The sequence below is a fragment of the Sylvia atricapilla genome, chromosome 2, assembly GCF_009819655.1.
Source record: "Sylvia atricapilla isolate bSylAtr1 chromosome 2, bSylAtr1.pri, whole genome shotgun sequence".
NCBI lineage: Eukaryota > Metazoa > Chordata > Aves > Passeriformes > Sylviidae > Sylvia > Sylvia atricapilla.
The window spans coordinates 70,438,130-70,582,308 of NC_089141.1; positions in this window are offsets into that span (position 1 = coordinate 70,438,130).

Genomic DNA, 144,179 nt, shown 5'->3' on the forward strand with positions numbered 1-144,179 from the left:
TATCTCTAAGTCCAATTTAAGCCCCCAATATCCCCAGAGCAGCAAGAAAAATCAACATATTTTTGTAAACAAAACTGGAGAAAAATGCAGATAAATAATGATCAACAATTTTTGTATAATAATAATAATAATGATTTGCTAAAAGTATATTCAAATATTTTTTGTATCTAATTGCAACGTATTTTTCTGTCTTGTTCTACTGATCTTAATATTCTTAAATATTTTAACTTCCTATTTTACATTTAACTGTTCCAGTGACTGTATTCGATTAATGCAAGTTCTAAGTGCATAATAAACTTACTTTTTGTTTATTTATAGACCATATTTACCTCTTGCAAAACTGTGCAAGAAGATATTGGAAATTAGAGCTATCTCTATGACCTATTAATTGCGAGGACATGGGGACTCAGAGCACTCCCACTCCTTCCTACTCACTACCCCTTTAGGCAGCCAAAATTCCATGTCCCACATGTACAAGCCAGTGATAAACTGAAATGTGATTTAATTCAGTACTTTAAAATAACTTTCTGCACATTCAATCATGATGTTTATAGAACTTTCAAATGTTTCCAAAGAATTTAGTAACAATAATAAGTAAGTGAACATATTAGGCAAAAAAGTAAGATGAAATTAAGGTGTTGCATGAAATATTATGTAAAACTTAACTGCTTGAATTAATTTTTCCTAAACGTATTACTAATAGAGACATGATGCTATTTTTTAAAAAATACTCAACATCTATGAAGTCCTAATGGGAGTTTCTAGTTTTTACTTTGAAGTATAATTTGAAAAGTATAAATTGAAATCAAAAAATAATTTTTTTTGAGGAAAAAATCAAGTGTTACCATGATATGCAATAAAAATTTGCAATCTCATACAAACACATAAACAGTGCAAAAAACTACTTATTCATGTATCATTAAAGAATCCAAGAATTCATGGGCTGAACATTAATAGCCTTAATCATCCTAATTTAGTGAGAGATAGGCAGAGTTCTAGTATGTTACTAAAATAGCTATAATTTATTGAGAATCTTTATGTCTTAGTTGTTGGAATACAGAAAAAGAATCAGCACAAACTTAAAAACTTAAAGTTGAAAAACAATTTAAAAAAATAGAGTTAAGGAAAACCCAGAAGGTTGCAAGACTAGGACAAGTCAAGAGAATCAGAGAAGAAGGTATTGTGCATTAAAAAAAAAACTATCAGGAGAAACTATGTATTGATCCTTTATGATCTAACTTACGATTCTATTGCTTTAGAAAGATATATATATTTTTGAAGACAGGTGGTTTAAGACAGAAACCAAGAAATAGATCAGTAGAAACCAAACTGTAGTGAATATATTTTATAAGTTTTAAATAATATACTTCCAGAAAACAGACACACTGTAGAATTACTTCAGAAAATTAGTTAGCCCGTGAGGCATTGCAAGTCCTCTCAACCTGCTTGCCAAACAAATAGAGGTAGTTAATAAACTTGTCAACATCAACTATGTGAAAACACAATTAAGTCTCATGAACAAAATGTTACCAAACTATATAGTTATATTTAGCTGTGTGTCTTAAGTTAATATCTTAATTATCCTCAAATATGACTCTCCCAGAAAACTGTTGTGCTTTGTAAATATAAATAGAAATGCTTTCAACCCTGAAGCCACAGATTAGCTTTCTAACACTTGCAATATTATTTCAGTAATATGCTTTGCAAATAGGTATAAGATGTTGCTGTAGTTTAAGCCCAGTTGGAAATTCAGCACCACACAGCCGCTCACTCAATGCCCTCTTCACTCCCCCCATCCTGTTTGGATGGGGAAGAGGATCAAAATAAAGCTTGTATGTTAAGATAAGAACAGATTAATAACTGAAAATAAAGTCAAACACAATCATAATGGTAAATAATAATAGTAATTATAATAAAAAGGAAACAAACAAATAATAAAAAGGAAACAAACAAGTAATGTGCTGTCAGCCACTTCTGACTGATTCCAGTCCCCTCTACCAAAACACAGATTGGCCGTGTTTCTCACTAACTCCCCTCCCAGTTTACACACTGGGCATGACATTTTGTGCTGCAAAATATCCCTTTGGGCAGTTCAGGTCACCTGTCCCAGCTATGCTTCCTCCAGTTTCTTTTGTGTAGCTCCTCACCGGCCGAGCATGAGAGGAGGAGGGGCAAAGAAATTCCTTGACTTAGGATAACGACAACTTAGCAAAAAGGAAAACATCAGTACCATTCTCATTCTGAATCAAAAACACAGACAGCACTCTAACAACTCCTGAGAAGAAATTAACTTCCCCGAGTTGTAACTAGGACAGACATTTAACTTATCCTTAGGGATCCAAAAGATTTGTATTTGCAATGCTTCCCTTTTATTTAGCACCATAATAGCAAACATAAGGCCACAAGGCATTTCTAAGACTGGGCAGAATCCAAGCATATTTTTATTAAAATTTACATTTGAGTCAGGTTTTGATTTCCCGTTTGGATCTAGCAGCTGTTTTGTCTAAGGCACTACTACTGTAAGTCTACAGCATAACCAGGATGTAAATATACAATGTTCCACAAAATTTTCCATCTCTAGCCTTATCATAAGTACTTTCCTTGTTTATAACATTGCAAATTTCTCCATATCTGATTCATAGTAGCATGTCACAAGGAGGCATGAAGTCTCCTTTTATAAAAGGCATATCTGTTTCAATTAATTCCTAGGAGCTCTGATATGACTGTAATGTGTGGGGATTACAACCACACTACCATCTAACAAAATCAGCAATGCTTCCTTCTTGTATTTGCATTCCTCTGCTCTGGCTGAATCTATGCAGGGCTTTTATCATCTTCTTGAATCTGTTATCCCAGAGGCACTACCACTGTTGCTGAAGGGCTCAGCTTTGGCCAGGAGCAGGTCTGTTTTGGAGCTGGCTGGTACTGGCTCCCCTGGCACAGGGGCTGGCAGCTTCTCACAGCAGCCACCCATACAACAAGCACCACCCCCCTACCCTGCTGCTACCATAACTTTGCCATGTAGACCTAACACACAGAAAAAGATTTACCTCCTTCTGCAGCAAAGAGGAAGCTGGGGAAGGTACCTCACAGTGTCTAGAAATCAATAGATGCCTTCATGTAGGGAATGGAATCCCACTCCACAGAACTCATTTTGGGGTAGGCCCAGCTGTGTTGGTTTCATGCAGTGTGTTGTCATTCTGCTGATCCTGATGGGTACTTGAACCCTGAGCTCACCTACAGAATTTTAAATTTGGTCTATATATAACCACTGAAGGTTACACATGAGGCCACTTAAAATACTTTAGAATGTTAGAATAGGCAACACTTTCAAGAATAGTTTCTGTATCTTACTGTCCTTCAACTTCTTTCCCGTGTAAGAACTCACCAGAATGCCAAGAGTAGGATTCAGCTGCTAGTAGAGAGGTTTTTTCTTTAGTTTTGGTGACCTCTGATGTTTCACCAGATCATATTAAGATGAAAGTAATGAGTCTGTCAGAAAATCAGTGTTGTCCTAACTTTCAGTCTTACCTCCCTGCTTCATTACTGTGGTATAATAAAATCCTTATGTTACATTGATTTTATAAATATACAAGGCCCTATATCGACAGCATGGTTTCATATTTTTAACTATTCAGAATGGAAACATAGGACTATATTTTTTTTCGAATTTTTAAATAGTAATAATAATAACAATAACACAGCATTTGAACACTGAATACATATTTTAATATTTTTAAAGTATTACAAGTTGTCTAGTATTTTCCAGTCTTCATTAAAATATTTAATGATAACTAATTAAAATACAGGTAGTTTTACCCTGACTAACATATTCTCAGAGATTAACAGCCATAGAAAAATAAAGTATAAAGAGCTTTTTCACTTTTAGGCAAAATACTGTGTGTTCTCTAGATGAACTAATCTAACAAACTTTTTTACTGCACCTTAATAAGCAATGCAACATACTCACCAAGCAACCATGAATAAGGAAAAAAATCACAACAAAACAGCAAACTGGTCTCATTTAATTTAAGGAAGCAACTAATCAAATGACATGAAAAAAACACATACTAAATAATGTTATTGAGGAAGCTAGTTAAAAATGTTCAATTTATTTCTGTAAAAGTAAAAGAAGAAAAAATCAAACAGATAAATAGACATGAAATCTGCTAAAGGCAAGTAAAATTCATCATTTTCATGGTAGAATTTATCTCTCCATTAATAACTTGTATTTTTTTCAGGATTAAAAATATTTTATAGGGACTGCAGACATACTACAATAAAATTTAAAAAAAACACCAAACAACAGAAATTTCATTTCAAAAGCTCCTTTTCAAACGAGATATTAATACATTAAAAACATGGCAAGAATGTGCCCAGGATATATAAGCACCCTTATACAGTGATAGAGAATAATACTCCTTTAGACTCCTTCCACTTGAGAAGGTGGACTTTTATTCTACCTTGAATATGCCAGGCTGAAATCTGTAAGTAGGGTGGTAGCTGTCATGAATTATTATCAGCTTTGCAGTAATACATTTCAACCTTACAATAAGCAGAATCAGTGATGAACTGATTCTCAGAAGTGACTTTTTAGATTTACTTGCATTGTACTCTGCCTAAAGAAAAAAATCATGTTCTTATTACCATCATCCCTAGTAATACTTAGTAGAATGCAGTTTACTCTATACTGTGATGCACTGTCATAAGTTTTCAAAGAACAGTCATAGCTGCTCAGGGTATAACAAACCCACTTATACTGTGATGCAACAAAAAAGCTAACGTTTTGCCTTTTAAAATAGCAGAAAGCAAAAAGAAAACAAACCTGAAAACAAATAAAAAACGAAAACCTTTCAAAGTTAAAATAAATCTGCAGAATAATTTCAAAATCTATTTTGAACTAGCATGCCAAAGGAAAATTGAATTTGCATTTATTTGCCAATTTTATCAGTCTGAGCTGGTAATTAACCAGTATTTATGGCACACCTTCCATGCGGAATTTTTTCAGCTTCTTGGGAATACTGATTTAATTATAGAAATAGGTATTTTTAATTACAATACTTTTAAATTTTGTATTTTATATACTCCAGAAGTCCTTTTCTGATCCACTGTCCTGGGTTGTAGTTTAGGATGCATTCTATCACCATCTTCAGTTAATGGTCCATCAATGCCTTGTGCATGACTCATAGATAACTCCCTCTGGGAGCTGTCTCTCTTTAATGGGCCGTCAAGGCCCCCTTCCATGATTCATCATCCCATTGTGAGATGCTCCACCCAGGGGGAGGAGCCAAGCATTCTCACCTGGATATAAGCAGAGATTTGGGACAGTACAAGCAGCTCTCACCCACTTGATTCCCAGAGGATTGGAGCTACCAGACCTTTCTACGAGATCACTGCTTCAGGAAGACCTGGACTGCTTCCATCACCCCGCTCAGGTTGTATTCTGACTATGTCAGTGTTTTTTTTGGTTTTTTTTTTTTTTTGTATTATTGCATTTATTTTATTTTATTTTATTTTATTCCTTCTCATTAAATTGTATTTCTGACTTGAAGCCTCTCACTCGGTTTGTTTTCAAATCACAACATCCACTTTTTAGATAATAATTTTTAGATGTTTTCATTATATTTTGAGTTGATTTCTCATCCATTTAGCAACAATTGTTTTGTCCTAAAGTGGGGAAAGATGAGTGACAATTGTGTATTTCTGAACTTTATTTAATATTGGTATTACTAAGTTTTACAATTAAAAAATTAATAAGAAATTAAAATATAATTTTAGTACTTCAATTTAAATCTCTTTTGATCAGGTTTCTCAGAGAAAACCCCAAGTGTATTAAGCATTTAATACCAAGGCTATGGGAAGTGTCGTGTCAGGAGCTGCTCTGTGAAACTCTGACAAGAGTGGTACGGTACTTTTGCAACTCAGAACCTTACTTTGATTTAAACTAGTAAATGTATACTAAAAAGGAAAAGAAAGTGTAGTTAACTTATCAACATGTGCCATGCTTAAGACTTTTCCAAACAATACGATGTGCCATAAAGCTAAATAGGGAGAGAATAGCAACTGAGAAAAAAACAAGCAAACAAACAAAAAAACCAAACCAAAAACCGCAAAAAAAACCGAAACTCCTGACTGTAGCATAAAAAAATTATTTATTTATTTATTTATTTATTTAGGAATTTTGTTCCTAAGGTGATTTTTTGTTTTTTTTTTCCTTTTTTTTTTTTTTTTTTTTTTCTTTTTCTGGCAGAAACAATCCGGGCAATAAATAGGAACTGCAGTACATGCAAATAAGTCTGGACAACCAGGTATCTGGTAAAACACACCAAGGTGTATGTTTATCCTACTATACAGATACAGCTTAAGGTATCTGTCATTATCTATAGTCAACAAGGAAGAAATTATCTTTTTTTCTTATCTCAGCTTATTTTTCTTTTTTTTTTTTTTTTTACTTCTAGAGTTGTACTACTTTTTTACTTATTTTATCTTGTCTCTTGATTAATGTTCCTCGCTTAAGTAATTCTCAGGATTCTCTGCTTCTCAATTAAATTTCAGATCACCAGATCAGATTTTTCCATAATGAGATAAAGGAGATTGTACAGAAAAGTAATTAGAGGCATTCAATTTTAAAATAGACAATATTTTATTCCAATTTATCTTGTGCTCACAACTTACTATTAAAGTTGTTGGGCCTTCATGAGTAAAATCTGGGAGCAAGTAGTTCAAAAACTCTAGGACAGGGACAAATTTTAGTGGCTACATCTGTGCATACACAGGTATTTTCAAATAGGATGTTAATGAAGCAAAAGTTAAGTCCTATAAAACTTCTCAGGTGACAGTCTGATTCTTTTGTTAATCAGGCCAGCATGAGATCTTTGAACTTATTGCTTAGATGCTGTCTTAGACAGTTGGCATATTTGCCCCATATTTGTCTACAACTGTAATTGTGGGTATGCACATCTCTAAAATGACAAGCTTAGCACATTTTTTCTGCACTTCTGAATAAACTAAATTGACTCCCCCCCCAAAAAAAGAAAAAAAACAAAACAAAAAAAAACCACCACACACCAAAAAACCCAACCAAAACAACAACAACAAGAAAAACAAACATAAGTTACAAGGCTTCTTTACCTGCTATGTCATGGATCTAGGCTCTGCAAACATGCCCTAAGTGTGCTGCCAGCATGCTGCAATGAAAATATAAACATGTAGAAAAACATGTTCAGTTAAAAAGAGACAGTAATATATTGGAATAAACTAAGTCCACAAACTAAGTTTTCAAAGAGGCTTTAAGTGCCCTGATTAAGCTCAGTGTGAGGCCTTCACACACTCCAGTGGTAGTCATGAAGTGAAATTCAATTTTTATTACCTGAGGTGTCCAGCTTAGATGTATATTTTTGAACTATTTTTGAACTGATTGATCTGTCTTTTTTTAATAACCAGAAAAAGTCCGAAGTAGGATCTAGTTGCTTAAACAAAATGCTTTGTGCCTTTTGAGATGCCCTGGAGCATCCAAGGGTTTCTTTCTGCTTCTGAAATGCATGAGACCTCTTTAAATCCTGTCTGTGTGCAGATGTATGTAGTAATTCACAGAATTGGAACATTACTGCACATAAATGAAGCCTGCCAAATCCTGGTCTAATTAGCTTGGCAAAATGTGTACTTTTTTATTATAGCTTTAAGTGTTTATTTTCCATAAGAAATTAAAATATTTACTCCCAAGTGGCCAGTCTATGACATGGAGACATACCTAGAATTTTTTTTACCCCTGCACTTACCCTATCTTTGTAATTGCAGAGTTCAAGACGTCAGGTGAAAGTAGTAATTCTATTTTCCTCGTGTTTTTGTCTTAAATAATTTTGGTCGCTATTCTTAGCATAAAACTACCATGTTTTAAATTATCCTGCCTTATCATGTATCTCATAGGCAGCTTGCATGCTTAAATGCAAATTCATATGTACTTCAAAGTTCAGTATAAAGATGTGAACCTGTGAGAATTTGTATTAGTATCTTCTTAGAGATATCTTTTTGCCCAAACTTATAGACTTCTTTGTGTAGTAGAACAAAGCCTTTACCCTGTACAAGCCTCACACTGCTGCCTGACATTTAGGTCCCTCTTCTGAAAGGCAAGACTTGTGAACTGGACTCCCTAAGAGTTCATTTTGTATCACTATGTCTGATTGCTTTAAATGTTATTTTAATCACCTATAAAAATCATACCTTGAAACAATCAACTGGACACTGTACTCATTTCTAGGCTTTAAAAGGTCTAGGTTTTACAGCAGAAGGGTTTGCATCTTGCTGCTGCATTGGGTGGGGATATCACACATCCCACGAACATTTCTGAAGTTGTATCCCACTTGGCATGGACCCTGGAGATTGGTCAAAGTGGACCAGGCATCAGGTATCCACCAATTATTTTTATTCATCCTGTTTCAATGTGTCTGTATTTTCTAAATTGCTATCAAGATTTTAGCCCCTCTGGGGCTGGAAGCCTTGTAACAACATTTTCTCTTAAAGGTACAAAGTATAACTTGTTTCAAGCTGAGACAGAAATACAAGGAGGAAGCTGCTTCTAGAAATTTGTTGCCACTTCAGAAACCCTGAAGTGAAGTTTGATTTAGGCCCATCTAAAAGTATTTGGCAATTATATTACAATTTGGCAATGTAATAAACATTAAGAAGGTAGATTTTGCTTGGGGGTTTTTTTAATGTTTTTTAATTTTTTTTATTTTATTTTTCTATTTGAAGCAGATTGCATTTAGTCTAGTGGCTCAGGTAAAGATGAAGATGAAAACAAAAAGTGATTTAAGAAAATAGTTCAAAATATTACCTGCATAAGTAGAATTCTAAAAACATTTGTTTATGTTCTGAATTCTACGAGACCAGAACATGCACCTGTAACAATAAATAAAGAGCTGGCAAATGTTTAAAAGTTTTATGCCTTTCTCAATCAATACTCTTTTTAAAATAAATCCAAATTATTAAATAAGGGAATATTTTTTCTGTTTCCCATCACGTACTGAATGTCTTATTCAAACAACACACTGCCAGTTAACAGATTCCAGTAGCAATATTCATATTTAGAGAGGCAAAGAAACTTACAGAACATTAACCAGGGAAAGCTACAAAATTTGACCCAGCGTAAGTAATTTCTCAAATAGAAGTTGAAATATTTGTTGCTGAATTGCCAAATACTTTTAGATGGGGATTTCAAAGTTATCTAGAGCTTTTATTCCACAACTAATTAGTTTCTGCAGTGAAAAGAGCACAGTTTTCTTCTGCCAAATGCAGTGTTCCTGCAGCATCTGATGGTATTGACATCACCAATTACCTACCATTCTAACACATTTGTAATTCACCCATATGTCCAGTAAGCCTCTGTTATACTTGCCCAAATCAATAATTAATCAGGACTGCATCATTTTCAATAAAGTTCTCTCGCTTTTCCAATCTGAAAGCAGTAAAAATATGTCAAAGTGTATTCTACAGTGTATTCTTTGAAATTACACAAAAAAATGTTCAGATTCTTTTGACAGAAGTGTTTCTTTCTCTTCTTAGCTCTCTGTATACAGTGTTTTTCCTACTGGGTGTCAGGCTAAGGAATCCTCTACAGAGATTATGCTTTAGCATTTGCAATATTGTAATCACTCTGCATCATATCAAATAACAAGTGATTGTGTATTAGTCATGTTCAAAGAAGATCAATAAAAGCGGTGAAAGGTCTAGTGTACAGGTTTCTTGAGGAACAGTGGAGGGAGGTTGGTTTTTGTCAGCCTGAACAAAAGGGTGTTCAGGGTGTACCACTACCTGAAAGGAGGCTGTAGCAAGGTGGGGGTCAGTCTGTTTTCCCAGTGACAGATTGAGAGGAAATGATCTCAGAGTATCTATTCCAGACCAAATTAATTGTATTATTCTATTCTGTTCTATTCTACTCTACAGTTCTGTGATTTCATTATTCTAACATCTCAGGAATTTGAGCAAAATCGCATTCTTTTATCAGAACTTACAAAATACTTTAAATCTCAATATTACCCTTTAAAAGTAATATTTGAAGAAATATAACTTTTTTCTGTTCATTTTTTCCCCAACATTTTTGCTTTATCCAAAGCAAATCCAAGGCATTCAAAGCCTAGACACAACAACAAATTCATTTTCAAAAAAAAGGTTCATCTGTATTCTAAACATAAAATTCTGATCATCCCAACCACTGTGATGTAAAGAGAGAAACAAGTGCGCTTCACTTTCTTTGCTTAACATCCAAATGTTTATTCTGTATCTGATGAGTATTTCTTTATAAACAAATATATTTTAAAATATTTTATCCTTAATTGCAAACTTAAATATGTAAGGGCAGAGGTAAAGATAAATTAAATCCTATGAATGTTTAAAAAACTGAAGTATTTCAACCTCCATTCTTTATTTTTATGATCATAGTAGAGATTTCATTTAAAGTTTCATAGGTTAAACTTGGCATACTGAATTTATGGAGATAAAGTAGGAATTCCACACTCCACCTTACATGTTTTCTATTCAACATAATTGTTATTTCAGCATCATTTTTTAATAGGATGGCCTGAATTCCAGAACGATTCCCTGAAATCCATCTTTATTTTCTGGTGATGGTGAAAATTCTTGTGTTTTCAAATTTTTGTGAGTGTATGTGTACAGCTGTCTACATTTTAAAAAGATCAGATTTTCAAGCTTTTGCATTTCTTTTTTGTTCTATGACAATTGGAATTTTGAATGTAAGAATAACATTTTACATTGATAGATGTGAAGTTTTTTAACAAAGGTGCCAAGGATGACTAAATCAAGTCAAATCAGAGTGAAAACTCGCAGTTCAAGTGATGCATAGCTATAGATTAAACACGTCTGTATAAAATTGCATCAGTTATTTTAACAGGGCAAGGCAATATTCAGAGCAGATGTCATTCTCTGAAGCTTTGCACTGCAAAAAAGTTTCCAGAATTCTAAAGGTGGCGTAGAGACATTCAGTCTTATGAAAAGTGATTAGCTTGTTCCCCTCTTTTTGTAGGCTTTCCCCCCCGCCTTTTTTTACAGTTTTAAACTGTTTGTATCTCAACCCACAAGTTTTCTCACTTTTACCCATCTGATTTTCTCTCCATCTCACTGTGGGTGGTACTGAGTGAGCACTTGTGTGGTGCGGAGTTGTTGGCAGTGGTTGTATCACTATATGTGAAAAGTGAAAATATCAATTACTCCATAGATCCATAACATTTAGTTGCAATTGTCAGTTGCCTGAGTTAGAACAAGGGAAGTTAGCAACAAGCAAGAGTGTATTGAAATGGTCAGCTCAAATATTTCTTTGCAATGAGCAAGCATAATCTGCTTTCACTGCCAAATACAATTACTGTAACTAACAGCTGAGAGTCTCACCCTTTTTATACTGGATGCATATAATTTGCATTCATACAGAACCATAAATAAAATATTTTGTTTCAATTTCTTGAACAGTTCAAAAGCTATGTAGCATGCATATATCTTTTTTTAGTCTTTGAACTTTTTTGAAAGCTATTTTAGACTGTCATTATCTTTCCCTGTCAAAACTGTCAAGTTGCATTAAAAATGAAAGAACACATTTCCTTAGAAATGAGATACTTGTTGTTATGAAAAGGGAACAACTTGACCTTACTAATGGGTCAGCGAGAGCATTAGTACAGTGTTTTCAGATATGAAAATGTGCAGAATATTTGTTATGACCTTTTCAGACTTCAAGTTCATATTATTGATTGAGATCACAAACCAGGAAATACAGAAATTTAATGAAAGTAAGAAAAGAATCATATCTGTAGCTGAAGTTTTAAAAGAAAGCAAATTGCTTAACCAGCTAAGGTCACCACCTATGTATCTGTATTTGATGAAATGCTAAATTAGCTTTCAGTAGTGAACCACCTGAGTAAATACTTTTTCAGTTTGCTTCACTATTTAATTTACCCTATATTATAAGTGGAAAGAGGAGACATGATTAAGAGCTTGAAAGAGGAAAGTTTATTTTCCTCTTCCAGTCTATAGCTAGAAAAATTGTGGAAGGGGCACAGAATTATTTGGTTTACTAAATGTTATAAAATATGTTTTAATGGGGAAAAAAATGAAGAGCATGTCCCTAGATTGCTTTGCTTTTTTAGAGACTAGTTCATGGAGTCTAGTTCATCCTTCAGTAGGTGTCAAATATGCAAAATTTTTACCTGAAGAATAGCTTTTATTCCATTTTAGACTCATGAAAAAGCAAGTAATTAATAATTTAAAAACTTAATTTCCAGTCTTCTTTTTGTCTCAGCTGCAAACAATTAATGATTCTGGCTGCTCTTTTAAAACAGATCATGAGCAACCTAAGTATTTTACATATGGTGTGCATTAAAGAGTATGTTATATGTATATGTCAATATACATACAGATATAGAGATATAACATATTATGGAGTATGTTTTATATAGATATATGAAAGGACATACACACCTACATGCTATTGTGTAGACCATAATAACTTCAGTGAGAGTAATATCACAGAATCCTTAAGGTTGGAAAAGACCTTTAAGATCATGTAAATAAGAGGAAAACACATAATATTTATGCATAAAACTTAAAAAGGAGATGCTGTTCTGTTTTTCAGTGCAGGTATGAGAAAAAACAAATAATGACAGGAGTGACTTTTTTAGTGCTGTAGATGACCTAATGCAATGTATACACCCATATTAATCTTTTATTTGCAAGGCAAAAATGTTGCTGTTGCACCTAGTATAAAATACATTGGGCATCTGCAGGGGTGGAGTGAAGCTGTTCTCATTCACTGTGTGATTATACTGAAAAAAGAATAACTCTTTCAAATCTGCCATGCATTCTTCCTTGAAGTTCTGACATGCATAAACCTAGGATGATGGATAATACATTGGCTATGGTTGACTACATTGACAGGGCAAAAACCTCCAAGACTAATTTCAAAGGTTATGCTCCAGTCAGCCTTCTGAGACAAGATTCTCTTCTGAAATTCCATCTTTATTTTACAATTGATTTTTTTCATGTTTGCATATTGAACTGCCAGCATCCCAAAACCATAATTCCAGATATAGTAAGACAATTAACAGATTGCAGGCATGCAAAAAAAGATTCACCTGTGTTTTTCTGCTGCAAACAATAAAAAGTAAGTGTTTTGTAAGCTTGCTAGTCCCTGTTTAAGTGTCACTTGCATGAAGAAGAGTTTGCAGAGCTGTACATACTGCAGCAATCTCAGAGCTGTTAGAAAACTGATAAGAACTGAGGACTTTAGTCCCCCAAGGAATTTGTTTTCAAGAGCAAGTATTGTTTGTCTCCTTGTGACAGTGATGGTTATAAACGGCCCTCAAAGCAAATTTTGGGGGAGACAGATAACAACACAATAGCCAAGGTACAACTAGAGCAACCAGCCTACCTAACCATTATGCCGGTCAAGGTCTGACTCAAGTCACATATGGAAGAAAGGATCATCATTAGTCAGTATGCAAATATGACTGTGAATTAATTGTCTTATGCTATGAATAGTGGACAGCTGAGACCCTACTGAGATTTCCTGCAAGCTGCAGGCTGCATGCCAGGATCTGTCTTTGAATACGGACACCTCTTAAGGTTCCTCTCTGAGGACCCACTTTTTTGTCACAAGCTAAAAGCAAAATTTTACTTTACGTAAAACAAATCTGCACCATGATTTTAGTGTAGCTGTCTTTGCCTTTTCTTTTTTCCACCTTTTTTCCTAATATTATATTATATATAATTTTATTTTTATTTTATAAAAATGGAATGTTAAAAAAAATAAAGTGGTTGAGAGAGGCAATATTAAAAAAAAAAAAAAAAAAAAAAAAAAGCTCCAAAGAATCTTTAGCTACAAACAAGAATATCTTTCCCTGATTTCCAAACTTGTTTGCTTTTCTTTCTTGATTCTGACTGCTTGTTGAATTTTCTGCCATTGCTGAGGCATCAGCTGTTTTCTTGCTTATTTGTTCTACGAGTATATAGCTACAGCTTTTGAGGTAGTGATTACAGTACTCTGCTGCAGAACTGTGATGAATAATGAGTGCACTCACTGTAGAGCTGACTGAGAACCAGAAAAAGGTACTGTGAAAATACTGTTCCTTTTTTATACATCTATTTTTTTTTTAATTTATTTGTGTTTGAAGAAAACAAACCTTCACAGACTGGAAATGGCAACTACTTGAAACCTGCAAATAGAGGAGCCATTTTAGTGTACAGCACCCAGACTTGCTTCTAAGACTCAATTTGGTTCTCAAAAAAGTCCTTGATAACTATGACTCTTTTGAAAAATACAATTTTGTCTTACAAAAGTAGAAGCATTTCTGTTCTTTTTATAATTACTGAGGAAAAGATATGCTGGACCAAATTTTTTATAGTACCAGAAGTAGGTCCTGCATTTAAAAGAAAGCCTCTTTCTTGTAGAAGGCTTCATCAGGCCATGCATTAAAAAGATTATATGACGGCATAAAATATATATTATGGAATTAAAATTAATATAAAATTTTGACTTAGCCCATTTACTGAAGTAAACAAGGTTTATAGAATCAAGAATGGAAGGAAGTGTATTTCTACCTGTACAATATTTTCCTTCTCATTACTCTGGAAAAGAGAAAAATAACTTCTGGATATAAAATAAACTTAAAAGAGGTTAAAAAGTATAGGAGAAAAATAATTTTCTACAGTTTTATAATGAACAGCTTGCCAATAAAGAAACAAGCAAATTTATTTCCAGTACCTTTTCAATTTATTTTATTTATTTTAAAAGTTGATAATGTTGATGCATCCTTCAAAACATTGTTGGAAGTTTAAAAAAAGATAACTCAAAATTATGTTATTGTCACACAGACAAGTTTGACAGCTTTAACTTTTATTGTAGTTAATTTTCTTTATGTAAAGAACATTCTAAAAGGCAGACAGACTGTTGAATGTCTGTTGTTCTACTAATAGCTTTTAGTCTTTTGTTGAAAAGCTGAAAAGATCAGTTCAATTTTCAAAAAATAAATTATTTAAAAAAATCACTAATTTATGCTATATGGAGGATTATTTTTTTAGGATTATGCCAGTGACTCAGCTAGGTTGTGATACAGAAACATCTCTGATGAAATAAATAAGGTGCACTTGGAAATAGTGTCAGAAAAGAAGATGGAATGGTTTCTACTCACAAGTAGAAGTCCTTCTAAAAAAGTTGTTTTTTTCTTTTAAAGTTTTTTAAAAGACATTTTAAATCATTAGACATTGGTAATCATAGAATATTAGATTAAAAAAAAAATAAAAAAAAAAAAAAAGTAGCAATCAATTCAAGTCTGGTTTCTGGTTCTACCTGAAACATAAAGTAATTGATTCTTTAGCCCAAAGCAGTTGCTGGAACACAAGCAAGAACTCAGAAAGAAGAACTAAGAGAGTGACCAGACTAATGCACAATAAAATACAACTCCATGTTATTAACTGACAGTTCTGAAAAGGAAGAAATTCTAGTAGCAAACTTCACAAAAGGTAAAAGGACAAGAAACAACATGATATGCTAAATCTTGACCCCAGATCAAAAAAATTGTGGGATTCAGACTCTAAACATATGCAGACAAAGAGCTAAAGCACCTGAGGCAAGTTTGGTCTAAATGAAACAGAGAAATGTCAAACACTTTAACTGTTGACAGTTGTCCTTGAGTTGTTAAAAATGGCTCTTTACTATTCATTCTAGGTGATTGATCACCTAAGTCAGATTAGTTGCTGCAATCCTCTTTTGGATTAATGAAATAGTTGAAATGGAAGAAACAAAGAATAATGAATAGTAAATAAACTCCAAACTTCAGTTTAAAGCTCATGAGGTGGTTAAATTCCCTCCTCCAGCTGGGACAAGGAATTTAATGAAGGTCACACAGAGAGCCTGTGACAAACAGGGATTGCTGCTTAATCTTCAACTAAAAGCCCTTTTATGTTTTATAAAATTGCATGTCACAAACTGGAAACTGTAGCATGAAAACTGTGTATATCTTTTGATTTAAAAATGGAAAATAAAATTGCTTTTGTTAAGCTTATTAAACCTTCTACTGTGGAAAACAGGTGAAGCAAAATACCAGCACCTGCAGATTGCTACCAAAATTCCACATGTATTTCATTTATGATGTCTTATTTTCTGGAAGACAAGTTATTTATTATAACTTTCAAAATTATTTATACAAATATAAAATAATGAACAAAATTTAATTTTAATTAAATGTAACTATAATTTAGTTATTATTTAAATTATTGGTTTGCTAAAGGGAATTTACCTATCAAATTTAGGTGAGTAAAGTGATATAACAAAACTGAGTTCTCTCTTTTTTACTGTTCAATGGCTCAAACACATTAGGCTTGAAAGATTTGTCATTTCCTGTCAAATAAAAAAGATAACACATTATCACTTCACTCCACATTTATTTGTATTTTTTTATTAGGTAGAAAAATCCTCCTCATTATAAAAAAGGAAAGTTCCTTAGAAATATTGAAATAATAGCTCAACTAATTAGTATCTTTTATATAAAATCATAGTTGCTGTTTGAAGATGTACATAGGCTTCAAAAATATATATTTGTGTACATAGAAAACTTTAAGAATAGAGAAAATACAGAAATTATATATGTCTTTTACATGTTAATTTTCTTGTTCTTTAGCTCTTTCCTGTGCTTCTTAAAGTTGTGCACAAAATTCAGGACACAAAACTCAGGAAGAAAGCTAATTAGGAGGAAAGTTAATGGATATAATTAAGTGTTTCTACAGAATTTTACTGTCTCTCATAGCTTTCCTTCTTTTACATTCCCACTTAGTTAAATTTAATATACTTTGAAAGCAATGCAGACTTTTTTATTTGCCAATATAAATGCAGTCTATGGTGTATTTGCACCACCAACTGTACAGCTAATCAGTCAGCTGGATAAATAACAATGGTAGCTTGTGTAATTTTGGATGCATAATTTTTTGAGCATCAAATGGCAGAATTACATCTTGTGGTCATATAATTATAGATTATTATTTGCATTTCTTCTCTAATTTTGATGGTTAGATATGCTTCTGAAATGTAGTTGTTTCAATTAACTGTATTTATTTATTTATATCCAAAAACATCCCATTAAAAAAAAAATCAAAGTATTGAGAAGTGTGCACATCTACCCTCATAGTAGAAGTGGACCTTTGTGAACTTCTTTTGTGAACCTCAGGCTTTGTATTTTACTCTTCCTTTACTGACCATTAGGTTTTGAAATATCGTGTTCATCAGCTATAAATTAAATGAGTCAAACAATATTAGGTGCTATTCAATTATATACTCCCACGTCCCTTCAGGATTCACAGCAGCTACCACAAAGTCATAAGAGTTGATGTCATTTATGAGGGAGTATAGTAAAAGTAGAAGTCAGGAGAGCACTTCACAGCAATTTCATTCAACAGGTTATTATTCTCAGGGTGTCAGTTAATGCAGAGAAAGAGTATTCAGGGAGGTACAAAATGCAGCCTGGAGTTGCCCTTGCTTTGTTTGGTTTTTTTCACTTTTAACTGAAGAGTAACAACAAATAGGCAAAAATTTTCATGCATTAACAAGAAAGGAAAGGAGATCTCACCTTTTGAAATAAATAACTAAATTACTACTCCCTGAGGTCAGTTTCTTGGTTTTTGTTTTTTGTTAGGTTTTTTGTTTGTTTGTTTGTTTGTTTGTTTGCTTTTTTTTTTTTTTTTTTTTTTTTTTTTTTTTTTTTTTTTTTTTTTTTTTTTTTTTTTGTTTCTCCCTGTGATTCTCTTTGCAGGATACAGGATAAAACTTTATTAACACTATGGCTACATGTCACCAGCAAAAGTTACGTAATCAATTTATAAACTTCTTGGAATTAGAGATTAAGACACTATTTTATGCAACAGTAGAGAACATCTAGTATTCTGAAGGCTCTGTTTGAGATGACTGTTATGACTTTTTTTTTTTTTTTTTTTTTCCTAAGGGAATAGCAAGCAGAGTTTAGAGAGGCTTGAGATGTCAGATTTGAAAGTTTTTTGGGTTTTTTTAATTATTACACAGCATTTCTGAGAAAGGAAAAGAATTATTCTGTAGTTCAAAATACCAAGAAATGTGGATTGCAAGAGTGATCTTTTTTATTTTAAGATACAAACAGTTAAAAGATATTCACTGTATTTTCCAGCTACTGAAAGTTCTTCCACCTCAACTTCAAGTACTCAAGAATACTAGCAATTCTAAATGTGAGAAATGTTTTCGACATCATAGATTTCCTTGTTAGTAGTTTTTCATCCTGTGTAAGATTTTTATCATGTGTTAGATTTTGTCATAGTGCATAAGAACCTACAGTATTTTATTCATAACTTTCAGTTCTTAACCCTGTCTTGGAACTTAAACCCTGTGTGTTACAGCCCTGAACTTATGGGTGCCATGATTCTTAAATTAATTTTGCTTTCAGCAAATAGAGCAGTGAGTGCTCCATATGGAAACAGTGAATTTCACAGCTGAAGCTCATCTACTGTTCTGCCTTTCAGCTACTAAGTATAAAAGCTGTGAGAGTGTCTAACAGAAACACTCCTGTCAATACACTGAAGGGAAAGTCAATACTAAGTTAAAAGTAACTGAATTGCACTCGTTGGGAAAGAAAAACAGGATATGTAAGAGGGTGTAGGTGCAATCAGTGGTGTTTACATCTGCATAATGAAAAATGGTTAGATCAGAAGAGGCATAACCTCAAAAAAGTTGTTCTAAATAGTTAGTAAAATAGTAAAAACCACAAAGTCTTCTTATGACATGATTTAAACATTATTTTTATGATGTTTTGTTGTAAGTAAAGTAGTCATAGATACCTTATAGCTGAGTTGATTAAACTTTATAGCACAATATAGAATATATCTGTCTCACAAAAAATGTGGTATGCCCCCTCTGAATAATGCTTTCCACCGAGAATCATTATTTCTCAAAAATAATAAGTGCCATTTGGATTACAGTTCCTCACAGCCATATTTAAATCAGAAGAAAAAAAGTAGATCTAGAATTTTGTGGGAACATCAATGTAAAATCACATTTCAGTCATCTTCCCGTTAATCATAAATCTGCTGAAATATAAATAATGGAATTGTGAAGTAATAATAGAATAGTTCCTTTAATTATTTTAGTTCATTTATAGAAGTACATAGGTAATAAAAATATCTAAATTGCTGCCTCTGTCTATTGAATTCTGCAGCCTTATTTTACAGGTATTTTGCAAGTATTGTTAGCCAAAGCCAAAAATTCACCTAAGCAGCTGACAGATGAAACAAGGAACGCCTTAGGAAAAGTTTCCCAAGCCATTTGAACCCATCAAGCACACAGAATAAATCCAAATTTATAATTTCTTTTAGCTATTTTGGGGAAAAGACCTCAACTCCATGCCTTGGTTTTTCAATGGGACCCTGAGACATCTGACCCTTAGTTGATTTTAGATTAGGTTTTCCTGCCCCATCAGCCACAGAAAACGGTAACAAAAATCAGAGGTGGTGGCTCAGCTTATTATCAGAGCCAGCTCTTGCTTATTTTCTATTGCCAAGAAAGATTTCTCTACTACAACTATACATTTTGCTTAAAAGTTTATTTTTATATTCTTTTCCAAGGATAGCATCCTTATTTCATTTATTTTCAAATTTTAAGACCTTTTCTATTAATCACTTAAGAAAAAGGTTATGCTTATGTTTCAACAGATAGAAGACCTCAGTAAGATCCCCAGCCAAAACACCATGTAGCTTGGAAAGACTTACTGTACTAGCACCTGACATTACCATAATTTGTGACCAAAAGATTTAGCATAAAAGATTTGTCCAGCTGTTTGAATCTGACTGCAAAGACAAAATTAACTTTCAGGGTAAAGGGAAGAGAATAGCAGCCTCAGTACTGACCCCTGGGGTTACTGCTGAAAAAGTTTAAAAATGCTAAAGAATTTAAGGTGCTGGCTAAGTAAGCAAACCAATGCTACATCCCAGACACTGAATGAGCCACTGACAAATGGTAATACAATCAAGCATGACAACCTGCAAAACAGAGCTACAAGCCCAAGTGTACAGCTGTGAGGACTTTGAAGGCATCTTTGAAGGCAATCTTTCCAGTCACAGAGAGTCCATTCATTGTAGTATTCAAATTCTCAATGAAGGATTCAAAAAAATCACAAAAGACAACAGTGATTGGTTTAATGGCTTATTCAAGAATTGGAACTTATCTAGTTGGACTCTATCTTTAAACAAGAAAGGTTTACAAATTTTTGTAATTGTTGTTATTATGCTTATGTTATTACCCTGTTTTTAAATTCTATGTTAAGAGTTTTTCCAAAATCTTTACCAAAGGCCTTTACAATACTAAGACAAGGGGCAGATGTAGAAGCCTGGGAATTACCTGGGATAGATCAAAGCTTAGCCCAAGTTCCCTACGTGGAGAGAATAAAACTGAGACCTTGGGAGGTGGGACATTAGGAAGATATTAATAGAGTAAACACTGTTGATTCAAGACCTCAGACTTATAAGGTCAGGTCCCTGCCCTGTAACCAAGTTTGGATACCTACCTCCTGGTAAAACCCTATAAAACGCCAGACTAACCACTGCCCTGATCTTTGGATGCAGTCTGCGGTCAGATGCATTAAACTGTATCTCTGAGCTCTCCATCATACCTATATTGTTTATTAGCCACCTGCAACCCAGCCAAACTGGGATTGTGGTCATGGGGATTACCTCCACTCTGCAATACCTGTCCCCTCCAAAAATGAAGTCTCTAAGTGAAGTGCTGCAAAACTTGATTAAAGTAGTATCTTTTTTTTTTTTTTTTTTTTTTTTTTCTCCATTATGGAGATAACTTTAAAGCCCAAAAAAGCCTCACTAGACAAGACTTTTAATAAGGCTTATGGTTTTTCATGCACTCAGATTTACATGTGTGGAAGAAATACTGAAACAATATTCTTAAGAGACCAAATCAACAAAAATAACTTTACTGGAATATGCCAGCTGGTGGATGGGGTCCGCCACTTGGGACCCAGAGAGCCACAGCCACCCCAAAGGATGTCTCGCTAGAAACAGTTCCTTGGGGAGTCAGGCGCTCCTCAGCTGGCAGAGGGGCTTCTCAGCATCGGGCAGAGCAGTGATTTTTCAGCTCAGTGATTTCAGCTTTCAGTGATTTCAGCTCAGTGCTCTTAGCTCATGCCCTTGTGAGTTAGCCCCTCTTTTAGCCGGTCGTGGTGAGAGAGAGAGAGGTCTCGTATGGAATTTCCGCAGGTGGTACTTTATTGAGAGGGTACCAGTGAAAGGGATCCAGGGATGAGGAACCTCTGCTGACCAGAGGAAACTCAGGGGTTTTTATGGGACACCAGGGTGGGAGGAAAAGGGTACAGAACCAATCAATTGTAACAGATCTACATAAAATCCCGAGGGGGCTTGTGGGTCTCCAGCCAGGTCGCCGTGGCTAGGAGGTTTGTCTTTGTCTTAGGTGCTCTGGCTGAAGTTGCGAAATTCTTCCTTGACTCCTCAGCTTGGCTCCCTCCAGGGCAGAGCAGCCGGGGCTCCGCCCGCCTCCACACTGGAAAGTAAGAGAACTTTAGCAAAAGTTTAGAGCAGCATTAAATCAACATAAAACATTTCACAAAGCATTAACTTGTCCCATTCAACTTAGCAAACTCTAAGTCCATCCAATTTTAAGTTACTCAAAACTCCAAGAGAGAATTAAAAGAAGAAAGACAGAAAAGATATAGTAAAGAACAAATATAGCTACCACTCCTGTTTCCAGAAGTGTTCAGCTGATAGAAATTCCAAGAGGTAGTAGGGTCAATACATGTGCTTGCTGCATCCCCTGGGTTAAGTACCATTTGGCATTCCTGAGCCCTGCCCCTAGATGGGATTTCTGGTCATTTGGGCACTCAGGAGCTGGGATAGGGGCTCCAGAGGCAGATGTGGAGTTTTGCCTCTGGTGTGCCAGGGATTGGTGGCCACTGCAGGGCTGAGGTACAGGCCTGGGGGTGTGAGGTGTGCAGGGCCATGCCTCACCACAGGCAAGGCCCGACTTTGACCCTTCTCCCACACACATGCGTGAAATTTTTCAATCCAGCAATCCTTCCAATCTAACACAGATTACATTCAATAGTGTGTCAGTGATTAGAAATAGACGTTCAAAAATTGTTAACAATGGACTAATCATATTTGAATTAAATAGCTTTCAAAAAGAGGTTCCATTATTTAAATTTATGCAGTAATGTAATATTTGATGTGCATCTGTAGGTTGAAAAGATATTATAGTATTTCCAATTGAAATCTGTTCAATTTATATACATTACATTACATTATATATGTAATTTTAAAAAAATTACACTGCTGTCTAAATAAAACTTATTTCAATACAACAGACTTTATAGAAATAATGTTCACTGTCACCAATGATATTTACGTACTATAATTAATGCTAACATACATGTTGAGACAGAAACATTGACTGAGGGGAATTATTCCACAGATTTCAAGCCTCAGGCCTTTTATTGAGCCCTAAAACAAACTCAGTTAAAGTTCTTTTCTGGAACTGCAAAGTTTCCCAATCTCATTAATGCTACTGTGACTGTGATATGTCACACTTGAAAAATATGGTGTATATTGATACAAGGATTTAGGTCCAATGCTCATTAAAAGCAGGATGGTAACATTAAATAGTTGGCAGGGAAACCAGGAAATCCACAAAATGTAATATTTATAAAGTTAGCAACAGATTTGGAGTCTTGTCTGATTCTCTTAGGCCATTAGTTCATTAAATATCATCATCAAAAAATAACTGCTTGAACACAGACCCCAAACAAGCAGTGAACTTATTATTCTGAATATATTGAATTTAAAGGGAAAGAAGCTATCTATGTAATTTTAAAAACTTTAGATGAAGCTGAGATATTCTGTTAAGGGGAGGGGAGCTCCTTGCTTTTAATCAAAATAATAATGAAAAAAAATTACTTACAGTCAGGTCAATGTTAACATTGCTCCCAAAATGCTGGTGAATGTTAATAATATAGGAGCTGGTGTGAGAACTGGAGCAATTCTGTGAGTTTTGAGTAATGTTTACATTGAATATACATCAAACAATTCGCAAACACATTGCATTAAGTAGGGATAATGAAATCATCTTTAATTCATACATGTTAAAAAACTGGTGTCAAGTTAAAACTTTCTGAATAAATTTTATGGTGTCAGAATATTTTCTCAGCCTTTGCCTTGCAATGAAAAAAGATATTAACACAGAAATATGAAAATCAAAGAATTTTGCATTCATTATCTTTTACACACAGTTGATTGATTGCATTCAAGATATTTCAGCCTCCAGACAGTGACATAGGGTAAATCGTATTTCCTTCCATTTGCCTCTAGGTTTAATAATATTTTGAAAGAAACACGATGAAATAAAGTACTTGTTCTGAATGTAAATATTGCTCAGAAAGGAAAATGACAAATATGGCTTTTCTTTATTGTTTGTTTCAATGATCAGAGGTTATAGCACTTTGCATTACAAATCAATGAGTATTAATTATAATTACCATGGACCTATATGGGAGATGTGAATGCACCTCATCTTATAGAAAGAGGGTGCACTGGTTTAAAACTCAGCTAGAAAATTAAACCCATTTAAGCTGCTCCTTTGCTACCCTGTCCCTTTCGATAATGGAGGAACACTAGAAAAGATTATATGTTTGAATAACAATTAACTAAAATTTGCAATAACCACAATGATATAAATAAAAGGATGTGCAAAACATACAGAGTTTTACCCACAAAAGCGTATTCACCACCAAACAAACAAAAACACCTCCCAAAGACAGTGTCCAGCGTGGTTTCCCAGACAAAGGCAAAATGGCAGCTGGCTCTGGGCTGGGGCCACATCATATTCAGAAAAACAAAGTTTTAATTTTTCTATGTTCTATTTGTTTTTCAAGGAGAAGATAATAATCATGGTGTTTTGTTAATTTGATACTTCTTGGAATTTTAAATGTCAAAATAGTGTAAAAAATTGCAGACTGTTATTATTTCACACATATCTTAGGAAAAAAAAGATTGAGGCTATGATGGTGCCCTTTGTCATCATTGAATCTCTAGTCATTAGTGGGGTTTTTTGTTATAATTTTCTGTTTTCTTGCTTTGAATCATTTAATCTATTTACAGTTTCTTATTTCTTTTTTTTCTTTTTTCTAAGCAGTCCGTCATTTCACATGTTTAGTTCTGGGTCAATTAATATATAATATATCTTAAAATATGGAATTTAAATGTTCTCCCCAAAGTAAGAGGATGCTGGCCTTCCATATTTCATTGGTAATCTCTTCATTTATGATGCGCAAATGCTGGTAATTAATTTCTTTATTTAGTTACGTCTCTGTAAATGCTTGACAAGAAGTTATAGGATGAATCAGAAATTTTGAATGTCAAAACATTTTTTTTTAATCAAGATATAGCTATTATGATGTAGGTAACAAGAAATATTTCATCTTTTACATTGGTGACATGAATGAGATCGCCTTTATTTCACTGCAACAATACCTTTCATTGTACAGTGACATCCACTGTTGTAGTAGTAGTTAAACTCATTGCTGTAAATATTACAGTGCATCTATTTATAGAACTGCCATGAATTACTTATTCATATTAGCATTTAATTTTAAGCAAATGAGCAGCCTTTCAACAACAAACATGAATATTTATGCAGTTAAATTAAGTATCTGTTTTAAGTATTTCCTTGCACAAAACAAGTTCTCAACACTAGAGAAGACCTCACCCAAATATACTACATATATACTCACTAAGTCCATGGGACACACCTCAACCAACCTAGCAGTACACAGCATGAACATTGCATTTACCCTGCTCTCCCTAGACTTCATTAGTGAGTGTCAGTCAGTCTGTCAGCTGAAAGAAATTATCTCTTTCAGACTACTATTCATCTGACCTAATTTAGGCATCTATTTTAGGGTATGATAAATTGTCTTACACAAGTAGCTGTTTTTCTCCATTTACAGGAAAGACTGTGGTTATTAATATATACGGTAGTTGTCTGCATTTGATCAGAATACCACCCAACATCTCTGTTACAAAGTGAAGTGTCATTGCAAGAGCCTGAGAGTAGCTCCAGCTGAGCTTGTTCATACCATGCATAATGCAAGTAGCACAGCTAAAGAATTCGTGTATATTAGCTGGACCATGCAGTAACACTCTAACATGGTGTTGTGGTTTCACGTTTGCCAACTTCTGTTTACCAACTGGGAGATAGGATTTTGGGAGAAAAAGGCAAAATAGGCACAATTTAAAAGTAAAAACAGATATATTTGATTAACATACACTAAAGAAAAAGACAGGAAAAAAAATGAGACATTCAAACACCTTCCCCTCCCCTACCTCAAATTGTCCACTTTCCCACTCACCACAGAGACAACACTGTGATTTTCAGTCAGCTGCCCATTTAAACACAATCCTACATCACCTTGGGAGAGGAACCTCTCCAGAGTTATGGAGAACATGTCACAAGAAAAGGTCTGAAAGAAAGAAAAGACTTTCAATGTCACAAATCTGCAACCGCCCAGAATTTTTGCAGATTCTGTGCAGTACCACCCATATAACAGTTTTCCAAGCTGCTTATGGGCCTCTGCATGTTTGGGGTACCATTTTAAGAATGCTTTTCTAGTACAAAATAAGGATTGTCTTCTTCTATCTCTCAGATCACCTCTGTCTCAAAAGAAATAGAGGCCTCCTTATTCTTTCCCAGGAGCCGGGGACATATTCTATTCAAAATTCTCAATTAAATCTTATGCATATTAATACATACAACCCTTTGGCTAGAACTTGCATTCCCCCAAGCAGCATTAGGATATTACAAAAACAGTTCATTTCTCCATAATTCACATCCAGAGAAGTCCAATCAGAAATGTCCACTTCCTCCATCCCATCTTCCAGTAGTCTTTCTTAGTTCTTTCACTGACTTTGTCTCTATGCTGTCTCTCTACATTCTGAATCACTCTGCCTTCCATGGAGGAGGGAAAAGGGTTAATGTCTTTCCTCAGAGTCTTTTTTCCTCTTCTCCAGCTGACTCCTGGAACTTCAAGGCCACAGGTGACAGGGGGAGGAAGGGAGAGAGGGAGCTGCTCAGGAGCACTGATGGACAACCCTCCTCCACCCCTGGTCAGATCTGAGCAACTCAAACTTGGATCAACTCCCTGAAGCTCTGGAGAAAGGTTCTCAACAGTCTATCCTCCTTCGGACCAAAAGCTCCGGCAGCCAAGCCAAGAGCACGGCCACTGTGGCCCCTGGCGCAGGGCCAGAGTGCTGGTCTGCCATCCTCCTCCTCTTCCCGTCGGAGGAGCCGGGGAACAGAGGGGACACTGCCAGGGCAGAGAGGGGACACTGCCAGCTCTGGCTGCTCTCCCACAGTCCTGCCCGGGCCTGGCCCTGGGGGGCCCAGCCCAAACTTCTGACTCACGAGGTGATGTCAGCTCCTTGCCAGCTGGAAAAGGAAAAGGGATGACTCACTTGGGACTTTTGATTTAAGACTGGTTTTCAGAGGTGTATACAACACTCTTATTCCTCAGCCAAGCTGTCAAGCCATGCTAGAACTTCCTTAGGGAAAAAAAAAAAAAAAACAACCTTTCGCATGCATGCTAAACCACCACATGTGGCTACGTGATCTCAAAAGCTTGAAGCTTGTTTATTCAGACCAAGCAAAATAATTTTCAAAACAATTGTGTAATGTAAAAATACTCACATAGTATCATACCTCATGCATGAAAATAAACATGGAAAATGGTAGGCCATAAATACATAATTCATTTTCCTATAATATTAGGGGAAAAACTTGTAAGAAACGTATCAAAAAGCATTTTATATTCATCCTGCTATAGGACACAGTCTTGTATTTCTATGAAACTTCCCTTACTTAAATCTAATTTCTGTAAAAACAGTTTAGGTTTTGGGGTCAAACCTTTATTTATGAAGATGTGTAATTTTGTTCTGCTTGTATATTAGTATAAGCAAAGATGCATAATCAAAGTGAAGTGCACCTCAACCCTACCTGTTTTTTTAAAAAATGCAACTATTTTTTTTACTGTTATTTGACAGATATTTTATTATTTTTCATATTTCAGATTTAGTCCCATTAAATATTTACTGAAAAATATATAGACAGGAAAATAAGGAGAATAATATTGTAATATTTCTTCTGCCCTCATTGTTAATAATATTTGAAAGACATTGCAAAATCTGAATTTGGGACAAATGTTAGTTAAATGACTCAACCTCTATTTCTGCACTTATTTAAATTGCAGACCATTTCACTGAAAGCATAGAAATTCTTTCATACAAACACTGGAGTAACTAATAGTAGGTCAGGTTTCAAAGCTATGGATTTTTTTCACAATTAGTAAAAGTTTTATTTCAGAGTTGTGAAAATAGTGTTGATGCCTTTGGAATCCATTTTGATTAGAAGTTCTTGATGTGAACTCTGCAGAGCAATCATGACAAGTTCCTTTACAAAAAACTCTGTCATCCTCCTGAGCTGCACAAAGAAAATTCAGTTTGCACTTGCTTTCCATGGAATGACTTCACATTAGATATGATCAGGCAAAATTGGGTTAGATAATTCTACTTGCAATTTTTCTGAAAATCGACAGCTTTCTTTTACAAGAGAATGCAATAAATTTGCTATCTTCTGCCAAAATCAATTCAGTTAATAGAACATAACCACCTGTTGATTACATTAAGATTATAAATGTCTAAAGGATAATGAGTTCTAGCTTTAGTACCAGCTAGTTACTGATACTTAAACCATTTCACCTGAACCTGCTCAATGGGGTTTATAAAGCATCATGAAAAAGATGTCAAATGCCTTAAAACATATCCATCATTCTTCAAAGAACAATTTGAGACACTAATATCAGTCTCTCAGGAGGAATCTTGAAGCTTTTTCCTTCCTTCTGTACTCCAAAAGTTATTAAGTTTGTCTGAAGGAAAGTCACAATAGGTGATCTTATTGCAATAGTTTCCTAAATCAAGAACCCACTACATGGAAAATGACCCTTCAAATCCAAACATAATTTAGAATTTTAACATAGTTTATAACTGGAGTTTTAAAGTGACTTTTTTTTTTTTTTTTTTGGAAGAAGAAAGAAATCCTTAAAGCTACTAATAATCTTTTCTGGGTCAACAATTCTTCTAGTCTATTAAACCTCGGTCAAGGCTCAGAACTCCAATCTTTTTGAAGCAATACTAAAAGCCACTTTAAATATCACTGCTTTCTCCAAAGCTTATAATTGCAGTGTATGTTTTTAGAGAGGAAAGATTTCTGACATTTTGTTATTCTTTCCCTCATCTTTCTTTGGCCAATATCCTTTCTTTGTCAAATTAATTTTCATCTCATCAGTCTGCTTTTGTCACCACTTCGACAGTATTTTTTTGTGCATCTTATAAAACTTATGTTTCATTTTATCACATGTATAAAATACAAAATTCCACAATTGCAATAAATTATAATAATTTATGGAGGGATTTTGTATCTGAATGATATCAATAAGTAAAAGATTGACTTTGCTACAGGCTTTATAAATTAGATAGAAAATCTTTACTATTCTTGTAGAACCTGTTATAGTCCTTCAAGATGTTTTAAGAGTTTGCTGAGATAAAAATAAAATATGAAGGGGGTAATTCCTTTGCTCCCAGCATTCATAGTGATCATATTTAGCAATACTTATTTCTAAGATTTGGGGAAAAAAAAGACAAACACAGTTAAATGGGTACCAAGTTCTGTTGTCTATTCATAATTAATAAAAACATCTTTCCAAGAATTTATATATTTGAAAGAAAAGGTGTCTAAACATAGATGCCTAATACCATTTTGAGATATGCTAATGTTTCATAGATATTTTCATTTTGTTAGCAGATGCAGAATTTAATAGATTGCACAATTGCCATGAAGAACAATATCCCACATTGCCCATTGCCTAAGATCACTTTTTTTTTTTTTTTTTTTTTTTTTTTGGTCGGGGGGTGGGAATGGGGTTAGCAAGTTACCTATACTTGTGGAATAATCACAAATCATAGAATCACAGAATGGATAATGCTGCAACAAACTTTTGGAGATCATCTAATGCAAACACACTTGTCCCTCAAATCACCTAGAGGAGGTTGCCCAGGGCTGTGCCCAGGCAGGGTTTGAAGACCTCTAGATATAATGACCCCAAATCTTTCTGGGTCATTTCACCACAAGCAGTTCATTTCAAGACACTCTTTGAAATAAAAAAGTATTTTTCTTATGAGATCCTGTTGCTAGATATTTTGAAAACAAGTCTACTCCTACCTTTATCACACTCTCTTTTCCAGTACTTATTGAAACTAGTAAGATCAAAACCTGAGGCTTCTCTTCTCCAAACTGAACAATCCCAGCTCTCTGTCTTTACATGAAAGATGCTCAAGTTTCTTGTCTTTGTGACCCTTTGCTGAACTAACTGCAGTAGCTCCATGCCTCTTCTGTGCCATTTTCTGAGCTCTGCAGCACAGAAGTCCAGATGTCTTTGACCTGTTCTGAGTAGAAGGGAGAAAACCACTTCCTTTACTTTATGGTAGTATTTTTCCTAGTACAACCAAGGAGGCTTTTGACCTTTCCTTCTGCAAGGACACAGAAGGTGACCTTCAGCAAAGGTGATCTCTGGTTAATTTGTTCTCCACCAAGACCCTCAGATCCTTCTCTTTAGAGCTGCTTCTAACCAGACAGCCCTGAGCATATGCTGGTGCATTGGTATTTTTCCTCTCCTGGTACAGGAATTTGCAGTTCCCTTTTATGTACTTAATGAGGTTTCTACTGGCCAATTTCAGCAACGATTGAATCCCTCAGAAGCTCAGCATAATCATCTGGTGTATCAAGCACTCTTCCTGTCCTTAAAACATCTGGAGGCCTGAGCATACACTTAATCCCAGCATCCTATCCTTAAAGAAAATATGACATGGTACTAACTCTGGTATTGACATCTGGGTTATACACCTAAAGAACATAGTTGTGATGCTGCTTTTTGCCTTGTTCCCCCCCATCTGGATCTTCAATGGAACTACCTAATGGTGATTCCAATCAAACCTGCCTCCAACCTTTATATTCCCAACCATTTCTTCTTTGTTTATAAGTATGAAGTCTAGCAGCCCAGACCCCCTTCACTGGCTGGCTGCATCAGGAAATTATGATAAATGCACTCAAAAAATTTCCTTGATTGCTTGTGCCCTGCTATATTTTCTCTTCAGCTGAAATCGAGCTGGCTCAATTTTCAAATAAAATCAGGCCTACAAACCTGAGGCTCCTTCTTAATACTGCTGTAGAGTTCAGACTCAATGTTTCATTGGCCAAAGTTCCTAGCACTGCTTCCAAGGCACTAAAACTCTTCAACAGTTGGAAATCTAAAAGTGGAGCAGCTTCTGATATTAACTCATGATCTTCTAGCTTTTATCATGATAGGCAAGTCCATTTCCCGTCCTCAACGTAGATTCTAGTGGTCACACCTCATTCAGCAAGCCTGCGAGTTTAGACTACTCTTATAACTGTAGAGACTCAGAGAAGGTCCTACTGCTTTCTTTCTGGTGATCTCTTGTGTTGTACAGGCTGCTGAATTTCTTGTGTAACTCCTTCACTGGACACAGATGGTCCTCCACCTAACACCTGAAGGCAACGAGCCCATCTCCTAATGTTCTATGCAGACCTTGTAGTACATCACCACTATTGCTGAGCTGTTTTATTCTGTCCTCAGCAGAGTTGCTGTCTGCCTTTTCTGCACTCTCCTGCAAAATCCCATGGTAAAAAGGCCTTGGTTAACTGCATTCAATTAAAGACTTATGGTTTCAAAGGTTTGAATTTTCAAAAAGATCAAACGGAGAGACAACTTGATGCTACAGTGACATCTTTTTCTAAGACAACTAGGTGCTTGCTGTCTGCTTATGAGTTTGGGAATACTTTCTGGATCATAGATTTGTGAGGGAGATAAATATTTTACCTGTATTTGCTCTGACCTTACTTTGGTACTCTTAAGTCTCAGACATATTAAATACAAGATGAGAAAGGATATTTGCAAGCAGGAGTTCCTACCTAGCTTATCACATTCAACTATCATATGTCTGTGTTGCCACAAAAAGTATATTCCATTCTTCCTTTCTATTTCCCTCTGTTAACTCTCAATATCAGTACTAACAGCTGTAGGACTGCAAAAATAATCAGTTAATAGAATTCAGTGGAATATATATTTTTTCTTCCAGTGGAATAGGAGCAACTAGAAATAAAGAAAAACTACAGAGAGCTGTGTGGTCCTGAGTATTTTAACAATGGCCTTGGTCTATGGTACAGAAATAATGTAACTATAGTTCAAACAAGCAAACTTTTTCCCTTTTTCTTCAAAGCCTTGTTTTTCAACTCATGCTACCTGAACAGCAGTATGAGGATCAGATAGAAGTAGCAACCTATTGAGAAGTCAGACAATTTATTCAAGAAATTAAATGGCCATTTTAAATCTCTCTGTCAATGAAAGTTCCCAGTGTGTCCTTAAGAGGGACAATTGAATTGGGGATAAACATTAACGGAATGATGAATTGTAAAGTAGTGTCTTGCTATCAACAAAGCTGATCTCAGAGTACTATAACAGAATTTTCTTTATTGCTGAATGTCTTGATCCTTGTCATGTGCCCTATACTGATTATTCCTTAGACTTTTGTTTTCATTCCAGTCTTTTGTCCTCCAACATCATGGAGGATTGGAGCACTTAGCAGTAGCAAGAATTGAGATCGACTTCACAGAGCATGTTATTTGTTCTCCATCCTCCATCTTCTCAGCTCTCTGTAAATGTTGCAGTGCATATATTGATTTGTTCATCTTCTTCTCTTGAAGTTTGGAATCATATCCATACCAGAATTAAGCAAAGTGTTGATTTATTGCATTTCAGGGACATGAGAGGGGAAGACACATTCCAACATTGTTTGGCTGATGTGAAGAAAATATAGGGAATTTAAATCCTAAACAGATATAACAATACCTAAGGAAATAGTACACCACAAATACAGACTATTTAAGAAATGAACGAACAATTTTCTATACGAAGAGATAGAGAGCAAAGCTGGGCTGTTTGGAAGACCACTTGAGTTGGATTCCATATGCTATTTTTCTAAAAAGAGGCTAAGCAGAAGTCCATTCAAAAAAACCCCACCAAAATTATTTAGATCTCAAACTATGAAAATGAGAGTATGCTCCATATGCAGGATTTTTTTGCATAGGAGACACATCTGATGGTGCCAGAATCTCCAGAGTAACATGTGAAATTTCCACATTTGTATAAAGGGGTTTAGATTTGTGCTTAATTCTTACCTAACTAAAAACAAATAAAAAGCTCAAATTGTCACTTACTGATAAAGATGTTCTTAGAAATATAAGCCTTGTCTGCCACCTTCAAATTAGTTTATTGATAGAAATTCAACAATGGGCAAAGAATTCATTTGCAAATTATACATACTGGTTCACTTGCTGTCTTTGAACTAAAATGTAGGATCCGCGTGATTTCAGTTAGAATAAATATAGTCCCATGATGAACACTTCTGAAATTCTCATTCTTGAAAGAGAAGGTACATTTTTCATGTGCCTATCATACTGGGAACATATTATACCTGAAACTCACTGATCAGCACTACTAAACAAAATGTATGCTGATTATTTCTGCTAATTAATTCATTCCCTTTAACACCTGTTGAGAACATGCAGTGAAATGTTCCAAGCTAACAAAACTCTCAAGCTGAATTTTCCATCTGTTTATCACTGTCTACCACAGGACAGCTATTTTTTTATTCTGCTGGAGTATCTGAGAATCCAATTCTTCTTTCTCTTGTTAGAGATTGCACTTTAGAGGAGGATTTTAAGAAGTGAAGACTGCACTCATGGGACTATGTTACTGTCAGGTCAAGTAAACTAAGGATCAGTACTGAATGGCATTGGCAGGACAGAGGGATCAAGGATAAGTCACAAAATGCTGAGCTGTTGGAAATGGGAAACACTTGGAGAAATCCTGGTGTGCTTTTTTCCACCCTAATTTCTCTGTGCTTCGCATTAAATCTCTAAGGTTTTAGGTGACTGTGGAGACAAATGATCATTCATCAGGGAAGAAAAATCCATGGTATGAAGTCCTATGAAACACTCTTTTTTTCTTCTGTTGATCTCCGATACCTAAAACAAAAGTCACTTCTAATTTGTCTATTTGTGGTCAGTGTAAAGAAAAATGTAATGGATATAAAGGATATATATGTGCCAGTATTGATTTTTACTTGACTATACTTCATGCCTAGTTCTTCTTAGCACAATTTACAAGCACATTTAAATGAGATTCTTCTGCTGAGTTTGCCCTGTCGTTTAGCAAAAATGGCTATTACACCCATTATTTTGAATTTTCTGCATTGTGGTGGTTTGTGCAAGGGCTGAACAAATGCTGATGATTCTATGTGATGATTCCCCCAGACTTTTTTTTTGAGGGGTTGGGGGTTGATAAATCTGTCACCTACAAAGCTAAGCTGTAAATAGAGTAATTTAGTTTTGAAAATTCCACACACCCGGCCCTAATTACACAAGTACTTAAAAAGTGTTGTTCTAGAATTGTGTTGATGTATTAGAACCAAAATTATTGTATAGATTACATATTATGGAAAAGCTCTAGCTTTAATATTAAAGACAACTTATTTTTCAGAAGGAGCCTAAAACTATTGATATTAATTTGAAGGGGTTTAGTAAAAAATAAAAATAAATAAAAATAAAAATAAATGAGAAAGAAAAGATGCAATATAGTCATCAGCAGTATCTCTTGATAAGGAATATGATTAAAATAATAAATAATCACAAGTACAGCAGTAACTCTTAGAAATTTAACTTTGAAATTTGACTTTGTTGCAAATATCAGACAAATTAAAAGCTCATACTAGCATCCACAAATATTCCTTTGCATTTACTTCCACTGTATTCCTATATATTTCCTTACATCTTGCACTATTTTCCTATATTTTTCACACTGAATATATCAGCTCATATTTCTGAGGGGATGTACAAAAAATGTTCATGTAGATGTGAACCTACGTCTCTAAATCTAAAAGAAAAATTGTCATTATGGAAAAAAAGAAGGTTTTTTTTTTTTTTTTCAAATCTAAATGAGACACACAATTGGGTAGTCACTCTTCTTCACGTGGTACTGAAGCTTCTGGAATTGCATAAGTAAGTCTTATTCATCTCTGCGGAAATTTATATTTAGACATTAAAGGAATACAGTGGGTTGGCCTCAGCTGGCTGCCAGGTGCCTACCAAGCAATTCTATCATATTCCCTCCACCAGAAGGACAGATGGGGGAAAGCAGGACAAAATGCCCACAGGGTGAGGTAAGAACAGGGACATGGCTTACCATTTACCATCACAGAAAAATAGACTCAACTAGGGAAGATCAGTTCCATTGATTATCATTTCATTGTAGCAGAATTAGATAGTGAGAAAAAATAAGACCACTTTTCCTTCACTCCTCCCTTCTTAGGCTTAACTTCATTCCCAAATCTTCTCTTTCTCCCTACTCAAGGAAGAGCTAGGAATGGGAAGTAGGGGTTGTGTTCATTTCAAAATGCTTCATTTCTGCTGATTCTTCCTCCTCTTGCTCTGGTCTGGCTCCTACAGATCCTTTTTCCCTTCTTCTACCCTGACCTTGTTATATGCAGAGCTGTTTTTCTAACATTTTCTGAAATCTGTCTCCCAGCTGCTGTGAAGTATTTTCTTACTCTTTTAAAATATATGTTATCTCAGAGGCATTATTGATGTTGCTAGTTGGCTCGGCTTTGTCTAGCAGTGGGTCTGCCTTGTAGTTGGCTGGAACTGGCTGACATGGGAACAGCTTCTGGCTGTTTCTCACAGGAGTCACCTCTACATTACATACTTCTCCTGCAAGCAAAACCTTGCCGTGTAAGCCCAGTACAAGGTATTCATCCTGAAAACATATTAGCCTTCCCTCAGGATGAAAAACTCATTGCTGTATTAAAAGATTATATTCCAAATATTGTTGATTAATGCATTAAAATGACTGATATATATATATATGTGAAGTAATAACGTGGCTACAGTTGAGTTGTATAAAGACATAACTCTGGGGAATTTCATCTGTCCTGTGGTGCAGGAATGCTTTTTGCAAGTGTCAATTTCAGTATGCCAGTATTTCTTCTTTTTTGATTACATTGAAACATTATCTAGTGTAGACAGCTAACAATGGAAGTATTACTCTTGAGATAGAGAAAAAAAATCTCAATACTTACCAAAATATACGCCTATCCTCGAGAATGTCAGTTACATAGCATATAATGTTACAGAGTTTAACAAAGGAGGTCTCCTTGCCTCTGATGTCATTCAATAGGTGTTACCAGCCTGAACATAATCCATAAATTAGCATAATCTCCTGAATGCCCTTATAGAACAGTAGGGTAATTCAATAACTCTTCATAACTCAGAAGGCACTTGGGAAGGCCACTATGCTAGTGTACTGTTCAGTGCAAAGTTACTTGTGAAGTCAGACTATGTTGGGCAAGGTTTTATCCTTTCAGGTCTTTGTAAGAGCATGCAGGAGACCATGTCTGCTCCCTGAAGATTATATGATTAAAGACCTTGTCAAATGTGATCATAAAGAAAAGAAGGTAAAACACACAAAAAAACGTACAGAGACACAGGCCTTACAGGCAAACAGTAATGGAGACAATGGCAAGAAACAAACCTTGTCAGTCATAGTACTTGACAGGCTATTAAAAATTCCAGGCACAGGTCTGGAGAGGATCACCTGCATTTTTTAGCTAAAAAGTGGAAACTAAAAACATGCAAGGAGTTGGGACTCTGCAGTGAAACTACTAAATTCTATGCAAACTAATAAAGAAAAGTGCAGTGGCAGGAAACTGGCAAGGAGCAAAGAGGGAACAGACAGAAAGACGTATTCACATGTAAAATAGGGACAGTCAGTACATTTCTGTGGCTGAGCCTTGCGCCCGATCAGCACAGTCTTATTTAATCCTAACTATGTCTGCATAATCTCACACTCAATTCTCCTTGTGTGTGAATGCTGCAAGGAGTAAGTGCCAGCTACTGGGATCTGGTTGGAGTAAAAAGGAGTGGTCAGTCCCATCTTGTAGCATCTGCCTTGAAGTAAATGGGGGTTATTAGCCTTCAGTCACTGGGGTGGGAATGTGCCTCTATTACTCACATAACTGAGTTACTGTTAATGGATTAGGAGGGAACTAAACAGACCTTAAAATTTTTTTAGATGTTATTTTCTTCATGGAAGAACCCATTTAAGGTTTAGTCTTCATGATTTTCTGTTATTTGAAGAAAAGTAGAAGGAAGATCTTAAGTTAACAGTCAAATTCAATACTTTGACACATTCTTTATTTCCACAGGGTTTGCAATTTATAAAGGTCACCACTTAGGAAACAGAAGTCCAGTTTAGGTTGTTGGGGTATTTTTTTTTCCTTCCTTTTTATTCTCTTTTTGAAAACCTGATTTTTGTGATCAATAATTATATCTGACCACACATGTAATCCCTATGTACCAACACACTATGATGTAAAAAAAACCTAATTAAAAATATCCCTCCCTGTTGTGAAAAGGGAATTAAAAATAAATTTATATTATTAAATAATAAATTAATATTAATTAAATTTATATTAATTAAAAAATAAAACAAAAAATAACGAATAATTTACAGAGCAGAAATAATCATGGTATTTGCTTTTGATGTTCACAAAACATACATGTATTGGGAAAATTTCATTACAATTGTTAATTTTGTCAAACTTGCTTTTATATATAGAATGTGTCTATTAAAACAAATAACAGTTTTATTCACATTTAAATGATTAACATTTGAACTTAAATTTTAACCCAGCCAATATCATCTATCAGAGAGACAGATAAATATTGGGCAATGGTGAAATGAATGTTTTCTTGCCCTTTCATTCTCTTCTTGTCAGAGTAACCCTTTTGTATTTTGAGATTCTCAAAGTGCTTTGATTTTTGATTGATAAGCAGTACTTGAAACCTGTGAAGAAAATTAAGAATATCATATCAAGCAGCTTTTATAGAGTTTGAGAAATTAAATATGTTATATATAAGTAACTTACTACTATTGTACTATATTTGTGCATTTCTATTGATTCTTTCATCTTTCTCTCACTATGTTTATTGGTACCTCTCAATGTATTGATTCAAACAATAGGTTTTTTTCGAGGAGTCTAACTCATAACTAATGTACTGTTAAATGAATTATTTAATACAAATAAATTAATTTGTTCAAAGGGTCCACTATAATAGTTGACAATAAAAAAGACTCCTCTTACAAGCACATATTAAATGTTTTCGCTTTTTGGTTTTTTTTCTGTATGTGTTTACCAGTATGTCACATACCTAATTCTGCAAATGACTTCACTTCAAAGTTAAATATTTAGCTGTTAATTTCCAACAGTTCAAATAAAAAAGAACAAATCCAGAAGTATGAACAAACTACCATCACAGAACATTTTGAAGCTTTGGATTTTTTCCTATGCTGGAAATAGAATGTGACACTTCTTTTGGTATCTGTATCCAAAACAACATATAAGCATAGTAACTAAATTATTCATTTTGTTATTTTCTTTTTGGGCAGCATCTAACTATGAGGAGTACAAAAATTTTACTAAAGATTCAAGAAGTGATTGGAAAAAAAAGTTGATTAATGGTTCTCTGGATTTTTACACAAATCACTTGCGTACTCATTTTTTTTTTATCCTAACCACTGTATTTAATAAAATTTAAAAATAAAAACTTTAAAATCTGAATTATTAGAAGAATGACAACAGCTTCTTGTTACTAAAGCACTCAAAAAACCATTTGTGAATGCACAAAAACCACCAAAATTTTCAAAAAGCACAGCTGAAAATGGACTTTCTAAAAATATAAATAATATTAATGTTTATGAGAGCATGGACTTGCCTATTATCATACAAGAACATTGCTCAGTTGCATGACCAAAACTAAAATTTCATTTTGAGTAGTATACTCATTTGTTTTTACTCAAGTTTTAGATATCTTTAATATCATTTTAGAGCAATTATCTAAATCTTCATCACTTGAACACACGTTCATTTATTTAATCAAACCTTTTTTGAATGCATGCTGCGCAAATGTTGCACTACCTGATAACTTGAGTTTAGATTCTCCATTGATTTTCCTCACTTACTTCAAGTAAATTTCTAAAGGACAAAAAGATTTTCACTTAGTCTACTGATGTAATTTATAAAACCATAAAAAAAAAAAAATGGAGTTCTTTTTCTCAAGTTTGATTGTGCTATAGGTCAACTGAAGCATTTCTTTTAAAATACAGTCATCCCCTTTAATCAATGAAGAGAAATAGCTTTACTCAAACAGTTCTACTGTCCCTGAGTGAGTTGAGTCTCCCACTTGAAAAGTCAGTCTGCTGAAAATTGTATTGTGAACACCATGGTCATGTCAGAATACTGTGTTCCACCAAGGGGAAAAAGAATTAATTTTGCTTGTTTTCACACAGTTTGCCTCAAAAAGTTTGTATGGCTATTCTAAATAATGTAAATTTAGTTAAGATTATGATGCCTTGGGAGGGCTGACCTGAAAGAGAGACTGAACAGAGCTAGAGATAAAGTAGATATTTATGGGAAGGCCTTTAAAGGTACACCTTGGGCAGGGCTACACAAGGTGGACTTAGCATGGTCACAAAATGTACCACAGATCACAAGGTCTCACACTTTTAGATTTGGTCCATTTGCATATTGGGGTTTAATTGTCCGATTACAGCTTCAGGCTGTGAGGTCTCATCCTTCTTGTTTCTCTCTTCTGTCCGCCATTGTTTATGCTTTTGGGCCTGAAAGTAGTACTCACTATCCCTCAGCAGGAAAAGGGATTTGTTTTGTCTACTTACTCTGTGAAGAGAGCTTACTGACATTTAATATGCTGCTCAGAACTACACCCCTAGGCAGCACAGAATCAGAAAAACATGAAAGCTAAAATTTAAGGCATCAATTAAAAGTTCAAGATATTTCAGAAACCAACTGTTGCTGACATGCTTTCGTAATTAGCATGACTTTGGTTTTTGAAGGCCATCAAATTTAGCATTGTTGTGCCTTGCAAATTCATATGATCCGACAGAAACCTCATGTTTCAAGCTTGGGAGAGAAATGGAGGAAGATTTTCTCTTTTAAGTGACTGAATTAACCTGAAAAGTATGGTGATTAGACTTATAAACAGATCCAGCCTTTTCCCAGCTTAGAAAGCACTTCACACAGGCACCTGGCAGGTCCCAAAAGATCTTGTCCCAAGAAAAGACAACAGGAGGAGTAGTTCAGCTTGAGGGGAAAGGTTGCCAGGCATGTAAGGAATACCAAATGCAGCTGTCATTGTTAAAATATTTCCTCTCCAGAGACATATCTGTGGGAGAGTGTGTGCATATGCCTTACTTCAGGCACAGTCAGTGGCTTCAGGACCAGTTGTTTGCTTTGAGAACCGTCGGATAACACTTCAAATTAAAGCAGAAAAGAGACAGCCAGATAGATCCACCTCAAACTGTGAATGTACCTCTGTCTTCACCCACAGGCAGGAGCAGGAGCAGGAGCAGGAGGGAGTGTTACTAGGGAGTGAAGAGGAAACACAGGCTCCAAAGAAGGCTATTTAAGGAGAATTCTCAGCTTTTTGCAGCACACATATAAGAAAGGTTCACAGAATAGGTATCCCACAGTGAACTCTAGGCTTGTGGTAAATGGAGACTTAGATGATGGTCACTACAGGAATTTTTGTTTTTTTCTCCCTCTTTTTTGTTATTTCATCAACTGGTCTGCCCCAAAGAGGAATGAAGAGTACTGGAGCATCTGTCATGTGAGATATCTGTGACGGTTCATTTTGGAGAACAGACAGCTCAGAGAGATCTTATCAAATGGGAGGGAGGTACAAGCAAGGCACTGACAAATTCTTCTCAGTGGTCCAATGAAGATAAGAGAAAATGGTTATACTCTGAAATACACAAAATTCAATTTAACACACATAAAAGGATTGTTTGGTTATTTTGAGAGTGTCAGATACAGAAACAGTTTGTACAGGAACTCTATGAGGTGTGTATCCCTAGAGTAAATTTCAAAATCAAATAGCACAGCCCTGAGCAATCTGGTCTAAACATTATGTATGAAACATGGCTGGGAAGTCATCTAAAACTGTGACGAGTAATCAATCATATAAAAATTCCAAATAAAATTTGGGACAACTTAGGTTGTAAAAGATCTTGTTCATCAGAGCTGTAGCCAATAAACAGAAAATTGTCTCTTCTGTGCCACCAAATAGAAGAATAGCTGCCTTTAGTAACAATAACTGTACAGCACAGTTCTGTTGGTAAAATAGTACTTGCAACACAGTTTGAAGATGATGTTGAAAACAGTGGATTTTATAGAATTAGTGCTAATGTGAAGTTGTAACATGGCATCTAGTATAACAACATTTCCACATCTCTGCACTGGAGAATAATTATGTACATATAATCTTTTGCTTATTCCTAATGCTTTTTTAGAGTATTTCAAGAAACACTACAATTAAACAAATTCTACATTTTATTTCACAGTCCTTCTGGGGAACATAGAACAGTCTTTGTGTCCTTTGAACAGTTCAACACATTTTAAAAATATATTCCAAATAACATGTAAAAATTATTTTATTAAAAAAATAGTCACCCTGATATTCATTAAATATTTTACTATAATTTTGTCAAACTAATTTTACTCTTTTTTAGTACATATGAAAATGTCTAAACTCTTGTACAATTTAGTCTTCAGAGGCCAAAGTAATAGAGTAATACAATCGGAAAAAAGAAAGTATGTAGCTAACACATGATACATAGTAACAGTATGTGTTCTACATGTTAAAAAAGTTGCAAATGTGTGTTGCTGTTATTTGATATCTGCATATTTCACCATAAATTCATTTTTCTGCTATCTGCAGTAAGTCAGCCATGATTTTGTTGCTTGAGCTGTTTCTCATTATTAGCCAAAAAAACCCAGATAAACTATTTTGATGGATATTACATGTGAAACATAATTGAGAGCTTGAGAAAAAAAAAATAATAGGCAGAATATAAATGAGCCATATTAAACCATAAACCCAAATTAAAATTTCAAATGAAATCTGGTATAAAGGATAGATAAAACTCAGGAAAACACCACAAATCACTTAGTCTTGACCCTTTCAAAATGTAGATAAGTACTTAAATGTGTCTATGTAATAGCATTATTCTCGTTCTTAATTGAAAGTGCATTAAGAGGTACCTACTTGATTTTGGTGATTCTAGAGAAAGCAGAGTTGTAGGAATACCAACTGAGGCAGCAGCTTAAAAGTTACATAGTCAGACAGGTAACACAAAAATAGCCTGTTGTATTTAGATGCAGAGACAAAAGAGAAGCTGCCAGTAATAAACCAGTGCTTCTCTCCCATCTCATCTTGAGGTAGAGCTTGCTAAGCAACATATGCTTACTCATAGATGTCTCATTAACAAAAGTTTATAATGGGAAGTAATTCAAAACAAAAATCTTAAGAACTAGAAACCTGGCACACTGCATTATACATGTATAATGAAAAAGACTTACCTTAGGGTTTAGTAATTTAAATGAAGTGAACTGAGATTTTTTTCATTGATTCCAGCATTTTATATATCAAAACTTATGTACATATTTTTTAGGATATGACAGGCCTTAAATACTGGAAAAACCTCAAATTCTAAGTGAGGAGAAATAATTTTAAGAGAGAAAAAACCTTCACACAATATTCACAGTGAGGCTAAACACAGTTTTACTTTCTGAAAACAAAAAAAATGTACATAGCATTCAAATCTCAGTTTGTATTGGCTTTAAATTCAACCATAGAATCATAGAACAGTTTCAACAGGAAGTGACCTTTGAAGGTCATCCAGGTCATCCCATATTCTTTCAAAAAGAAGGTACATGTTCAGCTAGATCAGGTTGCTCAGATAACTGTCCAAGATGATCTTAAATGTTTCCAGAAATGGGGTTTTCTCTCCCACATCCCAGGACAAATTTTTTTGTCATTGACTGTTACAGACTACACCAATCTTTCCTCTAGCTGCTGAAGTCTAGAATCTCTACAGTAAAAGATGTCCCTTTGAACTTTATAAATTACACTTATCTACAGCAGCTAAAGAACTAATTTTTTCCTTCATTTGGTTATTGTTTCATTGTCCTGAGAAGGGTAGTACCTCATTCTTTCAGCATTTTCCAACTTTGAAAAATATATAGAACTCAGTAACATAAAAGATACAGAAGACTTCTTTTTAAAATACTTCAAGATATGGAAGCATATGGAATAATTTAAATTGAAACTATTTAGTTGAATTTTATTGAGCAATAAACTGAAAATTGTATGATCTGGAAACAATATGAACATTTTGTACGCATAGTCATTTGTCGACAGAAGTTGGGTTTTTTTGATTTCTTGGGTTTCATTTTCCAGATTTAGAACCAGTTAGGTATGGACTAGAATTTTCTCATAATTCTATTATGTCAGTGTCATTAAGGTTTGGGTAGATGCTTGTTTTAAAAACACTCAGAATGACAGATAGAGAGCATGGAATAAAAGGTTGGGTCTAGGTTTTTTTCCCTGGGGTTTTTGTTTTGTTGGTTTCTGGGTTTGGGGTTTTTTTCCCTTTTCCATGTGTTGGAGTGAGGCATTTTCAAAGCTGTGAGCATGTAAGGCATAAAATCACACTGTCATTTTTTTAAGGGAATATTGAAGTGAGAGATAAATCAGAAAGATTCCAAATTGGTTAAGTTGGAGAAAGGGTAGATATTGAATATGGTTAGGCTGAGATTATTCTGTTATGAAAAACCACACAATGAAATTCTAGCAGTGTGCAATCACTGACCGAGAGATGAATGAACTACAAAACTGAACAAGCCTACTGAGACATCTTTGAAAAAGAGCTGTTTGAAAGCAATTTTGTTTGTCCTCCATTTCTGACAAAGCAAAACCTACATATTCACATGAAAATGAAGGATCTGTTTCGGAACAGTAGTCTTCACTGTTCAGTCTATTTACATCCAGTGCATTAAAGTGCTTAGTAAAAAGAGAATGTTCAGGAGGAAGAGAGGAAAGTATAAGTAAATAAATGTTTGGCACAAGGGTAGAAGCCTGGTAAATTAGGACATAAGATGAACATGATATTAAAGTCATAAAAGCTGACAGAAATAAGAAATAATAAAAAAGACAAAGAAAGGAGCATGGAAAAGGGGAAAAAAATCCACGAGAGCAGTTATTACTGAATCATAGAATGTTTTGGTTGGAATGACCCTTTAAATATCATGCATTTTAAACCCTCTGACAGTATTTTGCGTTTGACCTGGAAGTTTATGAGCCTCATACAGACTGGACTTGCTTCTCAAGCCTGTCATGAAATCATTCAATCACTTATGTTTGAAAAAACTTTAAGAAAATTAAGTCCAACCATTAACCCAGCACTCCAGGTTCACCATTAAACCATGTCCCTAAGCATCCCATTTACATACCTTTTAAGTGCTCCTGGCATAGTGACTCAATCTAGGCTGCCTGTTCTAATGCTTTATAGACTTTCTATGATGAAATTTTTTCTAATATACAAATTACCTTGGCCTGGCAAAGCTTTAGGCCATTTCCTTTTGTCCTATAACTTGTTACTTGGCAACTTCAAGTAGTCATAAACAGTGATAAAGTCTCCTCTATGCCTTCTCTTCTCCAAGCTGAACAACCTGAGCTCCTCCAGCCACTCACAGGACTTACCCTTTATACCCTTCACCACCTTTGTTGCCCTTCTCTGGACATGCTCCAGCACCTCAATGTCTTTCTTGAAGTGAGGGCCAGAACCAGACACAAGACTTGAGGTGTGGCCTCACCAGTGCTGAGTACAGAGTCACTGCTCTGGTCCTGCTGGCCACACTACTTGTGATCCAGGCCAGGGTGCCACTGGCCTCCTTGAATACCTGAGCATACACATGTTCAAGCAGATGCTGATCCACACTCTCAGCTCCTTTTCCACTGAGCAACTTCCCAGCGGCTACCCTCAGTCTGTAGCACTGCACGGGGTTCTTGTGACCCAGGCATAGGACCTGTCACTTGGCCTTGTTGAACCCTTTCCCACTTTTCCCATTGATCCAGCCTGTTCAGATCCCCCAGAAGAATCTTCCCACCCTTCAGTAGACCAACATTCCCACTCAACTTGGTGTCATCTGCAAGCTGACTGAGGGTGCATTTGATCCCCAGTTCCAGGCCCTCAATAATGTGAATGTTACTAGCCCCACGAGTGAGCCTTAGAGGTTGCCACCTGGAACAGACTGCCTGGAAGTGACTCTCTTCACCCTTACATTTAAAGTTCAGTCATCTACCCAGTTTTTCACCTAGTGAAGAGTACATTTCTCCAAGCTGTGAGAAGCCAGCTTCTCCTGGAGAATGCTGTGAGAAAAAAATGTCAAAAGCCTTACTAAAATCTAGAAGTCTAGGTAGGACAATGTCTTTCTGGATGGCATCCCTTCCATCTGGCATATTAGCTGTACCATTCAGCTTGGTGTCATCTGCAGAATTGACAAGGGTTCACTGAATCCCACTACATCATTAATAAAGGTACAGAGAACAGTACCAGCCACAGTGTGAGTCCTGAGTGACACTACTTGCTACTGCTCTCTGTTTCACAGAATCATTACTGTCTTTTCAAGGGAGGATGCAGAAACCCCCCTGAAAAGCACTTCCATGAAGCCTTGGCAAACTCAATTTCAGCAAATTATACAGCAACTACTAATTTTCTGCTATTGCATTATCTCACATTCTTCTAACAAGAATGTTGCAAGTAATTTCCCTTGTTTTGTTTGACAAAGGAAAAAAAATAAGGTCTTCTTGTTAATCAGAAGACAAAAATGGAAGGGCTTTGCTGTTCCAATCCTGTTTTCTTGAGAGTGGCCAAGAGATTTTCTTCTTTGCTTCCTTTGCAAAATTGCCCTCTCAAATATTTCAAATGGACTGATTACTAGGTAGTGTGCCTGTCACTGATACCTACAAGATGTAACTATGTTTTAGTATGGTTAACAGCTGGGTAACAGAGAATATCAATTTAAAAAACGTAAGAATTGATCATCATGCAAGCTGCAGTTATATCTCTGGTTGTGTACACATGTAAAAGCAAAAAGTGATCAATGTTTTGTGTCCAAGATGAGTAGAAGTGATTGTCTCAGATCTGTGTCTCTAATCCATCCCAATTTAATTTGAAGATTGTGCTATTGTTCAGCAGACCAAAAAAGAGGTGAGCTAATTTGGAACTGATCTAAAAATAAAGTATTTCAAATAATCTAAGTTGTTGAATGTTCTTAGTTGTGCACACTCTCATCCTTCTTTGTATGGTAGTTCAGATGCATTTTTAGAGCCAAATATTAGTTTTGAGAGGTAACACTAAATTTTTACAAATTATTGACTGTAGGAAAAAGGTGATGCAGAAGAAACATGATTAAGGATTAATTGAAAGAAGAAAAATTTTTGCAGTGCCTGTGTCACCCGGCTCGGCCAGCCCTAACACCACAACCACACTGGGGGTTCTTGGCTGACCAAAAGCAGGGACGCAGAGAAGGCAGGAGATAAAAGGCAGGACTCTTTGGAGACAGGGCTACAGAGTTTATTGGATCAGGGGGATCCTCACCCCAGGGCTCTGTGTCAGAAGAGACCCTGAGAACATGAGGAGAACAACTTATAAAGGGGGGGGTGGGTCTCAGGGATGGGGTACAGTGACAAACCAATAACAGAAAAGTAAGGAGTGACTCTTAATATGACATACAGGTGCAACATCAAATCATAACCAAATGGGAGGGGATCCCCCTTGATTTTGCCCAATTACTCGACACTTCTCTCGGAATTTTCTGGACACAGGGAGAGGCCCGAGAGTGACTGACAGGACCAGAGGATTATGTAACTAATGACTGACACTTAAAGAATATCTGACAAACAACCTGGGGATGAACAAAGGGAAAGGAACAGGAGCGGGGTACAAAGAACAAATCATTTTACATTAAACTTTCTGGAAATAACTCATATATCAGAACAAGCGAAGTAAAATCCAAAACATGCACCACCACAAAAAATGTATATTTTTGTTGTTGTTGATGCAGTTCTGGACATTAGGTAGCATCTCTAATATAAACATTTTAAAATATATAATTTGATATAAATAAGTTGAACACAATTTTATTACTGTTTTCAGTATTTTTCTGTCAATCTAAACGGAAGAACACTATGAATACTGAAATCACTATACACATAAAATTAACTTGTATGCCATATAAAAAGCACAGCTGGGGAAGAAAAGCTTATCATGGCTCTAAGTATTGATAATGACATCTGATGTTTATAATTACAAAGACTAATGTTAGCTTTCCAACAATAATAAAACACCACTGCTCTACCAGAAAATTCCAGAAACTCATCATTCCTTTACAGCTTACCTGCAGGCAACAGTTTTCTTTATTATAATGGTTAAAATATAATTGAGATTAGATAAAGGTCAAAACCACTCAAAATTTAATTATCTGTCTCAAATATCACTGGTTTTAAAAGGATCAATGACCTTATCCCTTGTTGTATGTCATATATCATGCCACTTGGATAATCCCATCTAATTTTATGCAATCGGTTTATATGCTCCTTTTATTGAAAGATGTTTCTTGAGGGAATTATTCTATCCCTTTATAATATGAATTTCTCCATGGCAGATGGCATGGGATGACAAGCTACTGTCCAAAAATGGAAGGAAAAATGGGGACAAACCATATGTTCAACAGCATTAAAGTACCTTACCAATAAGTATAGGCCTACAACAATGAAGTAGAAATAGGTAGGCTGAGTGCTTTGCTTAGGTCTCCTGTCTTTACTTCCCCTATGCATAAAATGAATACTGCATTTCCTGTATTTGTAGAAATATATTGTCTCAAGAGAAATACTTTTTATAATTATAATCTTATTTTATTTTTACATGAGAGCTGATATATGACTTGAGTCTTAATTTCACTATAATAATATTTTATGCTTGTATTATATTTAAATATGTACAAATATATGCACATTTTTTAATCTACTTCCCCTTACATTAGAATTTTTTTCAAGAAATACTGACTCTAAGTGAGGTAAATTAATAGAAATAAAATTGTTTTTTAAATCTAGATGATATAAAGGCTCTATAAGAGAAATATTTTGTAAAAGTGTGCACAATAATGTCAAAGTGGAAATAGAAAGCTGTCAGTTACAGTAATAAGAGATGAGTGAATAATATTACCATGTAACCAAAATATAATGATTTAATTAATTTTGCATTGAATGGTTAATACAAAACACATGCCTGCAAAAGCATTGACATTAGTTAAAGATATTGTCAGAGAAATGATATGCACAACTGCCATGTGAGTACGCAAAAAAAAACCCAACAACCTATTTGCCAAATATAAATCCTTTTTTTTTCTGAATAATCTCAATTGCAGGCTGAAAACTGCATTTTGTGTTTTTCTATTATTCTACCATACCCTCTATGATGGAGCTGCTTTCAGAGATATATGTATTTTTTTTAATAATCAACATTTAGTTTGTACTGTTACTTTAATAAAAGCTGGGGAAAGAATCAGAAATTAATTTCTTCTCAGAATACCAGAGACAATTAAAAAACCCTCAAAATTTATAGGCTACAGAATGAAGATCCTATTTCCAGTAACTTTTGATTCAGAGATTTTGATTAATTTCACAACTATGTATACACAAGAACATAACTGATTTGAAAAACTCTTTTCCTATTTTGCTTGAAATCCTCCATCAGGACCACCATGATTTGGCATCTCCTACTTTGATTCACTACTGCAGTGACAGTCTTTATGAATTTAAATTAATTTAAGATAGCTTTAAGATAAACAATGGCAGTTAATTCACATAGAAAGCATTTTTACGGTTTTATTGTTAGCATGATTCCTAACATCAGTTTGTCCTGAAAAAACTGGTCTGCACCCAATCAGTTCAGGTATGGCTCTGGAAATATTGTCAGCTAAAGACAATTCCACTCAGTGATTTACACTGGGCACTCCTTTTGAGAACCTTGGAATTCCATGCCAGTAGCTACCATTGCCAGAGAACAGTCCCATTCATTTGACTACTATAAATTTAGTCTTTAGTGTTATCACATTCCTCCATACTGTCTCCTTCAGGCCAGTGCAGCACTCCTGTCTCTGGTTCCAAACACACGGGCTGCAGCATTCTCAGCTAGTTTTCTCCGGAAGGTGTATATAGTGGGAAAGACACAGTACTGTATTACCGACCTTGAATCTTGTCAGTGGCTGGGACTGTTGTACTGAAATTTCATGGTGGCGATTTGTTGGCAGAGCAGGACATCTTACCTTACACAACAGTGGTAAATGACGCTGGAGTGCAAGCTTTTGCTGAGGTCTTCTTTGTAAGCCCAAACCTTTGTTAAAGTCACATTCCTGCTGATGTCTTAAAACATTATTGGACATTCTGTTACTAGATTTCAAGCTATCATTAATAATCTAGATTCAGTGGCTACATTAATATAAAAATGAATATCAGATAGAAGAAGAAGGAGGAAGAAAAAATAACTAAAATATGATAAAATAGGTGAGGACAAAAATATAGAAATTTTATAGAAGGATACGTCAAGAGGACTGGCACAATAAAGAACACATAAAGTGAAATAATCTTTGGCAAAATGAAATTGAGATTTTTACAGTAGACTTCAGTAATCGAATGTTCTACTTGGACCACATCATTCCAGAGTACAGAAAGGGAGACTGCTGTGTATTGTTATTCTAATATGGGGAACAAGTTTCATTCTTGCATTTGTGCTAATCTGTACATATGTGTGAGTCACACAAATGCATTTACTATGTAAAATAAAATTTCATATAAAAAGAATAGTGTGAAGACCACAATAAGTTGTTAATGAATATAAACTCGTTCTTCTAATATTGTAAATCAGAATAAATGGTTTGTATATCTTGTGACATGATTTCAGGAGAATGACTCTTTTTTGTTTTTCTGTGAATATATTTAATTGCTTTAATCAAGGTACATTTACCTACCACAACCTCTAGCATAAAATTACCATATGTGGCATATGTTTTCTCCCACTCTGCAATTATACTGGGGTTATAAAATTATGGCAGAACATTTTGTGCCTTACATATGCAGGAAAATGTACTTGCACAGAAATTAACAGTTTCTAATCTATTAGAATAGAGCAATTGATCATAATTCACTGTACTTTTTAATGCATAGTTTCACACTTTCAGACTCAATTAAATATCATGTCCACCCACACCAAAAATAATTACCATTTAAAAATATAAATAAGAATATTAAGAGTGATTTTTAAAAATAATTCAATAGTAAACATAAGTGTTATTTAATAGAATAGAATATTTCAGTCAGGAGCAACCTACAATGATCAAACTACCTGACCAATTCAGGGCTGATAAAAAATAAAAGCATATTATTCAAGTCATTATCCAGTTGGCTCTAAACCATAGACAGGTTTGGGCCATTGACCATGCTTGTAGGAAACCTGTTGCAGGATTTGGCCCCCTTGGTAAAGAAATGTTTCTTAATGCCAAGACTAAAACTCTCTTAATGCATCTTTGGACCACTTCAAGATATTTCATCTCTGTGTGCCAGTAATACTGTTGTCCCAGTTTAGAGTAAATTTAGGGAGAGAACTTCCAAAGGGGTCCCTTTAGAAAGCAAATTCAAGCAGGTCTTCCCCACACCAGTTCTGGAGACATAAATCTCTTTCAAGAGAAAAAAAAAAAAAAAAAAAAAAAAAAAAAAAAAAAAACAAAAACCACACCTGTTTATTTAACAAGCAAAGTACTCACAAACATGAAAAATGAAGGATAGTAAACAATGAAACGTCTCGCTGTTCTGAAGAGAGGGCAAATTCAGAAAGTTCTTGTTGTGGGGTGTTGCCCAGCTTGCTCAGTCTCTTGTCTTTCGCAGCGCCTGTGTCACCCGGCTCGGCCAGCCCTAACACCACAACAACACTGGGGGTTCTTGGCTGACCAAAAGCAGGGACGCAGAGAAGGCAGGAGATAAAAGGCAGGACTCTTTGGAGACAGGGCTACAGAGTTTATTGGATCAGGGGGATCCTCACCCCAGGGCTCTGTGTCAGAAGAGACCCTGAGAACATGAGGAGAACAACTTATAAAGGGGGGGTGGGTCTCAGGGATGGGATACAGCGACAAACCAATAACAGAAAAGTAAGGAGTGACTCTTAATATGACATACAGGTGCAACATCAAATCATAACCAACCGGGAGAGGACCCCCCCCCCGCCCCCCCTTGATTCTGCCCAATCACTCGACACTTCTCTTGGAATTTTCTGGACATAGGGAGAGGCCCGAGAGTGACTGACAGGACCAGAGGATTATGTAACTAATGACTGACACTTAAAGAATATCTGACAAACAACCTGGGGATGAACAAAGGGAAACAAACAGGAGGGGGGTACAAAGAACAAACCATTTTACACTAAACTTTCTGGAAATAACTCATATATCAGAACAAGCAAAGTAAAATCCAAAACATGCACCACCACACTTAACAGTCCCTCCTGCACAGGGAATGCAGCACCCCAGCCCCAGTGGGCCACAGTTGTAAGCTCCTGGTGTTTTTCTAGATTTTCAGTCCAGAGCAGGGCTGATTAGTTGCAAGAAAAAGAAAATCCACAGTCTGGGGAACTTCTCTGCCACAGCAAGCTAAAATCTAACTAAAAAGCAGAGGAGAACTCTCTCCCACTGTCTGTGCTGCAGACAACACAGTCCATGAGAGAGAAAGGGGGGAAGCAAGTGCAGTTTCTGGAAACAAACTGTGTGCTTTTTCTTTCCTCCCTTCGCTCTCGGAACAAGTCTTAAGGTGTGGAAATTAATATCCAGCACAAATAGAACAGAAAACTGGGGATACAAGCATCATAAAGTTACCCTAGGACAACTGTAAACAAACATTATTAGTAAATAAATATTTTATTCTCACAAAGGAGAATATTTTAATTCTAAGCAAAAGAAAGATGTAGGAAATCTTCTAAAACATGTACTGGAATAATGAGCTTCAGCAATGAAGAAAAAAATGGGATCTAGTGAAATCTTTTCTAGCCTCCATCCACATCATGCTTCTTTTTGTTTTGAAATCTTTCTGCTTCCTTGGTAGTAAGCTTTCAGAACAATATAACTTAAAAGCATATGACTTCTTTTTATATTCATATCTATTTACCATGTCACAAGGAGATGAGAATTTCGGCAAAGGAAATAAATGCTACAGCTGGCAAGTTACTCAAGTATCTCATGGGGAATAAGAAGTCATTGTATACCTACAGAACTTGCTACTTTAATATTTTATGCACTTTTTTAACCTGACTTCAACATTTTCAGTATTTAGCTCTGCTGCAAATAATTTGCCAAATATGACCTCCTTATCTGCTACTGTAAGATGTGCAAATTTTAACTGTTTAAAAGGCTTCTTTTATAGAATTACTAAGGTCAGAAATGACATCTAAGATCAATTTCAACCACTGCCACATGTTCACAACTAAACCATGTCCCTAGGTGCCAGTTCCACACATTTTTAAATGCTTCCAAGGATTATGATTCCACTACTTCTCTGGGACTGTTCCAATGCTTGATGATACATAATCAGTCGCTACCATTATCTTCATCATTATTAGTCTCCTCACTAACTATGGAGTAGATATTAGATGCTAATGACAGTTAAAGCAGAAAATTACTGTCACTGACAAAATCAATACATTTGATATCACAATCATTATTAAATCAACTCCACAGGTGCATGAAATATGCAATAGGCAAATAAAAATGATAGCAGAATTAGCAACATGAAAAATATGGACACAGAGAATAGAAGATTATCATCTGTTTTTCTAGGCATGAGAAAGGTCCTTAATCATCCAATTCTACGTCTCCATGCCTTGCTATGATTTTAAATCACAGACAACTTGGTAGACAAAACAACCAAAATACAATCGTTATAAGTAGGATTGGGATTTAGGGATGTTTTGTTGATTTAATTTTTTTCTTACACGTCCTGAAAAGTTCTTTGTACAGTTCTGTTTCAATTTGAAGCAATTCCCTTTATCTCCCTTGCTGTTTGGAGATAATGGCTTCAGATGAGGGAGACCTTATTTAGAACAATATTTTCAACCACTGATCTAAGGACTGAATTGGTCATAAAATGTGGACATGAGCATCTGGTAAATTTTGAAAACATTCCTGATGAAACTTATCCTGACCATACTTCACTGGTTCTTCTTTCTGCCTTTCTTGCTGGAAATTTTGAAAAAGGAATCAGACAAAGCCCTCATTAGACATTAAAAATGTTTTCATTTAACTATTTGATCTTGTCTTAAACATGAGTTATCATTGAAACTGAAACTTACCTTCCTTAGCCAAATATCTGCGGCTAGTCAAGTAAGAAAGAGCCAAGAGTGTCTTCAAGTTTTTATTTCCATTTTGGAACTAAAACCTAACAACTTACTAAATTTCTTTATTGAAGCTGGCTCTCATTAAAATAGATTGCATTAATGAGAAAGCATATCTATATAAATGTTTATATTTTCCTCTATGAAGATGTTTATGTCTGTGCGTATATAATGCAACTAATTTAATGGATACTTTTATTTATAAAAAAGAGATAAAAATTAATTTTAAATTCACAAGTTTAAGATAACTTTTATTTACTCAGGATGTAAGAGTAATAACAGAAAAATTTGGACTTGTACTCCGCGAACTGGAAAGGTTTGGTAGCTTCAAGCATGATCATCTTTCAGAAAAGATGTTGTCTTTTACTTACTATAATTAGTGCAAAAAGGTCACTTTTCTATAACATTAGTGAACAGATGGGTAATGTCTATTGATCTTGCTAGTGGATTTGCAACTTTTGTAGTATAAGTTCACTGCAATAATAGTATAAAAATATTATTCATTTTTGTCATAAGAGAAGATGACAATTACTACAGTTGTGAGTATGAGTATGAAAGAAAGTTAAACTGGTAGCCCTTAAGAAGGACAAAACTACATCGGTGAATAATTCATACACATTTTCTGAAATTAACTATTAGCATTTGCAATTTTGCTTAGATAGTGATTAATATGAGCTACTCTGAGTATTGGATTTATCTTGAATTTCTTGTAAAATGCTGACATTATAAGACTATAAGAAACATTTGATCAGATATGGGGCTTAAAAAAGCTTAGGATTGCTTTTAAAATGCTCATCTTGTCCTAGTTTTGGTTTGCTTTGTTTATTCTCTAATTTCTTATCTGCATTTTTATTTACCTAAAATTATATCAATCTACTTTTTAACGGAAGAAAAGTAGTATAAAAATTGGAAATCTGTATTGATTAGTTCTCTTATTAACCCAGAGTTTTAAACTGGTAATTTTCTTCATAAGTTAAGATTTATAAAACAATATTTTTGTGCTTTCTAAAGAAAAAAAATTCTTTTAAATAAGCAACTTAATTTTCAGCTTTCTTTATACTTCTGGGTTCGTTGGACCACAGTTTCAGGTTTTGCTTAATCATAAACTAGCAAATTAACACACCTTCCACCAATAAAAAAAAACTTATGAAAGTTTATGATATCTAAATGTAGTTAGCATTTGTTAAAATACTTCTGTAAGTATTAAAATAACATTAATATAACAACAAAAAAACCTTGTGTCAAATAGCTTTTAGAAAATCAATCATAAGCTCCAACTTAATGTGGAGAAATAGGTAACTTTCCTGAAAACACACACTCCAATATATATTTGCATACTAATTTATGCCTTTGATTATTATCACTAGCTGTCAGTGGGAAATAAATTATTGTTAGATTTATGGAAATAACTTTAAACCATGTCACAATCAAAACATATTTTTGAGAAAAAGAAATTAAAAATTCATGAAGTATTTATTCCTTAGCCAATGATATCTACTTGTAAGAATGTTGAATGCGACTTTAAATTCTCATTTTCTTTAAGGTTTGACCCCACAGTATAAATTCTAGAGATATTAAAATATTAAATGTACTATCTAAATCCCGAAGAGAACCTACGGAACACTAAAAATAAATAAATAAATAAATAAATATAATAAATACATTTTTCACATCTTTCAATCAGCAAAGAATTGCTAATGTCTGTTTTTATTTCTCAGTGTGAGCAACTGCATCTCTCCTTTCCGTTTTTCATTGCCTTGCCTTGCGTCAGTTCATTTCACCTTTTTATGTCTTCCCTCACCCCCCTAATCTCTTATGCCCCCAGAATCACTGATGTTTCCAATCAGAATTTAATAAAGACTGTCAGTCAAATTTATATCAATAAAATCAGTAAATCTGTAGAGATATATTGATGCCATAGTGTTTGTAAATGGAGTTTTATGGACTTGTAGAAGAAGGGACATTTTGGTTCTCTTTCTTTTCAACAGTTCTCCATGATTTAATTTGCTTTAAGCCTGCAAGCTTTCTGCCTCATCTCATATGGTTTGAGCAGTTCATATCTACAGTTGGACAGTAATATTTCATCAATTTTTTAATCATATATAAGGACTTTCAATAAGTAAAGAAACAATCTGATATGCTCAAGGAAACACAAATTTTATCTACTTGGTTTTGTGAAGAATAGACACCAAAAAAATAATGGAGATAAGTTTGTTGGAAATGTTTTCCTGTGTGTTGCCCAAATGGCAAGTGGAGTGGAGACACTCTGTTTTACTGTTTCCTCTTCACCTCTGTTTTCAGGATATTTTTGATCTTTTTCTCTGCTCACAATCTTTGTAAATATTATCTTTTTGCAACGCGTTTAATGGGTCTCACCAGGATTCACTGTAAAGCATCTATACCGCTACTGCTTTTCTTGTTTATGAATCTATTAAAATCCTGCTCTAGTACAACTGTTTAAGGATATATCAACTCTGGAAAACAGAAAGCAACATGGTCAATCCCCTGTCCAGTGTCTGTTACATGAATTGTTGCATGGTCATGATATTTTACTAGCTTTTACACTTCCAATTAGCAATAGACAAATTTCTGTGAATTACACTTTCATTTACACACTCAGCATGACAGAGTATTCCTTTTTGAATGTATTTGATGCTACTTACCTTTTCATCGCAGAAAATGGCTGTGATGTGTTTTAGGATTTTTCTCCAATATTAAAATGTCAATTACTTATCCCTGCCTACAAACAGCACTATATGGCTTTGAAAATTTAGAAACATCTGCTCACCGGCCCATAAGTGTTACGAAAGTTGGATATTTAAAGCATCTGGTTCTCTACTTTCTTAGTATCATAAAAAAATTAACTGCAATAAATATGTTGTTCCCCTGAAGGAATTTCTTTAATTCTTTAATAATTTTGTGGTGGTCTAGCATGAATGTGAAAGATTTTTGTTTCCTAAGGAAGTTCTAATATAGATTGACAGCTTGGCTGATGAATGGGAGTGTTTCTATGCCTCTAGAAACACAGTCTTGAATCATAAATCCTAAGTGATTGGCCCTTTACTTTTCCAGCTGGCAAGGAGCTAACATCACCTCGTAAGTCAGAAGTTTGGGCTGGGCCCCACAGGGCCAGGCCTGGCCAGACCTTGGTGGCAGGGCCCTGCTTGTGGGACAGTTGTTGAGGCTGGCCGGGTCCCCTCTGTCCTCTCCCGGCTCCTCCTATGGGGAGAGGAGGACTGCAGGCCAGCAGTCTGGCCCTGCACCAGGACCACAGTGGCCGTGCTCTGGGCCTTGGTTGCCAGAGCCACTGGTCCAAAGGAGAAGAGACTTTTTAAAAACTTTTCTCTGGAGCTCCAGGCAGCTGATTCAGGTTTGAGTTGCTTTAGATCTGACCAGGGTGGAGGAGGTCTCGTCCATCAGCATCCCTGAGCCTGCTCTCTCTCTCTCTCCCCCTTCCTCCCCCCACCATCACCTGTGGCCTTGAAGCTCCGGGAGTCAGGTGGAGAGGAGGAAAAAAAAACTCTGGGCAAAGACTTTAACCCTTTTCCCTCCTCCATGGAAGACAGAGTGATTTGAAGTGTAGAGAGACAACATTGAGACAAAGTCAGTGAAAGAACTGAGAAAGACTATTGGAAGATGGGATGGAGGAAATGGACGTTTTTTACTGGACTTCTCTGGATCTGAATTATGGAGAAATGGACTGTTTTTGTAATATTGTAATGCTACTTGAGGGAATGCAAGTTCTAGCCAAAGGGTTGTGTGTATTAATATACATAAAATTTAATTGAGAATTTTGAATAGAATATGTCCCTGGCTCCTGGGAAAGAATAAGGAGGTCTCTATTTCTTTTGAGATAGAGGTAATTTTAGAGATGGAAGAGAATCCCTGTTTTGAACTAGAAAAGCATTCTTAAAACAATACCCCAAACATCCAGAAAACCATAAACAGCTTGGGAAACTGTTATATGGGTGAGACTGCACAGAATCTGCAAAAATTCAGGGCGGTTGCAGATCTGTGGCCTGAAAGCCACCAGACCTTTTCTTCTGGTGGGTTCTCCATAACCCTAGAGAGGCTCCTCGCCCAAGGTGATGTAGGATCGTGTTTAAATGGTAGAAACTGACTGAAAACCATAGTTCTCTCTCTGTGTTGAGTGGGAAAGTGAACAGTTTGGGGGTGGGGGGCAGAAGGTGTTTGAATATCTCATTTTTTTTCTCTCTCTCTCTTTTTTTCTCCCTAGTGTATGTTAATAAAATCTATCTGTTTTTACTTTTAAGTTGTGCCTGTTTTACCTTTTTATCCCAAAATCCTATCTCCCAGTTGGTAAACAAAATTTGGCGAACGTGAAACCATGACAGATGTTTATTTTGAAAATTCATAAATACAGATGGGAATAGAATTTAAGTCAAATGGCTGAAAGGAAAAAAATATTAAAAAAATAAAAACGTGCTACCTTGTCTACATGACTTTGGTTGCCTCTGGAACCATCAGAGGCCTGGTAGAAATATGGATGTCTGGATTTGGAGTCGGTGCCACTTCCTATCTCTGTTCAGTATGTACTGACTTTTACTTGCATCTTGTCATAACTTGTTTATTGTCCTTACAAGGATCCAAACTGCTGACTGAGTTCCAGGGACTTTCTAGATTAGATATAATGAAGTGTCAAGAAACATTTTGTGCTAGTTTGGAAATTTGCTTCAAAAACTTGACTGTGTCCCTTATTTACTCACATCAGTAGACGATCCTTCTGCTCACTTTCTCAGGGGTTCTCACATTTTTCTAGATTATGCCAGAGTAATTTTATCAATTCTAACTGTCTGACTTCTAATTTAAACCTGAGTGAAACAAATGTCTTGTCTCATATAACTGCCATCAACAAAGTAGCTACTGAATGCAGAAAAAAATCACCTAAATCTTTTGGACAACAGCCTATGTAGTCCATTACCCTTTTTCCAAGGACAAAAGTACATGAAGATTCAATGTTAAAATTAGCAAAACATATGAATGCTAGAATATTTCAGCAAGACTCTCCACTATTTCCTATATTAAATTATCCTCATAGGCAACCTTCTGCTCTATATTATCAACTTAGGCTGTAGGACTGGGCAAGTATCCTTGTCCAAACATCTTTCCTTTAACACCAATAAAGTCAAAAGGAGATGAAAAACCTGTAGATCAAAAAGAAATCCCCCAAATCCACAAGCAACAACAACAAACCCAAAACAAAAGGCCCCAACAAAAAAATTAAAAACAATAAAAAAGCACGGGATACCTCAAATGTCAGGATTTCCATAGAGCTGATTAAAGTGTCATTCTTTCAGGAACAGATAGTTCAAGTAAGAGGTAATTATCACAGTGCACTATAAAAAGCTACTTATTGAACCACTCAGCTGTGAAGCTCAGACCTGGCTAGTTATAGGTTTTGAGCCAAATAAATTCCAATCTGACAGATATCAAGGACTCAGGCTTTCACTGTTCTTTTCTCTCTCCAAAACAATATCATTTCAAGAAGTAGTGGTTGGTGTCAGCTTCTTCATTTAAATAAATGGTCTTGAATTATGAATGTTTATTCACTCCCAACAATTCAAATTTGGGAGTGAATAAACATTTCTAGTTCAAGACCATCAAGACTGTATTGCAAATACCTCTCTCTGTAGATATAGATATAGATAGATATAGATAGATATAGATAGAAATAGATAGATATAGATATAGATATAGATATTGATATAGATGATATAGATGATATAGATGATATAGATGATATAGATATAGATAGATATAGATATAGATATAGATATAGATATAGATATAGATATAGATATAGATACAGATGTAGATAATATAGGTGAGACAAAATGCCATATCCTGTATGGGGCAAAGGGTTCCAAACCTGGTTGAAATACTGAAGGTCTAGCAGCAAAATGTAGCAGGATTTATTAAACTTTCATCTGTGCTTGTGTTTCCTCTCTTCCTTCGATAAACAGCTTAAAAAACAACATAGCTGACTGCAGCTGGCTGGCGACCCCAGCTCTGAAGTAGCCTCTCTAGTGTTTCTAGTGGTCCTCCTGGGCATGGCATACATAGTGTGAAAGAGTTAACTTTGCAGGAAAGACTTTGGTTGCTGCCATGTGGAAATGCAGGAAGCCTATGAGAAGTCATTCAACAGAACAAAATCAGCCATGGTACCTTAGTGACCTAAGAATAGCAGAGTAGCAGGTAATAATATAATTGAAGTTGTTTCTAAGAAACAATAATTTAAAAAAGCAGTTCTCCTTAGATTTTTCCAAGAATTTGGAGGTTATGGAGTTCATATCTGAAGATTTCATTCACACCCTTGTACTTTAGAAATAATGATGGATGTCTTCTTCATTATCCTGCTATTTCTTGATCTCATTTATTCTACTGAGCTCTATGGCAACTGGTGGTAAAGAGTTCTGCAATTCAAGTATAGAGTGTAAAATATTCATCCTTTTATTTATTTCAAGGAAGGCATCTGATAATTGTATTAGAATTTTTGTGCTGGGAGAAATAGTAAATCGTAGTTAGGTTGGAAAAGACCTATAAGAGCATGTAGTCAAACCACTAGATTGAGTCCAACTTCTATACTAATTTTCTCTGTATTCAAAGTGTTATAAACACATGCGATAACTTACATTATTATCTCCTTTTCAAGGTGAGGGTTTTCATTTATTTAGCATATTTTACTTGTTAAGATGGAAACCAATGGAAAAATCAATAAATTTAAAAACATTATTGTAAGGATATATTTTTCAGTTTTCATTAGTTTTTTTCTTATCAGCATTAAATTGCATCTTTCATTTTGTTACATGGGCATTTGAAATCACGATACTTTTCCATATTTCATTGTGTTTTGTTTTACTTTTGACTGCCCTGATCAATTTTATATCGACAGCAAATTTTGTCCTTTTTATATTTGAACAATATGAATGCCCTTGTAATTTATGTATATCCTGTAGGATTCTATGAATTTCTGTTTCCCTTGAGTAATCTGAGTCCTTGTTTGTGTAATTAGTTTCCTAGAATCATTTTCTATTGTGAGACCTTGTTTTGAATCTTTGATACCACTCTGATTGAACTAGCATGATTAGCTTCATTATTGAAGCTAACAGAACTACAGAACACTCAAGCCTTTCCCACCCTGACTGTACTCTGAAAAGGAAAACAAAAAGCAGCACATCATAGAATTATAGGATCATAGAATGATTAGGTTTGGAAGGAATCCTAATGATCATCTAGTTCAACCCCTCAGCCATGAGCAGGGATGACATTCACTAGATCAGGTTGCTCAGGGTCCCCTTCAGCCTGGCCTTGAATACTTCCAGGGATGGGACGTCTGCATCCTCTCTGGGAAACCTGCTTCAGTGCATCAACACCTACACAGTAAAGAATTTCTTCTTAGCATCTGATCTAACGTTCTCACTTTCAGTTTAAAAACTTTCCCTCTTGTCCTGTCACTATCTTCCCATGTAAAATGTTCCTCTCCTTTTTTATAAGCCCTTCCAAAGTACTCATAGGCCACAGTGAGGTCTCCCTGGAGCCTTCTCTTCTCCAGGCTGGGCAACCACAGCTGTCCCAGCCTGTCTGCAAAGGAGAGGTGCTCCTGCTCTGTGATTATCTTTGTAACCCTCCCCTGGACCCAGTATAACAGTTCCATGTCTTTCCTGTGCTGAGGACCCCAGAGTGGGATGCAGTGCTCCAGGTGGAGTCTCATGAGCATAGACTAGATGGGGACATTATCTCTCATATTATCACTAATTCTATGATAATATAATCTAAAGATGGTTTGTGTAGCAAATAAATCATTTAACTGGCTTGTAGTTTCCTGATTGCAATAAACACAAAAAATCCCAAAACCAAAACAAAAACAAAAAACCCAAAAAACCAAACCAAAACAAAAAAACCACTGTTTCGAGACTGAGATTAATCCAAATAATAAATCCAGCCAGACAACTCAACATTTTTTTCTTTTTTTTTTTTTTAAGTCTTGGTTTCTTTGTACACTGTGTGTCCTATCCCATCATGATAATTTTGGTTATTCTTCTGAACACAAACAATGACATTGAAAAATGCTAATAAAGGGGTATACATAAAACATGTATCTTTTTTTTAAAATATACATTCTAGTAGACTTCAAGCAGCTGTATTGACAGCTCGTTCTGTCAGATGGGAAACTAACACCAAAAAAGGAAAGAAAAATTAGACATGATACAAGTGTAGATATACCTCCACGTACATAAATTATTTAATTTTTTCCCTCAATGTGATAACATTTCAGAAATATTAGAATGAGTTTTTGCTCATATTTAGATAAAAGCAGCATCAGAGTTCTTGAAGTTCTTTATGCTAACCTTTTTGTCCTAGTTTTCCCACTCTCTAGTTTATTTGCCTTTCCTAGTATAGATGGAAGTATAATTATCCCAGGAAGTGTTCAGAATAAAATAATCTGATCAAAATCACAAAGAAATTTAGCAACAAAACTAAATGTCTGTTGTAGTTTTAATTTGGTTTCCTGGCCAATGCACCATTTATGTCATGGTTTCACATTCGCCAAATTTTGTTTATCAACTGGGAGATAGGAATTTGAGAGAAAAAGGCAAAACAGGCACAACTTAAAAGTAAAAACAGATAGATTTTATTAATATACACCAAAGAAAAAGAGATAAAAAAGTATTGAGACATTCTGAGATATTCAAACACCTTCCCCCCATGCCCCCCCCACCTCCAAACTGTTCACTTTCTCACTCACCACAGACAGAAAACTATGATTTTCAGTCAGTTGCCACCATCTAAACACAATCCTACATCCCCTTGGGAGAGGAGCTTCTCTAGGGTTATGGAGAAGCACCACAGGAAAAGGTCTGGTGGCTTTCACAGATCCACAACCGCCCTGAATTTCTGCAGATTCTGTGCAGTCTCACCCATATAACAGTTTCCCAAGCTTTTTATGGACTTCCACACGTTTGGGGTATCGTTTTAAGAATGCTTTTCTAGTACAAAACAAGGATTCTCTTCCATCTCTAAATTCACTTCTATCTCAAAAGAAATAGAGATCTCCTTGTTCTCTCCCAGGAGCCGGGGACATATTCTATTCAAAATCTCAATTAAATCTTACGTATATTAATACACACAACCCTTTGGCTAAAGCTTGCATTCCCTCAAGTAGCATTACAATATTACAAAAACAGTCCATTTCTCCATAATTCAGATCCAGAGAAGTCCAGTAAAAAACGTCCATTTCCTCCATCCCATCTTCCAATAGTCTTTCTCAGTTCTTTCACTGACTTTGTCTCAATGTTGTCTCTCTACACTTCAAATCACTCTGTCTTCCATGGAGGAGGGAAAAGGGTTAAAGTCTTTGCCCAGAGTTTTTTTTTTTCCTCCTCTCCACCTGACTCCCGGAGCTTCAAGGCCACAGGTGATGGTGGGGGGAGGAAGGGGGAGAGAGAGAGAGAGCAGGCTCAGGGATGCTGATGGATGAGACCTCCTCCACCCTGGTCAGATCTAAAGCAACTCAAACCTGAATCAGCTCCCTGGAGCTCCAGAGAAATGTTCTTAAAAGTCTCTCCTCTTTCGGACCAGCAGCTCCAGCAACCAAGGCCCAGAGCACGGCCACTGTGGTCCTGGCGCAGGGCCAGACTGCTGGTCTGCAGTCCTCCTCCTCCTCCTCTCCCAGTAGGAGGAGCCGGGAGGGGACAGAGGGGACACTGCCAGCCTCAACGACTGTCCCACAGGCAGGACCCCCTCAAGGCCCGGCAGTCCTGGTCCCGGTGGGCCCAGCCCAAACCCCGACTCACGAGATGGCATTACCTTTCTGGTGGTCGGAAAAGGAGAGGGAAAAAGTCACCAGAACTTGTGGTTTAAGACTGTGTTTCCAGAGGCATAGAAACACTCCCATTTGTCAGCCAATCTGTCAATCACAATCCATGCTAGAACTTCCTTTAAAAAAAACTTCACATTCATGCTAAACCATCACATCGTCAAAATCATATGCTGTAAAATAAGTGATCAGTAAGCTCCAAAAAATATGTTTTAGTATCTCACTCTATCACATTATTAACCTCACTCTGACTTTCAGAAGTGTTCATTTGGATTAGGAAATTGCAGAAATCTATCTCTTCTTGAAATCCTGAAGCTGATCTGATTACAGCTATCTTCCCATCTTGAATTTGGCACTGGTATTAACAAATATATTTTCCAGTATGCTTACATATATATTTATGTATATGTAATATCAGATAACATGGTTTACTGAGCTCATTGAAAATGTATAAAAATGGTTTTTATGAAGACATAAGCTTTAACTTTCACCCACCACACAAAAAAAGCCACCAAAAAACAAAACAAAACAAAAAAAAAGCCACCAAAAAAAAAAACAACCTTCATATCTCCCTGCCTTATAGAATAGTTCATTTCAGAGAGGTGCTTACACTGTCTTAAATGGCCTCAGAAATTTTATTAAGATGCTAGAACAAAGCATCAGCTCAAAACTGCTAAGGTTTCTGTCTTAGTAAAATATCAAGAACTACTTTTCTATTGATCAGGAAAAAGCTGGAAGACATCTCTGAAAGTTTTTGAGGCAGACATTCCTGAGAAAAAAAATTAGATATATTGAGGAGACATTTTTAGGAGTAAGAAGGAAAGTAAAATGTACAACCCTGAATTTTAATTCTTGAGAAATTAAGAACTGATGATGCAGAGAAAACCACAGTATGTTAACTTCAGCAGCCTGATGTCCTAAATCAATTGTTTGACTAATTTGTTTTCTTGCTTGCTGGGACAGCCTGGTTTAGCCCCATGGCTTCACAGAACCAAGAAATTTACCTGGCCAAAAATCTCTTGTCTTTACACAACTTAAGTATAGATTGTTTATCGAGACTAAAAGAGTTCTGATTGTCTACTCTTTTGTTTCCATTTTCAAAGAACTGGGTAAGATATTTTAAGAAATAGGGTGTTCAGAATTCTGGTTTCATCTCCACCTGGAAGTAACTTTCCTCGCCAAGACCCAAGATCAAGAATTAGGGTCTGACTTAACAGGCAAAATCTATAATTTAGACATTTTCTATCCATCCCTGTCAAAATTTCTTAAATGAAAATGTTCCTTGGTTCATGTTCTGAACTTTAAAAAAAAAAATACTATTAATAAAAAGGGAATTGTTCTTTGATATTCACTGAACCTGATTAAGGGATATTTTCTAATTTTTGTTTCTTTTTGAATTTAATCTGAGAATATTATCAGTAAGAATCCTACCAGTCTGTTCTTACTTAGCCTCTTTTGACAGATTTTTAAATGTTGCTGTTCACCATTCACCAGTCTTCACATGAGAAAGGCAAGAAGGAGGGACAGGAGTGGAACACGAATGGTTAAAAAGACATTTCCTAATCCATGACCTAATGTAGTCAAAGAATTTTAAGATACATGTTTTAATTTCAGTAATAGAGGTTTCTTATAAAAGAATTAAAATTTTCCTTTAGATTTCCATGTTCTTTCTGGTTCTAGGTTGTTCAACGGGAAAATATCTGAAAAATAATCACATTTGTGAGCAGCAAAATTCCAGAAAAATATAAGAAAAACAACAGTGACATGTTTTTCATTAGTAATTTTAGAACAGGGAGAGATGTTTTACATAATTATTACAATTTTTTAGTAAAATATAAGAAAGGAATAAGGTAATTAATTTTTGTGAAACTCAAAATACATACCAAAGCACTGCCATTGTCTTCATCTGAAGTCATTGTGACAGTTCTGGTCATGAAATGAAATGAAATGAAATAAAATAAAATAAAACAAAATATCATATCAGAGGAAAAAAAAACCCAAACAAATAAACCAAAAAATACTAACAACAAACTAATATTAAACAAATGATACGGCATCAACATCAGTAAACGTTTTGTCCTTTCTTGCCTACATAATTCACAATTTGAAAAATCTTTCTGAACAATAATTTAAGGTAAGGTAATACAACATCTTTTTATACAAAGAACATTTCAGAAAGAACAGTTTGTATTTAAAAGACAATGCAACTAAATGTAAAGAAACATTCCAAGATGTACATCTTAGTAGAGCACACCAGACAGACACCTTTATTCTTGATCACTACATCTGTTTTCTAAATTAAAACATGATCTCTACACAATATAAACAAATAATACAGACAAAATATCATCTCTTTCTAAAACATTTTAATTTAAGAGATTCTTGAGTCATAAGTATGCTAACAAAGCTGTTTTGTATGTGTGAAAGTAAGAATGGTATTAGATCATACCTAGTTTTGATTTGTATGATAAAGAATAAATCACAAGAGAAACTTCCCTCCGTGGAAAACCAGAACCCTACAATGTCAATAATTTGGGATTAGCCACCGTTTTAAAATGAAGATGACTTGTCAAAAACTACATTTTTGAAAGTGGGAAGAAATGGAGGACTCTTGCATTCTACACTGTTAGTGGTTTTGGTTTTTTTCTCATCTACAACAGATGAAACAGACACGTGCAAGCTTTGTTCAGCTGAATGTTAATTTGGATTCTGGTGGTTCACACAGAAATGAGAAAAGCTGCAAGTACAGTGCCTCAGGAGAGACTCGGAGGCTCAATGCTATGTTAGAGATGTGATGGAGACATATGCCCTGAAGATCCAGGGAGGACTGCGTGGAGTCTGTTTCAAAAAAGGAGAAAGTGAAAGCTGTAGGACTAAAATAAAATCTGTCCTTGTATACAGACCGTAGGAAAGGAAAACAAATTGCTTACGAGTCATTTAAAATGCTTATCAGAGAAGTGATTCAAATTTTCTCTGTATCAAAAGTTACATTGTTCTAATTCATACTCTGATAAAAGTCTAGAAATTCAAAGACTATGTTGATGTTAGTGAAATATTCATTGTAAGGGATAGGGGAGGTAAATCCACCTCAAGCAATTTATTTTTCAATGAATTGCCGCTCTACAGAGATTTGTTTCCCTGTATAGATTGCACTATATATATTGCACTCTCTATACTGTGTTCAAGGTGCAGGTTGTGAAATCCAAAAGTTTATTTTATGTACACTTAAACATTTGCAAATCCAGCTAAGAAAATTTAGTGAAAAACTGAAGGTATTTATGTAGGAAAGCTGGACAAGGGAGCAAGAAGAAAGAATGTGATTTCTAGATGAAGGTGCAGAATAAACCATTGGTTATTGTGCCATTCACTGGTCTTTTCAACTAAAAATTTGAAAGTCTACCATATGCAAAACAAGGTAAAGCGGCTAGTGAACTGCATGAATGCTCATCTTGAGGATTATATGTAGAGTTGGTTTCCCTGGGGAAGAAGAGAACCCTAGAAAAATGCCTTGGGAAAACCAATTTGAAATACAATAAGGAAAGAACCTTATTCACATGTTCAAGTATGAAAATGTTTCTAGAAGGTTCCTTGTCCTCCATGTTATCTAGGCTAATTTTTGGTGTAAGAATTTTAATATTCATAATTGTTTTCCCCCAATGGACCCTTCCCTCAGATCCCACATTAATTCTCCACCCACACTGGGTGTGTAAGTACCCCTGTCTGACCCTATACCTTACCTTTTGCCTTTGGCCCTTTGTTAGTGCCTTGGTCCAGTTTGTTCCCATACAGTGAACACCTTACTGTTTGTTGTTTTCAAACACCTTATTGTGTGTTATTAAAATTACTTTTTGGACAGCTGGATCAAAGCTGTCTATCTCACCATTAAGTCACCACAGGGCTGAGTCCTAAGGAAACTTAAAGGGGTCTGATCACCTGGGCTCGGACCCTTGGGAGTTTCAATTATTTAAGATCACCAGTATATAAGATATATAAGTTAAAATACACCCCCCCCCCTTGAATCTCTCAAGGAGATGGGTGGCAAAGTTCCTAATTTAGGAACTCTCTCAGGGTTTAAAAATAGAGTAAATGCTGAGCTGCACAGATTTTCAGTACTCAGTCACTTCCTATGTGTAAACAGATATGTTTTCACCTGGAAGGGCCTGTTTTTGAAAAATGAGATGTCTCTAAAGGGCATGTAACTAAATTTCACCCTGGATTCTTAAATACCACTTGAGTCAAGCACACTGATTTTTTTTTTTTTTTTTTGTTTTCCCTACAAATATACAGATACTTTTGAAACCCTACCTTAGTGTGATGAAAAATTCATAGCTATTAGGCAGTCTTCTTTTAATTGCTCTCTCAGCTTTCTTCACAATTACATTGTTCTCTTAATTATATAATTAAAACAAAATGTTTATTTTACCAAAGATAAAGTCATAAATCAAGGTACAGGGAAGTTTCTAAAGATAACTTCAGGCATATTTAGTTCTTCAAGAGTTTGGAAATTTCAAAGCTTACATAGCTGTAACTGAACTAATAAAATCTCAGTAATTGTCCATTTTAATTGGCCTTCAGCATTCTTAAATTGAAAGCAATTATGTAGAGTTAGAGAACTGAAGTACAGTGTGAGTCTTGAATTGTCCCTCTGTATAATTATATACAGAAATATGCTGAATATCGGCTTGCTCATAAATGAAGTGCTGAGGAAAAAGAGCTAATCAAAAGTCCATATTATAAAGTCAGTAGTTTTCCTTCTGCAAAACCCACACGTTTAATATTGGCACTTCATGAGCAGTTCACACTACTTGTACAGCAGCAAAAGAACTAAAGGGTAATGGGTGGTTGAGGAAGTGACCCAAAAGAAACATGACCACATTAGTATGCCAGAGCACAAAAATGTAGGAGAATGGAATACAGGTGACCTCACCCCTGATAAGTAACACTGTGTTAATTAACCAATACAGCCTCACCCCGATGAGTCACAGCTATATCCAATAAGGATGAGTGAGATAAAAAAGGGGGGTTAGCTAGTGAGGAAAGGATCATCATGAGGGAATATCCTTAAGGAGCATGAAGGAGAGAATTATAAAGCAGGATTCTGAGGAGAGAGAATCACTGCTGTGAGGTCAGTCTGGCTCTGCAGTTAGAGCCTGTTGTTGGAACCTGCAGTCATAGTCTAGCCAGGTAAAAGCCTGCAGTCAGAGTCTGCAAACTAATACCTGCAGTCACAGTTTAGCAGAAAATAACTAGCAGTCAGAGGCTGCAAGGGAAACCTACAGCAGGAGCTTGCTGCAGCTAGAGTCAGTGAATACTTGAAGTTAAGATGACTAAGCTGTGAAGAAGAATAAACCAGGACCCTTTTAATGCTGTGTTTAACAAGAACTCTGTGCCTTGGCTCATTTTTACCCTCTAATGAGAGGGCTGCTGCAACACAAAAACACAGCTATATTTTTAGGAGCAATACAATTTTTTCCCTTTTTAATTTTTTTCCTCATAGCATATAAAGTTGTCTAGAAGGACAGTGATGGAACACAGCATGCTCTAACATCTGACAGATTTTCTATGTTATTACTAATATATTTATCTGTGTGTATATAGATGTGTATGTAGAACAAACACCAATCCTATCTCCCAAAAGAGCCTCAAAAGTAGTCTAAGGTGGTTCAATGTTTTTTTCATTGCATCATCTGGAAAGTTTTGATAGAAAAAATTATTACCTCTGACTGATCTCAACAAATAGCAGCGTCTTTTGCAAACCTACTCTAATTAGCTATTTCTGTTCATTGTCAAGTCAGAGGTAGAAGTCCCCTGAAGAATAATCAGAAAACAGATTGTTGAGGGATTTGGGGGTTTAAACATGTAGAATGAACACTCTAGATCAGTTCAGCATAGTCCAGATTGTCAGTTCATAGATTTTTCAACTGTACTGATTTCTTTAACTGGGAAATTGTTACTCAGGCAACTGTAAAATCCGAGAATCACAGAGTGGTAGAGTGGGAGGGGAGTTCTGAGATTTTTTGATCCAACTTTGCTTCAGCTTAGTCACATTGCTCAGAACTGTGTTTGCTCAAGTGTTCAATGCCTCCAAAGAGGGAGACTTCATGACCAATAAATAGTGTATTTAGCTATGCTTAATGTAATTAGAGGAACCAGAAAGAAAGGTTCTAGGACACGGCCTAGAATTTACAATCTTCATACACCTTTAGTACTTCCTTGTAGATCTGTGGCTGCTCTAGATACAACTCAGGATTTAGATTTGGGACATTAAACGTGCTTTATGGGCTCTGGCATGAATTTGTTGAATTACAAATTTGTAATTTGTTGAAATTTTAATTGTTATAATGAAAAGACACTAAAGAAGGACCCTAAGAAAGTGTGCACAAAGAATACCATACCAGAATTGAAGCTGTGACTACACTAAAATTTATTCTTAATTGTTTTGGTTATACAGATGATGTTCTAAAACACAGACCATAGTATTCAGTAATACTGAATTCTCAGTGAGAAAATCAAATTTTCATTAGTTATTTTTTCTTTGTTTTTAATATCTTAAGTTTTGGGATCCATGTAAGCTTTATTAAGATGGCAGCTTCTTTGTGAAGAAATACATGGAATTGCTGGTGCTCTTGTATTCAGTTCTTTTGAAACTTCTATGTGTTATAAAACTGTTTCACTGTGGGTTTTCCCTCTCTAGTTAAAATACACACACACATGTATATATATTGATAAATTATGTTCTTTTAGAAGAACTTGAGAATATAGAAGGGAGAAAATTTGAGGTTTTTTCCTTGGTTTGAGCAGCTGCATAGAGACTTCAGAAAAGAAGGAGGAAGACTGAACCTCTAAGAGCAGTGAAGAATGCTCACAGGAAAAACTTTCCAGAATACAAACACCTTGGAAAGTTCCTTTAACTTTCGAGTGTTCTCATTAAGAAAGAGATAGTGGCAATCCATCTCACAAGTCTGAATGCTATAAGGCACATAATGAACCTTTTAACTTTTGATTTCATCTTTTTATTTTGGACAATTTCTACTAGTTATTGATGTTTTAAAATTGTCTTTTTACCTATGATGAGGACCATCATATAAAAATACTTTTTGCAACTGGTTCTAAATTACACATTTTATGTGAGAGGAGAAGCTAAACTGTTCCTTTCAGCTCTATGTTCTCATCCTATGAGACTCCTTGGAACAGTTTAGACTTTAGCGCTGCTTACTTCCCAGAGTATTTCTACTGAGTGTTAATTTTCCATATTTTCAAGGTGTGGGGTTTTTTGGGGTTTTTTGAGGTTTTTTTAGCCTAAAATAAATTTAGCTGTTGTACTGCTGCCCACCAGATTCAAAGACATTATATGAGTGCCCAAATCTCAAGTTTCCTGTATTGTAACAATGGACATATTATCTATTGTCATCATAGCGAGACACTTGGAAAGGATTTAACTTGTGTTTTTTTTTCTATTTGCGAGCTAGTTCTCTAATTTCACCACAAAGATTTTCTCTGTACTCTGTGGAAACATGCAGGACATTCAGGAGATTGATTCATTCCATTCTACATTTACAAAATATGTGAGATTATTGCCTCTGGAGCAATCCATTACAAATGCTGTTGAGTAAATGATCAGGTCAGATTAGATAGCAAGATTTTAGATAGCTGGAGATATTACACGGACCTCACACTGACTGTTCACTTTTACAGACTATCTCATAGTAAGCTTATTTTCCCAGTCTGATCAAATGTTAACAGAGATATGGACAGATTTTTGATCAGGTTTGTTTGCTGGGTACTTTTTTTTGTCTGATATCTGTGTATGAAAAATAATGAGATATGCAAACTCTTTATACGTGTTTAAAGCATAGCATATTTTTGTGATGACATTTATATTCTTTCATTAGTTATTTGAGCTCATGTCTCATACGTCTGTAAACCTAATGTCAGGGCTTTAATACAAAGAGCAAATGTATGTGACTATGTATGATTCAGTCATAAATAAATTCTCCTCTACATTTTGCTAAACTGAGTGATATGTATATGCTAGCAAACATAGACTTATTTTTGCAGATTAAATTGGATTAAAACTGTCTAATTCAGGTAATGCTACCAAATACCTCTGGATATCTGCTGCCACCAGCATTATTATTTCACTTCCTTACATAGGATTGAACTCAGCAATTTACAAGCTCTGAAATCAAAAGCCTACTTCAATGAAAAATTTCATATATAGTTGAAAAAAAATGAATGCTTTGAGTTTTGGAAACAGAAATCAGCCTTTATTTAAACCCTATTTTCTTATTATATCCACATCAGAACCTATTATTTGGAATTACTTCTGCAACCATATCTAACTAACAAATGTTTACAGTTGTACTGCCTATGAGGTCTCCCCCTGGTTTTAATATCTTAATGTTCTGAAAAATTATGTCATGATTTTAAGATCAGGACAGCATTTTCTTTGATGAAAAACCCAACTGATTCTTTAGGAATGCTTTAAAAAGAGGTGTTTACTCTGTATAAATGGGGATATTTCAGCTCTATATAGTTGGAAAAGGTGTCTGGGGTTTAAGGGGAATTTTTTTTCTTTTCTTTTTTGTTTTTACAGTACAATAAAATTAAACCCTAAATAAAGGTCAAGATGGTGCCATCACAAGAGACTGCCCTTGCTCTGGAAAGCTCTTAAGTAATATATCATCCTGAGAAGTTTTTCTTACTTGTAGTTATCAAGGGAAAGTTGTGTTTTAGGCAAACCAAATCTTGACACATGGTGTCTGGTTAATTTCTGTCTGAATGCTCCTTAATTCATTCAGCCTTTTTGGTTTTTGTTTTTGGTTGTTTTTTTTTTACATTTTCCCTTTCTGTACCTGTTTGGGCAGTATTTAATATATTTGTGATGCTCTGCCTCTACCAAGGAGTGGCTGTGTTATTTATAAAATGGGAGCAAACTCTACATGGGCAAAATTAATGAAAGAAAAAAAATAAGATGAAACTTTCTGTACTATCAGCTCTTATTAGCTATGTCAAATCTATTGCATACCACGTTGCAAACCTGTCCTACATAAAATATTCTGACAATCACATTAATTTAGGAAACACAAAAGTTTGACTGCACATAAAATGTTACTAAGCAGCAACTATAATACAGTAACAAAATGTGGAAGCTTAGTTCCATGTAGTTATCTGACTGTGGGTTTAAATTTCCAGTCCAGTCACCACCACCATTGCTGGCAACTGAAAACTCCCCTCTTCAAAAAGGAGAATGAGATAGATGTCATAGCAAGCATAGGTTTTAACTCATCTTTCTAGTGTGCTTTATGATCTTATGACAGATGTTATTTTGATTTTACCAAAGACTGAAATAATGGTAAGAGTTTCTGAAGGCATTTAAAGATTGACTTAGAAAAACTTTTAATGTACATATTCAATCCAGGTTACATCCTATTTTATAGATATTGTGTCATTTTATATGTATTTAGAGGCAAACCACAAATGTCTATCAACTGTGGGTATTTTTTATCAGGACTGCATTCAACACACAACATCAAGGCCATAGGCTTTGGACCTCTAGTACTGTAAGTTTTCTCTGTAGCTGCATAGTGAGACAAAACATAGGTTTAACTTTAAATTTGATGAGGTTAGATACATAGCATTTGTTTTCTTTTTCCTCATTGTAACTTTTTTGTAGTGACTCTTCTTCAACAGTCAAAATAGAAAATATAAGCAATCATGATTATAAATGAAAGCAAAATTAAAGTAGTCTTATCTATCTCAAAATGTATTCCAAATAGCTGAAATGTGATAGTTCCTCAATCTCTCTTCAATTCCTCTAATTTCTACCGTGTATTTTCACTATTTATCATTGTTAATTCTAGTATTGTTCAAACTTCAATGTAAAAATCATTCATGTAGCCAAACACAAGCCAAAGGACAAAAGCAAATTAAAAAAATAAGTAAAGATAAGTGAAGGTTTACAACTATGAAAAGAGAAGAAATAGGTCTTTTTCACTGAAAATAATAGGGGAAAAGAAGAAGAACAGGAGAAAATGTTTAGAGGCATGAGGATAACACTGTCATATATGGATGTTTCAACTTCTTAGGCTTCCCAGATAATGCTAATGAGTAAGGTGGAAAACTGAATTAAGTTCCTATTCATCACATTTATAAGTACTGTCACATTCAAACTCTTGTTACTCAAAAAAAGAAAAGAAAGGAAAAAAAACCCAACCCAAACCAAACCAAAACACCAAAAAACCAAAACCAAAACTAAAACAAGTTCACCGAAAAACAACAACAACAAAAAAACCCCACACTACTATATTTTCAAAGCAAAGAATTTATTCTCAGTCTAATAATACTGAAAATATGGTATTAGAGACAGAGCTGTTAAGCAGGGATGTTATATATGTGTACACTTTTTCTTAGGTGTTGTGCATATCCTTTCAGTGAGCCTTGTATCTGAGGTTCATACTTGTCAGTTTTTGCAAAGAAAAAGATGGATGGTGAGTTGTGACAAGACATTAGCAATATAAAGTGTTCTCTGACAGAAAAATCCTAGTTATTGTAGCATCTTCTTTCTGCTTAGTATTATGCCCTAAAAAAAAAAAAAAAAAAAAGCATTTTCCTTCTTATCACAGACTTCTTGCTTCCCAGCTGATGACTGTAATTTGTAAAACATCTGCAGCCTTATTTGGCATGAGAGTTTGTTGTTTCTTACACAATGGCCACCTAATTTTCTCCGACCTTTCCTATGCTTGTAGTTCAAGAATCTGAAGCTGCAATAGGTGAGGGAATAGTTGACCACTAAAGTTGTTTAAACTGAGACTGATACAATCTCTGAAAGCCCTGTGTCCCAGCACTTTGTATGTTGTATAGTGCCTGATGGTTTTTAGTAGTAATGGCAAAAATCCTTGTTCCATGGTGAAATTAGCAAAATTGCAGACAGAAAGTTGAGTAATGGAGCTATGATGCTTCATGCCTAATACTGGTAAATTTACACTTTTCTCATATCTATTAAATGAGAAAATGAGAATATTATTTTCATGAAAACAGCTTATGGATTTGTCATTTTAAATGAGCTATACAAAACCAGAAATTTGTAGGAATGGCCTAACCATAACAAAGACACTACCTTGAGTGAGAGTTTAGAGAAAAAGGTAAGAGTTGTAGTAAATGTCCTGTGTAAAGGTTTTTGTAACATTTTATTTTAATGGAAAAATAAAAAACGGAGAAATAAGGCATGTCATAGTGTTTTTTTCAAGACAGCAGTAGTATGTAATGTCACAAAAAAAAATTGAATTGAATGTCAATTGCCATTGTAAACCTGTTGTTTTCTGCCCTGTAGTCAGGAATTGTTTGCACTTTGAGTTATACTTAGAGCTTTTTTAAAGCAGGATGAGTTAATCATTTTGATTTAATCTTTGTCAAGATCTTAATTACATATTTGGGTGGCGTGAAGAAGCTGTCATATAATTTATGAGAAGATCCAGAGGACAAACACTACAATAGTCTTATATATCTGTTTTGATTTTTACCTATATTATAAGTAAATAAATCTGAATGACTTGTATTTTATACTGTTGCACTAAGAAGTTCAAGAAGGAAAAAATATGTAATTTTAAATATTATGGAAAAGTATGTATTCTACAATACATCTCATAGGAGTATTTAACTTAAAATAGGAAAAAGGATTTTGTGATTGTCATGAATTCCAACATGCCTAGAAGCTAATGCTTTTTATTTTCAAAAACTTCAAGCTGATTTTGGTTTTACTTGTTATATGAAGCATATAAACAATAACTATAAATATATTTTGAACAAATGAAGTAAAAGTTTACACTATAATTCAAAGTGAGATATGGAGTTTTTTAAACATCAACGCGGAATAAAGAAGCACATTAAAACTTCATGATAGAGGAGATGAAAATTACTATAAAATTGAGACCAAGTTTACTGTATTATTAATATAAAAAAAAAAAGCTTCACTGCAGACATCTGATTCTCAATGCCAGACTAAAAGTTTAAGTTAAGAGAATCCATTTGCAATATTCATTAAATCTTGAATCACATTAATATAAAAGAGAAGAGATGGAAGAGAGTACAAATAAAATTTTGGTGTGTGTGAAAGCTTAATGATTTAAGATTTTCATTAAAGCATTTTTTTTCCTCAGACTAATACCACCATGGTCCTTCCCTTAAAATGCAAGATAATCAAAACAAGACTCTGTCCCTGTACATTTGTAAAGAACCTAGTATTTCTGTAGCCTACTGTGAAAGCAGTCTGTTTCTGATGGAGCTGAACCTAAAAGGATTTATGCTGCAGGTTTAAACTAGCAGGTATGAGGAAAAAAAAAATGCACTACTGATGAAGAAAATTGAGACCAACACAAGTGGATTGGGAACACTTTTGTAGAGATCAATTCCCACATGGTTTCTAGCAGTGGACTGCTGGAGACATACATCAGTCAAAAAAAATCCTTGAATATATCACTGATTTACATCTTAAAGATGATTAATTTATTATTAGAGTTTCAAATAGGCTACAACTGCTGTAAATTATTGAGAAGGATTGCTACAAGATCTTGCATATTTTTATTTCAAAGAGAATGAGCAGCGTTTTTCATTTGGATAGTGTCTCCTTAGGAAACAGATATCACATTTCAACAAACAGATGGATGTATTGCTATAAAATATGGTGCCATAATTTTCTGGAACATGTGTGCTGTAACAAAGCGACTGTGTAGGTGCTCTTTCTGAGCTCCTAGATGGCAAGATGAGAACTTTTATTAGCAGCTTCAGGGCCATAACAGACTACACTGACAAATCATGCAGTTCTTGAGTCCTGATTCCTAAATACCATACCTGAATAGATGTGGAAGGTCAAAGTTGAATCCAGTGGATTTCTGGGGCCCAGAGGTTTCTCCTTCCCAGCTTACTTGAATACTGGCAATATCTCTAAGTTGTTCTGATACCCAAGACCACGCCTTGGGCCTTTTCCTTAATAAGTGTCTCAGATCTTGTGAGTTTGAAGTTGCATGTCTCCCTTAATTAACAGCTCGAAATGCCCCAGCAAACTGCATACATGAAAAACAGTTTCAAATAATTTTATATTGTATAATTGTAAAATACAGAGCATATATGCTCTGCCATACAACAGGAAAACAACAACAAACCCACATACAAAGAAACCTTGTATGAAGTAACTAGCAGCTGTCTGTAGAAAAAAAAAGAAGCAAGTATGCATGGAATCAATCTAATCTCTTTGTTCTCAACCACAGAATTTACCAAAAAGCAGACTTTCAGATTGTTTGTCATTTGAGCAGGTTAATTTTTCATCTCTTAAGTTATTTGGTTTTAGTCATATACAGGATTACTTTTCTGTTAGATAAATGTGTATTTAAACATTACCAGACATTTCTGTTAATGAAAAAAACAGACTGTGATGCTTTTTCAGTCATCTGTTCATCTGAATTTTCTATCTACATGGATCAATCAATATAACTTTGACAAGGAGTATACAGCAAGTACAGGTTTGCTTCAGACTACTTTCCTCCCTGGAGAGGGTATGGATATAAAGGGTAAGAACTGGGATCTGTCTTAAAAACTTCCCATGATTTTCTACAGGGTCTTGTTCAAATATGTTTTTCTTTTTTACAGTCAAGCCCAGCTTACGCAGTAGATGGTTCCAGTAATTTTTATCTGTCTTAGACATTTTGCAGATACATGATTCCAGATAAAAAACTTACAAAAAAAATTAAGCAAAGGTTTAAACTGAGTTCCCTCCAAAAGATGAGTCTATATGCATAAATATATAAAATGTTTCTCTCTAAGCAAGCTTAAAACAAACCAGAATTTTTACCATTGTGGTTCATCACTAAATAGTGATGTGGAATAATCTTATTTAAGAAAGGATTGACTACTATTTGACATATACATCTTAAAACTGGGGGGAGAAAAAATTGAATTCTATACGTTTCAGCAGGTGAGAAAGAAATGAGATCTCATTTATCAAACAGACTTACATTAAGTTTTTACATCTGCTTCTCATCAATCACATCTCTGTCATAGGTCATGCTGCAAAATTCAATAACTTTTTCTTTGTCATTGAAGACTGCTAGAGGCAATCAAGAGACATTTCCAAATCCACTGATATGCATTCCACGTATCACAACAGGGCAAAATATACAATCCCAGAGATATCCTTTTTTTGTCAAACAGCTCAGCTGGAATTTGTTTAATCAGCTAAGCTTTGTAACAGGTAGAAAATAAAGCAGAGAAGTGAAAAAAACAAAAACAAAACCAACAAAAACACAACCCCTTCTCCCCCAAAAAATCCCCCCAAAACACCATAAAAAACCCAAACCAGAACCAAACACTCACACCCTCTGCAAGAAAGCTGAGATACCAATTATAGGAAATTCAGGATTTTTCTGTCTGATAGTTTTATTTTGATTTATGAAGAATAACTATTTTTCAGCTGTAACTAAAACAGAAACACACAAAACTTACATAACTGGCATTCCTTGAATGTAAATATAAGTAAGTATGCTAAACCAATGTAACTTATAACTGTGTATAAACATTTTTTAATGCTGTGATAGCACAGCTGCACCCAACATATGAGCATTGTAGGTAAGTATGTGAGCAATGTAATCACTAAAGAGCTAAGACTTTTGCAGTCGTACTTCAGTAGCATGGAAAAGTATGAAAGCAATGTAACTTGTAAATAACAAAGAGCAAGATAAGAGCAAAGGACTCCAAATGGGCAGGATACACTTCTGAAAAACCTGGAGCTGATTGCTGACAAAAATAAGTAACAGTATTGGAAGCAGACAAACCCCTCTTCCCTTTTGGCAGTGATTAGGAAGGATAAAAAATATCAGCCAGGAAGAAGAAAGATAGTGAAGACAACAATTCCATTTTTTTCACTGACAAGTTTTCAAAGACTTCTTATTAGCACAAATCTGACTACTATAGAAAAAGAAGAGAAGCAAAGAATTTTGAAATGAAAACAATCTCAACAGTAAAAGTACAATTTAATTTGATTTAAACATGTTTCTTAGTATGTACCCAATTTCTATCATTATGTCCTTGCTTCCTTTGAAATCCTAATATGTATTCAAGATTAAAATGGTGAGTCATTATTATTCTGGGTAATATCAAGTTGATGGTGAAGATTTCTTCCTCTCCACTGTAAGATGTACTTGACATTAATATATAATTTTTTAAATGTTTTACTGTTTGCTTTTTCTTCATTGATATGAAACTACAGAATTATGTTTGAATTTATTATACTTGTCTGATTTGCATATGTTAAATACCTGTATTTTTTTATCTCTGTTAACTCCAAGCCTAATTTTTTTCAATCCCCAGGTCTGCAGTTCACTGACCATTGGAGAGGTACTCTTACAGAATTAGCATTTTCAGTGCCAGTCTCTGTCCCCGCACTCATCCCCTACACATGCACATTGCATCTTGCATCCCTACATTTCAAAATTTTTGGTATTGTACCTTGTCAATATGCCTGTATAGTAGTATATCAATATATTAGATTTACCAGTACTTAATTTTACACAAATAATCCTTTCTATTGTGGCAAATATTTTGACACTATGCAAATATAAACAAAATCAGCCAGACATAGACACCTAATCACTATATTAAAAAAAAAAAAAAAAAAAAAAAAAGCGCCTCAGTTCTGACACCCTGCAAACTCAGTATAAAACCCGTGGCCCACAACCAGCAGCAATATAGCTGTCTTTGCAGGACTAACAGGGAAAATCTGGAACAGAAATATCTCCTATGGAGGAGAAATTGTGATTCATCCACTCTGGAAGTGGACAACCCTTGGCAAAATTCTCTGGAGCCTTATTTTCCTTTGGCATTTAGCAATGAGGATGCCCATCTCAGCCTCACAAGTCTTGGAAGCAGATAGTGTGCAACAGCACTGGCCATGAACAGTGCCTGTATCATAACTCTTGTCTCTCTCCAAAATTATAGAGGTGGATATGTAGTCATTTTGATTCAGTGGGAAAGGCAGTGCACAGGCGAAAGTCAGAAGTTTCCATCACCAGAACTAAACACTGATTCCATTGTGAAGTGATTTAATGACATTTCAGAAATTTCAGAAATTGATAATATTTGGAGTTTTGATTGATTTTGGTTTGGTTGGATATATGCTTCTGAGGCTTTCGTTGGTTGATTGCTTTGCTTTGCTTTTTTATTTTTCCCGATAAGTTTTTCTCTTGTAGTTTCTGTCACTGATGTCTTTGTTAAAGTCTTTGAATACATTTTTCATAGAATTTCTGTTGGTTTGGTTTTAGTTTTTAAAAATAGTAAAATCCAATTTAAATTCTTTAAGGTGTCAGCATCATGTGACATATTTTACTAACATAATTTTCTTTAGTAATGTCAAAGCTACTTGAGTGTCACAGAGACAGTAAGTAAAAAGGTTAAAAAGAAAAGTCTTGTTTGAAGTATCCCTGCATGTTATATCAGTAAACTTCCATATGATCACAAATATCAGAGCCTTACATCAATGGCACACAAATCTCAGGGCTTTTTAAATGTTTCATTTCCAGTCCCATCTGGTTTATAAGTGTGAAGGCTGAGGAAAGCTCTTAGAAATTTCTTAGCTCAACCTGATAGAATAAAATGAAACAGTCACATTAAAATTTGATTTTGATGTCCTCAATCCCTTGCTAAAGAATTATGATGATAGTTCTACAGAACATCAAGCAGAAGTTTAATTAGATTTAATGCCAACAGTTTACTGACAAGTGAAACCTTTAAGTCTGCCACTCTGTTTAGAACACTTGACTGTATTTGGAGCAGGCTATCTTCCTAAGAGATCAAAGGAGACAATTCCAAATTCTGGATGGAGTTCTCTTAACAATCTTGTAGCACATCATTAATTATAAATATGCTTTACAAGATTACTGTGAGGAATTATGGCTGAAATGGCACTAGAGCTCCCAATCACCTTCTGTTTCTGAGCCCCCTGGTTGTGAACTGACAAATGAAGAAAGAAAGGAGAGTGCTCCTTGATTAGATCCCAATTTGATGATAAGTATAAACTGCTTGAGATAGAAAAAATTCCAAAAATATCCATTTCATACCACATATAATATGTGACAGCTATAATTGCTTAGAATTTAAATATGTTTTTCAAGTTAATTACACTCTTATCAAAATTATTTTAAAATTCCTATATATAGGCAATATTTACATTTTTAATTGGTTATTTGCTCAAGGAAGTGAAAGCAGAATATATTTCCTATCTATTTACTTTTTTTTTTCTTTTTTAAATATGTGTGTGTGTGTGTGTATGTGTGTGAAATTATACAAAGATTGTGAAAAATAGGAAAAAAATCATTGGAGCATGAAAATAAACAATAAAATTACTAGTGTTTGGAATACTCATTAAAAGTAACAGAAGACTGCCATCTCCAGTATTTGAACTCCATGGGGATTAATTATAGTTCAGAAATGAAGCCATAATTTGCCATGTTGACTAGATGTGGAACAATCTGTAGCCTACAATTCAAAAAGAAATGATCTACTCGTTCAATGTCAGTGATAATAAGCACATAGAATCAGAAAACTGGAAGGAAGAAAATACCTTGCATCTCAGTTCTTTCCTTATACAATGAAGATTTAATTGGTTGATTGTTTGCTATATCATCTTCCTGGAAGCACTCAGGTATTTTTAAGTATTCATGAATCAAATTGTGCAAATGAGCTCTCTTCCCTTAAATTCATGGCTGACTGGAAATTCTCAAACACTGCTTTGTCCACTACAGCAGATTTTCTTCTGTATCTTGAGAAATACAGAAGTTAGAACATTGGCATATATGGTTCTTTCACGTTTTTCTGGCAGCGTGTCACCATTCAGTAGATCTCCATAAAACTTTGAGCAGCTATACTCCGTTTCATATTAAAATAGAGGCAACGTACAAGGATCCACACCCTAGATATTTTCAAAGTAGGTTTAATACAGTTATTTTAAATTGAAAAATATTAGGAGATTGTCCTGTTCATCCACATAACTGTAACTTTATTGAGCCACCAAAAGGCTCATCTCTTTTTATTTCATGTATGTATTTCAGGTATTAATTAAAAGCTTGCATGCAAGGCAATTAGTGAAACAGAATAGAAAAGGAAAGAAACCTTTCAAGGAATGTTGATGTTTCAAGGTCTCTTACTCAACTTTATATAAAACCTCAGGTTCCAGCTGAAATGAATGACATTTCAAATCAACCTATAAATGGTCAATTTATTATAGTCTGAAAAAATTAGGAAGTTTCTCTTCCAAATTGGATTTTGTGACTACTATATAAGTATTTACTGAATGATGAGGGCTTGGAAAACTCCATTTAATAAAATTATGTTTCCCTATGTGTCTCAAGAGGATAAATGTTTTTCCCATGTGCACTTTTTTCTTGCTTTTGTCCCCTACAATTCTAGTTCTGGTATTCTTATTTAAGTCTTATAGGTGGGATGCCTTGCATAGTGAAATTCATACTGTATATGTTGCAAAAAGGGTTAATTTTTTATTTCATGGGTGCTCCTTATATGTACTGAAAGCATTAGAACTCACAGAAACATCTCTTTAGTGACCCTCAGGCAACCTACAGCTTTTTCTTTGTCACTTGAGGGATGTTATGTCAGAAATGTTCCCTCGTTGTTTCCGGAGAGTATAAAGTAGAGTTATGGATTGTTTTACAAAATTGTACTAACCTGAAAGAGCGGTCATATTTCAGGAACACTGTGAACAATGTCACTGCTTTTACTTCAGGGGAAGCCACAGGCTCAAGGTTAAAAAGCCAAACTGTATAAATAAGAAGGAAAATTGATACATGTTCATTTGAAAAAGAGAATAAAAAACGTTGCACCTATTACAGGAATTAAAGTATGCCTAAAAAAAAATAATGAGAACTTCAGATATAAAATAACATTATTTGTGAATGCCATTAAAATGTTGTAGTTTAACCCATTGGACAATTATGCTCCACACAGCCACTCATTCACACCCCCACGAGGTATGTGGGGCAGAATTGTAAAAGAGAGAAAATTAATGGGTTGAATTGCAGAGAATTTAAAAATGGAAAGAAAAATATTACAAGGACAAAAAGCAAAGCAATAATACAAAAAGAAAGGAAGATCACACCAGAGAAAAGCAAGATATGCAGAATCCCCCAAATTCTCACCACTAACCACCACTGACCAACCAGTCCCTGAGCAATAGCAGCCCCCCTCAAACCTCATCTCCCCAGGTTTTATTGGTAAACACGATGTTATATTGTACTGAATATCCCTTTGCTCAGTCAACTGTCCCAGATGTGTCCCCTCCCAACCTTTTGCCTACCACCAGCCTACTCACTGGCAGGGCAAGTATGAGGAATACAAAAGGCCTTGACACTGTGTGCTTGACACTGAGCACTGCTCAGAAACAGCTAAAACACCAGTATTCTAGCAAAATCTAAGATATAACCCATACTAGCTACTGTGGAGAAACTTAACTCTATCTTAGCAAAGAAAGGACAATAAGAAATTTAGATGATGGACAGGAGATCCAGATCTTTCTTATCTATTAGGCATCCAAAACAGCAACATCAGAACAAGTGGATTATTCACTTGTCACAACTGCTCAGTAAAGTTTAAATCCAAGGTAGAGATATAAGATCTAGTCCTCCATGTGTTACTGGTGACAGGGGAAACATTTCTGAAAGAGCATGATTCAGTGTTTCATACAGCCAGAATGGCCCAAGTGGACTAAAATAAATTAACAAATTATGCCTCTGGAATCTGTTTCAATTGTTTAAGATTTCTTTCTTTGGGTATTCATTAGGCATTCAAAAACTTTAGTGCAAGTTAAGTATCTATTTTAAGGAAACAATTTTTATTAGGAGGAAGTATTTTCATAATAAAATGAAGCCTGACATTAATTTATTCACCACAGAATCTCATGCATATCTTTCAAGGCATAGATAAAGAACTGAGTTCCGAGAAATATAGAGACTGATTTTGCCTTCTTTCAAAACATGATAACTGCATTACTCCCCTTTCTATGAAGCAGATGTGGAATTCTCACATTCTGAGTGTAACTTATGTGTCTCATACCAAAAGCCTTCCTTCTGTGGCCACAGGCCCCCTCACATACAGTACATCTTCTGAGATATCACTTCTTGGTACTCAGTCACTGACAGACATACTTTTGTCTCTTTTGATTAACAAACATCTCAGGCAAAATCAGCCAAAAATAAGTTGATTGTTCCATATTATGACACATTCACTATAGTCAACTGAGAGACAATGGTACTCCAAGTGGCAAGTCATTCCTTCCTTCTTAGAAAACCCTTTTAACATGTGATTATTTGCCCTAAGGAAGTGTCTGTTTCTTTCTAATGATTAAAAAAGCAACCAAACTGCTAGCTCCCATCTGAATTGTGCTTCAACAATTCAAATATAGGTTTCTAGTACCATTATGGATAGCTTTGGGGTAATTTTCCTAGCCTATAGCTGCTTCCCCAGAGGAGCACGTGTCTTCTGTGTTACTCTCTCTTTAGATTGTAAAGAGCCAGAAAGACAGGTAAATTAATTTTTAACATTGTACAGTAAATGCCTTGAACTAAAATTTCAGAACTAAATTTTCTGTGTCTCGATAAAAGGATTGGCTCCAGCACATCTTGGTGTTGCAAAATAAAGCTCTGTGTCTAAACTAAGATGTAGAAATGCAAGCTTTAATCTTTCAGTATCCAGGGCATACTCACGCTGCTCGTGTAATTAATTATGGAATGAAAGTTCAAGTTGTAATAAAATTTGAAGTGGCATGAATTAGTTCAACAAAATTGAAACTGGGGGACCCTGCTGATATTAGTGAAGTGCAGAAAGTTGGTTTTAATATTTGTGTCATTCAGCAGAGAGATTTTCATTACCTACAATTCCGCAGTATTAATCCATTTGAAAGAAACAGTCTACTGAAAATTCATGACAGGAAAATCATGTAAGGGTTTTTTAAAAAAACATATAACTTCAGTCATGCTGGTCCAGCATCACTGAATTTAGCAGTGCTTTCTGACTGCAATGAAACAAAACAAACTTATGTACAACTGCAAAATGTTGAAATAGAGGAAATAGAATTAAAAAGTGTGAGATTGGTCAGACTTTCAAGGGTAATATATGTTTGAACAAATGCAGAAATCTAAAGCAAAAATACCATGAACAGAGAGATCGCTGAAATACCTCATGGAGAGAAATTCTTCTTCCCAGAGCATAAGTCATGGCATAGGTGAGTTCAGTTCAAAAAGTTCAAGCTTCCTTTCACTGACTAGAAACAAACAGAGTACAAAAAAGATGTAAACAACTTAATTAGCTACTTAAAATGAGGGGAGATGAAATATGTTGCAACATTTTTTTATAATATATATTTTCCTATTATTATATGCATGCATGTATTACTATCTCATAAAATACATAATGTATAGAAGCAGAATGGTTTGGATTGAGAGGGACCTAAAGATTATATAGCATGTTTCACATTTTTCTACACTTTTCTTATTGTAGAAAAGTAGATATAAAATATTTATCTCATGTTTATGGAATATGGATTAAAATACTTCAAATTAACAATGTGCATGGAGGAAAAAGAAAGATTATTTATTTATATTTGCTTCTCTAAAGAATAGATTCGGTTTCTCAACTGCTTTATAAACTGTGGAGAACACAGTTCTCCACTATATTACTTCTTTTATGTCACATATTTGTAACAAACTCAGTTTGTGTATCAGATTTTCATCCAAGCCAGAATTATTAGATATTCTAAAGTCTGATGGCCATTTTTTCACCACTGGGTTTTTCTCATAGTGTTAATTACAGACACAATCACTGAAGGACATTATTTCTAGTTAGGCCTGGGGTAGAGAAAGAAAAAAATTATTTGGGACTCATATTTTCTTACTGCATTTTTAAGTTACCAGATATGAAATTATTCAGAACATGACTTTATTCCAATATAATTGAACCCTAATGTTAATTTTAAAGCTATAAGTGCTCAAAACCTTGCTTGAACTATTGCTAAAGTCCCCATCTGTTATGCCATGTATTTTGTATCATTAAATATTTTTATTTTGAAATGTGGTTTAAGGCCATGGGACCTGTCCTTCTGGGACAGATAGCCTTCTTGGGTTTTGATTCACTTACAGACCTACATTTGAAAAGGAGAATATTTTTAGGTCTCAAAAGTCATTTCAGAGAACTTTCTTCATGAGAAAGGACCTTCCGATAATCTAATTTGTGATTTTTTTTTTTAATTTTTATTTGTCATAAGGTATTTCTGGTTTTACTGAAGCTGTCAAAGAGTAATTTTATATAATTATAGACATCAATCACATTCTCCCCTAGCATTTATTTTTCTATTCTGAACAAGACAAATTATATTATTTTCTGATTGAAAAATTCTAGAGCTATAAATTTTTCTTTGTACTAGCAAAGTTTGAGGTTTGTTTTGTTTTGTTTTGTTTTGTTTTTTGTTTGTTTGTTTGTTTGGGGTTTTTTTGGGGTTTTTTTTTTTGTTTTTTTGTTTTTTTTTGTTTTGTGAACCACTGATAACTAGTACTATATACTGGACTTTCTATTAAAACTTTGAACAGAAACAAAATTCCCAGTTATCTGTTTAATCTATTTTGTTGGAAAAAAATACAGATTGATTCATCATTTCTTTGTCATACTCTGATGAATTTGACAATTTTCTTCCCCAGTATTTATCTAGTAATAGGGTCATGGTTTGTATCCAACATTTTTGTTATTAGATCCTTAGTCAACAATTTTACTATCTGCATTGTTTTGTTTCTTTCTTTTTTTTTTTTTTTAATATTTGCAAAGGTTTTGGGTTTTTAGTTGTGTTTTTTTGTTTGTTTGTTTTTGGTTTTGGGTTTTTTTTTTTGTTTGTTTGTATGTTTTTTGTTTGGTTTTTTTTTTTAAATCTGTCTTATACTAGTCTTCTATAATGACAAATATTCATAATGAGTTTCAAATCTTATTCCAAGATAATTCAGAGAAATCCCTGTTTATTTTTACCATTTATATCACTTATATTTCTCCTTCCAGTATTACCTGTTTCTATCTTTCTATGTGACAGCAATCAACCATTCTGCAAGCTGTCCATTATTGCTTATCTTTTCCAATTCAATGGGATAATATAGCAAATAGTTCATTGTCTTGGAGGAAAAAGTGATTGACCACATTTTTTGCAGTTGGAAACAATTTTGGTTATCACAGAAACTTAATGTTAGTTCCATATAATCTATCTTTGGAAAAATCAACAGAATTTTACAACAAATTATATTTTTTAAACACTGCCTTAGATTTTTTTTTTTAATAGTAATGCTGAATCTTTTCTCTGTAATAAAAGGAGCAGAAAATTTTCCTGTTTAAACTCTTTTATTTTTTTATATTCTTGAACCATGTGACACTTCTCAGCTTTATAGCTGGACCAAACATTTGTTTCTGAGCTTATTAACAATGAAGGTAAAATTCTACCCTATTATGTTATGATCTTTTTGGATCTAATCTAGTTCATATGCACCTCTTTTAGCTTTTGTACTGTTCTTACCTCCCATTTGTTACTGACTTTCATGCTCTTAGACAATTAATGACCCTGAAATCTTTTTACAGACATGATAATGTCTTTTCAGAGTTCCCTGTGCATCAAAATGGCAAAAGATGACATATATATCTAACCCTTCTTTTCTCAACAGGCTCCCTAATAAAAAGGTCAGTCATTAAAAATACTGAAAACACAAACATACAACAAAATTAAAAGTACATCTCAAAAAAAAAAAAAAAAACCACAACAAAATAAGATATCTCAGTGCTAAACTAAAGAGGATGAGAGACCAATTTGCAGGACTAAAGCCAAGTGGTTCATGTTGCTTAGGCCTATCCCTTTCTATAGGAGGCACATCTTTCAGAAAGGTGGGTGCTGTGGTCCAAACAAGCAGGAATTGCGCTAATACCTTAAATAAAGGGAAAATGTTTCCTGGGTATCTTTTATTTAGCAGAGTAAAGTATAACAAGTAGGAAGGCTCTTTTACTTTGTACTGTTTCCTTTCAGGCAGGACCATGCTTTCAGGCTTGATTTCAGTCAACTCAGTGACTGGCACAGAATTCTGCATATCCTCCTTTATTTTTTTTTTTTCCCTAGGAGGTCATTTTTTGAAGCCCCTCTGTGCTACTGTTCACTGTTTTTCTGAATTGGAAATCCTAATCTCCTCTTCTCTCTGACAAAACTACAGTCCTTTGAAATTTCCTCTCCTTTTCAATACCAAGCATACTGATTTCTCTTCCAGAAAATGCACAAACTCTCCTTTCTCCAGAGATAAGAGAGTATTAAAATGTTTACAAAGATATCATCTGTCACACTTGATGTGAATTTCAGGTGCTGGGAAATGTGGGGGTTTATACTAAATCAGAGGAATGAAGTAGGTCAATGAAGTTAACATCAAATATATTCACATTAATTATTTTCCATATGAAATATCACCTCTGGCATGAACATTTAAAAGAGTTGGATAAAAATCAATAACTTATTGAGATCTTCACATAATTAAGACTTGCTTAGGGAATCACATCACTCAAGCAGGATGATAGCTGGAAACATAGATGGAAACAGAAGTCTATATTGCAGGTGTCCTTGCAATAGCATCCTCAGCTCAGAAAGGTGAAACTTCACAAACTGCTGTTCTGCTGAATTTTTGTGATGCACAGTTATATTTGTTCATATAAAAATACATATTCTAAGCTTTAGAATTTATCAATATTTTTCCATTTCTCTATCCTGAAAACTTTATTAACAAAATGTTATCATTCATGGGACTGCAGAAAGGGGTATTCTTATTTCTTAAAACGGAAAATCAATTGTTTGAAAAACAGAATAATTTTTAAAAATTATAATAATAAAAAAAAAGACTAAAGAAACTGTATTTTTCTCTCAGAATGATAAGTTCTTCCCAAAAGGTTTAAAAAACAAATGGTCTGCCTTTCTCCTCTTTTCTTCTGTCCTAACGGGTTCTGATTCTTTTGGGTGCCACAAGGATCAAACTCTCTCAAGTGATATGCATATTTAGTAAACTTTCTAAAAAAAGCAATAACTAGATTTTAAATCTTACATCCCTTCTGATGTTGAAATCCCTGAGTTGGTGCAACAGTAGATGAGCCTCTTGGTGTGGCCATGGCTTGCTGCACAGGTCCTGTCCAAGGGGACAGTTTTGGGTAATGAGGTCTTCACAGGTTGGATAAGGTTTTTTAATAAGGACTGTGGTAGAAATGGATGGTTTTATGAGATGTTGCCTCACTTCATGGCAAAGGCAAAGACAGGCCAGCATCTATATTGCTGTTGTCAAGTGGGTGCAGCCTCCAGGCTCTTCTTTCACCATCAGCTGTCTGGATTTATATCCTGTGAAGGAATATGGGCAGCACAGCACAACTCAGGAGGTCAACTGATATGTGCAATCTTCTTAGGTCAGGTGTTATGTGGATCATTTAATCCCCAAAGTACAAAGTTCAGTCTTTGAGTCAGAATCATTGCATCTTCTCTAGTTTGTGTGAATGAAAGGCAAAGGGTTCAAAGGAGAGTAACGGCAAGAGACATTTAGTCCTGTTACTGAGAAAGAAAAGTTATTTAGTCTTCAGAAGCTCAACTGGAATGTTTTCATTTGCTAGTCAGCTATCTATTTTTTTCCTTTTTATCTGTTAAATAAAATGAAAACTCAAGCAAATGTAAACATGTCAAGATGAAATTATTGATTATGTAGGAAGAAGTATATGCTATTAGGAAATAATTTAGATTATATCTTCCAGAATAGATAGAGAAATAAATTCAATCCCTTCCATCATAAGAAAGCTTCTGCATCACAGTAAGCAAATCACTCAATCCCTTCATTTCAAAAGTGGCAATTTGTAACACATCTTATACTTTTTGTCTGACATATTTATGACTTAATTACTGGGATAAATTATGCAGAAATGCTTATCATTCTAGGAAGGGGCTTAAGTTACTGGAAGCTTCAGGCATGGGGAGAGAAGAAGGAAAGTTCTGCAAGATATGAAAAAAGAAAAAAACAGTGAATGATGAATCAATGTGGTTAATCCTGTACCCTGATTCTAGCAGATTCTTCTGGAAGAAAATGGAAAAGTATATAAAGTCACCCGATGGGAGACTCTGAATTAGACATACATGGATGAAGAATGCTCTATCCTAATTCTTTCTAGTTTAAGTTATATTGTTGTTCTACAATGGTTTAATAATGGTAATTTTTTTTTTTCATTTTCTAATGATCCCATAAGAAAAATGGGAAGAAGAATGAAACATAGACTATAGTCAGAGATTTCACATAAATAATCCCAACCACTACATAAAAAGCCAGAAAATGGGAAAAAGATTGCGATGCATTATATGTGTGCTAGAAATACAAGAAAATATGGTGAATATATGTTAGCATATTCAAGAAAGCACTGGTTTCTGGCTTTTCTAAGAGCAAATGTTACAAGCAGCATTCTCCAGGGGTCCAGTCTAGTTCATTCACACATCAGGTACTCGGATAAAGGGGCAGAGTCAGCAGGTTTGCTGTTGATACAACACCGTGAGGAGTGGCTGATACACCAGAAGGGTGTGCTGTCACTCAGTGAGGTCTTGAAAGGCTAGATTGTTGGGCAGAGAGAAACTTAATGGAGTTCAGCAAAGGTCAGTGTAGTGTCCAACACCATGAGAGGAATAATCCTACTCACTATTTAAGGTTAGGGATTGACCTACTGTAAAGGAGCTCTGTAGAGAGTGATCTGGGAGTCCAGAAGAAGGTCAGTGGTATCATGAGGTATATTCTATCAACAGAAGCAGAGAAAGTTTTATTGGAATATGAGAAAAAAAATTCCTGCAAGGGTGGCAGTCTGCCAAGAACAGAGTGCCCAATTATGGCAGTTATAACTGCTTTTGGTTAATATATTCTTGTTAATGTCCTTACTTTGAGCTATTACTGTCTTCCTAATAGGGAATGCAAAATATCCTTTCTTTCTCAGATTATCATATACTAAGAACATTTAGATAATACATCTAGAATCTAATCCTGCTATTAAGGAATTATGTGCTTGTGAACATTACTCACTGTATATATTTAATTCAAGGAATCAATAATGTAATTTGCTACAATCCATCAAAACAGAAATGAGAATGTAAACTTTGACTTTTATCTGACTTGTCTATTTTGTGTTACAGTGGGTAATTCTATCAATAAAAATATATAAATCAAAATTCAGCTGTTAACATAAAATTTTAAAATAAAAAATTAGGAAATTTTGTGAATAATTTTTACATTCCTGTCCTATTCTTGGCAAAAAGAATATTTTGAGAAAAAAGAGAAAAACTTTGTCTGTCTTCCTTTTCTTTTTTTTTTTTTTTTTCAATTTGAAGGAACTTGAATGAGGTTTCAAAATTTTTTATGCTGCTGGGAAGAGGAAAAAATTGCACCCAGTGGATTCTAAGAACTTGGACATTCTTTAGAATTAGAATTGAAACAGTTCAACTACTTAAAATAACTTAGCTGTTTAGATTTTCAAAGACCAGGATTCAGATCTATAATTTTTTATTTAGTCAAATTAATATTCAAGATATTTTATATCTTTATCTATATCTATATCCCTTGCTGTTGTATATCCCTTGTGTTCTCTTGCTGTTGTACCGTGTCGTCTCATCTTTAATTTCATTGTCTTCCTTTCAGTTTCATACCAATTCAGAGAAGACTCAAACCCTATATATTGTCCTTCACATGAAAACAAATTTGTTCACCTATCAATCTGTAAAATTTGTCTTGAGCACATTTTTAATGTTAGGCATGGAAATAATTACAGTTTTCAAAAACCTTTAACAATTTAACAGTACCTGTAAAATGTTATGAATGTAGAATACTGTGAACAGTAGAATGCAGACTCTTAATGAGTTATTCCTTCCGGTGGTGATAGACTACTAAAGAGTATAAAAGTCAAGGTTGTTTTCCTTAGTTAAGATACTTAAATTTATACTGACTTTAGTTCTTTAATGCTTTAATCTTTAATTCTTCAATTCTTTAATTCAGACTTTAATTTGGTGGTAACAAACCATCAAACTAGCTCCAAAACACAGACTGTTGCAAGCTGGAATTAGATGCAGGAATTATTGTCAAGATTTGACTGCAACTATTAACTAAGCATCACACATTTCCTTGCTCACTCACTACACCTCCCCCAAGCATGATGGAGGCAAGAGAATAAGAAAAAACAGAAGTGAGAAAACAAGTGGATTGAGATAAAAACTGTTTAGTAATTAAATAAAATGAGCAAACAAACAAACAACCCAACAAAACAAAACAAAACAGAATAGAGAGGAAAAGAAAACAAAAGAAAGAAAAGTGATGAAAATAAAAATGATTGCTACCAATCAGGTGATGGCCAGCCAGCCTCTAAACAGCAGGACTCCACTCTCAACTCTTCCTGCCTTTTATATGCTGAACATGATGCCATATGGTCTGAAATATTCCTTTAGTCAGTTGGTGTCTGTAGTGGTGTGTTTTAGTTTTATCAGTTTAATGTTTGTATTCATGGTTTATTTTATATGGTTATATGTATTCAATGGTTTGTTCCATGTACCCCCCCCCCCCCCCACCAAGTTTGTTCCCTATGGTTTACCCCAGTTATCTGTCAGTCACCAGTTATGTAACCCCCAGTCCTGTCTATCACTTTGAGGCCTCACCCTGGGTCTAGAAAGTTCCTTTGAGGTCATCGAGTGATTGGGCAGGATCCCAGCTGTTCCCTCCTTTCCCTCCTTGATTGGTTCCCATGTCTGTCTTTCATATGCAGAGCCATGCCCTACCGTTACCTGATTGGTCCCTTGCTCGACTCCTCCCCTTTCTCCTTCCCTGTATTTAAACTGTTGCACCGCAGCAGCCTGTGCTCTGCTGAGGCAGACTTCATGGAGGTGAGGTGGTTCCTTGTGGGGCATTTGTGAACTCCAGCAGTAGAATCTTTGTCAGAGTCCTCTCTTTATTCCTCTGTCATTGCTCACGCTACATGGGACAAAGAACGTACAGCATCAAGGAGGTATCTCAGGGTACTGAACCATACCTTTCCTACAGCCAGTGTCGGGGCTGGCCACGCAAGGTGGGAAGAGGTTCTGGAGGACACTGCGTCACTGCAGGCATCAGCTATCCCAGCTATGTCCCCTGTCAACTTCTTACACACTGTCAGCCTCCTCACTGTTGGCGTGGTGTGAGGGGCAGAAAAAGCCCTTGACCATGTGTAAGCAGCACTCAGCAGTAGGGAAAACATCCCTGTTATCAACCAGCACAGATTCAAAACACAGCTCTATAATAGTTGCTATGAGGTAAATGAACTCTATCTCAGCCAAATCCAACAAAGGTACTGTTTTTAACTCCAGTTAGTCTTTTAAATCTTCCCTACCATCTTTCTCCATAGTGGCTTTGTATCAGACAAGATTTTGTTCTGCTCTTTGATACCAGTGGTCTGCTAAAGAGTTTTCTTTCTTCCTGATTTTTTAACAAACTATATTTTTGTTCTTATCAATGTCTTAGGATTTTAATAAACACTTTTTAAAAATAACTCCTAAAGCTCTGCTTTATTCCATCTCATAACTTCCCTTTTGAAACCTTATTAATGTTAACTTTGTAAGTTACTACTAAAGTAAAACTTTAACTAGACAGACATTTTACATTTTGGGGAATGATAACATCACTTTGTTGTCCTTCAATCTGTCACTCAGTCTATGAATATATTTATATATTGATAGGCAATAATATTTACTTTATTGATAATACTTGCTGTAGCTTTATCGTTAAAGAGTCTGTGTAAAGAAACACACTTGAAAGTACACACAAGACCTAGAACTAAAGCAAGGGTAATGAATGTGAAATTATGTTGCCATGTAACAAACACAATTTTACATAAAGAATGAACATATAATTATGTTCCTATTGATATGCTAATATGTTAGTCTTCAGATGCTTAATTGCAAATTATCAAGGCAACTGCAAAGCAAGTAGTTTTTACTGCATATTTAAAACGATAATATCTTTTATTCATTCATCTGGTAATTTTAGCTTACCCTTTTTTCAGTCATCTATGTTACTTTTAAAGGCTGTTTGTCTCTTGGGTTTTTGCAATGCTGTTTATTAAGGCCAAATAACACTGAATGAGGCTAAATTTTGGCAAGTCAGATTATGAGACAGAAATCTTTTCTTTAGCTTTTATCTGCGTTTCAATTAAAACTTGTGATTGTAGTAGCTTGAAAATAATTCAAGGAGCCACGAGGAGGCAAAATTAGAGTTCCAAGTGATCAGTATATCACAAACAATTGTACTTAGTGTTCTCTGATGCCTGAATATATGAGAAGCAGTGACAGAGGTCACAGTCCTTACTTTTCTTCAAAAAACCAAAATTGTGTTAAAGGTTTTTAAAAGTGAGGAAAAGTAGTAGGGAGAAAAAAAAATTACTTAATCAACACTTGTGATTATGGTATACATATAGCATATGATCCCTTATTGTTTTGAGCCAGGAACTAAAAGGAAAGTACCTATACAAGATTTATTAAAAATTTTGAACTTTTTTTGTTTGTAAAAAACGCCAAATTTTTCAAGCAGGTCAATGAACACACACACACATTTTATGGACTTGTTCCGTGTTTTAAGCATAGAAAGCATAATATACTATATCTGAGAAAGGAGTGATTCAATAGCAATCATTTGACGTACAGGAAAAGCAAGCACTGTTTAGTCATCTAAACACAGCAAATCATTTACTATACTGGTATGCATATACGGTGACTTTCAATGTAATTTTGTGAGGGTTTGTTTGTTTGTTTTATTTCCCTCATAAAAATGTTCTTGGGAAATGACATACAAATCTTTTAGTAGTATCTTTGAGGTTCGATCAATTGCATTTGCAGATATTTATTTTTAAATAAATTATTTCTGGTATTTCTTGAGGTTTAGGTTTGCTTTGTTATTTAATTGGAAAAAAAAATGGAACGAGTGACAGCTTTTTTGGGAGAAATTATGAGATTTACTATTCCTAGCTGATTCGTTAATGTTTTATTTCTGTTGTTTAGAGTCCAACTGCATTCACAAGGATGAAATGGATAGTTAAAAAATTGGCTGTGAACCACTGAGCTATCATAGAGATAAAACAGCTAAATAGAGAGAGGACAAAATGTAAAGACAATTTCTAAAAGGCAGATTTTTTCTGTCCGGCTTCTACTCTTTTCTAAGCCTTTCTTCTTCTTTATGAACCTTCACGCTACTTATGACAAGAGTATGAAAATTAGCAGTAAAAATTGCAATGCATTTTTAAAAGTTAAGTATTGCATTTACATTACAACGTGTATTCCAATTTTTCATGTGACCCATTATGAAAACACTGCACATGCGCAAAAAAACAAGGCAACAACACCACCCCCCTGTCCCTCCCCCCCCCCCAAAAAAAAAAAAAAAAAATCAAATGAAATGAACTTAATTGAAAATCAAGTCCATCTGCAGTTTAGGGGAAAAAGGAGTCTGACCAAACTCTTGCTCACTGGAGTGTTTCCTACTGCTGATTTTTATTATCTTCAATTATTTAGAAATAATGCCCTTTCTTTCCTTGAAGAGTTAGTTGTCCTAATTACCTCTCAGACTACAAAGATGTTTCCCTGAGAAAACTGTGATACATGTCAGTGATGTTCCTTTGCCAAAATGCTTTTGCACTCTTCTTTGTTAATGCTCTATTAGTTGCAGAAGGTGTCCTTTTCGAACTCATAAAGGGTTTTTTCCCCCAAAGCAAAAAACATTCCTGCACTACAAGGAAACATACTATCAGACAAGAATATAAAATGAAAATATTTATATTGGATAGTTGTTCTTTCTGTCTCTAAACCACTGCACAGTGTAATATAAGCAATGAGATGCAAACAATAAATATCTTTAGTTTTGATACTGAATTAATGAATTGAATAGCCAGAAATATCGCTGGCATAATGGCATTTACAATAATTTTGGCAATTAAAAATATGTTCACTTCAGAGGTTTCAATTCAGGAAGAAATAAAAAGGGTCATATGACCTTAAAAAAGTGTCAACTGCTAAGATATGAAAGAGAAAATTATCAAGTAGAGAATAGAACAAGTATCAGTTGGACTGCTGAGAAATTGTCTCACTTATGCCACAAGATACTCAGGAAGTTATTGCAAAGATAAATATATTATTTGAAATTTACTGATTTTCATATAGGCTGATGCATACTAATGCTTTAATTAATCACTTTGGTGACTCTCAGAATCTAATTAATTGCAACTAACTCTAGAGGCCTATACTTTGGATATTGATCATTGTTCTGAAATTTCAATACATGATTCATCCGACCAGAAATAGACATCTGCTTAACAAGGAATTCAGTTTGCTAAAAAATGTGTCGAGGTGATAGACAACTATATATAGATAATTAGATATAGAAAATTGTTTGACTCCAGAACTCTGTCCTCTATGTTGTAGATAAATTTCCATGTCTGGAGAGATGAAAATATATGCTCCATTTACCACAGATTATCATCAAATGCTGCAATATTTTTGCTTCTTTGTAGTGCTTTCTATCCCGCCTTTAACAATACTCAAAACTAACCATCAACAGAATATTTCTGTAAAATATTGCTGATACTTAATATAAAATGTGTTGAAATATACTGAAAACAAGAACAAGTGAAGCTACAGAAAATTCTTATGTTTAAGGAAAATAGAAATTATACACATGTTCCACTAGATCAACATATTGTTGAAATTTAACACTTTTCCACACTCTTCAGGGTTTTGTTTATAAATCAAATCAATATATCTCCTTGAAAGAATTTCAGTAATTCAGTAGTTGCAATGCCAGCCTGTAATTTTATTATGATAATTATATCTCTGCCGTGCAAAGTGAAGTCTGATTAAAAATTTTCATTGACATAATTTGAAAAATTATTCAGCTGCAGAAATAAGCGGTTTTGCTCATATACATTACTATATAATTATAAAATTTCTATTTCTCATTTATATATCTCTAATACATTAAAAATGTTTACCAATTTGTCACACATAAAGATATGTGTATATACATGTATTTTCTTCTAAGCATACAATCTTCTTGATTAAAACTTCTCAAATGACCTTAGTAAGATGAAATTATACTGTGCAGATGTCTTTGATATCTTAGAAAATACTGGAGAGCATAGCATGCAAGTCCACAGTCAACTGAATTCAGTATCTGATCAACACAGTGAAAGGACCCTAGGGAATGATTCAGGTGACCAAATATAAATTTTTAGTGCAATGAATACTTTTCCATTACTTCATTGTCTACACTGACTATTAGAACTGCTTCCACACTAAGCAGCACTTGACAACAGCTTATTTCTTTTCTTGGAATACAAAAGATTTTTTCAGTTGGAAGTGACCTACATTGATCACCTAATCCAGCTTCCTGAACACTTCAGAACTGATCAAGTTAAAGCATGTTATTACAGGCATTTTCTAAATCCCTCCTAAACACTGGCAGGATTTAACACCAACCAAAATGTTGGTGAAGCCTATTCCTGGATTTGACCACCCCTCAGTGAAGAAACGTTTGCTAACGTGCAGTCTTGACCTGTCTTGGTGCAGCTTTGAACCATTCCCATGTGTCCGATCACTGGGTACCAGGGAGAAGAGATAAACATCTCCCTCTCCTCTGCCTTTTCAGGAAGTTGTAGAGGACAATGAGGTCACTCCTCAGCCTCCTTTGCCCCAAACTGGCCAAGTCAAAAGTCCTTGTGGGACATTCCTTCCAGCCCTTTCACGACCTTTGCTATCCTCCTCTGAGCACGTTGAATTACCTTGACATTCTTCTTAAATTTTGGGGGCCAGAACTGCAGAACGTATTCAAGGTGAGGCCTCGCAGAGGGATAAATTGCTTGCTTCTCTTGACCAGATATCTCCACCTATCTTCTAACTTTAGCAGTATTTTAGGCATCTCTTTAACTACATCAGTCTGAAGAAAGACATGCATGATGTTCAGCCTCAAATAAGAAATAGACTTTTAAATGTTGTTTTCAAACTGTTAATTTGATCTCAAAGTTTAGCTAAAACATCGTAGATTACTAAATTACTGGGTTTGTGAAGATTACGTGCAACTCTTCAGTTTCAGTTAGCATGCCTACCAGGTAGATTTGCATTAGCATTATAGTTTCTATAATTTATATGGGAGTTTTGTAAGCGAGTTTTAAGGTGCTAGCACATGCAGTAAAAACACATCACAGTTTTTGCCTTGGTCAAAGTTCACCTCATAGAAAAAGTTTTAAATCTCTCCTTTTGACCTCCTATAACAGAACTTAAGCTCAATACATTTACAGTATGGGTATCACAGCCCTGTTAATCTGACAATTTTCTAATGTTACAGTGATTGAACCCATTTTGTGACTGAATTCTTACAGGAAATAGTTCTTTACCTCCATGATGCTTCTTTCTAATTAAGCTGTCACTAAAAAACCCAAACCCCCATATTTCTCTCCTAAAGTCTAGAACTACATGAGAAGATTACTTCCAGCTTTGATGTTATCACAAATCAGTGAGAACATTACTTCCAGCTTTGATGTTATCACAAATCAGTGAGAATATTTGTGGCAGATGCTGATCTTAGCTGCACATTGTAAACTAAAGGAATCTCTGCCATCTGCTCTAGAATTGCTCTTGGCTTCACAGATTCAATTCATGGTGTATGATTTTTATCAATGGCTTTAGATTATGTTTTCTTTTTTATCAACGTGATTTATTTAAAAATAAACATTGGAACTGAACCTGTGTACTAGAAGCACACACATATGCAGAACAGAATGAGGATTTTAAAAATTGTTCAAGACATTTTAATGTTCAGGGTGCTGCATTATGTACTGCAATTCCATGCAGGCACAGCATTTAAGAACTGCAATATTTCTCCTGCAGTGTTTCCAGCCTTCCTTGACTTGATAGTAATTAAATCACGTAGCAAATATCTCTTTCAGATTACAGTGCATTTTTGAAAAATAGATATTCCCCCTCACAAAATAATTTTCTAAATGTTAAATCAAAATAGTATGTATTGTTTTAATTATATTTTATTTTACAGAAGCATGCAAAGACAAATAATGAAAGTTAGGGGCCTTGGAAAAGCTACTGAAAAGTCATAACTCCTAATCACATTTTTGAGCTGATCTCTGCCTTCATAACAGTTTGAAGCAAAATGCTACAATTTAAATTCTTACAATTTTCAGATTCTGAGATGTTCAATGTGCAAATAAAGTTTGGAATACAAACTAGTATTAATTGTTGTTGTGGCTTATGAATGGTAGTCCCCAATTCAGTGTCCCCAGCTGAGATTGTCCCAAATCACATGCCTATCTCTCACTTCCCCTTACCCTCAGCCTTGCCAGTGTGGTAGGATGGAGTTGAGAACTGGAGTCACAAAAGGCAAAGATCACATCCTGATATAAGAACAATTTACTGTAAAAAGCAATGAGATAAGAAAACAAACAGTAACAGTAATAATATTAAAATCAGAAGTGTATGAGAGAGAGTGGTTAAAGTACAAAATGCTCGCAGAGCCCGATTCAGCCCATCCATATCTGGTGTCATCCCACTGCTGTCTCTGCCTTGGGACTGCCACCACACTACCTTGGCTGTTCCTGTGACAAGTGTATTCCTAACTGGAAACCATGTCCTTTTATTCAGAAGTCAAAGAGTCTTTGCCCCTTGCCCCCAGCAATGATGACATCAAATAACAGCTGGAACCTGGCCATGCCTCCTCAGCCACTTGCCCTCTCAGCAACTGCAAAAAATTTACATTGTCCTTGGCTGAAGCCAGGGCAACAGTAAAAAACTCCTAGCTGCAATTATATAAAAACAGATTTTAAAGTAACTATTAATTTTGCTGGTTTAAAGTATTTATTCTATGAATAACAGATTGTTTAATCATGGTACATTGCTTTTATTAAAAAACTACCCCTTCACCATTAATAATACAATTTTTTTTTCATTCTGCCCAGAATATTTTCCTAGTATTCCAACAAATAATTTAATCACAACCCCTCCCCCCCCCCCCAAAAAAAAGTAATTATATGATTCTCTATTCTCTCTATTCCAAATCACCCCTCCAGGAAAAATAATTTACTAACAATAAACTAAAAAGTTTTAACCTCATTGATTGACTATGGCAATTAAAACCTCTGAGGACTTGTGTAATATTAAATTTTACACAGTTGCTAAGCTCATAACTAAATTGCCACTCTCCTCAGTCTAATAGTCTAATTTTATCAATTAATGCAAATCTGAGAGCATATTTATAAGTCAGCAGTCATTTACTTCTCCAAAAAGCTCTATAGTTTCAAGTGAACACATCAACACTGGAAACTGCATGTTTGTAAAACATTTTGAGTTAAATTCCTGGTGGCAACAAGCATTGCAGCAAATAAATCCTCATATGTTCCTTTCACGGTGTCGCAGAACTACTCAAGAGTAAATAGATTTTGCACTGTGTTTTGCTGCTTCTTCAAGAACTTACTCTCAGTCTTAACAAACAGCCATTTAACTCTGTTTAGTGACTGGATCATCTATTAAAGTCAATTGGATATTCCTTAATATTTAAAACCTCCAAAATTCTTCCAGGAAACAAGGATTATGACTAATTATTGCTACGTAATAATAAACAGATCTCAAACCCATACAGTTAGTTAATGAGCTTCCCTTGAAATAACAATTTGTTACCTTACCTTACCAACCAAAAAACAGCTCCTACTGTGACAAGTTTTACAGCACTGCATAATATCCTTTTTCATACAAAATCATTAATCATTTAATTGTATCATTACTTGCGATTTTTTTATTATTTATATTGACATACACTGATTTTTTGACACCATGCAAGTAGACATCAGATAGAAACATTACTCAAAATGAGGGATGGAAGACAATTTAAAATATAGTTGACAATTTTTGCAGTATGTATCAAAGCAGTATCAATTAAAAAAATGCACTTATGTTAACTTTCTCATGCAACTGAATCACAGATAATGCAGTTGCAAGCAGATTCTGTGCAATGATTCACATTTTAAAAATGACATCAAGTTTTCATTTCCTAGAGTACTGTAAAAGTACATAGATTAAAAGTGCAGATCCAGTAAATAAAATCTAGCCTTGGTATCTAGTTGAAACAAATGCGAGCTTAAACTGCTGAGGCCGAATTCATGCTGCTTTCATCTCTTAATCTTACTAAGATAGTAATGAACTACATTTTTTAGCATTATTTGCTTCATTAAGTTTTCAAATGATTTTTTTTTTTACCTCTCTCTATTACAGATATAAAGTACTCAATTTGGTAGCTGTGAAAATATTTATACATTGACACCATTTCAAAACTTTCAAAAATCAAAAGATTTTTGCACCATCCTGCAATATTTTCAAACAGTCTTACCTTAATTTGCAGGGCATTGCTTTGTTGTAAACCAATTTCATATTTTAAAGTATATGCAAGAGGTATGAGCTTGAGTACAGTTTTAGCTAAAACATATATTGTGCCAAAAAGTTTTTATGTGTCACACTCAAATGATCATTAGTGACACATTTGAATAGCTACTACCTTCTGGCATTGCAATTTTCCGTGACTTCACTAGCAGTGAATCTTAAAAGGTCTTTCCCAGACAAAGTATTTGATACATTCCATCAGAAGTTTTCTGTGACAATATTCTACACCAGTTTTTGGAAGACATCTAATTTCATTTCAGTAAAGTATAAAAATCAAGATTTAGAGTTTAAATTATATGTCTTTATTTCACTCAGAATAAAGTTGCAATTTTGATTTGAAGATCCTATCTAATGACTTAACTGACTTACAGAGTTTATTTCCCTTCCTTCCCCCAGAAAGTGTACATGGGTAATAAAAAAAAAATTATATTCACAGAATCATTGACTCTGCAAGTGACCCCTTGAGACTCTCTGATCGAGCAGGGGCAGCTATAGCAGCACTCAAGGCAATATCTGGTTGAGTTTTAAGATTGTCCGAGGACAGAGACTCCCACAGCCTCACTGGATAAGCAATTCCAGTGCTCATTTGTTCTCATAATTAAAACAAATGAACAAACAAACAAACAGAAACATCCCCTCCCCCCACCAAAACCCAAAACCAACAAAAAAAAAAAACCCAACCTAAAAAACTCTATTCCTCAGATTTAATTTAATGGGGTTTTTTCTACTTTATGGTTATTACCTCTAGTCCTGTCAGTGGGCACTACTGAGCAAGAGGAGCCTGGCTCACTCTTTTCTACTCTGTTCTGTCAGATTTTTAAACATTTTGTTAAACTCATCCTTAAACATTATTTTCTGCAAGCTTAACAAGAACTGTTCCCTCAGCCCCATCTGATATGAAAGATGTTCCAGTCCCCTAACTATCTTTGTGGCCCCATGGCCCCATGATGCATTTACTCCGGTAAGTCCATATTGTACTTCCACTGTGAAGCCCAGATTGACACAATGGTTCAGGGGAATGTCATCAGCACCAATTAGAGTGGAGTCATACAAGAAAAGAATCATAGAACATCCTGAGTTCAAAACCACCCACAAGGTTCATAACTCCTGGCCCTACACTGGGTAACCCCCAAAACCCCCAAAAGCCACCTCCTTTTTTTTTTCTGAGATAAGTACTTTGAATGGTTTAGTCTATTCCAATAAAATGACGAATCTACTCCTACATATTACTTTAAAGTATTGTATCTCTTCTCCAATTTAAACTTTTCTTTTATTGAGAAGTGTGATTAAGAAATATGTGTGAGGTTCTTAAAAAAAAAAAAATCACTACTTGCTTTTTCAGGAATATTCATGCTTCTCTGTGTCAAATTAAAGTATCCTGACTTATATTTTCAAGTATCATGGTGGAAGAAAAACAACTACAAATACCCTTCCATGATCTGCCATTAGTTAATATTCTACATCCAAAACTTTTATGTTGAAATAAATAGTAAAACATAATTCATATAATATTTTGTGAGTCTGAGATTCATAATTATTAGAAATACTTGTCCCCTCTTTGCTTAATTCGCCATCAAAAATCAGGATTTCTTCTTTTCTTTTTTTTTTTTCCCATTCTATAAATAGATCCTTAATGTTATATTTTCTATTAAACTGTTAGTTTGTAGGTAGTCTTTCTTTAATAATTTGTTCTAAAAATTTGTATTATACTGAGATCGAATTAAACTAGAAAATCTGTAGCTTTCTTTTCATGTATGTATTCACACATATTTCTTCTGCTTAGTATTCCTCAGTCATAGACTGTGTGCAGATAGCATAAAACAGGGCTGGTTGACAACAGTGTGAGCATAATTTTAGTTAGACCTACAGGACAAGGGCACAGCTTAGTTGTAATGATAGGGGAGTACCTTGCACATAAACACACTGCTAAGCACTGGTTGTTATGAAAGATGCAAACATATCAATCATTGTGAAAGTTTTGAACATGTCCAGAATCTTCCAGAGGAAACCATTACTGTCATGTCTTTGCTAGGCACTGAGTGACTGTCAACAGGACACTCACGAAACTGGGATCCCATTCCTGTAACCAGAGTTTCCCAAGGCCATTCACATTCACAGAAGTCAGATCCTAGCCCTGCACCACACAAAGTATAGATGAAACCTCTACCGCAACACATGCAACTTCTGGACCACACTGTATCTATCTCCCCCTGAACAAAGAAGTCATGCACTTAATAAAATTGTAGATATCGGTGACTAAAATATTTTAATATCCAAGTCCATTTAGTCTGCACACTGCAATTTCATCTTAACTATGATGCCATGCCACTCCCAAATTTATATATTTTTAAATCTTCTTATCAATTTCAGCACAGTTTTTCTGTCAACTGAGTTGTGAAAGGAAGTAAGACGTCACCATCAAACTTCAGCTACACAATGCTCCTTTTATCTAACCTTTTTTTTTCCTTTCTTAATATAAAATAATCTTCTAAGTGCTTTCAATAAGAGCAAATTAAAGTGCAGAAAATTACAGTCATCTTTGTCCTCTGCTTTATTTAAAGTCTTCATTTTTTCCAGCATGCCATCTCATTTCCACAGCATAACGTAGTATGTCTCATGTAAAATACCCTTCTAGTGTTTCTTTATGGTCGCTGAGAGGAGAAATCTGCATCCAGTTTTATTTGATAAGCCTTAAAAAAAAAATTACAATGCATTCATTCCACTTCAGTGATTCTTTCCCACTGACACCAGGGCACAAAGACAGTGTCTTAATGCCAGGAAGCATTGCTAAGTGTCACACTAGGGGTGGGCAAACCCAGAACCCTTTCCAGGTGCCTGTTAAATAACTCAAGTAGAGATATGTTATTCCCTGCAAATACAGGTGGATTGAACTTCCTTCCATGAAAGCCTATCCCACCAAGTGACCATAACATCAACCTACATCTCATTATGTTCATAAAATATATTTTATATAATAAAATTTTGCTGATTCGAATCTAATTCTTATTATCCAATATTTATAGATATTGATGCTGAGAGTAAAACACTCATTAAGTTCTTTCACTAGTAAAAAATTCCAGTAGTATTAACCTCGATTTTTTTGCTTATTCTTGTTATTTTGTCCTGTATAATTCTCTTAGGGGAAAAATTATTTCACTGAACATACTCAGAATGCTCCATTTTTATAGCTTTGGACAGTCTGGCAGAGGTCCTGTTTTGTGATGAGTTAGCACAAATGACTACACAAAATAGAGCTATTGACATACAGAGGCTAAGTCATATCACCTGAAATAATGAGGTAGTATCAATTGCTCCTAGTTGAAAACTTGAAAATACCTAGGGAATCTACCTTTCTACACCAACAAAGATTTCCTGTACCCAGTCAAACTACTCACAGTGCTTATTGCTGCCAGTGTTATTATTTTCAAATTGTTCACATAACAATAGTGATGGAAGTGATTATGTTCCTAATATGGAATGCAGTTACTATTGAAAATTTTATAAGCTGGCTATTGGTAAGGACAAAGTCTATTTCCCTCCAATATGTACAATTCAAATATTGGCAGCCTTTCAGAAAAACACACTCCCAATAAAGCACCTATTTTTCATTTTTCAGGTACTGATGTATTTTCAGAAATCACAGATAGTTTGTCCTGAAGAAAAGACAGAATTTGTCCTAACTGAAATATAAAGAGGATGGAATTAAATAAAAATATTTTGGGGGTAATGTATTGAAGTTTATTTAAATTTGTTAAAAATAGCCTTAGAGCCCATGAAACATAAACAAGAATGAATGCATGTGCCTAAGATACAGGAAAGCTCGTGATTTGGTGATTGAAGTGGCTTATTTTTTCCTTGTTATTCTGGATTTTGTTAAGTACGCAATATATCAAAGCACCTAATGAAATGATAAACAGGAGTAGGGAAATAGGCTTCTCCATTCTATTTGTGTAATTTAATGTGGGGGCTTAGGCTTTGACAGTTGCCAGAACCCCACCCTGCCATTTTAATTTCTCCCCCTCCTCAAAAGGACAGGGGGAAAAACAAGATTAAAAGCTTGTAAGTTAAGAGAAAGACAGGGAGAATGCTTACCAATTACTTTTGTACGCAAAACAGATTTAAGTAGAGGAAAAACTAATTCGAATTATGTTCATTTATATGAATAAAAGTTTAAAAAAAAACCACTTTCTCTGTCTCAGGCTCAACTAGGCTCCTCCTTTTTCAAGTTCTTAATTATTGTCACACAGACTTATTTTTCATTATACCGAGTTACAACCTGTTTTAATTTGAGGCCACTGCCTCTTGTTCCCTTACTATTTATTTCAGTAAAGAGCTTGACACTGTCAGTATGCTCCCTTTACACACTGCAAAACCACCTTTCAGTTCTCTTACAGCCTTCTCTTCTCCAGTTTAAACAAGGTCTTGTACATTAGCATTTCCTCACAGTCCAAATAGTCTAGATCCTGACCATATGGATGGATCTCTAATGAACTCATGCCAGGCAATCAGCTTCCTTCTTCCGCTGGTAAGTTCAATTTGATATTCTTGATGCAGCTAATGAGTACCAGGTAAGGGGGAGTACTCAGTTTCCTTATTACGTGGATACAGCCTGGTCTGCTGCTCCTTCATGACCATCAAAGCATGAAGGGCATTGAAGAACAAATGGATATTCTATATCATTTAAAGTCAGGCTCATCAATAATATTTACAGGGAAGAAGAAAAGAGTGGGGATTTCCAGGTGTCATTTGTGCTCCGGTTAGACTCTCTCTCCACAGAACTCTGTCAAAACTATTAAGCTATTATGCTGTGCTTTTGGACACTATACAAAGGAAAAACCAGTGTGCAAAATTGTGTAGAAACTACTGTTGGATGGCTTGTTGAATTCCTTGTTAGTACTTGATACCTCACTGTACTCCTTATTGATATTTTTATAGGGCTGTAGGATGGATATTCACCACATCTCAGTATGGAAATATAGAAGAGCAAGATTAGGCTATGCAGAGCTGTCTAGTGTAATTTGATATGTTCAATTTTCAGTTTCCAGGAATTCTGCGTCAGGAGCTGTGAGTCTTCTTCAAAGTCTGTCAAATCTTCCATGTCGTTACAATTTTCTCAGATCCTGCATAGCATCTGAACCAGTACTAAAAATCTAAATTTCAGCTTCTAAATCGCATTTGGCTCTTTTTTCAGTCAGTAAAGAGGAAGTGACCCTTCTGGGAAACAAAATTTTCCAAACAAATGTGAACATTTGCTTTAGGATGATATGCATTATATTGTCTTTCAGAGCACAGTTCATTGCATCCTAAATTAAATATCTATGTTTAATTAATAAAGTCTTGCACCTCAGATGGATAATGCCTAAAATTTGCAGAACACAGATCAGACAATTCTGTGGTATTAACGTTCCCTTTGGACCCATGTCAAGGTTGTAAGCCTCAACATCTAAAGGGTAATTTAAGGATTGGAACCGTGTATTAAACCTAGTCTGCCAATCCTAATAGGAATCTGAAAAGAAAGCTAGTAGAGGTCGTGGATACATTTGTTCCCCTGAGGACTTTCCTGTATTGAGGACTCCCTTTCACAAATATTTTCTCTCATTTGCTTTTTGGCTGGCTGGTTTAATTTTCTTTAGTTAAACAGACAAATTATAACAGATTAGGTTTAATCCTTAGAAAAATAGTATCAATATACATTGCTAAGGGGAAAAAATACAAAGATCCAGTAAAGGTCAGATAAACAATGGCAGGTGGAGAAAATTTAGTAATCTAATCAAGGCAAATGGACCATGTGGAACCAGCTGGTCTAAGACTAACAAAGGTGAACAACAAGATTATTGTCCCTGATGTGAGTCCACACAGCAGTAGTCAACCAAAAAGAGTCTCTTCACAAAACTCTTTCCAGACTAGAGGTCTATTTCCTATGAGGACTTTAGATTTATGGTATACAGGATTAAGAGCATTTGAGAATTGTGTAGAAATTTACAGAAGAATGTTTAAGGACATTGTGGGGATATTGAAGACTTATGGGATGTTTTGGGCAAAGCATTAAGACACTGAAAGGGAGAGACTGAGGTAGATCCAGGAAAAAGAAGCTTGGGAAAAAGGAGGAAGAATATTAAGAGAGGTTTCTTCACTTAGTCTTAACTAGAGAACAGTAGCATTTCAGCAATGATATTTGCTATTCCTTTGCACTGAAAGTGTGAAGAAAGGGTCGAGTGCATCTTTTGCACTTTTAGGTAATGCAGGGATTGCTGTTGTGTGATTTATATCACTCAAGATCTGACTATGAGATGCTGGATTACTCTTACTATAAGAGAAAATTTTTGATTTTCTGTACATCTGTCAAGATACCAGTTTTCCTGTGTGCTGTTGATGTTTCTGTTGATGCATATTAAGACTGGAGACCCACAAAGGAGCCACAGGAAAGACTCATGCCCAAGCTTTGATAGTGTAAATGTGGCTAGAATGTGCCATTTAATTTATGACCAAAGAGTAGTCTCTGTACTGATTTTATTGGGTAATATAAACATAAACATACTCATTCAGAAACTAGTTATGAACTAGTTACAGTTATGTCATTTAGTATTCCTACAGTTTAATTTACAGTTTGGTGCAAGACACATTTAATACTAAAACATTCACCAGAAGGAATAAAACAGTTTATACCACATTGAAATGCAGGTTTACTTGCTACTGAAGTGCCAGAGGCTGCACTTCCTGTTCTAACAAAAGAGAGTTAAAAAACCTCTGCCTTGTCTAAGAAAATAACACAATAAGAATGGAGGAAATTTTATATTTTTGTGGCCCGCTAGAACTCGAAGGGGATATAGGATGTAGAAAATTTACAAACTCTGCCAAAAATAATGGGAGAAAGAACATGATATAAGATTAAATTCTACTTGAATGTGCACTCTGAGAAATGATCCTGAGCGTGTTCCATGACATCAGCTCTTTAAGTTTAAAAACAGTTCAAGCTGGAAGATGTAAGTAGAAACCCCAACCTCATAGGCAACTATTATGACACAGTAGGTCATTAAAAAAAGAAAGACTGCTAGACATCTGCTAAGGACTTCTTGTGAATAGAATAAGCAGACTTTCTTTAATTTCTGCACCACTTCTCTCTTATAAGTATTCATGGAGGAGTTTACTATTTTGAGTGTCATTAAGAAAGTATCTGCAAACTAATTTATCTAGCTTGATGATTTTTCCCCCCTTTTTGGTGGTTAAGCAACCCTGACAGTAAAATGACATTCTGCTCTTTCTAAGAGTAGGCAAAATTGGAAAGCAGTCTCTGTGTCACCTTAAGTAGTCGGTTCCTTCACTGTAGCGCATTCTCAATGTTCTAAAGCTAAACCTCTGCATTTACTTGAAAAGTTTGTCTTGTACAAACCAGGGAAACAGAAAAGTCTTCCAATAACTGCTGATGACATCAAAGGCTTTCTGGTACACAGAGAGGTCTTAATATGCACATGTAAGTCCATGCATATAAAATCAAATCAAGGGAAAATCCAACAGTTATTAATATTTCTATACACATATTTTTATTTCTTGTATCAGGCTTTTGTAATTCCAGCTAACTCTATTAGATTGTTCTTGCAAAGATTGCTCTGGGGAAAAGAGAAAAGTTTTATTTACTAGTTTATGCCTTCAAAAGCATTAAGTACAGTTAATAAAAGAGAGTGAGTAAACAGACATACCAGGTTAATGTTCTAGCTGTGGAAAATATTTAATATTTTCATTTAATATTGAAGACTTTTCATGCTCTTTTTTGTTATTTGATCAAAACCTGGAGTAACTCAGACATACAATTCTCACTTTTTTCAGCTGGTCTTCCCAGAGATATAGTAGAACAATATTTAGAAAGTCATGCAAGGAAATTGAAACTTTGTAGCTAGCACTGTTATCTCTTCAACATCAAATGGGTTAATTTATCAAAGTTTCTCATTTTTTTTGGTCTTACTTTCTTTGTGAGAAAATACATATATATGCTTAGTTGTAACTACAAGTGTGGTATCTCCTTTCCCTCAGGAGAAATACAATTTAAGCAGTAAATACGTGATTTATCTAAAGATTCTTATTTATCATTCATGAACAGAACAGCAAAAAAAAAAGAAAAAATATTACCCAGGAGGATGACAATTATGTTCTAGTACATAGTACATATCCTTAGGCAGTTGAGATATATGTAGGTATTTAAGGAAACCTACAGTTTCCTTACAGAATTTATTTGTAAATTCAGTATAGAGCAAATCTATCCAGTTTTGCTTTCCCCTTAGAATATTTCAAACAAATGCTTGAGGCTAAGCATAAGCTTTATTGATTCACTTTTCATTCTGGTTTTATTGACGCTGACAATATCTCATGTTTAGACACTACTTCTAAAACTAAGGCTGGCACAGTTCTAGAAATCTGTTTTTCCTTTTTAAAAATTATTATTATTATTATTATTGTTATGTTTCAGTTTAAAATTTGGCAGTCTCTTACAAAAATGTGTGCATTGTACTTCTAATATCAGAAAAAGTCTTTTAGATGTTACTTATAATGTTAAATCAGCCTAGCCCTTATCTGAACCAAAACCAGTGATTTTATGGGAGGAGTAACACTAAAAAAAAAAAAAAAATCAAGTCAATGCTTTCAGAAATTAATTTATGTGCAGTTAAATATCTAGTATCTTATGAATGATGGTACACTTAACCAACAGACAATATTCCATCCTGAAAATTCTCTGGCAGGCTTCCTATTTGCACTGAATGTACTCCAGTACCTTTTGAAGTATCAAATCAAAATAGTCTGACAGCCTTTTTTACAATTTGCAAAAGCCTACAGCTGTTGGGGAAATCATGGCACACTGAAGCAGTCCCACATCTGTCCCTTGATCCGACCTATTCTTTCCTCTACCTTTTCTGGATACTATTCCAGCTGGTCGAGGGGTCCGCCACTTGGGACCCAGAGAACCACAACCACACCCAGAAGATGTCTTGCTAGAAACAGCTTCTTGGGGGGTCAGGGCGCTCCTCAGCTGACAGAGGGGCTTCTCAGCAGGAGGGCAGAGCAGTGATTTCAGCTCAGTGATTTCAGCTCAGTGATTTCAGCTCCTGCCCTTGTGAGTTTGCCCCTCTTTTAGCCGGCCGTGATGAGAGAGAGAGAGGTCTCGGGTGGAATTTCCGCAGGTGGTAACTTTATTGCAAAGGTACCAGCGAAGGGGATCCAGGGACGAGGTACCTCTGCCAACCAGAGGAAACCCAGGGGTTTTTATGGGACACCAGGGTGGGAGGAAAAGAGTACAAAACCAATCAGTTGTAACAGATCTACATAAGATCCCGAGGGGGCTTGTGGGTCTCCGGACAGGTCGCCGTGACTAGAAAGTTTGTCTTTTGCATTAGGGGCTCTGGGTGAAGTTACGAAATTCTTTCTTAACTCCTCAGCTTGGCCCTCTCCAGGGCAAAGCAGCTGGGGCTCCGCCCACCCCAACAACATACATTATTTGTACCTACATATCTCAGACAAAATACTAGGAATGCAGCTTTCAAAAATATAATAACTATAATAATAAGTTTTTTCATATAGTTAATTCCTTCTGTCTAATTTGTTATTTACAAGGTAATTATCATAAATGCTATGCTACCACTAGATAACTTTATATGATCACAGTGAGATAGGCCCTTTGCTGTTTGTTTTCATTTTGTGTTTTTAGAATGTCAACACTGCTTATGTGTTTAAACAACAAAAATACGAAAATTTTGTATATGTTCCCATAGACTGGATGAGAAAACACCTTCTAGTTTTCCCAGGGACTTACTCAGTAGTATAGACAGGTTCAAAAAGAAATCTGTCTATTGAAAACAGTGATATATATGATATATGCAAAACTGAAATGAGTTTATACAATAAATGGGAGAAAACACATCATAGAATCACATCATAGAATTCACAGAATTCACAAACCCACAAAATCACAGTATGGGTCAGGTCAGAAAGCACCACAGTGGGTCATCTGATCTGATGTTCCTGCTCAAGCAAGGTCATCCCAGGGCACATTTGCACAAGATTGTGTCCAGAGGGATTTTTAATATTTCAGTGAGGGAGACCTCAAAAACCTCTCCAGTGCTCGGTCACTTGCACAGTAAAGAAGAGGTCCTCATATTAGGGTGGAACTTCCTGTATTCCAGTTTCTGCCTGTTGCGTTTTGTCCTGTTGCTTGGCACCACTCTCATTGCCTGGGTGCATCCTCTTGCCATCCTCCCTTCAGATGCTTGCATACACCAACAATTTCCCCTATAAGTCATATCCTCTGGGCTAAGAAACACCAGCTCCTTCAGTCTTTCCTCACAGGTGAGATGCTCCAGTCCCCTAATCGTCTTTATAGGCATCAGCTGGAGTTTCTGTAAGAGCTCCATGTCTCTTCCCTACTGAGGTTCCCAGAGCTGTACACAGCACTCCACATGTGGCCTCACTAATGCTGAATAGAATGACCTCCCATGACCTGCTGGAAATTTTAATGAAGTTTTGAAAACTTTGCTCAAGTCAAGGCAGAACAATATCTACTGCTCTCCCATTGTCTATTCACCCAGTTGTCTTATCATAGAGGGCAATCAGGTATGTCAGGCATGATTTCCCTTTGGTGGATCCCTGCTGATTACTCCTGATTACATTCTTCCATTCCATGTGCTTGATGATGTCTTTTAGGATGAGGTTCTCTGTCACCTCTCTGGGGACTGAGGTGAGCCAAACAGGCAAGTAGTTCCCTGGGTCCCCCTTGCTCTTTTTGAAGACCAGGGTTTGAAAACTGCCAATTGCATTAAACTAGTTTCCATGAGAAATTTAGGAACTCAGACAAAACATTTTAGGACTTAACAGTAAATCTAATATTACACCTTAGTGCCCAAATCAGCAGATTTAATGGTTACTCTTAGAGCTAGGTAAACAGAGCTCTTTGGCTTTCTGTCCTCACTGCATGCATACATGGAAGTTACTTTCTATTTTGCTTAGCCATCCAATTCGTCTACATCTGGTTTTGAAATGTGGTATATCTTTTCCAGTCTCAAACAGCTGCTCAGAATAATAAACCTGATTCATCTTTAATGTCATATATTTGAAATCTGCAGTTCTAAACCAATGCTGAACTTTGAATAAAAAAGTAGTGAAGAGAGAGTTTGGACAGTAGTTTGCTTTTATCCTTTCATGAAAAATTTTTAGAGCAAAATATGCAATCTTCAAATAATAGATTAATTTATGACATAATGAGATAATATACTTCTAAAAAGTATATTTAAGTTTAAAAAAGGAATTTTTTTAAACTTTATATTAAAGGTAAAATTTTTGGTGTTTTTTTTTTGTTTGTTTGTGGGGTTTTTTGTTTTGTTTTGTTTTTTGGGGTTTTTTTTGTTTGTTTGTTTGTTTTTTCTAAAAAAGGACTGCTGATTAGATGTACCAAAGCAGAACTGAGAAAACGAGTGACAGTTACTACTTTTTATTTAGGTGGCATCCCATATCTCTTTTAAGATTAAATTTTTATAACCTACAGCACACTGATCAAGACTCTGGAATAACAGATTGCTTGCTGACAGAAAGAAGCTAAACACTAGACTGAAAGGAACCCTATAGAGAGATGAGAGGCAAACATGTGCATGAAAAGCAAAATAGGAAAATGTATCAAAGGCAACATGGGATTTGAAACAAATTAAACTAAACTCTCAGTGAAAATATGGGCCATTCCAGCATGGCAGAGACTTGTGCCATGAGATACTGAGCACAGGCTTTGTAGCCTACAGCAGAGGATGGTCTGGATTTGTTTTAGTAATCCAGTAACTTAACAGACCAGCATCTCTCTTGGAATGGTCTCACTCCAAGTGACACTGGTTTGGGTCTTGCCTCTTTTTCTATGTTTTCCATATCCTTAGCACATTTATATTTTAGCTCTGTAGTGTATTGCATTAGTAACTAGTTTTCCTAGTACTTTTCCATGGCCTTTCCCTAAGCAGAAACACAAAACAAACTCTAGAGCTCCAAGCCTTGGGAGGTACAAGACCCCAGTGCTATCTTGGTTCTTCCTGGGAAGCAAGGCCAAAAATAACTCTTTGAGATACATTCACATGGGGAAAGTACAGCCAATACTGAGGAGGGGACTCCATAGAGGGGCTTGACCTGGCAGAAAAACTGTATCACCATTTGTCCCCCTAACTGGTGCTTTTTATCAATCGTGCTGATTTCCTAAAACCTATAAAAAATGTGCTCATCCTTACAGAGGTGTGCTTTTGTGGACATCTTTCTATAACTGCCCCTGGGAGTCTTCAAATAAAGATCTTCTTTTATATTAGATCTTAATAAAATTATCTTGAGTTTCATTTCCAAGTTGGGAAAAAGGCAACACAAGCCAGACTGGACTGCAGGTAGTACAGCTTGAGAGTTACTGTGGAGTATGTATGTTCATATAAATTCTGAAAGTGTAAAAACACAAAAGAAGAATATTTTTTTTCTGATTAATTTTATCTTTCCAACTTGTAGTAATTTTGGCTGGGATAGAGGTAAATTTCTTCATGGTAGGTCATGTGGTGCTGTGTTTTGGGTCTGTTAGCAAAACAATGCTGATAATACATCAATGGTTTATCTACTTCTGAGCATTTCTTACACAGCATCAAGGCCTATCCTGCTCCTCACTACCCCACCAGTGAGGAATCTGGGGGTGCATGTCACTGTTAGGGACATGAAAGAATGAAGCAGGCAGTAGAAAGGTCAGCAGGAAAAGTCTCTTTATTTCTCTGACTCCATATATAGACAGTTTTACAAGCAGATCAAGACTGGCTACACAGGTAGCCACCTCTTCGACCTCATTGGTGAACATCACCATCAACATCATCTTTCTCCTCCCAGAGGCAAATAGATAAATTCTAAAAATATGCATAGTTTACTTGAAGGTGCGTGAGAACAAAATGCAAACAGTGAAAAGCAGGCAAACTTGAGCCAACAGGTGCACAAGGAGTTGGGAGAGAGCAGAGATGGGATGGGTGGCTGGCTCCAACAGAACAAAAGGATATTCCGTATCGTTTGAAGTCATGCTCATCAATAATATTTACAGAGAAGGAGAACACAGTGGAGATTTTCAGATGCCACTTGTGTTCCCAGGCAATCGCTATGCAAGATGGAGTTCTGTTTTCCTGGACATTGTTGAACACTATCAAGGGAAAAGAGTGAATTAATTAGTTGTTTTGCTTTACATGCATGCACAGCTTTTTTTAGCAATTAAACTACCTTAGTGTCAACCCACATGTTTTTTGCATTTTTCCACTTCTCATTCTCTTCCTCATCCCACTGCTGGAGAGTGAATGAGCAGCTCTGTGGTGCTTCACTGCCTACAGGGATCAAATAACAACAAATCCATAACAGTTTTGCAGAGTCTCATAATTGTTAATTTTTTACACATACATGCTGTACACAGAGACTAAGAAATCTTGCAAGTATTCAATAAAATGTGCAATTATTTTAGCTTTCAAAATTCATTAAATCAATTCAAATTTTGTGTCCTTTATGTAAGACAGAGATTTTCATAATTTTAAAATATACAGTATATTGTTTCCTCATTTTTAATCTTCTATACTTCTGTTATTAATCAGTGATTACATTTGTAAAGCAAATATCATTTATATTGCAGTTTAGTGTCTCCCCAGGCTATATGAGACAGTTTGACTTATTAATAGGGAATCTTAATTTAAACCCATTAGTACAGTAAGTACATTTCTTATTCAATTTTATGTGTAAACATCAAACACCAATTTTGGCTTCTTAGCCTCTGGGCTGGTTGATGTGGTATACATGAACACTGCTTATTCATACAGTGCATTTTATAATATATGTGCCATAGCTAAAATAGGCTAAAAGTCCATGATTATTTTGAAACTAACCCACTAGAGATTTGCCCCTAACTAATCTCTTCTATATCATGTAAACTGGAACTGCGACTACTTCTGTGTAATAAATTTTTAGCCTTTTATTTCTGGAAAATGGCTCATTAAGTTGTTAAAGCTACTTTTTTTTTTTTTTTTTAATCAAAACAAACGCATAAATTCATGATAGACAGAAAAAAGAGAAAAGAGAGCCTTTCTTTCTTCTCAAGTATTGAGATGTCCCCTATACTGGTGAGTAAGACTTCTTCTCTCTTGTTTTAACTTTTCTTAAAGATTAGACACAATTCCGCAAATCTAAATCAAATGTACATTTTTTATGAAACTCACTAAATTACTTCCCTATCAGGCTAAAACATTGTAAAATATGGCATATAAATTTATATATATTATACATGTAATGTTATAAAACTTTATGCAGATTAAAGTGCTTTTGGATCATGAAGTACCAAGGTTTAAATAGCAAAGCTAGAATGGATTTGCATCTAACATAATGAATCTTCTTTCTCCTCTCTCCAAGGTAATCTCAGTTTCTGAGAAAACCCTTTGTAAAGTAGGTTATAGTGGAAGGCAAATCGCAGTTCAACATCACACAGCTATATTCCTCTTGATTTTCTTTTGGTGCTTGATTTGCCTTGGAGAAAATTGTTGGAATCCAACTACTTCTTTTGCAACTGAAGTTCAGAAATAAGCTAATAGAAGCAGCAGGCAAATTTCTAGTTCTACATCTACAGATTTTCTTCTTTTCTAGTCTGCAGCTCAGCACCTTTTTTGGAGGTCAGTAACTACATCAATCAGAATCTCTGCAAAATTTTCTTACCCTTTAAAACAACTTGTGCATTCTCACAACAGTTTGTAACAGGCCATGTATTTAATCTACTTGTAGATTAAACCTGGCTTTTTTATAGAAATGTTTTTGAGTTCCTTTCTGTTTCTATATATCTTAATTTCAATACAGAAATTAACATTCGTTTGCCACTCATTTTCCTCACTTTTACCACAAATAAACTAATAAACTAAGAAGAGCTATATAATAATTTGTATATAAAATCATATTTTATAGCTTGAACTTGAAATATTTTTAAAGGATGATACAAGTATCAGTAAACAAGAGAACATTTGTTTTCAGAATAAAATTTTTACTAAATGAGTAAATACACTAATATTATTCTTGTAAGATTCCCAGTAAAAAAAAAAAAAAAAAAAAACAAAAAAAAAAACAACACCTCATGCATAAGTTTTTCTTCCTTTCATCCTTCTCAGATAAACATATTAATGACATACCACCTTTGGGTAGGTTTTTAATAAAAATGATGGAACTTAATTAAATATCTGGAAGTATAAGCATCTTGATATTGAAGCAGACACTCTAAAATTATGGAAACTTTATTGTAAATAAAATTTGCGGGTTTTTTTTTTTTTTTTTTTTTTTTTATATTTTTGTTTATTTGGGTTTGGGTGGGGTTTTTTTAAGATTTATAAAAGTTACCATCTGTGTTCTGTTCTAGAATTCACTAAGGAACTCTTAAAAAAAAGTAATTTACACTGGAGACATATTATCTGTTGATATAATTCCATTGATATCAGTCCCACTCCTGTCTTTCTGAGTACCAGATGTTGTTAACATGAGAGCCATGCTAGCAGTCTAAATAATAAGCATTGTTAGCTTGTTTTCCTACTGTCTCGCTGGGATGTAACCAACTAGCACAATTTACTTGAACAGTCCTCTGCAGGAATCTTTCTTGGTTCATGGTACAGAACACTAAGGCTTGTAACTCAGAGAATTTTTACTTTAAACTATCTAAAGAGAATAAAATTCACTGCTCAAATAGTTTGTTCTCAGGTGTGTGATAAACTTGTTACAAAACCATTGCAGGTCTTGTTAGTCACTTAAAGATAAGTGGTAATTCCTTTGATTTTACCACAGGAACTGTTATTGCCCAGTCTCTTTTTAATTTTTTTTTTCCTAGTATTCCATCTTGTAATAGAAAAAAAATTAAAACTGCAGTAATCCCGAAATTTGTATTGAGTAGGAAAATAAAAGACTGAAATACAATTAGCAAGTCTTTTGGTTTCGTTTTTTGTGGTGTTTTGAGTTTTGTTTGTTTGTTGATTGGTTGGTTGGTTTTTTGTGGGTTTTTTTTTGTTTTGTTTTGTTTTGTTTGTTTGCTTTTGGGATTTTTTTTTTGTGTTTTGTTTTTGGTTTTTTTGGTGTTTGCTTTTGTGTGTATGTGTTTTTTTGGTGGGTTTTTTTTGTTTGTTTTTTTTTTTCTGGATCTTCTTTGCAGGAAGTAAAGTAACATTTCTTATGGTCTGCTGCATGTGCATATACTACCTGCACATATTACTTCTAATTTTCAGATATATGCTAAATAAAAACTTTAGGGACACATTTTTATGAGATGTTGTGGGGTTTTCATTCAAGTTTGTTTTTTCTTTTTTTTCTTTGTGGTTTGTTTGTCACCCCCCTCCCCCCCTCCTTGTCCCACAACTTATTTGGTAACTGTGAACTGCTGAGTAAAGGCCAGAGAAGGTGTATTAATTTTGTGCTAGGGTATAGGTATTACCAGAAAACAAAAAGTTGCAGTAGAAACAAGTGGTAATGCTCAAAAAAAAAAGGAGGGTGATTATTATAGATATTAATATAGATCAGCCTTACCCTCAGTAATAAAATTTTTGACAATAGAAATACAAACTGCTCAAAATGAGATTATCAACAAGCTATAATACAAACATGCTGTTGAAAATACTTTCCAAACATAGAGATAGTGGATAATGGAAGGATAAAGAGATTAAAGAATACCTGTCAGTGAAAATTTCAATAGGGCAGGTCAAACACAAAACCTAGTTTAAGCAGAGAATAGTAACCTTCAGGGAAAATTTCCTCTTGATGACCTTTAAAGAACATTTAATGTCTTATTTTATGTGTTATTAGGATTTTACAGTTAATACTTTACCCAAAATGCTCATAATAAAAAACAAACAAACAAACTCATTCTCTCTTCTTCAAGAAGAATGTATTTGAAAAGTCTTAATTTGTAATGAAACAAAGGGTTAAAAAAGCATCGAAACACTCTTTTTTTCTACTATCAGTGTTTCTTTCAAAATATTGTTATCAAATACCATGTTTAGTAATGAGATGAAAATAAGATCAAAGGCTTCAGTTATTAAAATATAGCACCTCATTGAAAATGTCATTTGACATGACTTTGTCCTTATGAACAATCTTGTTCATCCACTCCAAATGTTTTTATTAATCAAATAAAAATAATTATTTATATTCATTTTACTATTTTTAACTGATCTTCATAATTAAAACATTCGAAATAATTAAGATTTTAAAGAAGATCGGGACTCTAGAAAAGACTGACAAAGAGAGAATTCTTGGGAGAATTTCTCTTAGCAAACAATTTTTTCACTTAAAGATTTCACAATAAAAACCAAACCAAACCAACCAAACAACAACCATTAAAAAAACCCAACCAACTAACCAAAAAAACAAACCAACCAAACAAACAAACAAAAAACCCCACAGAATAGTAAGGTTTGTTTGTGTTGTTGTTGTTGTTGTTTTTTATCTCCCTTATTGTAGGACCCCAAAGTGAATGTGTGAAAGCTTACAGTCAGTAGCTAACTACATAATTGTTCAGCATCCTGTTCTGTCCTACTGACTCCAGCCTACAATATAATTCCAAGTACATCACTATTCCCATCACAGGAAATTTCTGCACCTGAAAGATGAAAGTAAAGGTGACAGAAAAAACTTGAAGGAAGAAGGCATCCAAAACTTCCACCTTAAAAGAAGAAGGATTAGCACTTCAGTTAAAATTGAAAATATCTTTTTTCACTGATTGAAATATATTTTACTGATTTTACTTTGATTCAGCTTTTCATGTATAGCATACATATATTTACAGAGATTAAAAAAGCAAATCCCAATGCTATGCAATAATTCTGCCAGAGAAGGAAGACACTGCTGAGGCTGTTTAGATATATATAACTGGATTATAGGTTAAATAATTTTAGAATTTAAAACCCCTCGACAATATTTTTAATTGATCAGTTCATATGTCTGCTTTTTTATAAATCTATGCAACACCTTACATTATTGTTCTATATTATGCCACAATTTGTGTTGTCTTCATCTGTAACAGTTACATTATAGAAAGGTAAATTGAATGAAATGGAGGGAAAAAAAATCTAATTTCTGTTTTAAATAAAAATATAAATGAACATAAAGGAAAAAACCCCGGTGATCATGTATCTTTTATTTCAGAAAGAAAATTTTATTTTTAACCATTCTAACCTTTTTAATATTATCATGGCAAAAAGAATGGAAAAATAATTTTAGAGGAGCAAAACGTTGACAAGGATGCAATTTCATATGTGGAAAGTTTATAAATCTGAGATCTGAGGCAATGTCTCATTGCCCATAAGCATTTGGACACTTAGATCTCTCACATTTTTTCCTGGAGCAAGACAAATGAAAGTCATCATTATCTGGATCAATAGCATAAGTACATAACTCAGCATTCAAAGTTTTCAATGTGAAAAAGTATTTATTGTTAATGGCTATAAGTATTACATTTATTTTAAATATCTCATTTTGCTATTGCCATTATATTATACTTCCTTTGAACTAGCGTCATTTGTGGTAACAAAATCAAATACTAAGTACATCAGTGCAGCTTTATTTGCAGTATTTTAATATCCTCTGTGTTTCATTTTACATTTGTAGGTATATTTTAATTAAGTGGTACAGGAAAATAGAATCTCTGCATTACATATGTGACAACCTATTATTTTAAGGGTTTTAAATAACTGTGCCTTGTTAAAAAAAGAAGTTAAAAGAAGTAAAATATTTAAGATTAGGGTTTGTTTGTCTATATAGAATTATTTAAATATATATATATATTTTTTTTTTCTGAATTCTTATTTTGTAAAAATGTCATGTTTTTATCTGTCATTTTGTCTGTAGGTGTTGGCTGTCTAGTACACTGACTCCTGTCCTCTGGCCTGAGGGGAATACAGAAAATAATTTTGTGCTTTAGGGTAAGATGAATCCTTTGTCCCATCTCTACAAAACCGTGTGTATCTCAAGACCAAGGGTTTTGTGTTATGTGAACTGCATTAGAAAGTACTTGACAGCTCCCCCAGCTGTATGTGCAGTGTATACCAGACCATTGTGCTGATCACCCTTAAATGCATCATCAGGTTTCCCAGCAAACATCTTACTGTGAAGTAACAGACTGGAATATCCATTTAATCAGTACACAGTGGGATGGGCAAGTCACATTCCAGATTAAACCAGCTCTGATTGAGTACAGTATAGTCATATACTCTCAACCTTTTTGAAATATTCAAACACAAGAACTACAAGTTTTACTGGTGCTTCCCACCAGCATAGCCAATAATCAGTATGTTTAATGAGATACAACTCTATGCAGAATTTTATTTGAATCACACAACAAGAAATATCCCCCAAATAGGAATTCAGCCTTATTGTGTTACTATTTTGGTATCTTTCCTTAAACAACACAAATGTCTTTATAAACATAAAAATACTCATGCTACCTCCTCTTCTCAAGCTTTCTTCCATAGGGAGCCTGCCTTGCATTTCAGCTGGAACTTCATCCTTTCCTCTTCAGGCCCTGATGCTTCTGTTCAGCCATTTTCAACCTTGAAACACAACCTTTTCCTTTTTTTTTTTTTTTTTGTGAAAAGTTTTTTCTTTTTTACTTTTTAATATGCAACGTCTAGAAAAAATTCCATGGGCTATTAACTATACTGCAAAGACTATTTTTGCTTCTCCTAAGAGAAAATCTACTGTCTTTTTAAAACCAACTTCAACAGACTAATCTTTAGAGTTCTGTGTCTCACTTTAACTGTGTGTTAACTCACTTTAACTGTGTTTTAAAATGTCATCAGATACCGCTGATAAACATTGACAAGGAATGTTGCCCAGCACAGGAACTTAAGCATGCACATACTCTTCAAAGATTAGAAGAGGGTCTACCAGGGATTTTGCTTGTCCAATTCTCCCAATCAGTATTTTCCATGAGTTTAGAGCTGGCTTAGAGTAAGAAACATTATTCAAACAGATATTTGTGTAAATCCACCCTGTCTTGAAACATGTCTAACAGAATTAATTCAGGCTGTCCCACAACAATAGGTCTCAGTGCCATTTAATTTGTCAATCTACATGTAGCCCTCTAACAGAAATTGAAAAGGTGTGTTTCAAGAAGGACATAATTCAAGTTTTCAGAAGACTGTCTGTATTAAAATAAGACTGGTAAAACACAGTAAACACATAAGAGAGTAGAAACTCTTTACTCCTTTTAAATACATGAGCTACAGAAGGGTGAAGGATTGACAACTGCTTAGATATGACTAAATAAGAAATGAGACACAGTCAAAAACGCTGCTGTAAGGTCATATACCTCATTTCATAATTCTTGTTTTGCAACAGTATAACAGAGGTTTGCTTATAGAAGACAATCAAGGAAAAATTTCATGCCCGGAAGATATTACCAAGAAAGTATTTCCAACAAAAATACTAGTATTACCTAACTGACAGACACAATTGCAGTACATACTGTAAAAGTACTTGGGTGTACTTGTCGTAATTGACATTTTACTGAACAAACACTTTTTTTTTTTTTTTTAAATAGGAAAACATGTTTTACAATCATTTCCAGTCCTACTAAGGACATTATTTTGAATGTGTACAAATGAAAAAATAAATAGAGGATTTGCTCACTGAAACCATTACTTATCATGTATTGTTGGTATAGATGTTGCAGGATCGAGACAAATAGGAATTTTTACAAGATGCCTCTTTGAACGTACTACTATAATCATTGAATATATCACTTAATCCTGTAGGAACAATATTTTTTTCAGTTTAATCACATCAGGATGTCTGAAATGGGGGAGAATGAATCACAAATTATACTTGGAAAAGTTATAAAATTTTTTACTGACCATAAAGAACTTTATTTTCTAAAGGTTGTTTTCCTTACACACAACTAGAAACGTAAAGAATATATTTTAAAAAATCTGTAAAATCCTTGTAACTACTTGAAAATCTTCAATTGTCATGTAGTTATAGCTATAATACAGTCGATTGGGAGATTTAGAAATTAGGACATACATTGTGAATTAAAATGTCTAAGTTTGAATTTTTCAGGATTTTTTTTTTCTAAATTGCATTGCATCTGTTATTTGCCTGAGTTTTTCCAGTGACAAATTTTTATAATATATTGGATTTATTTGATGGTGCTGAAGAGGGGCTCATTGAATAGTTTTAAATGGTGTATTTAGTATCAGAATGTTCTGTACAAGTACTTACGGATGATTTAAAAATGCTTCTCATAAGTCAGATCCACCATAAAATTCAGTATGTCTCTTCCAGTAGATGTTTAATGAGAGACATAGCATGCTTCCTGTATGAGAATTCTGCAGTTCTGCACTGTGAACTAAGAATGATCATAATGTTCCCCACTCAATTAAGCAAGCTGCAGGATCTTTCACTGCTGTGTGAGTGTTCCACAAAATTTCAGCACAAATGGTCCTTTTGCCAACAACGAGTATATCACTTTCTTCAGCAGCTCATTTTAAAGTATGATCATTTTATTCCAATAACTCTCTAAAGCACTCTTCCTTAGGACAAAAGAAAGTTAACTTGAAGTGGGCATTCTTGGGAGTCAATAATGTAATATTTTAAAGGCTGTAGCCAGAATGATGATAGGAAGTCTGGAAGCAATATGGAAATTTCACTTTTAAGTAACATTTCATATTTAAGGTAATAAACACTTCAATTATTCATTGAATGAATAATCTTTCTTGAATTCTTAAATGTTTATTTTCAAATTAGTAATTTCACATTTATAAGGAACTGCTTCCACTAGTATTTATTTGCTTTCCTTTCATTGCGTTGGACTTCACAACAGCAGCAAGGAAAAAAAAACATTTACCTTTTTGCTTTGAATAATGTATTCAATCTGGTGCTTTATTTTAAGGTCTGCTAAATATTTTATGTAGACTTATTTAACAGTAATTTTTGAAACTATCATATTACTTATTTTTTCCACAGATGTATTCTAGCTTAAGGGTTTAGGGCTAAAGATATGATCTAAATTAATTTTAGGATTGATGTTGATTGAAGTCACATTTAGGGATATAAAAATCATCTTTCTGTTAGACTCATCCAAAGTTGAAGTTCTTAAAAAAGGAACAGACAACTTGAATTATATTCAGAATAGAATGTCTGTAAATATTATAAAGCACTAGACTAAATGGAGAGTGGTACTAAAAAATAATGCTGTAAAGAGCACCATCAAGATTAATATGTCCACGTAGATTGCATACAATATTTATTTGAACAGATCACAAAAATACACCTTTATCATTGCTGTTTGACACCTATAGGTCAGGGAAAAGTCTCACCCTGAGAAGTGCAACCATAACTTTGATTGTCTGTCAGAGGAATAACCTGAGACATTAATGTTGCTTCAATTTAAGTGGCAGCAGTATTAATCATTCAAAAATATAGTGCATGTGTGTCCTATTAAACAAAAAAATATGTAGGAACTTAAATGATTTTTTTAGTCATTGATTTTTCGTAATCACTGTCTTTGAAAAATAAAAATGATGTTTCACCAAGCCTGGAAATATCTAATGAAGTTCTGAAAAATAAATATTAAATCACCTGATGACAGCTTTAAAGATGAGAATACCTGGGCTGATAAAATATGACAAGGCGTCAGACTGCAACCAGAGATCCCGCAACACATTAAAAAGAGAAAGAAATAAAACAAGACAGTCTAATAAATATAATATGTTTCCTCTTCTCGTCTTTCTTCTTTATGCTCTGGTTTTCTCTCGTCATGAATACTTAAAGATGAAAGCAGTAAAAGTATCCCAGTTGGCCATGTTCAGACCTATATATTCTGAACACTGCTATTCAAAATACAGAATTTTTAATGATATAATGTGAAACACTGCTATACACTCCTTATACAATTTTAGGATAATAAAATAATATTAATAATAGTAATATTAATAATAATACTAGAGTTAGTGGCAAGGAATTTGTCAATAACTTGATCATGGTTGACTGCTGGGAAGAAAGTAACATATTTTTATTCTAAATTATATATATGTGAGTGTAACAGCATTGTGCTTACTTTGCTTATTATTATTAGGGTTTATTATGCTTATTATTATTAGAGTTAATTATGCAAACCCTAATTAAAATTCTCACAAAAAATTTCTTAAACTTTTGTGTAGAAATGATTGGAAAGTACTCAAATATGTCTCTCTATGTTTTCTTTATCTTTCTCTCTCACTGTTTCTTAAATTATTTCTTTTAATTTCTTGGCTTTGTTTACAATTCCATTCTAGGAAGAATATTTTTTCATAAGCTTAGCAACTGTTCTTGTCAACTCCTTTCATCAAAATATGTGTTGATCTATAAATAAAATTAAAAAAAAAATCTTGATATGCTACTGTTTAGTCACTTGAGTTCTAAAATTCAAAATTCACATTTTGAAAACTAATTAGAATAATATATTAATTATTGATTCAGTATTTTGCTGAACATGAACATAAAACCTGACACTTTTTTTAATACAATAAAAAATACTATATTTTCATCTAGAGTGTTATTTCTTATCAGGAAAGGACAAAATAGCAAGAATCACAGCACATACAGCATTAAGATGCCCTTCCTTGTTTCAAGTATCCTGTTGATTTTGTGCCTTTAACACTGAGAATTCCAAAGCAGTAGTCCTTTCTTAGACTCTTATCCTAGGGTCCCCATCATCTGCAATCCTGAGAACCTCTTGTCTCCATATATTACATAGACAGAGGGAGCCTTTATGAAAACAGAACTGCACTGAGGTCATTCTTACACACACTGAACTGCTAGAAAATTGCAGAATTTAGAAGATACAAATATGTGCACGAACACACACGTAAAATGTAATTGCTCTCCCTGACTTATATGCAGTACAGTTCACTCTTTAACCACATAACCACCTATTCTTATACATATCCCAACAAAATATATGCTTCTACTCCTTTGCACTCTGGATTATGACATTTAATGAGAAGCTACGCTGCTTTTTGTTTTATTATTCTTCATTACTGCATAGTTGGCACCAGTTACTATTATTTAGTCTACACTATTCAGTCTTATTTAAAGATGCGACTAATAATTTTCATGTTGACCTTTATGGCCCTCACTTCAACCTCTGAATGTGTCACAGCACTCATTAATACACCTCATGATATGTGTTCTTTCACAGGTCTCTGAGATAAAGCAATACTATTATTCCTGCACTGTAGAACGAAGGTCTCAGTTCTCATCTACAACCCTCAATTATAAAGTACAAAAGGTGCAAATATGTACGTGAGTACAAAAGTACAAATATGAGCACGTGACTTCTGATTTCAGTGGAAATTAGGTATCTGAATAGTCTGTGAAAACATGCTTAGCATTGCCCTTAGAAGCGATAGCAAGTTTTGAGAAAGCTAGCCTCAATGAAATATTATAATGTCATATTATGTGTTTTGTATATATTTATATATATATATAAGCTTATTCCCATGGAATTTTACAACAATAATATTCTTTGGCTTAATTTTGTATTATCTGAGAAGCTTGCCTGCTTTGTTAATTTACAAAAAGTACAATACCTCCTCTCAGGGTTTTTTATGCATTCCATGTGTATTTACAATTTAAGTATATATACAAACACACCTAATATCTGAAATTTAAAGATATCTGTGTAGCAACATCTAATATCTTAGCATACACACTAAAACAAATATGTTGCATCTTTGAAGAGACTGGTTGGCTTAATTGATGTGCAAATGCACTAAGATGTAACTTTAAATGTTGGTTATGTGCTCTAGCCCTACAAATCTTCTTGATTTGGCCAAAGGAAATGCTTGATTAAGCTGTCCACTTAAATGGATTTGAGACCTTTGAGTAGGTTTGTTATACGTGCAAGAGTTATTGAAAATACAGATTTCCTGAATCACAATTTAACCACACAGAGTATAATAGAATATCTCAAATAATACCAAATTTTTTATGCTTGTGTACTTGAATCAAGACCTGCTAGTCCAATAACTGAAACGTAAATGTATATTTAGCATCTTCTTTATATAATTCACACAGTCATTTCTGTGTTTACATGTAAGCATCTACAGCATATATATCTGCAGTCTAGAACTGAATGGTACCCTTAGATGTTTGCTGTCAGCATTTTAAATAAATGCTTTATGCTATCAGTTTGAACACCGCTCCTTGATAAACTCCACAGGAAACAACTCCATACCCTTCCTCTGCAATCTTTCCTAACCAGCTACTTAGAAATTCAGAAAGTCAAGGTTAGAAGAGAATAAATTATTTTCAAAACTTTCAGAGATATCAGTCTGAAATAGATTAAAATATGTCATCTCAGAATGAGATTTCAGAAAAATTATAATCAAATCTTTTAGTGGCAAATTATACATTTAACAGGCAGCAATAAATAGCAGAGCTGTCTGTACCTGACCATACAAGCAATAACTGTCAGAGTCATAATTTTGTATCATCAAAAAAACAATTACCTTCATAATGTGTCCATCATCAGATTTTATAAGAGTTTAAACCAGTTGTAATTTTCTTTTTTTGCATCACAAATGTATTAGTCTTTCCTACATCAGCCAGTGAAAATGTCATTGATTACAAAGACAGTGATATTCCTAGAACTGAACCTGAATTGTTGAACTAACAGATTATCACTCAAGACTAAGAGAGAAGTCAATATTTTAGTGCTAATATAATGTCTATCAGCAGTCTTCAAGAGAGGCAAATCCTTTCTCAAATTCTATATCCCTTTCAAAATTCTGATTTTCTCATAGTTTAGATATAAAAAAGATATCTGAAGAAATAATTTTCAGATGTCTGAAAACCGCAAATATAAATAATTTATAAAGGAAACTGACTGGCAGATAGACTTTAATGAAAGAGGAAAAAACTTCATGTAATTATGTGTCCAGACTAGGCATATTACTGGATGAAATCCCTGCTGTTCAAAATCAGACTCAGAAATGAAACTACAAACAAAACTCTAATTCCCTTCAGGAGGACTATATTGTGTATGTCAATGATTTGACTATTGTATGTTCTCAAAATTCATAAAGTCAACTTGAAACTTCCAATGCTATCCCAAATGCACCTATACAACTTAATGTTTCTCAAGCACTGTTTCATCCAACCCCAAAAATACAGAAAGTCAAGTAAACATGGAAATGTTCTTGGCAGTGAACAAGGATCTCCTGACAAAACACAGACATAAAAGGAATTGATGAAGGTTTAACTCACCCAGGAAGAACTGGGTACAGATATTCGGACACTGAGTGGTCAGGTATAGGGTCATGAAAATCAGAACCCCCTTAGTATAAAATCTGGCAGCTTATGTGAAGAGCAAGAGCTACGCCTTTGATAAATAGGTTTATCAGAAGCAGAACAAACATGAGGGACAGTGTGGACTGGCTCTTGAATGATAGAGAAGGTTATTTGACAAAACTTATGGAAAAGGCTTAGGTAGGCAAAGACTTTTTCACACTGGTTTTTATTGTAAAAAGGTCTTCAGGAGTCTTAAACCACTGAAGTTGCTGGGAAAATCTGGAGCAAAGATGATTTTTCATCAGTATAGCACAAACAATTCAGGAAAGATCAGATATATATATCTGCTCTATTTCAACATCTTTCTTTGTGCAAGTAAGGGGAGGTGCTTGGCTTTGAGATGAGCTAAACAGCTTGATATTTTGACTGAAAAAAAACAAACCATAAAAAGGAGAGAATGAACATGGCTTTACTACCTAAAAGTAAACAAATCAGGTGCAAATACAAAAAAAGGTAAAATACAAGATTTTTAGTACAATTTCAGATGCAGTGAGGTATACTTGAAATGTCTCTACAGGTCTGGCAGACATAATAGAGACCTTCTGAAGCAACAGCTAGAAAACCTGCTGTAGTAACATAGAGAGTGTTGTGGTGTTGAAAACAAACCAAGTAAGAGGCTCTAAGTCAGAAATAAAATTTAATGAGAAGAAAAGGAAAATAAAATAGAATAAAATAAAATAAATACAAAAAGAAAAACCACTGACAGAGTCAGAATACAACCTGATCAGGGTGATGGAAACAGTCCAGACGAGGTGGTCTTCCTGAAACAGAAATCTTGTAGAAAGGGCTGGTAGCTCCAGTCCTCTGGGAATCCAGTGGGTGAGGGCTGCTTCTACTGTCCCAAATCCCAGCTTATATCCAGGTGAGAATGCTTGGCTCTTCCCCATGGGCGGAGCATCTCACAATGAGATAATGAGTCATGGAAGAGGGCCTTGATGGCCCATTAAAGAGAGAGTCATGCAAAAGGCATTGATGGGCCATTAACTGAAGGTGGTGATAGAATACATCCTAAACTACAACCCCGGACAGAGAGGTAAGATCTTAAATTATACTATGTATGTATGTTTCACCACCTGAATTGGTTACTTAGCAGTTGTTTCAGCAATTATCCTTATTTTAGAATATATGGTTTCTCTAGAACTTAAATTTGTTTTCCAGTGACTATTCAAAGAAACTGGATAGCAAACTAATTTCTCAACTATTAGGTAAGTCACAGCTAAACTAATTCAACCATACGTCATGCAAAATTATTCTCAGACTTAGGAAGTTCAGTACCTACTTTTTTGCTAGCCCCTAGAAACTGCATGAGGAGACCTGATTTGTCTCTGAAGGTGTAAATCGTATTAGTAAAGCAAGAAGAAAAACTAGTCTTTAAAATTCACCACTATGCCATCTCAGGTCTTCAGAGACTATAACACTTAGCCTTTCTATAGCGAATTGTTAGAGCTAAGGAGTTTAAAAGTATGTTCCAAGTCATTAATTAAAGGATAAGAGCAGTAAGAAAATAACTTTAGCTGATACGTTCTAGTAGAAGTCTTAATGACTCTAAGTATCAAGAAATTAAACATTCTTAAATAAAATATTTAGTAGAAAAATATGCCTGCTGAAACATTGAGATACACAGCACAAAATACAGTATTACAACACCCTCTATAGAAAGAAAGAACAAGGGGCATGACATGATATAACCAAAAAAAGTGACATTGCCATTTATAAATGTACTTTGCTTTACACATTGAACTCATGTTTTAAAGAAGTTCCTAAGTTGAAAACAGAATTTTGCATAGCGTCAGAGCAACACTACTCTAAACAGTATTCTGTTCTGTGCTGACTTGGTGCAAACTCAATTAGTGAGGGCAGAGGAGGTAAATGGAGGTTGTATATTTGGAAACATGTTTTGCTGTGGTTTTCTAATTTTGGAAGATAGGCATGCATGTCAAGAAAATTGAGAGTATATTATACAGTCAGTACTAAATACATGGACTGCAAAAATCTAAATTCTGTACATAACTGAGATTTATTGTCAGACCTACACCAAATTTGTTGAAAATTCTCATTCAATTGCTTTTTCTGCACACTTGTGCATTCTTTTTACAGCATTCTTTCTACAGCATTCTTTCTAATTATTTAAGAAAAATAAAAATCACCTTGATTCTAGGCTAGTTTGATAAAATTTTTTTCACAGCTTAATACAAGGTTATATTTTATTTTATTACCTACATCTAGTATTTACTCTGTTGTAGCTGAACTGAAATGAAGCTATGAAATTTACAGCTGTACACAAACTATTTGAGATTGCATATGAAAAAAGAAAAAATAGCATTTTGTTATTTCTAGATATATTTCAAATATTGAATTTTCCTATTTCTTATGGGTTTCTTGACATCCACATCCCCAGAGAATTTTGGTCTAATTAAATTGTGAATAAATAAAAAATGCCACTGAGATACCCAAGTACTGCAAGAGACCCCAATTCTACAGTAACTAGTAGTACTTAGTTATTCTGTACTGTACTGCATAGTTATTCTTGTATCAGCAGAATGAGTTCTTTCCAGATGCAGCAAGGACTGTTTATCCTATCCCTGAACTTTGACTGTAGTAGACAAAACAGCAACCTGTTGTTTAAGAATAAGTAGGAGAAATATCATTGATGACCTCTCTGAAACAACCAAACTGACATTGAACAGTTTTTGTGAGCTCAGGGACAGAGATAAACTGTGCAAACAACCTGTTGACTGTAGGAAGAGCAAACTCTCAGAGATGTCCTGAAGCACTGAAAAAGGAGACCACAAAATAGACAACATGAGTGAAGTTTGAATACCAAGGAAGTATTCCCTTTCCATTTTTAGAGACAGGGAACTCATTAGGGAATATAGAAAAGGAAGAACCTGAGAGACCCTGAAAGAAGCCCAAAATCCTTTCCCAGGTCTATATAATGCAGAACTGGAATGACTGTGCTGATATGCCCAACTTTTCTTCTGGATTCTGGGCTCTCTCACACAGAAAGGGGAAGTAATGCAATTCATAAAATTGCATGCAGTTGTCTTTAAAGTGTTTTGGTTTTAAAACCCTTCACACTATTTCGTCTTAAATAAATAAGGGGTTTTAAAGCAATTGGTGACATTTGTCCTATCATTGGTCTAAAACATCCATGACACTTCACAATGGCACTCATGTTTTTACCTCTAGAATTTTTTTTCCTTAATGCAGTGTGGAGGCTCTCCTATTCTTAAGAACCAGAGATACAGATTTAACAACAACAACAACAACAACAACAACAACAACAAAAAAAAAAACAAGAACCCATGACTCAGTTAAAATTCTAATGTTCAAGAACTAATTTCAGAGTTTGAACTATAGGTTATGTTCTAATGTGAATCTTTTAATCAGTATAATTTCCTCTTATAATTAAAACAACATCTGTAGTGTTACATGCTGGCAGCTTTGCCCTCTCATTCCAGTAAAGAATAAACCCTTTTCTTGCCTAAATAAACTTTCTGGACAAGATGTCATAGTATTTAATGAGAGAGAACAGTATTATCCCTAACATCAAATATATCCCAGTTACTTTCTTTAGTCATGCTGAAGATCATCAATATTAGTGAACCACTCTTTCACAATAGAACAGAATGAACTACATAGGATGTAATTACTTTCTTGTATCTGCAACTGGCTTAAGAACTGGGAATGTAAACATTGCCATTTATACCATGACAGATATTTTAATAATAAGCAATTTTATTCCAGACTGATTAATTTTAAAACAAACATCAAAATACCCTTTCACACACAGAAAAATCTCCTGGTTGTAGCATGTGCAGCAGAAAAGTGTAAAGGCAATATTTAAAGAAAAGAAAAAAAAAAAACTTTCCTGAAATCTTGTTATACAGGTAAAGTGCTCATACTTGTACATGAATTATGCTACTGCAACCGATATCATGGACAAAGATCAGTTATTTAAGAGGCAGATCCTTCTGTTTAAATAGCAACCTTCAGCCTTAACTGTGGCTGAGATCAAGTCTTTGTCTGGTGATTAGTCTCAATGTTTAGCAACCTCACACTTATATAAACAACATACTAGTTCAAAACTACAGCTTCTACAACTTTCTAATAGTACTTTGTTCCCCAGTTTTTAGTCAAGGAGAATGGTCTATGATTAATAGTGATAGTTTTACACTAATCGTCCATCATTTATTCATAAACCTGCAGACGTTAGTTTTCTCAAAGCAATTTCATCCTTCCTGAAAAGCTGTAAAAGTTCTCCACATATTGCATGAATATTACAAGGTCATATTCTTACCAAGGCTTTGTTTGAAAGTCATATGGTTTTGTTAGCTGCTGTTGGACGTAGCTATTTTCTTCTTTCTCTGTCACTAGTATTCTAATTTCACTCCATGATGATGTGTGGCCTAGTATATCCCTTATCATTCTAAGTGAGTTCCCCAAACACCTACTTTTTATTGGTTTGTTATGTTTAAGAGGTATTACTCTGTTTTCTGGTGAAATGCTTTCCTGTTAAAGCTATGTGAGCGTTCCCAAAAAAAAGGAAAAAAAAAATTTCTTATTTAGTGACTTTAGTGCATTTTGTTCCCCCTGGTATTCAAAAGAAAAATATCTCTGCATCCTCTGTTTTCTTACACAAAATAACAAACCACTTGTTTTGTTTCTCTTTTTTACTGGTTTACCCAGTTTATTTGTTTGTCTATTCTATTGAAAAGAAATTGATCTGAAGACTGAATATTTCTATGTAGTCATCCTGTCCTTACAGGATGACTTACATCCCTACAGGACTGTACAGGACTTATTCAACTAAATTTAGACTTCTATAATGTACATCCCTATATTCAGGCTAGGTCCCATAGGCTCCTGCTGTCCTAACTGAAAAGAAATAGGATTTTTTTAAAAAAAATCTTCCTTATATTAAAAGTAGGTTAAATATATTGCTCCTTAGAAGTACCCGTTTCCTTTCATTAATTATAAATGAAGCCTTGGTGATTAATTCAGATGAAGACATTTAGGCTATACATATCTGATGGCTGGCTCAATTGCCTTAACAGAGGTGTCTGGAAACATTTCAGATGTCCTAGGTTATCCAAGGGCACACACATGAGGCTGGAAATTGTAACACACATCTCATGAAAGAAGCCAGTCCATCTAAAGGGGGAGCTGGAAGCCCAGCAGGGCTCATTAAGAAATCTCGCATGAGCTACTTAGGAAAATTCATCAAGTCCTATGGGTGTTTTCAGTTCCAGATTAGTTCCTGCAACTGAGTACCAATTGTATTTTGTAGCAACTGTTGAAATAAAATTAACTTGAATATGCTTTATCAACCAGACTGTTTTCCAGGCTTTACATACTGTATAAACTATACAAACAATAGCAAAGGTTAAAAACTTTGACTACTTACATTTAAACGCCTATTTTCACATGCTGGCAGTCTGGAAGAAAATCTAACCCCTGAAGTGTGGTAAAATTAATCTTATTTTGAAAGGTGTTGATTTCAAATATCTTAGAATTATAGAATGTTTTTGGTTGGAAGGAACTCTTTAGTTCAACCTCTAGTTTCAACCTCTCTGCCATGGCCAGGGACAACTTCCACCAGCCCAGGTTGCTCAAAGCCCCATCCAGCCTGGCCTTGAATACTTCCAGGGATGGAATATCCACAGCTTCTCTGGACAACCTGTTCCAATGTCTCACCACCCTCTCAATAAAAAATTTATTTATGCTAACATAAATAACATAAGCCTACTCTCTTTTCATTTCAGGCTATTTCTCCTTGTCCTATAAAAAGGGCCTCTCCTATCAAAAGGTCCTTTCTCCAAGCATATCAAGTTTATTTAAATCCATACACATTTTAAAATTAGATAAACAAATATTTTCCAAAATATCTCTTGAAAATTTCAGCAAGTTTTAAGTAGGTAAGTCACACATTTATATTTCTATTATTTACACATTTACATGCAGGAATGATAAACACTTTTGAATTAGATTAGATTCCACTTCTGATTTACTTTTTCAGAAAGGTAGTGAACATATGGCCCAGCTGAAGCACAAACTTTGAAAATCACCTTTCTTAACCAGTGACACCCATGCAATTAAGAGCAAATACAGGTGATGAGAAGAAAATAGGTGACTTGAATGAGCACTGGAAACTATATCAAGAATAATTTAATTATCTAGGTAAGCACACTTAACCAATCAGGCTTTTCTTGTACAGTTTAAATCTCCTTCCTATAACCTTCTGCCTTCTCTTCAGTCCTTGTTCCAGTTCTTTCTTTCTTCTTTTCCATACTGTTCATCTTTAATCCGCTATTATTTTCTCTTCCCTTACCTTGCTGCTGGAAGCTCTCATATACCTCTAACTTTCAGTTTTCTTCTTGTTTATTTTTGCACTATATTGTGCTTGAGTCTTATTCTCCAATATTCTAATTTTCTTTTTATTCTAGCTTCACAATAAGAGCTTTTATTGCTCTTTCTCCTTTGCTCTTGCAACTCTAAAAATCTACCTCATTATTTCTTTTCAATGTTTTTCCTTTAATTCCTGAAATCTTTCTGAGTTGCATTCATTCTTTACTTACACTCTGTTTTAATAATCTGAATTTAATAATTATCTATTATATATCTATGTATTTCTATATATTATATATATTATTTTATACCTTTTAATAATTATCTATTAATAAATCTATAAACAGATTTATTAATCTGATCTTTAAAATCTGATTTAATTATCTGTTTTTAACAGTATATACTGTTTGATGTGACTAAGCAAAACCTTCTCAGAAAAAATGCCTCTGGATCTAGATACACAGTATAGCTTTATTATTAAAAAAACCCCAGTTCTTTCTTTGTTACTCCTTTTGACAAATTCTCTCTCTATTGGTAGATGATAGCACAGCTATGTTTATCTTTCTGGGGTTTCTTTTTGAAGATGAGAATTTTAAAAAAAAAGTTTTCAGTTGTCTGATCTGGAAACTTACTGGTTTTTTACTTGTTTTTAATAAAGCAACATTTATTTTTTTTCCTTTATTTTTTTTCTTTCTGTTGCACATGCATATACATTTGACTGAAAGGATATATCCATTTAACTGAAGCCATCTGTCTCTACCAGGCCAAAAATCTAAAACTAATGGAGTAGCATGTGCTTTAAATATGAGCAGTATCTTCCCTGATGACAATGCCATTCTTTAACTAAAACAATAGTCTCAGAAGAATACTAAATGCTGAGGAAATTTTACAGTACAAAATAAATCTACTTTAGAAGATAAGAATGCAAGAAAAACAACAAAAAATCTTCTTAAGTTACAATGAAATTCATAGACTTAAATAAATACCTAGGCAACGGTATTATCGCTCATGGACCAAATGGCATTCAGAACGATTCTAACATGAATTCAAATTAATCCCAAATGATTTCAACAGAGTAACTACATTAAAAAATTGAACAAAAGAAAATAAAACCACCATAATTCTTCGTATTATTAATGCATTCATTTTTTACCGTATTATGTTGCAATGAGTTCCTCCCCAAATTTCTCACTTATAGCTTCATGGATTTTTCAGCTTTCCCCTAAAAAACCAAGTACAACTTCTATACCTACAGAGCTGCAGCTTATTAAGGTTTAAAAAATGTCTTTCAAGCAGCCAAACTCTTCTGTTTCTCATTAAAAATTAATTCTTATGCAGTTATTTTTTGTTCTTACCTTTTCAGCTACTGTGCTCTTACTTAACCCATGTGGTTGGAAAATATTAATTTTTGAAAGTTTCATAGAAAGTAAATTTTCTACCAAGACTAGACATAGACCAAGGAAACAGACCCATTTCCCAGTCCTGAGCACAGACCAGTTGTCTTGCATATGTCTTAAGTCTTAGGAAAATTTATCATGGTACTTCCAAGAAATAATTTCCCATTTTTAGTGGTATCTCTTAGGATTTCTCTTAGTAGAAGTGGTGTCTGCAAATATAATAGCCTCACCTGAATTTTACTGTCTACCATTTTAATGTCTAAATCTAAGCTAGTCACTCTAAGATTCCTTTAAAATTGAGAGAGACAAATACATTTTAGTGTGATGCATATTAAGAATACTGCCGTAGGAAGATGTCAATTCTGCTGTAAAGCTAGGCATATTCAGTTGTCAAGATGAATCTAATGTAAGAATATTTGATGGATTTCTTGTCAGTTAATATGTCTAAACCTTTTTTTTTTCTGCTTGTTTCTGGATTTTAGGAAGTGTGTTCTTGATCTCTGAAAGTCTAATAAATAGCATTCCTTGGGATTTTTTTAGATCCATTTAGAAGATTAAATAGTCAAAAGTATTGAGTTGAATTCTGGGAATTGCTTATAGAAAAAATAACGAACCTTAAGATAAATTTCTAAGTATAAGCAAGAATCTAGCACTGCACACAGAGATGTAAGAGTATGAGTATAGGAATGCCAGTGTAAATCTTATTTTTCCTCTTTATTGAAAAATGTTGCACAAATGCTTCCTAAGCATAAATATCAGAGTACTTCAATTCCTTTGTGTCTGAGTCTGAAAACATAAGATTAAAAACAAACAAACAAACAAACAAACAAAAAAACCCTCTGTGCATTTGTAGTAGTAAACCTGCTTATTTAAAAATAAACTTTCCCACAAACAAGCCCACTAATTAATAAATTTATGGAGAATATACCTACTATAAATCTTATATATAAATATTCATCTTAGAACTTCTTTTTTGCATTCTTTGTTGTATCAAATAAAAAGCCAGTTCTACATCTAATTTTTATTCTTTTGGCAATTTCTCTGTTGCAGATAGTACATTTTTTTAAGTCTTTGAAGTATAAGTATTTTGGTATTTTACTTTTGAGAGTGCTAGAGTGATCAGAAATATGAACAGCATTTAGAGAAGAAAATATTTCCACATACACTTTTTGTGTTTTAGCCCAACCACCATTGTGCTTGACACACTTGAGTTAGATGGAAAATTGTTTGTTTCTATGGCTACTATGATTTCTGAGTGTTATTCTGTAATAATACTGTGATCCTATTTTATACCAAAGAGATCATTTTGATGAAAGTGTAGTCATGTAGGACTGTGTATCAGCATGAAAAGCACTACGATGTATCACACAGAATCACTTCTATAAACAAACCTAATGCCAAAGGAAAAAAACCCAACCAATGAACTTGAAAAAAAAAAATTCAAAATGAAAATTGAAATATGAACGAAATCTATCTATCTATCTATGCATACATTTATATAAACGCCAAAAAGTCCAGAGCATGGATACTCAAATATTTTGCTTTGTGATAAAGGACAATCTATCTCAGGTTTCCATAAATAAACAATATTTTTTAAAATATAACTCTCCCATATGTACTCTGATGTTTGCATCCAAAACAAGCTTTTTCAATTTTTAAAATATTCCTGTACTGGTGCAGTTTTACTTAATGTGTCCAGTCATTTCTTTTTATCCACAAGCAGAGTTTTCATAGCTCTGCAGTAGACTTAAATTTAAGAACCATTGATTCTGACTTTAACCTTGGGACACAGTTGCGATATAAATATTAAGGATTTAAAGATTATAGTAGACATGAAGAAAAACAAACAAACAAACCAAAACCCACCACAGAATAAACAAGGATTCCTATTTCCTTCAAATATCCAGAGGTTATGTGCTTCATAATTCGCAGTTCACAGGAGAGTAAAAAATCTGATGTGGAGATATTCTACTGTGAAGAAGGGGGCTGAAGTGGAATTGTGTTAGTTGCAAAAGAAGAAATGCTTAATTCTCCTTTGTAGGCTTGCATAGGACTGGAAAATTTTGAAAAAAGGTGAAAGTGCTATTACAGGTAGTTCTCAGATTATTCTTTTTGCATGTGGGAAGCACAGTAAAAGCACTTGGCTCCCAAAGTCTGATATTTCCTAATGTAACTTAGTATTCTGATGACAAATCTCTCCAAGACTGTGGTTGATCATAAAAGCATATTATATCCATGTACAGAAATCATTGTATCATTCTCATACATTATTTTTTCCTCCCTTTCTTCTTTCAATATTTTTTGTATGTATCCATAATGCATTGAGAGACTAAAAAGTTTTGCCGATGCATATTGTTTTCACATTTCCTACACTATTTTATTCTCGCTATACTTTTCTGCAAAAATCCCATGATAGAAGATAGAAACCTTTGGAGTTACACTGCCTGGTAAATAAAGTAATACATGAAATGAGAGGAAGCATTTGCGGGTAGCCACACCATTTGATACTGCAAGAAACCCCCACAAAACAACAATAATCCAAATCTGACATTTTATTAATGAGGTATTTCACTTTACTAATCAGGCTCCATTACCAATGTAATCAAAAAGACAAATCTTTCATTGTGTTGCCTTAGTGGGCTGAGAAATAAATGCTAGTTACTCTTCACAAAAAAGAAAAATATGTATTACTCACAAAAATATTTATTTTCTCCTTGGTTGCGGAATAAAATTATTGGTGTAACTCATATGTATTAAGTTTAAGTTTACAGGAAAAAAAATCTACTACTTCAAATGCTTGGTTTTCTGACAAAAAAAGTGAAAAATATTGACTGGGAGTGACTTGATTTTTCAGAGATAAGAGGTCATTATTAATTACTGTATACCTGAATAATGACATTTTATATGCAAATGTACCTATGAATTAAATGACAGTAATTACAGTAATGTTCCTCTAATTCTGAGAGAGGAAGAGAGGGAGAGATTTAGTTTATTGGCCTATTTCATTTTGATATTGTGTTAACTGTTTGCTAAAATAAATGTAAAATGAATGAATTCTATGAATATATTTTCTTTGAATTATATTAGCAGGTAGTACTTGCAAACAATTGCCATTTAAAAGACTTGAAAATCTCTGCATGTCAAGAATATGTCTGCTACACTAACAGTTTATAAATGCAAAGGACTTTCAGATCCAATAAAACTACTGCATGATTAACTGTCCATATTAATCTACAAAACATCATGTTACCTTTTTTATCTGATGAAAATGTTTCTTCTCTTGAATAACCCGAAGGTTTACCACTTGGTGCTCCTGATTTTTCTGAAGACATACCTGGGAAAATCTCAGCAGATTAAGAAGGAAAGCAACATAGTGGTGCCACTTTCCCAAGTATCTCTTTCCCCAGTTTTCATTTTGCTTCCTGACATTTATTATTGACTGTCAGGTAGAGCTGATATGGTTTCTTTGATTTAATTTTTATGAGTAAACCAGTTTTCTTTGTACATATTTCTTATTTGATATCACTGCAGATATCAAAAAATCCAAAGCAGATAAACAACTTCCAGGGCATCAAAAATATTTGTGCAGTTGTCCAAAATATTATGATGTTCAATTGATAAGAAAGATATTTTATTGGGTGCTTTGATATTGAATTCTATTAGGCATAGTTTTACACAGTAACATTTAAAGTTTTGCTAAGATTTAGAGTTTTCTCTTGTGGTTATTTTTTAGACAATAGTCATTATTTCTTGGTGTGACCGTCAGAATGTAATTTCCATTAACATAAAGGAATTCTTTATCTTCACAACTTTATTTCTATGATGTTTAGCCTCAATATATGTCTCAAGATTAGTAAGTGATCTTGTAAGGGTTCTGCAGATGTTAATTTTAGAAATCAGATGCAGCATCCCTAAGTGGATGGGGACAATATACCCCATATTGAAGTCTGTACTACTTTTAAAGATAATCATAGAATCAGCTCAATTTTATCATCATAAAGGGTTAGTAAAGGCTGCTGGTCTGAGGGGAAAGTTTTACCCCATTTGATAGGATGGTATATTAATCAGCAGAATGCATTAATTCAGTCTGTACCTTTTGTCTTCCACTTAGCATCCAAAAACATTGATACATGCAAATGAATTCCGGAAGCATAACTTTTTTCTTTATTACTTTTCTCAGGAAATAGCTGAGCTTTTTTGTGTGTCTCCTACTTATTGAAAAGATTCCTGTAACAGAAATGAAATATGGAAAGGGTCAGCTGAATTTAAAATGCTTCCATTAATATATATATTTTTTTCCTTTTATTTTACAGTCCGCAACAAAGGACTTTAACAAAGAATTTGAATCTTTTCTTGTCTGTAATTTGGACTAGTGCTGTCCATGCAGTTAGACACACAGCAGCCTTCCCTTTTCTGATTCAGAAAGGAATTTTCATTACCTTGTCCAAGTGCTAAAAAAAAGTTTTTGAGAAAACTGCTTCAAAAGTACATGCATTTGTAGGACAAATAAGGCTGCATAATTATGAGCTGCTGTTACCATCACAACCTGGTACCTTCTGCATGCACACACACACACTCACCATTGTATCTCTCTCCCAGTGTATAATTACTTACACATAAAATTGGGAATCTCTAACCCTGCTTCCACATGGAAAATTGTCTTCTTGACACAGGAAAAATACTTCTGGGATATTTTATGATACGTATAGTCTTACAACAGTCCACTCTCCATTACAGGAATACTTACTCACCTTGTCCTGTCAAGTAAAAAACTTTCTTTGACAAGATTTAAGGAAAATGAAGGTAGTTTAGATGTCAATGAAGTAAAAAAACTAAAACCTCACTCAATTTAGTTTTTTTACAATTACAAAGCAATGAAAAAACATGTCATTTCAGCAGGGAATCAAACATTAAAAAAAAAAAAAAGGCAATATAAGGTGAAAATATTAATTATCCATTAATAGCGTCAGTCTTATTTTGTAACTGACTAACATTAAAATGATCATTCTTCTGTCATTGGAAGCCAAACAGATGGAATTAAGAACACACACAACTTAAAGGAAACCAAACAAACACACAAACAACACAACTTTTAAACTAATTAGATATCATCCCAAAAAAAGATTTCACTACTTAACTTATGGACAATTATCTAATGCAAAAAAGCATGGTAAAGAGATACTTGAATGAATGCCAATCTCTAGAGCTTCACCTATTGAAGTACTAACAGAGGTGTCTGTACTCACTGTCTTTGTTCTGTCAACCAGCCAAGGGCATTCTGAAATTCATCCTACAATCCTGGTGCATGGCACCACCCTTTCCTGCACTTACACTATTCCTTGGAAAAGACAGTGCACATGATCTAAACTCAGCCTGGTATATACATTTTTTTTTTTTTTTTTTTTAAATTGAAGTCAGTTAAGAAAGATGTCATGTCACTGTTGTTGAAATAAAACATAAATATGCTTCCTAAGAGTCAATAGAAGGTTGTTTTTTTTTTTGTTTTTTTTTTTACATACAGTGAAAAAAACATAAACTTACAGTGAAAAAAACATAAACTTGATGAGGGAGACTGATCCTTACCAAAGACAAGTTGCTATATACGTATACATGTATATATGAGTAAGTATATAAACTGCTGTGAGAAAACAGGATAACAAATTGTGCATTTTGTATTTTTAATCTGTCTGAAAATCACATAGATTTGGCAACCTACTTATTTGGTCTTTGCAGTGTTTTTTGTAAAATGTATTAAATTGGATGTAAACTTTAGTACAAGGGATGAATTTCTTTAGGATATCCAGTTCAGAAACCTGTGAACTGTGGTTGTGTAAATTGAGGAAGGAACTTGAAAAGATAGAATAGTATTAAGCTCATGAAAAATATATAAACCTTGGTATATCTTTTTAATTTTTTTTTTTTTATTATTATTTTTTCCTTTAGGGAGATCAATTACTACTTTGTTATTTTAATTTTTTTTCTGCAATATCATCTTAAATCTAAGAGGAGCATTTTTTAAATTTGGGTTTCATTTGAAAAGTTCTCAAAGGTCAAAAACTAGCTATCAGAACTTGGAATTCAGAGGGAAAATATGTCACACTATGTATTTATATATCTCAACCCAGTATAGTGATATCTCTTCTGTTCTTTTTTTCTTATGTTGACATGTTTGAACAAATGGCATAGATAAATTTGCAAACAGGTAACTCCCCTAAATTTTGAAGCTATAAAAAGCATTATGTTTTGCAAGGACATTTTTTCTTTACATAGACTCTAATGAACTGAGCTGTTAATGCATTCTGGATTTGGTTGTCTGCCAAGGTCAAAGCATCATTATCATCAAGACAGTTTAGCTCAGCAGCCACAAAATGTATTAGCAAGGCTGGTGCGTCAGTCTGATACTAAAGAGAAATGCCTCAACTTGTAAAATATTCTCAAAGCAACACTTATTTATATAGTAACTTTTAAAGACAAAAAGAAATAAAAAAAATAATAAGTCTGAGAACCATGCCTTCAACTCAATTTCCAGAAATCTAAGAAAATGAAAGTGCAGTTAGCATTATTAACAGGACTGACAAGCTTTTCAATAGACGACTGCATGTTAAATCCCGCATATAGGGGCAGCCAGGGCCGTTTTTAGAAAGACTGAAATTGTTGAGCCAAAAAATTTCACAACTAAAAAAATTATAAGAAATTCACCTGTTGGTTATACTCTCCACACCTTAAACAGAGAGTTGTGTAATCCACTACCTGCTCTCCCTCCAGCCCTGCTGAAGAGAAACAACAGCCACCTCTCTGTCCTGCTTGAATTACATGAGGATATTCTCCTGCCAGATGCCCAAGAAAGCATAGAGGAGACTCTGGACATGCATCCAGTTATATAATGCTGGCTTGTAAAAGAAATGTAACTGCATATCTGTTCTTCTGTCTAGTAATTTTGTTAGTGTTGTTTCCAGTGATGTACCAGTTATTAAATAGTGCATGAAAACATACAGGAAGATTTTACAAACAGTTTTTTCTTCTTCTTTGTCTCTGTCGTTCTACTGTGAGCAGTAAACATGATTCAATCAATCCTTGAGGATTTCTGCCTCTGACTGAAGAATGTTATTTATTCTCCAAGCTGAATATTTTTGTTAGCTGCTTGAATACTCACCGACATTCAGATATCATGATAAAGACAGTGAAAAAGACAATTTGCTGCTACAATGCATATACATTGATGTATAAGAACAATTGGTAGTGGAAGTCATCACACCACTGTATATTATCTTTTATTGAACTTTCCATTTGATATACGTGTGCACTTGTATATAAGCAATATGTTATTTAGCCTTTTCAAAAGGCCTGCATTTGATTTTATACAATTTCGTGAAGAACAGGTTTCTATTAGTTTTTCAGATATTGTTAGACAACAAAATTTTCTTTGACTGATATCTTAGTCATATAACTCAGGTATTCACCCTGCCTTATATGTTAACTACATTCTCATCTCATTTGGACACCAATTCAATTCTAAATGTTTGTATCTACAGTCCATACCTAGAGTAATGCTAATACCACAGACATTTTCAGAAAAGAATAATATCTAAAGATCATGTGAGAAATTTACCTATGCTGAAACCATGTAAAGCCAAGGTGATAGCTGCCATTCTTGCTCGCCGGAGGAATGGCATGATATGTAAAGGAAGAACATGGTCCTGGGGTTATGGATCAGTATTTCTTATTTTCTGCCCACATAGTTTATTCCTCTTCACCTCCCACCCTACTACAGCTAAAGGAGTAAGTTCAGCTCCCTAAGAGTATACTTGTTCAGCTTCTCCCCTGCTCCTCATCTGAAGGCTTACAATAACAGAATTGAATCTGAACAAGGACAGCAGAGAAAATGAACATTTTATTACTTTTAAAAGGCAAAGTTTTCACTCATTTCTTCCATAGCACATAATTTTGAGAATTTGCACTTTTGCAAAATGTATTAAATTCCATTTAGAAACCAAACCAAAACAAAAAAACAGACCCAAAACCAAAAAACAAACCTCTTAAAACAAGAAAATTGATTGATTTACTGGTCGTACAGTTAACGTCTCAAGAATAATGCATTCCTTTTGTTTCTTCAGCAGAGCACAAGATTATATACTTGCAGAAAATATCTGAAAAGCCATATTAGCGCAGAACACTTTGTAGGATATCTCAAACATGAAGCATTATTTAAATAAAAAGAGAAAGGAAAGTCCAAAATTCAAAGTTACAAAATACCCCTCTGCAGTTATGTATTTTCTAAGAAAAACTAATGGGCTTTTGTTTGGTTTTTGTATATGTGTGCATGTTTGTGTGAAAATAACTCATTTTCCTGATCAGAGGAATAATTTCCTTTGATTGCAATCACCGTGAATAGAGTGATATTTTTTCTCTGTCCCACAGAATTAATTGCTCATTTGAAATCTAAATCCTGCTCACTGTTAATGAGACTTTGACCTTCAGTGAACACTTTTTATATATACAACAAAAGTTTTGGAGAAAAAAATCTACCTACAAAAGAACAAAATAGAATTCCGTAACTATTCCATTTTCCTTTTTGTTTCTCTTAGTTACTGTGCAAAAATACTGCTTTATCACAGTGCCAAGATGTATTATTTTATAAGATTCACTATTTTTCTTATTTTTTGTTAATATATATATATATGCTAGATTTTGAATTATTATTGAATTAGATATCTTCAGCAGTGATATTTCTAATACTTAAATACTCAAATTGCAACAGGGTAAAAAAAAAAAAAAAAAAAAAAGGATCCTTCATAAAAAGGAGTAGCCAAAGCTCATATCTTGGTTGCAGTTTTGTTACTTTTGTTTCTTTTGAGGGAGAGAATGCAGTATTTTTAAATTGAAAATTAAAATTATTAGGTAGGTTTTTTTAATCTTATTTTGTAAAAACAGAGAAACTGTCAAAAGCAAGTATAAAGATGCTCAAATTATTTTTCTTATTTTTTCATCATCTCTCTGCATTTTGAAGTAAACATTTATATTACTGTGGGTTGAAAGCAAAGGTATTGTGTGGGAAAAAAATCTGTTTTAACATCATATCTCGTGGAAAGATGATTTTACATTTCCGACATAATGATAATACACAAAACTCTGTGCATGAAAGAAATTTTAGAAATATATGTGCACTCATTCTTCGATAGAATTCTCCATTTTCATTCTGATAGAGTTGCAAGTGGATTAACTAACTATAGAAGTATACAGCAAGCTAAACAAACTAATGTTATCTGAAAAGGATTAATAGATATGTCTTTCGTTGCAGCATATTCCCTCATACTCTGTATTTGTAGTTAACAAAATGCAGGCCTTTCTGATTTGTGTTCTCCAGAAGGAGAGCTGGAATGTTTAAGTCCTTGATAAAGTATAATTATTTGCAGACTTAAGTAATAGTTGATGTGTGTCATTTACATTATATTGTTTACATTTATAAATAGGTAGTAATATTTCATTTGCAAACATGCACACAAACCCTCCTTATCTATAAATATTATACCTGAAAATAAAGCAGAGTATAAAGAAGAACATACTGTAGTCAAATGGGTCCAGATATTAGTAGCCATTGAACAGATACACAAAGTCCTTGACTGTGAAATATTTAGAAAGCTTTATTAAGACCTACAATTTAATACAGTAACTACCATCATGTCAACGCAATGAATTGAGATGTTAATAGCCCTTTTGTTTACCCTCCAACCATCTGGAATATTTAGCAGATTCAGGCATTCAAAAACATGGAAGCAGCAGGCTCAGTTGTTGCTCTCCTTTTCAGCTGGACAGCTTTTTTTAACATAGCTATTAGCATGAATGCTCTCCATATGGAGTGGCATGGCTCACCTAGATTACATATATTTTTAGAAAATTCATTCTTTCTCATTAGCTTTACATTAAAAAGTAGTTTATTTAGACAATTGAATTGCACATTAACATTAACGTTGTAAAATATGTTGGAGATGACTGCATTGAGTTAATCAGCCTATTTTACCTGACATACTGAAATGCAACACTATTAGCACATG